The sequence below is a fragment of the Leucopleurus acutus genome (assembly GCF_964270905.1).
Source record: "Leucopleurus acutus genome assembly, chromosome: X".
Taxonomy (NCBI): Eukaryota; Metazoa; Chordata; class Mammalia; order Artiodactyla; family Delphinidae; genus Leucopleurus; species Leucopleurus acutus.
The window spans coordinates 54,944,799-55,088,977 of NC_139148.1; the positions used below are offsets into that span (position 1 = coordinate 54,944,799).

The following is a 144,179-nucleotide window of genomic DNA, read 5'->3' on the forward strand; positions in this document are numbered from 1 at the left end:
TAATCAAAAGAACACTAAAGCCTCAAGGTTTTTGAAGATTCATTAACAACACTTTAATTTAAAATACCTCAAAGTCAATTTCCATTTCCTGCACATTTTCTTCAGACTTATGTTCTTAGGACCCAGAGAAGCCACATTGAGCCGTGGCTGTGACCAGTATAACACATTTACATTCTGAACCAAAATATCAACAAAGGTCATTCTTACTCAGGGCCAGTTGAGCAGCATTTAGGCCTAGGACTCCAGGAACAGGAAACATACCAAGAAATTGACTTATTTTCCCCCACCAGATAAAACAGTGCTTGAAATTTGTTCAGTGATCTTTAGACATTCTTCTGCCTTTAGATGCTTCTCCTTCATAACTGACTTTCTCTCTGTTTGCACCTCCTAACCTCAGGGCATGGACCTCAGGGATCTGCTACTGTTCTCTAAATGCTCTGTCTTTTTGTGTCTTATATCTCCATCACTCTATGTGTATGTATCCATCTCTAAGAGAGATCTCATCTCCTCTATGCTGAGACTCCCACATGTCCTCATGTGGTACCAAGCCATAAACATTTATAAATTCCTTATAAATCCTTACAAAACACTATGAAGCATGTGTGTAGCATCAATAACGTTTTTTAACAGATGAGGAAACTGAAGCCCAGGAAGGTTAGGTTATTTTCCCAAAGTCAAACTGTTTAGAAATGCAAGATTTGAATCCAAGTAGTAGATTCTAGAGCCTGTATACTAAAGCACTGTCCACGTTATCTTGCTTTTAATTTCAACATTCAGGGCCTCTCACCTCTTGCTTTCACCCCTTGGCTCAGTCAGTTATCCTAATATATTAGGTTCATTTCAATCTTTATATATTGGTTTAAGCTGCTTCCCCTACTCCCAACACCAGCCGGTTTTTATTTCTCTGTACCTATACAGATATTTGGAGGATTAATTCAAAGTCCTATGTTTTCCACAAAGCCTTCGCTAAACACTCCAGGATACATAACAACATGATTGCAGTTAGCATGAAATCTTAGAATGTCTTTTCACTGATCTTTTAGTATTCAGGGATAGATATCTTTTCAATTCTATCTTAGCTTTTTCAAGAACAGACACTTCTTTCATGGCAGTCAGATAGCTTTAGCACAACACTTAGGTATATACTTCTAGTGAACCGATTTTCCAAATCTAAGTAAATACTGGTGTGACAACAGGTCAAATTTCTTGAATCTGGAATGAATTGTCCCAGTCCACAGGGTAGACTTTAGCTTGTGCAATAAATAATTTAACCAATGGTTAACTAAATAATCGTCTTAGTTAATCAACTCATGTTTATCAGAATGTTAGCAGATTTGTTACAGCAGGCAGATAGCTAGATATGAGCAGAGAAAGGGGGGGCAGGGGCCAGGTGACAGGAAAGCATGCCTCTTGTAAACAGCGGGGGTCCATGGGCAGACAAAGAAAAGTAGGAACCTCCAGACTGACAGGAAACCACACATTTTGGGGGAGAAATGTCCTGGAGGTGGACAGGCTGGACAGGTGGGTGAGGTTGGTCTAAGAGGCTTGTTCAGGCTTCCTGGTGGGAGGTACTGGTGCCTGCCCACTAGTGGGTGGAGCTGGGTCTTGTGCCTCTGGTGAGCAGGGCCATGTCAAGGGGTGTGTTTAGAGGCAGCTGTGGGCTCAGGAAGACTTTAAGCGTCCTGTCCACTGGTGGGTAGGGCTGCATTCCTGCCCTGTTGGTTTTTTGGCCAGAGGCATCCCAGCAGTGGAGCCTATAGGCTATTGGGTGGGGCCAGGTCTTGGTGTCAAAATGGCAGTCTCCAGGATGGCTCATGCCAGTGAGTACTCCCCAGTACCTCTGCCATCAGTGTCCTTGTCCCTGCAGTGAACCACAGCTGCCCCCCACCTCCCTAGGAGACTCTCCAAGTCCACCAGGTACGTCTGGCCCAGGCTCCTATGAAGTCACTGTTTTTTATCCTGGGTCTTAGTGTACATGAGACCTTGTGTGTGCCCTCCAACAGTGGAGTTTCTGCTTCCCTCAGTCCTGTGGAGTTCCTCTGATCAAGGCCCACTGGCCTTCAAAGCCAAATGCTCCCCACTAGCTATCTACCTTACATTTGGCAGTGTATATATGTCCATGCCTCTCTCTCGCGCTTTGTCACAGCTCACCCTTACCCCTCCCCATATCCTCAAGTCCGTTCTCTAGTAGGTCTGTGTCTTTATTCCTGTCCTACCCCTAGGTTCTGCAGTATAGCACAGGGAGATCAGCTCGGTGCTTTGTGACCGCTTGGAGGAATGGGGTAGGGTGGGTGGGAGGGAGGGAGACGCAAGAGGGAAGAGATATGGGAACATATGTATATGTATAACTGATTCACTTTGTTATAAAGCAGAAACTAACACACCATTGTAAAGCAATTATACCCCAATAAAGATGTTAAAAAAATGCCAAATGCTCTGGAGGCTCCTCCTCCTGATGCCAGACCCCCTAGGCTTGGGAGCCTGATGTGGGGCTTAGAACTCTCACTCCTGTGGGAGAACCTCTGCAATATAATTATTTTTCAGTCTGTGGGTCGCCCACCTAGTGGGTATGGGATTTGATTGTATCACAGATGCACCCCTCCTACCATCTCGTTGTGGCTTCTTTTTGTCTTTGGAAGTAGAATATCTTTTTTGGTAGGTTACAGTCCTTTTTGTCAATGATTGTTCAGCAGGTAGTTGTGATTTTGGTGTTTTTGTGAGAGGAGGTGATCTCAGGTCCTTCTATTCCACCATCTTTTTCTCAGACCTCGTGCCCCAGCCCAGGCTCCCTCACCCAGGGCAGCACCCGCCCATTTGCTGTGGGTCTCTATGAGGAGCACTCAAGACAGAGTGCAGGGCCTGCTCCCGGTGCCAAGGTCACAGTCTTGGAGAGGTGCCCATCCTTAGGTCCAAGCCACAGCAGACCCAGCAGATCCTCTATATATTTAACAAACATTTGTTTTTCCTTTTCCGTGAAATGCCTGTTCAAATCCTTTTGCTGATACTTCCATTTTGGTTTATCTTTTTTTTTTGAATCACATTAGAGGTTTATATATAAAATGCCACTAAATAAATGTACACAATGTTAGCTTGTGTTAGCATTTTCAATGTTAAGAGGCAAGTGGACTTTTCTTAATATCCATTGATTCTTTTTTCAACTATTTGTTGAACACCTGCTATCTTCCAGACTCCAGAATATATAATGTTGAGCAAAAGAGATATAACTCCTGCCCTCATGAAAATTATGATCAGTTAAATGGGTAGAAAGATATTAATTAAACTATTAATTAAATAGTTACAAATAATTATAAGTGCTGTAAGAGAAAAGTACCTTGACTAAAAAGATTGAGGAATCCAGGCTGGTAGGCCATTAGGTAGGCTGCAATAGAGAAAGGATGAGTAGCAGTGCTCCCATTCAAAGAGCCAGAAGCAATGGGAAAGGATCTCTCATCTCCTGAAGACAATCACCTTCTAAGGCTCTTTCTCATTAGCTCTAGGATCACAGTCTGCTTGAAAAGTATGCTTTATGAAATAAAGTTAGCTATAAAAGTACTGGGTGAATAGAGAATCTAGCACTTCACTATTAATCTTTGGCCAAAAACGAGGAAAAGACTATCCTCTGTATCCCCGGCACAAGTCCACTGCTGGAATCCTTCTAGGAAAGCCAGGAGAAATATGTGATGGGTAAACCAAATGTTTTCTGCAGAAACTAGGGAAACTGTGACTTGTGGAAATCCAGTAGGACTGTGTACTCCATTATAGCACTATCAACACCAGCAAGAGCAATGATATTAGCAACATCAAAACTCAGAGCAATGGCAAGAATATCAAGATGCTTAAAAACAGGAGCAACAATATCAACACGAACAAGAACATCAATCACAACAACAGGCAGTATAATGACAGAGGATGATAAGAGCACCTCAGACTGTTTTGTACTTACTCTCAAGAAGACAGTAACAGCATGTTCAAGGATGCTTGCCACTTCTGTCATGCTATGCACTGAGAAACCACCTTCAACCTCAAGAAACATGGAATGGAAGATAAAGTGTGGGCCCAGAGTGTGATCCATCAAACTCTTATGATCCATTGGAGAGACACCATCCACTGTGAGGAAAACCACAATCCTGAGCAAGAATTGCTCCTAAGAGTTGTATGAGGAAATCCAAAAAATTTGGAGAAGTTGTCCATTTCATCTGGTCTCTACTCCCACATTTCCAGCCTTTCCATGCTTGACTGAGAAACCCATCTAGGCTTGGGACCTAAGAAAGTCTTCCTAGCACAGAAAACAGTTTGGGTTGTGGTAGGCAGCATTGGCCTAAATAGTTTCTATTTATGATGCTTTATAACAAAATAGAATGGCCTTTACTTTAATTGACTCATCATTTTAAGACCTTAAAACTTAAGAAGCAGAAGAATATAAGACTTCAAATTCTCCAGGACTCATGGCTCTCTGGCTGATGCAAGCTTCACAATATGGTTTGAGGCTAGGCTGTGATAAGGGCTGGGCTGTAGTGATCTTGGAAGTTAGGGCTGCTCCAGGGAGAGGTTTGAACCCATAGCCCCTCTAGGGAAATGTGGGGGCCTTGGCTGTCCCAGTTTGTCAATGTTCCTCTCAGAGTGTGGTGCCCATAAGGGAAAACATTCTGTAGTCTGACTTTTTGGCCACCACATTTCACAATTGATGCATACTGAGCTCACTGTCCACCGAAATCCCAAAGCTGTATTACACATGCTTCCTCTAAGCCACATCTCATCAGTGGCCCTTCTCCTTGGATAGTGTCAGCAGCACATCAACACATTCTTTTGTTTTTGTCTCCTCTTTCTCTAGCCTCAAAGGAGACTATCCCCCTCAACCTCCTGTCTGTTGTGACAACACAACAGTAACTTCAGCCAAATTACAACATAATTGAATAGGTTACTGTTTTCTATATACTAAATTCCATTCCTGCTATGTCTTCCTAAACACTGGACTTGGGACACAACCTGGTCCTTTCATCGAGACTTGGGACACATTCGAGTTCCATCACACCAGTAATATGTGTCCAAATCCCTTTTTCAGGCTCAACTCTTTCTGCAAAAGGCTGAGCTCATATGTTTATTGTTGATTATGTTTGATTCATTTTCCAAACAATCAAATTTGGTCTAATTTGACCTCTGTAGGAGCAAGTAGAGGAGATGGGGTTGGTTGGAGGATGTGATCCTTGTGGGATTTGGCACACCTTCACGATAACTATACAAAGTTCAACTCCTCCAGAATTTATAATAATCAGCTCTTACATACCATTTCTTTTGAAAGGTTAAACAAGTCTGATTTTATTATAAAGAGGCTTTACTATTTATTTATTTATTTATTTATTTAGGGCTGTGTTGGGTCTTTGTTGCTGTGCACAGGATTTCTCTAGTTGTGGCCAGCAGGGGCTACTCTTCGTTGCAGTGTGCAGGCTTCTCATTGTGGTGGCTTCTCTTGTTGTGGAGCACGGGTTCTAGGTGCGCGGGCTTCAGTAGTTTTGGCACATGGGTGCAGTAGTTGTGGTTCGTGGGCTCTAGAGTGCAGGCTCAGTAGTTGTGGTGCACAGACTTAGTTGCTCAGGCAGATTCTTAACCACTGCGCCACCAGGGAAGTCCCTGCATATCATTTCATTTAGTCTCTGTAAGAGTCCAGTGAGATACACATTGTCACCTGTTTGTTGATGAGAAAGCCAAGGTTTAGAGAGACTAAGGGTTGTGTTTAAGAGTTACACAACTAGTTATGAGCAGAGCTGAACACAGAAACTCTCTTGAATAATAATGCAAGACTTTTCTGCCTTTCCATTTGGCTTTACCTAAGAGTTGGTGGGACCTCCCAGCTATGCTACTCCTGCCATGACTATCCTGTTTCTGACTGTTTATGGAGACCTCACAGTGGGACAAAATATGCCTGTGACAAAATCATGTGATGCCTTGTCCAGACCTGAAGTAGAAGAGAAAGGAAACTGGCCTCATTGCTTAGGTGCTGCTGCCAATGAGGTGGCCTGGTCATAGTGCTTAAAGAGGAGGAGAGAGATTTTACCAGACTACTAAGAAGGTCTCCCTTTGCCAGGGACTCATAATGCCCTGAGAGAGACATCAGTGGACAGTGGACTAAAAAAAAAATTGGTCTCTGCCTGTATTAGTTTTTTAGGGTTGCCATAATAAACAATTCAGACTGGGTGGCTTAAAAAACAAACAAAAAATATTTCCTTATAGTTCTGGAGGTTAGAACTTTAAGGTGTCAGCAGTTTTGGCGTCTCCTGAGGCCTCTCTTTTGTCTTGGAGGTGGCCACCTTCTCACTGTGTCCTCACATGGTCTTTCCTCCATGTGTACACATTCTTGGTGTCTCATTTTGTGTCCAAATTTCCTCTTCTTATAAGGATACCAGGCGGATTGGATTAGGGCCCATCCCAATGGCCACATTTTAACTTAATTACCTCATTAAAAGCCCTATATCCAAATACAATCACATTCTGAGGTAGTGGGGGTTCAACATATGAATTTTATAGGACACAACTCAGCTCATAATACTGTTCCTCAGAGTTTGGACTGAATCTAGTCCTCCTTTTAGTTTTAAATACATAAAGAATAGCTGCATAAAGAGACACATAAATAAGGTAGTTTTGAGAAGAAGGATGTGTGGTGAGAGGGGTCAAGATATTGATTACCATCTAGTATCTATACCTGTTCCGCCAGGTTCCAATTCCTTCACCCCTAGGACTAGAATTTCAGAGTTTCTTGGCAACCCCTTATTGTCTTCTTGCTACCAGAATCTTATTTTTCTTGCTGAACTGTCTCTTTTCTCCTGTTTGGCTAATATTTGATTATTTGAGAAAGTTTGGTTTTCTGGAAACAAGTATACAAAATAAAATTTTGATCTATATTTATAGATCTTTGATCCAAAAATGGACATTCTACCTTTAGGCAGTGATAATCATAAATATGGTAGACATAGATTTCAGATTTCCCAGCATAACTTCAGGTCTAAAAGTTTGGTCTTATTGCTCCCATAATTACATACACATTTGTTAGACTGTTTGTTCGCATCTGGGTTCAGAAAATATACTTCAGGAAGTTACTAAATAAATTTTAGTATTCCCTTCAATAACTTTCCATTATTTGGGGGACAAATTCTAAACTCAGCATGACATTCTATGTTCTCAGTGATTTGGACCTGCACATCTATCCAGTTTCATCTCCTGCCACTCCTCAACATAAATTTTGTGATCAAACCACACAGAATTTTAGTCACCCAAAATTACCTGCTTCATCTACATTTCTGCACATGTGTTTTAGGATACTCTTCTAGAATGCCTATGATGCTCTTCTTCCCACCCCTACCCGTAAGCTGCCTGCTATCATCTTATTTATCCTTCAAGTCTGATTTAAAAGTTTCTTCTCTGTGAAACTGCTCCTGCCCTCCCCAGGAAGTTAATCACTCCTGTTTTGCCACTGTAGTTTATACATACTATATTACATATTATATATACTATAATATAGCTTATACATATTGTATTACATATTACACTTGAATATATCATAGTGATTAGCACTTTGTACTAATTGAACAATTCTGTTTATTTGGCTATCTTCCCCACTAAACAGGGACCTGACTCAGAGTAAGTACTCATGTGTTTGTAAATTAATGAATAAAAAAATATGAAGAGGACATTGCCAAAGATGTGTGTCTTCCCCTTCTTACCCTCCAACATGATCAACATAATTCCTGTGATTAATGATATGGGAGTGAGGTAGAGATAAGAATAGCTAAACCTAGGCTTCTAACCTGTTTACCAATTATGGGATCTGATCTGATCTAAGCTGAATTACCAATGCTGGGCCCTAAGAAGACCAATCCAAGTTGTCAAATTAACCTAAACTCCAAAAGGTATAAGTAGTTCAGGAGAAGGCAGGATGGCCTGATAGACATGTTCCCAGACAGGCCAAGTGTCATGTTGAGGGTTTCAGAAAACCTGGCTTCTCCCACCTCCATCACCTGAGGTCCCCATCCCAGGGTCCCTGAGACTCTGAGAGACCAGAATATTGCCACAGAAGTGGGGAAATACCAGCTTGGAAATTACCACACATAGGCTTTGGGGAGGTAGTATGGGGGTAGGATGGAGGAAGAATGTTACAGAGGGACTGATGCAAAAGCCAACTGTCATTCTTGAGCAACTGAGGAGGTATGGGCTAGAAGTCCAGACTGTTGTTGCTGGGACTTCCCTTTCACAATGACTCTGCAGTGAGTAACCGCTGGGGAGGCGGTTACAGAGGCCACCTTAGGCCAAGCGTGGGCTAGGGGTGGTGGCAGATAAGCCACCCACTCATGAGTTCCCACACCATCCTACTTTCCTTCTTCACATCTGTTATTACATCAGATCTGACAACAGCCTTGTAGTGTAGGCAGGGCAAAGATTATGACCTTTGTTTTATATTTGAGGATGTTGAGGCCCAGAGCAGTGGTCTGTAAGGCAGTCTCTTTCCCTACTAAACTGCTCAACTACACTCAACTAATGGTCCCTCCATGCCCAGAGCTTGAGCTCTGCTCTTGGTGGAGCCTCATGTCCATCCAACTTAATAGCTGTTTGGCCTTTCCATGACTTCAACTTCTCCATTTCAGCCTAAGCATAACACTGACCCCAGTAATGTCAACTTCTCTCATCCTGACTTATGTTGGGTCAGAGGCAGCAGTCATTTACTCACTAAATATTATTTAATGTCTCCTACCATGTGCCAGGTACTAAGCACTAGCTAATATATCAATGAATAAAACACAGTTTCTGTTTTTCTCACAGAGCTCACAGTCACAAAATGCAGTGTCCAGAACCAGGGAGGTGACCAGCAATAAACATGTAAATTGACTCAAAATTAAATTATTCCAAATGGCAGGAAGCAATATACTGTGAAAAAAATCAGTATGGTTTTTACTATGTGAGAGAAAAGGGATAAGGAGAGCTACTCTTGGGTTGGAAGGGGGGCCATCCCATGAAAAGGATATTTTAACACCTGAAGGATGCGAAGGATTCAGCCATGGGTTGAAAGGAATTTCAAAGGTCAGGAGGTAAAAAAGAGCCAGAGATGTACATAGTCCACCTGACTAGGGTTAATAGCCATCTGGAGGCAGTGTAGTATGCAGGAACAGCACTGGATGCAACTTGAGGAATCCCTTTGCTTTTAGAGCCATTCCTGCTAAAAGTTCTTTAAATGGCACAGAAAGGAGCTGGCATTTAGTAAGTGTCTACTATGTGCCAGGCATAAATTAATCCCTTTCCCGCATGGATTTTTAAATTTTGTTCAGTCTCAGTATTCTCATCTGTATAACAAGGAAGTGGGGATATTTGTTCCCTAAGAGCTCTTATAGCTTGGAGACATTAACTAGTCCATGACCCCATCTTCCTGTTAGAAAGCTGAAGCCTGCAGAGATGAAGCGCTTTTGCCTCAGGTTGTCTGATGCATAAGAACATCACTCTTCTGCTCTAGGCCTGATCAACTAAGGTAGGACTGAGATAGTCTCATCTGAACTAAAAACTAAATGGGCACACCGGACTCTTGGCACTGCTCAGGAAGAAGTGTACGGGGGGGACTCCATCTTGGATGCAGAGGGAGGAAGTCATCTGTGAGCCCATTGACAGTATGGTTTTGCCTTTGGATGTCAGCAAAGCTTTTCTTAGCAGCAGATATTTCCAGGAAGCGCAGAAACTGCAACACAGCGTTTTGGGTAGATAAGCTTTATCCTGGTCGGGGCAGAGGCCTTGGAAGAGGGTTAGGTATAAAGTCCAAAATCTTTGTGCTTTCATGGGAGGAGATCTGATGAAAGTTTCAAATCCATTTTCATTTGTTTTCTATAGCCCTCTTTTCTTCTACTTCTCCTCTGCCTCCTTCTCCTCCTCCCCTCCCCCTTCCCCCTCCACCTCTTCGCCCTCTTCCTCTTCCCCCTCCCTCTCCTCCTTCTCCCTCTTCTCCTCCCCTCCCCCTCCCCCTCTTCTCTCTGCAACTCAAAGTGCTACAGCCAGTTATAACCTCAGGCTCAGGTTTACCTTAGCACTTAGTCCTAATATCTATCCCATCTCCCAGCTTGAGGGAGAGAATAGAAGAAGATAAAGGAGAGAAGGAGAGGAAAATGGGAGAAGAAAGAAAGAAGAGAAGATGAGAGAGGAAGAAGTAGAAATAAAAAGGAAAGTAGAGGAGAGGAGTGCAGGGGAAAGAAGGAGAGGATAACTTCTCTTTGAACAGTATTTTCACCAATACTGCCTCACCATGAAAGCAACTTCAGCGAGGCCTAAGGCTTTTCCTATGAAATAGTATTTCACCTTGATAATAATGCAACACTTTGGTTACCAAACTTCTCAAATCAATAACCTCAACAGAAATAAAATGCATCTGCAAATCCCCTGAATCTTCCAGAGTCCCTTGAGCTCACTCCAATTTCTATCAGGGGAGAGAGCAGAGCTTTTTGTACATAGGAGTAGGGGCAAAGTGAGACCCTCTTCCTCCTTTCCCTCTACCCAAAGCAAAGGTTCCTCTGAGATTTTGCTCAGTAAAATCAGCATGTACTAGATTAGCCATCTGGAGAAGTCCTTAAGGGGATAGAAGCTCTCACTAATCAAAGTAGGAAAGAACAGAGCCTCACAGAAATCAAAAATCTAATTAAGGTTGAATTTCAAGAGGTCTGATAGGATATTAAAGAAGTTCTAGAAGGCTCATCAACAAGATTAGCTCATCTGCAGAAATAACACAGAAGGGTGGGTGGGGATTCTGTATGAACACTGGAAAAAAACAGGACCTAGAGCTGAAAGTGCTCATTGTATCCATGGTAGTGTCTCTGGGACAGAGAAAATAAATAGGTTACCCTGACCCTCCTTTTCACTCCATTTTAGTTGAGGCAGTTTGGGAAAAGGAAGATTCATTAAGTTCATCTAATGTCCTTTGTCCGGTCTGTGTTTTCATCAAGCAATTTTGTGATTAATTTGGCTTCCAGAATGAATTTTTCTGAGCAAGAGAGAAATTGTTGTTCAGCTAACAACTCCTCAGCTGTTTGGGGATTATATTTGTTCTGGAATTAAAAATACAAAAAACAAACAAAAAACCCTTTGTTATTACATCCATTTCCTGTGATTTTGCCTTGTATGAGTCAGTTCATTGACTACGGTCAGGTCAACTCCAGGTATCTTCTCAGAAATGGAGTTTGGAGGTCATGTAAAACTGAACCCTGTACCCCAAGATGAGAGATCTCTGAGAAGTGTATGGTCAGGCCACTCAAGATGGCTGTTCTCTTGCTTTCTGTACATCCCTGAGTCGACCAGTGCCTGCTTTACCTACACCCTACTAACATGACTGACTTTCCTACATACTTGCCCCAGGCCCCAGCTAGTGACTGTTCTTATCAAAGGGGCTGTGTGGGGCGTTCCCCTCTGCTAGTTTCCCTGGTAACTGGTGAGTTAACCTGACGTCAATTCCCACTATAACTGGCAACCTCTCCTTTACCCCTAGGAGCGAGGCCTGCTGCCACGTCCTGCCCACCTTCCACCCCACATGGTGTGGTGCTGCTCCAGCACCTTGCTTCAGACATGTAAGATCCCCCATCCATTAAACCACTGATGTCTCTGTCGCTGACTCTGCACACTTTATTCGGTCTTGAAGCTGGGCAAGCACAGGGGCTTGTAGGCCCGTGGATTGCAGCCCAAGAAGTAAGCCCAAATCCTTAGAAGGCACTTCTATCTCATTCTGTAATGTCAAGTAGCCAATTTATTTATTTTGCAGATGGGGACAGTGAAGTGCAAGAGGGTAAGAAACTTGCCCAAGTGTGTCAATGGCAAAGCCAGGATCTAGGCCTAGGTCATAACCTTGTTCTACCTAGGCTCTTGTCCTATACCATTCTATGTCTGCATTTTGTAAACTCTCTCTTAGCCTCTAAATAAGGATCAGGAGTTCTGTGAACTCTCAGAAAAGTAGTCATTAAATCAATTGAACCTAGTTACTTTTCTAGTAACTTCCCAAGGGACAGAAGTCTATTTATAACTTTGCTCCTTTTGACTTTAGATGACAGATTTCCTCCCTCTACTGCCCCCACCCCCCATGCCTGGGTTTTCCCTTTTCTCTCATTTAATTTCCTTCTCTTCCTTACTTAAGGTGACAGGAATATAACCCTGATTGAAACTGTGTTCATTCCTTTTCAAATTTTCTATCAGTATGTCCATGGGAAGAAAGTAGAAGTTTAGAAGAAAACCCAATTGCTGTGCCATCCTATTTTCACGTCCAGCCAGAATCTGATTCTAGGTCTTTCACTAAGAGCCTACTCTGGGCTAGGTATGGAGCCTAAGAAAAGAGATAACCCTGTCATCTGAAGAGATTTGGACTGGAGCAAGACTGGAGTTGGAGACTGAACATGTATGGAAAGGATCTTTCAATAAGCATTTTAATCAGATTTAGCAAGAGTTTACAGAAAGTCTGCTTCATGCTGGAACTTACTCTAAAGGCTCTGGGAATCCTAAAACAAGTTAAGTTAAGGTCCCTGCCTGATAGATCTCTCCTTCTAGCCATGTAAACAGATAACATAAATGCAGTGTTTTCAGGTCATAATTGGGGTATATACATAGTACAGGAGACTTCGTCTAGGGGAGCCAAGAGTGGTCCCAGAGATGATAATTGAGCTGAGCCTGAAGAACAAACACAAGGTCACCTGTCAGGATAGATGTGACGGGGCCAGGAAACCTTCCAGGTCCACAGAGAGGCATATGGAAAGGTCAGAGGTATACTACTAGCGTATAAGGGGTGTCGTAGCTGGAGCATAGGATGTGTGGATAAGGGTGAAGACATAGGTTGTAGACAGGTTGTGAAGGGTCCTGACTAATTGGCTGAGGAATTTTCAACTTTTAGCTTCAGGCAATGGGGAACCACTGATCCTTTTTAAGCAGTGAAGTAACACCATTAGAACAGTGTTGCTGAAAGACAGTCCTGGCAATAAATACCAAACCTTAAGGAGAAAGAAATCATCAACTGAAAATAAGCATTATATATATATATATATATATATATATATATATATAAATTATATATATTCATTTTCATCTTAATCATTAAGAATAAGATTATCCTCTCCCTTAATACAGGTGCTCTGGGGGCTGACCTAATTACCACTCATTCATTCAGCTATCATTTCTTAAATGCTAACTTACTTTGTGCCCCAAACTGAGGATACAGAAATTAACCAAGAGACCCTTGCCCTTGAGGGAACTCCAGGCTATAATGAGAGGAAGGCAGGGGCATAAAATATCATGATACAAGGAAGTGTTATAATCAGAGTATTAATAAAAATATATAATGGTGGTCAAAGATGACTGATCTCTCTATCTTGGATTCCCTTCATGGAGATATGGATTCCCTTCAGGATGATGAGAAGGTTTAAGGTATAGGGTCAGGGACATGAGGACTTAGACATTCAGGGAGATATGCTCAATATTCAATTGAATCTACTAATGTAGATGTGAGGGAGATAGAGGGTGAGCAAGCTGCAGACACATGCACATACACACAGAGAAAGATACAGAACTCAGGGAAACACTAACGTAGTAAGGAGTAGGAAAAGAAAGAGGAATTCATGAAGAAAACAAAGGAAAGTAGTCAGGAAGATAAGCAAATCAGAGGAATATAGGCAAGCAAATTCAACTATTCTCACCGAATACTACTCTGGATCAGGTGCTGTGTTAGGGACTAGGGAAACAAATGAAGAAAACAGTCCCTGCCATAAGCTATGATCTTCTGGCAGAAAGTTGATCTTTACATCTCATCTGAACCATGCTTGTGTGACACTGATGACAAAATTCATTCTGAAGAGAGAGGATAACTTCTAAACCACAGGACTTTGAGAAAGAAGGAATGGCTGACAGAGTCATCTGTTGCAGAGACATTGAGGGAGATGAGAGCTAGTAAAGAGGCTTTTGGCTTTGTTGAGAAGGCGTTCATGGTAATTTGGTGACACCAGATAGCAGGGTCAGTGCAGAAAGGGGGATAGAAAACAAATAGGAAGCTAAGTTATGGTGAATTAGGAGGATAAACAACGAGTCAACATTTAGAAACTACTTTTGCAAGAACTTTGAGTGAACTGAAGAATGATGGAGTGGGCATTGGAAAGAGATTTTTTTTAAGTTGGTTGTGATCAACATATGAAGGACCAAACAGGATGACATCTGAGAAGAGGCCATTGAGTTGGATGAAGTTTCTGTGAGCAGAGCCAGTGGAGTAATGGAAGCAGGTGAAGTGAGAGTGGCCTTAATCTGAGTTCTGAAATGCCTTTGTTTGGATTAGGAGTCAAAGAGGGAGGTTCAAAAGGAGCACAAGAGGCTGGAGGCTTACAACTCAGGGGCGAATGTTTGGAGGAGAAGTAGGATAAGGGGAGAGGAAGTTGACTTAAACCACAACAGGCATGGTTCAGATGAGATGAGAGGATCAACTTCCTGCCAGAGGAAAATAGCTCATGGCAAGAGAAGTGAGAGAAATTCTATATTTGCAATCTCCCCAAATTTACAAACAATTCGCCCCCTGCTTTGCAATAAAAATTGGTACTGTCCACCCTGGAGGTAGTGGAAGTTACTAAAATGACTCTTCCAAGTGGCATGTGGTATAGAAGAAAGTGGGAAAGTTGGTTTGAACTTCAAACACTCAGCTGCTAACTGAGTGGCTTGAAATGAATCATTTGAGCACTCTGAACTTCATTTTTATCATTTGTGGAAAGGGAAGAACAACTGCTACCTCCTAGAATAGTTGTGAAGGTTACATGAGAGGATGTGCATAAAGCATCCAGCACAGTGCCTGGGACATAGTAGCCATTAGCCAACTGTTGGCACCCTTCCCCTACTTGCTGTATCCCTAGTCCTATCAACACAGTGTGCTGGAGTCTCCAGATGCCAACCCCCTTTCTTCTCCCTGTTTACACTTAATAGATAATGAGAATATGGGAAAACCTGTGGATGCTGGGAATCCATGCCACAATGTCCAAGAGCTGACCATCTCCTGGAAAAGGTCAAGTTGTCCAGAGGGGCCCACAAAGTAACCCTCATCCTACCTCCTTTATCAAGCATTGAGACAAGCCAAGCTGCTTTCCAGGATATCTAATAGCATCAGTGAGTCAGAGAAGTGGGCCTAATATGTAGTTAGGGACACTCTCAGGCTCCAAAACAGGTCTTTGTTTGTCAGAGACAGATGGTATTTGCTTCACACTACTAAAGGAGCGGCAGATCCCCCTATGAGTCTCAGGTTCAGGCTCAGGTTCAGCCTCAAAGGGTCCTGGAGTAAAAGCCACCCACGAAGTTCCAAACAGGTCCAGAGAAATCCCCAGCCACATGAAAAACGTCATCCCTCACATTCATATTATCATTTTATAGTTTAGAAAACTTTTCTCACACATGTTAGGTTAGGATTTATATGTATATGTTTGTGTTTAACATAATATAAATATAGTTTATAATAAAATTATAAATTGTATAATAAATATTATATATAATAATAAATATATAAACATGATATAATTAATATTAATTATATATATAATTAATATTTTATATATATATATATATATATATAAAAGAACCAAGACCCAGAAAACTTTACTTAGTCTGGATCATCATTCAGATGTCAGTTTTAGGCCGTTTGGAAGAAAGACTTACCTAAACTCTTATATAAGATTAGATTTACTATTATTTTCTCTCATAACACCCTATATTTATCTTACATAACCTTGTATTTTTACTGTGAGATTGTTTGGTGAGTGCTTTTTTCTCATTAGACCATGAGTTCTGGGAGGGTAGGGTTCTAGTCAGTTGCATTATCTTTGGTATCTCTATCACCCAGACCATTTGAAAAATTCTTAAATGGGAGAAGGGGATTCTTAAAGACCATATAGTCCACCACATTTATAAAGAAGAGCAAAGAAGGAAATTTCCCAAGTTCATACTACAAGCCATGGCATAGCTGGGCCTGGAACTCAGTCTTCTGCCACTGTGTCTAGGGCTTTCTTTAATGAATCTCCAATCTCGATTAATTCTGGGTCCTAGGTCATTAGGCACCAGGGTCAAGGGATGGTCAAAGCTTTCAATATTTACATGTCACCTCATTTTCAGGCCTGTACAACAGGAATAATTATTTTTCATTAACAAATATTTATTGAACACCTACTAAAAGCAAGGCATTAGGAATATAGTTGTGAATAAGATAAAATCACTGCCCTCATGGAGCTTGGTAGAAGACACAGACAATAAACAAAAATATAAAATGCTAGAAGCAAAGTCAAAAGACGAATGATAAACTAGTGAAAATATTTGCAATTCTTATTACATACAAAGGGGGGAATCTCTCTAATATATAAAGAAGTCCCAAACACAAGAAAAATAAATTAACAACTTTATAGAAAACTGGATATAACAAACATGGTTCTTGACCTCATGGAACTTGTAATCTAGCGGGAGAACCTCCTTTTCTCCAAGGCTAGGGAGTGGCTGGACTGCATGGTTTTAGGACACCAAAGGAGATGGTGAGTCCTTGAGTAGCCCCTCTCATGTCTTCTTAGGTACACAGCTAATAAAAGTCCAAATATCAACTCTGTCACTTACTAAATATGTAACTTTGAGGGGAATTGCCTTATTTTTGAGCTTCAGTGTCTTTATTTTGTGAACTGGGAATAATTCTAATTCTACAGGTTTGTTGAGAGGACTAAGTGATATAATAGATGTGAGAGTATGTGGTACGTAATAAACACTCAACAAAACTTTTTTTCCTTCCATTTCCCCCCTCTCATTCTGCCTAGAACTGAGAATAGAGGAGCAGTGCCTCTTTTTCTGTGAATATTTAGTTTTTTTTTTTTTGCTTCTTACCATGTAATGTCTGGCCTTGAGAGTTCTCAGTTATACCACTTTCCTGAAATCCCATGAGGTACCTATTTATTAGCTCAGTTTTGAGATGGGTAAATGGATAGTCAGAAATATTAGTAATTTACCCAAGGCCCCACAGCTGGAAAGTGGCAAACTGAAATTCAAGTCCAGGTCTTTGAACTTCAAGCTCAATGTTCTTGTCACTATAGCACAAGGCCTTGGGTGACAATCTGCAATGCCTGCCACCAATCAAGCGCCCACTTTTAACATCTTTGATATTTTTATTTCCCACTTAATCAAACTGTAACACTGTTTATGAGTAAGAGACATTAGACCCTCTACAGCATAGCATCTGCTTTGGGATTAGAAAAGTTCAGGTTATACACTGGAGATTCTGAACTACCTATTGCCATACACATTGTGATGGTTGACACTTTTTAGATGAGACAGTGGAAGCTAACATATGCAAATAAGGGACAGGAGCATTAAGGAAAGCTGTCTGTGGTGACTAACCCTAGAGAGAAGTATGTAAAAATTGACTACCTCCTAAATCAGTGCTAAACTAAGTTCTGGCACCCTAGTTCTAGAAGATGTTTAGCTGTGATGTAAGCACAAAGGCTTGGCCTAAATTCTCTTTTTGTCCCCACAAATGCACCATTCTTGCCCTTTGTTTAGTCAGAGGAAACTCTAAGAAGATGAAAATGGTCTGTGTGTCAAGTCAGTGAAACCAGGGGCACCCATCCCAGTCTGAATTAAAGACTATATATTTTAAAGAAATGCTGTTTTGTTCCTTCCAAATATATGCAATGGACTATCACAAGTTTTTCCTCCTTCCTTCCTTCCCTGTCCACAATTGTTGCCTAGGGGTTTTTACCTTTAGGTGGGCCATTGTGGAAAATAGATGAGTGGTTGGCTAGTTATTTCTTCTGTTATTTCTGTCATAGATGGAAGTTTCTGAAGGACTCTGATTGGGAGTAAGGTATAAGAAGTGAGGAGCACAATCAGTTTACTTTTCTAAGTCTTTAAACTCTCTGGAACTCCTATCTTATCTTATCTACCTTTTTTTTTTTTTTGGATCACACTGCATGGCTTGCAGGATCTTAGTTCCCTGACCAGGGATGGAACCTGCGCCCTCAGCAGTGAAAGCGCGGAGTCCTAACCACTGGACCACCAGGGAATTCCCATTAATTAGTTTATTTTTTTCTTTCCAAGAAGCTAAGCAAGAGTCAGCTCAGCTCAACCCCTCTAATAGTCATAAATTGGAAATTAATTGAGTTTTTTCTGAATAAGACTGCCCTTGTAGACTGAGATGATAACTGACTTGAATTTGCTACTTCTTAACCAGAGCCATATTATATATTTTTGTAGATTGCTTCAAAATTCCTACCTTTCATAAATTGTTGCATAGCATTTGGGCAAGTGACATGACCTCCCTGAACCTCAGCTCCTCTTATGTCATATAGGGATAATTTTAGTATCTCCCTTATAAGGTTGTTATGAGGATATTACTAAACTAATACATGCAAAGGGCTTGAGACAGTGCCTGGCACTTACTAAATTTTCTTGGTAGGTCCAAGGTCTTTGCCTGGTTTCTCCCAGAACACATTTTGTGAGTTGGATAGGCTTTGGGGTGGCTATTGTTCTAGTGCATCTATAGATATTCAAAAATATACTTAAGCTTATATTTACCCTGTTACATCAGTTGTCCCTCCATTCACACAAGCTCACCATGTTCTTTCCTACCTCTGCACTTTTACTTGTGTTCTTCTTTTTGTCTGGAATGCTCTTCTCTGACTATTGATCTTACTATCTTTCAAGGCTCTTTTTAAATGCTGCCTCTTCTGTGAAGTCTCTAGTCCACCCAGTTGGAATTAACTTTTTGTTCCATGGCCTAAACTCCAGAATTCCTTGTCTTGAAGATGGAAGAGTATTGCACCACTTGTACATTCTCTTGTTTCTCATGTCACATTAGATAAGTTTCAAACCCTCAACATAGTATACAAGGGCTTCCTCAGTTTGGCCTCCTGTTACGTCTCCCACTTTGCTTTGAGCTATTCTTTCCTTTGCTTGCTCTATTCCAGACCACATCAGCCTCCTTATCTTCTTGGAATATGCCACATATTTTCCCATCTCAGAGCTTTTACACATGCTGTTTCTTCTGCTTGGAATGGGTTTTCAACAATTATTCACTTGGCTCACCTGGTCATTTGTTCTTATTCTTCAGTCGCACTTCAAAGGTCACTTCCTTTGAGAGGTTTTCTTGACCTATCCAAGCCTTGTGGATTAGGTTCCCTGTGTTCTCCTAGCTTTCTGTGATTCCTCCTTTCTTTTCATATTTACCTGTAATTATTTGTTCAATAGCTATTTTCCACCACACTGCAAGTGCCAAGAAGGTAGGCATCTTATGTGTCTTGCTCTCCTCTGTATCCCAAGTGCCTCGCACCATGCTTGATACTTAGAAAACTCTCAATATATATTTGTTGAGTGAATGAATCTAGTCCAGCCTCATTGTAGATATGGCCCATAGAGGGAGAGGGTTTTACTCAAGGTCACACAGATAATCAGTGGCAGAGAATAGACTGTAGTCTGGGTCTCCTGACTTCAGGTGCACTGCTCTTTTCCATACATTCACCTCCACTATAGTATTTGTTCTTTGTACATGCTTATGTATTAATTTGGATCCTGGACTAGCCTGTAAATTCCTTGAGGGCAGGGACTACATTTTATACTTTTGTTGTCCCACATGGTAACTACTAGCTATGTGTGGCGATTGAACACTGGAAACATAGGTAGTCCATATTGTGGTGTACTGTAAATTTAAAACACACACCACATTTTAAAGAGTGTAAAATACCTCATTAAAACATTTTTACATTGTTTACTGGTTAAGATAACATCTTGGATGCATTGGGTTAAATAAAATGTACTATCAAATTACTTTCACCTATTTATATTTCAAATTTTTAATGTCGCTATTAGAAAATTTGTGGCTCACATTGTATTTCTGTTAGATGTATAATACTGCTCTGCTGTGTATTTATTTTTCCCCTTGGTGCCAACCATAGAGCTTTGCAGCCAGTAAGTGCTCAACACACCCTTGTTGAATAAAGTTGACCTATAGTTGGTAGGTTAATTGCTGCCACATTTCTTGTCATTGTCACTGGGTTTGTGGGGAACCTCACAGTGAAACATCTATCCCCAAGCCCATGAGTACATGAAGTTCTTCAGTCTTGGCCTGGAGGTGCCCTGTACATTGCATCAGTCTTTGTATTTCCTTTCAGAGGAAGCCCCAGTGCAATCATACACATAGCAATCACCAGGGATGAGGTGGAGTGTGTGGACACTGGCTTCTTGCACAGGAAGTGGCCTCAGCTTTGCAGTTGTCCCTGGGGCATTTTCTTGACAGGCTTCCTATAGGAAGTGGGGGTAGGTGAGCACGAAGTTGAACTCAATGTTGAGAGGGGCTTCTCAGTTCCTTCATGAAGGTGAGGTAAGCTAAGGAATGTGAGGATCTTGGGCTCTTTCATTTGCTTATGCACTGATGCATTCACTTATTCACCTCACAGTTCTGGGGCAACTATTTCATCCTTGGACCCGTGAAGAAAGGTAGGGATCAGACACAGCCCTATTTTTGGCAGTTCTTGGTCTTTTTGGAGAGACAGACACATAAATGCAGTGTGGAGAGGTTTTTGAGACTAGAGGCAGGCAAAGCCAGGAGCCATTAATTTTGTCAGGAAAGGGGTGGTCAGAGAAAGCTTTCTAGAGACAGTGAGCATCATTATTTTATTTCCCCATCTTTTAGAATCTAGCTAAAATCCTACTTTTCTATGAACCTTTCTAATCACCACCACTTCCTCACTCTCTGCCCTGGAAGAATCATGTCTTTCTTACCCACTCTTCTGATTTCACTTTGTACCTTCATCAAATCACTTGTCTCACACTGTAGAGATATATATTTCCTTGGGTGCATGCCTGAATCCCTCTCCCCTCTAGCCTGACAATCCCTCAGTATGATGTAGTGACTGATGCTCAGACAGGCTGTGCATGATTTTTCAAGAGTGTATAGTTAATGTTACAGAGGTTGGTCTATAACCCAGGGTCTATAACACAGGATCCAAGACACAGGGACTCAGACTCAAAATTCAGTGTTTATTTTCATTCCAGCACTGAGTGAATAAATGCATGTATCTACAGTGTGGGACTCCCGCACTGTCTGCCTGCTCCCCCTATCCAACTGTCTTCTCCCTCATCCCGCCTCGTAAGCATGGTCAAGCCAAAGAGCATCCAAAATGGAAGAACTCTATGTCTTTTGGTTGGACAACAGACCTAAAGGAAAAGTCCCGTTTGTGCTGTTGCTGCAAATTGGCCCGTCCAAGCATGCTTTGTGTTTGTGAGGTAAAGAGGAGCTCTGAGGAGCCCCATGCCATTTTCTCTAATTCAGACCTTTTGCATAGTAGGTATGATTTGTAGATCCTCCTGGCTCCTAATGCTTTTTTAATTCGGGTATAGTTGTTTTACAGTGTTGTGTTAGTTTCTACTGTACAGCAAAGTGAAGTAGAGTTCCCTGTGCTATAAAGCAGGTTCTTACTAGTTATCTATTTTATACATATTAGTGTATATATGTCAATCCCACCCTAATGTTTTTTTTTTCATGGATCTACTATGAAGCTCAAGTTGGCCATCATTAATTACTACTTTAATTGAAGGCATTGTTTCCAGAGGGCCCCTGTTAAAAAGCTAGGAGAGTACCTTAACTGATAAGAGGAAGAAAACCTGAGTGGGTAGCTGAACTTAATCTCTAGGATATGAGTAGGGAGGAAGGGTCCCTCCCTAGAAAAGTGCCCACAGGACAACCCTGACTCCACCACAAGCTTTAGTCAGAAACCAAAATAAAAAGGAATTGAATCTTTCTAGAAGCCAGATCTGGGGAAACTGGTTTCAAGGACTAAGCCCATAAATTATTCTGGTAGAAGGAAGTTTTCTGCAGAGTAGTGTGAGTGTAAGTGAATTCCTATCCCAGGTAGTCCCCTAGAGCCTCTAGGCTCTGCATACACAGGAAAGACCATAGTGAGAGAGGGGCAGGTATGGAAGGGGTTATAAAGGAACCAGGGAATGTTTGAGTTGGAGAGGCCACCAAGATCATCTAGTTCAGCCTCTGTTGGTTAAATGGGAAACTAAGACTAAGGGAGGGAACAGAGCTGACAGATCTGGGAGTAGGACACCAAACTCCTGGCTTCCAGGATGTGGTCTTTTCTCTTGAACCCGAATTTATATGACTGTATGTAGCTTAGATAGATTATTCACGGAGGCTTGAGTACTGTCAAGGGCCCTATTTCTTCTATGTAGACTAAGGACTGAGACTTGGGCACTGCAATCATTGAAGGTGATCCTGTAAGTATACCCTGAAAGCATTGCAAGAACTGCCTCTCCCGTCTGCCATATCATCAGGATTTATGATGTAGAGCACTGCATAATGGGAATCCAAAGTCTTCCTGGCTGTGAATGGGGACTGCCCAAGGATTGCAAGCATAAGGCTCTAGGAAGTCATTCACTTTCTTCTCATAACTGTCATGTCCCTCATGAAGCCTAAAGGTCACAGTTGAACTTAAGTGTCTGGCACTATCTTTTCCTTCTCAAGGTCAACCACTTTCTTCATAACCAACATAGGAGAGTAGAAAAAGCCTAACATTTTAAGTCAGAAAGACCTGAGTACAAATTCTGCCTTCTCCATTATTTCCTAGTTTTGTGTCCTTAGACAAGCCACTTTACTTCCATGTGTCTCAGTTTCCTCACCTATAAATAGGAATAATGATAATACCATATTAGATGGTTGTTGATTAAATGAGATAACACATGTAAAACACATAATTAATACTTTCATAGATGTGAATTTTCTTTTTTCTGTCTGTGAGCTCCCTGGATGCCAGAATGTGACCTGTGGGCAGAGCTGTGCTAGCAGGCCCAGCTTCATAGGCATGTGACCTGTAAATTTTCACAGGGCCTCATACTTAGAAAGACCCCAAACTTAGCTTAATGTTCTGCTGTTGCCATCTGGAATTTTTAATTTCTTTTTTACAAAGGGCCCTTCCTTTTCATTTTTCACTGGGCCCTGCTAATTATGTTTGTGTGCCAGGGGAGATAAAATGGGTGTTTCAGGACTAGGAGGCATTCTGACAGGGTGAGAGAACACATGATTTGGAGTTGACAGAAATGGATTCAAATTCTAGATATACCACTAATTTTCTTTTTGATATCAGGCATTTCCTTTTATCCCTCAGGGGGTCAGTTTCTCAATTTTGACAATGGGGATTTTTATTTGATAATGTCTCAGCTTTGACATTCCAGGACTCCTTCAGTAAATCCGGGGAAACCTCCCTGTCCATAGGTCGAGCCTAGGGCAGCCAGGGCTTTCTGCTCAGACTCTCTGCAGCTTGGGGAGTTAGTATCTGTTGGAGTTCAGCTGGCAGTGGGTGAGGACATGGCAGTGAGGACTGTTGCTTCAGTAGGAGACCCTTTCACAACGGCACTCTTTTGTCATTTTGCACCCAGATTTCCGTTGGCTAACCTCAGCCTTATCTTCCTCATTTCTGTTTCCTCTTGAAGACACCAAGGGCCCTTCAAAACATAGGACCTTCCTGCTCACAGCATAAAGCCCAGTTCCCTCTGGTCTCTGCAGTTTGACTCATCACCAGGGAACCTATGCCTCCTACAAGATGAAGGCACCACTCCAGTAACAGGTATAGTATCAACTTGTCCTCTCTGCTTGGATTCCCAAACTGGGGCAGTGTCCATGGCTACCAAATATGGCTTGGATCTGCTCATCCCATTCTCCTTGGACCCTTCTCAGGAATTCTGGATCAAGGGTGGGGGAGAAGAAGTGTCCCATTGGTACCCTTCTCTCCTGGAGCCTATAATGATGAGAAAGAAGGATGACATTTCCTCTCCAAACAGGCTGTTTAGGGGACAGCAAAATGGAAGTGGAATGTTCTCTGGAACCAGGATCAGGATATTTAAATAATGGTCCTGGTTTTGCCATTTACTCATTGTGTATCTTTGAACAAGTCCTTTCTCCATTCTAGGACTCATATTTTTGACCACTTCTGAAAAGAAGAGGAGGGGAAGGATTAGATGGAGTGTCTAGAGACTCTTTTAGTTTTTATATCCCTTATTTTGATAGTTTTTAGCCCTCTGTTGAGAAAGGACTTGAGAGTGATGCTGAGTAAATATCTCTGGGTAGGGTTGAGCAGGGGGTTGAACTACGCCTGAAAAAAAGTCCATACTGCTCCCAGTATGAGGGGGCCCAACTGGGTCAGTTGCAGAGCAGGTCTTACTGCTTGGTGTGTTAGCCCTCCCAGGGTAGACAGGGAGCAAATGATATTTTATGTAGTATAACAGACCAAGAGAAAACTTTCAGAGACCCTCAGTATCACTCCACGTAGATATCCATCTTTTCTTCCTATGGGTCTGGCCAACCTTCCTCAGCTGAACCTGCTTTCCTTATATACACTCTGTTGGAGAGGCATGGACTAAAACATCCAATGTGGAAATAAAACCAATATAGTTTCAGCTCAGCCACTGCCTCTTTCCATTAATACTGGGGCAAAATGGTCTATAAGGCTCTTAAACTTCATGTACTAAGAAAGAATCTTTAACCTCCTCATACCTGTCTTCCTTTTTGATGAAGTCAGAAAGGGCATTCAGGAGGCTGTGGACATCTTCAGTTTATCCAGGTCTTCACACAGAAGCTGGTATCCAGTAAGGATAATGATAGAAGAAAGGCATCAGTCCAGTTATCTCTCTCCCACTACCCTGAACTCAAACTCTATTAATCAGCTTCCTTGATTGGCTTCCACTCACAGCTCCAGGGACTGAGCTAAGGTGCCTGTGAGCTCCTATATGAGAGGCTTTGGAAAGCTCACCAAACACTTTCCTGACAACTTTGCCAGGTAAGTCTTCTTGTCCCCATTTCCAGAGAAGACAACTGAAGCTCAAAGGGCAACTGAAGCCTAAAGGAAAACTTTCCCAAAGCCATGATTGGCTAATTAGTGCCCCAAGCAGCATTAGAATCCAAGTTTGTCTGATTCTTTCCACTATGCCATATCTGGTGACCAAGATTGTTGCTTTGGCTGAAAAAGCCACACTTCTGGGTGGCTTGGAATGGCTTGGGTAAGTAGAGAGGGAAATGAGGGGATGGAAAATATCATTTAGAGCTTTAGGTTTGAAGTCACTCTCAGATATCAAATTGGAGGAGCATGTCATCTGCTTACCAACATACATTTACCTGAAAGGGTTAAGTGTTTTTTTTTTCAATGCACTATGATTTTTTGCTGAAAGACAAGTCCCTCTGCCTTGTCTTAGCTGGGATAAGGCTTTCTGGCCTCATAGGGTAGTTTTATGTTCCTCGGAATGTTTGCCTCTTTTCATGCCAGTATATAATATAAGCCAGCTACTTTCTCACAGATCAACTACCACATCTGGAAAAGGGAGGAATTTAACACGGACTATCTGGAATTTTTAGCAACAGTATCTGGGTATTGCCAAGTGAATTCTCTCGGAAGTTCCAGGCCTGATCATGCTCCTGGCAGCTTCTTTATTTCTCTGATGGCTGTGGGTTGAATGATCCCAGTACCTCACTGCCAAGTCCACTGCCTATATTTTGCCTTCCGTTTTGATGTGTCTCCCTTTTCCCAGAGAGATATACAGAGCATGGAGGTAAAAGGACCAGTGAGGAAAACTGGAGGGCATAATAGGGTGCCATAGGGCACAGCCCCAAACTGTGTACAACTTGTATGATCTTTAGCAACTCTCATCCTCAGTGTGAGCCTTCATTTCCTCATTTATAACATGAGTAGGTAAAACTAGATGAAGGTCCTTTTATAGCTGCTATTCTTGAGTCCTGATTTGTTAAGTGCATCATGTTAGGTAAGTCTGAGACCATAAGAAATTCCTGTTTCATTGTCCTGACCCTGTTAAGTCAGTGGTCAATGGCCCTTGCTTTCCTTGTGGTAGTTCAACCACCTTTTTTTTTTCCTTTGGAGCATTTGTTATGTATCAAATACTGACCTAAGGGCTTTACATACATTATTTCATGTCATTCTCACAATAACTTATTAGGTAAGTACTATACTTACGCCCATTTTGTGGATGTGGAAAACTAGAGCTCAAAGAGATGAAATGATTTATCCAAGATTTCTCAGCTACTCAACTCAGTGGAAGAGCCAGAATTCATGCCCATGCTTAAACTCAAAGCCTATGTCCATAGTCATAACACTGTGAGAACATAAACTGAGAGAGTTGGGAAGGTGGGACATGGACATTGACTCTGGGACCTGGTCCTTTCCTGAGGTCAGGGAGGCAGGACAATGACCAAATTGTACATTCTCTGCTGCATAGAGAATCTCATTGGAGCTCCGGATCCCTAGAAATGCCATAGCTATAGGACTCAGGCCTGAGGACCTCCCTAGCTGAGCACTGGGGTTTCACCTGCAGTATCAAGTGGGCTTTTCTTACATACCCTAAGGATGCCTCTTCTGGTTAGAAGCCTTATTGCCTATTTTGTTCACTTCCTTATTCCGGTGCTTCAGCTAGTCCCTATAGCCTCTGCAGTTTCCCTGGTGCTCAGGGTGTGACTCCTTTCTCTTTCTTTCCCTCCAGGGCCATATCTCCCAGGAAGATCTTGCCTCCCCACTGAAGCCCCTGGCCCAGCCTCCTGCAGTGCCACACTCCGTGTATTTGACAAGCTGAGTTAGACACTCCATGTAGTAGAGTGTCAGTTTGTCAAATACCCCAAGTGCGGCATATGCCTAGCAGCTCCAGGCCAGGACAGTTGAAATACATCTGATAGACTGACAGCTGGATGCAAGAACACACACCAAATACCAACTAAGCTCTCAGAAGTTATTTTCGGTGACTTTGAGGGAATTAAAGCATTGTACCTGAGGGTGTTGGGGGGCGGGGAAATGAAGCAGCTCTGCTTATACACAGTGGGAGCCCTAGGTGGATACAGTAGTCTTGAAAAGGCATATGGGCCCCAGGGATGGCAGTACTCCTTTATTCATTACTTTCTTCCTTCACATTCCCCTCCCAGAGTCCCCTAACAAAGACATCTGAATTCTCACACAAGCATCATCACAGGGCTTAGACACCCAGTTTCTGGACACTTAACCTTGGCTTCTAAACACACTTTGACCTTACCTATCTCTCTCCTTTTCTTCATGCTTTTTCTCCTCCTGGGAACACCTTCTTCATTTCTCTCTTCTTATCCAATTCTTTCCCATACTTCTTGGCCAAGCCAAAGTCCAGTCTCTCCAAGGACTTTTGAAAGTCAACCTATACTCTTTCCTTCTTCATTCTCAAAGCACTCCTTGCCTGGATGCTTGTATGTACCCTTTTATCTCCTACTGCCAAATGGTACACCTTGAATTGTTAGTGGACTTTTGCAGGGGATATTTTTGAATTCCCCACTAGATTGTGAGCTCCTAGAGAACAATACTCTTTCCTTAATTGCTGTCTCCCCATTCCATCCCTACTCCAGCCCCAGAACAGTACTCAGGTAACAGAAAATACTTAATAACTGTTTATTGGTTGATAGACTTTCCACTAGTCTATTAGTTTTGGGCCATTGGGCCAAATGCTACCCAGGAATTTTGTAAGAAAACAATTAAACTTTGGTCGCTGCAGTGCTATAGGGTGTGTGAGGCAATTGCCAACATGGAGGGTTTTTCTTCCTGAGAAATAGGGTCAAGAGTCAGAGAAGGAGGGCAAAAATGTAGACTCAGAGGGCAAGTAAGTTTTGGAATTACTTGGTAACAAAAAGTTATACAGATGCTTTATTGCAGGATTTTTCAGAGACTTTAATATTGTAATGTTCCATTGGAAATCTCCAAGAGAGGGCCATAGAATGAAGCAGTTCCCATGCTTATCTGATCATGGAAATGTTTTTCTGTGGGCCATTTCCTGGATCGAGTGTTCCATGGAACAAAATTTGAGAAATTGCCTTAGAGGAACTTCATATCTTTCCTCTCTTCTGGAGATCTTGTCTTTTTACTCTTCTACTTTTCTCCACCCAGCTACCTGCCTAAGACAGGTCCTGTTTCATTATACCATTTTTGTTTAGCCTATCCTGCATATTTGGGCTAGCCTTATACTTAGGACTTTCTCACTGGCTTGTCTTGCATGAAAAAGATTATCAGGTTTTAGGCAGAGATGATCTCTAGAAGTTTCCTGCTGCAATAAATATGTGCTCCTAGGTCTGTAATTTTATCTTGTTTTATCTTGTTATCTTGTGGCATTTAATAAACTTGCAGTATCAGTGTCAACCTGCATCATAGAAAGAGTTTAGAAGTTTCCTTTCATTTTTTCCTACTCTGGAACAATTTATGTAGCAACAACAAAAGGCTTATGGGTCCCAGGGATGGATGTACTCCTTGATTCATTACTTTCGTTCCTTCCTGTAAAGCGAAGGACTCTTTGTTCACTTTTATGTATGATTTTGACTTCTGTAATCAATTCATAGGGGAGCAGCTGCTGGTTAAACCTGAGCTGACCTAAGAATTGCATTGTAACCAAAAGTGGCACATGTCAGCTTCCATAAAGGGTGAAGAAGTTGATTTGACATGCATTACCTGAGGGAAAGGAAACAGTGTTGAACTGACCCAGAACAGTTCCTCTCTGAGGACACTGATTTAAAGGTGTATTGTGTGTGCACATATACAGACAGATAAACACACACACACACACACACGCACACACACACTCACACTCCTAGTGCTTATTCCTGTTTGAGAAGAGAGACTTCCCTGCTCTGACCTCTACCCCACAGTGTAAGAAGGGGCCAAGAGATAAAGGCGATCTATGAAGAGTACAACTACTCCAAAGATTTTAGGATTCTAGGAGGTGGAAATCCTTGAGGGTGATGCATTCATACTTTGGAGAAAGGGGGATCTCTTTATCTCTGCACCCACAGTCCGCTTTTTTAGGTTTCCAATTGACCTGGGAAGAGTCACCCAGGTGGAGCTGGCAGGATGATTAAAAAGGGAATAGAAGGCAGTTGAGTACTGTTTTACCAAATGTTCATTGTGTTCCAGTGAGCTCACTGCTGAAATGAGGTAAGGGTAGCATAGGTGGGAAGAAGGAAAAAACAAAAAAGCAAAGGTGCTATCCATACTCCCAGGGCCCCAACCATCTCAACTAGTCTCACTTTAATCACTCTTGGTAGGTCCTTGAGAGAGGACCAATATGACCAAAGTTGCTGTTATGTTTAGATATTTATTGAGCATCAGAAGAATACCAGAGCACTAGACTCACAGTACAGGAGCAGAACTGAACCCTGGCCTCTTACATGACAATCTCAATTAAAAGCTATCTGGCACTAGAGAAAAGGAAGTGATCCTAAACCTAACTGGTTCCCTGAGCTGCCAGAGCTGAGCCTCCCTCTGGTCATTCAGTGGTAAGAGGCCAAAGTTGACTGGTGTCTGGATGCATGATGACCAAGTCCTAGTGCTATAGGCACTTCCCTCTGGTGTTTGGAGTGAAGCAATGGAAACTCCAGGCAGGGATACTAGAAGGGCCTAAGGCATGATCCAGCAGCAGGCTTGCTTGAGGTGCATATGGTAACTTCTTAGGCAAAGCCATTCACTGTTAGCAACCCCAGTGTTGGCAAGGAAGACACTTTGGACTATCCAGGAATAAAGATAGCAGGGAAAGGGGCCATGCAGAATGCCAGGGATGAATAGGCAATTATGTCAACAGACTTTGGCCCAGTAGGACATTTTTAGCAGCTGCTCTTGCCCTTGGTGACCAGAAGCTCATAATCTGGGGGAACCGTGTGCAGCAGGCGAGCATAGTCACCGTTGATCTGGGCGATGATCTGGTACTCCTGGCCCAGGCAAGGTTCATCAGAGTAGTCGTTGTCCAGTGTCTGGGAAGCTGGCTCTTCACTGGAGCAGCCACTTGTGAAGATGGCCACCCTCATGGTTTCACCAGAGTCACTGACCTCCCCGGCATACACCCTGTGGTCCAAGAGCCCACCATCCATGAGAAGAAACTTGAATCTGGTACCCTGGTTTCCCACTTTTCTGCCCCAATTCTTGCCAACTGACCCTCAGGCACTTGCCACCCAGGGATTCTGGGAATGGAGGGCTAGAGGACCTGAATTATTTTGTGTGTTCAATAGGCCAGGACAGTACCACAGAAGATGCTTCAGAGAGGGAAGAAAGTTGTGCCCTGACCCTGAAGGCCTCTGAGCTTAAGATTGGGCCTGTGCCAAACCCCCTTTCCTCTATGCCAGTGACGAACAAAATCGAGGGCAAGGAATGGGTCAGAAGATAAAAGAAGAGAGGTTATCTTACCTGACCACTTCACAGACATGCTCTGGAAAAAAAGGAAGAATCAGGTCAGAAGTCTCCATGGGGAGTGAGTAAGAGCCAAGCATGAGTACTTGTCAAAAGGTAAGGGAAGGGGAGACAGAAAGGGGGATCTCAATATGTCTCAGCCTTCCAACAAATAGGAGCTGTTGGGAAGGTGAGTTGAAATACAGGGATGCAGATTTATCAGGGAAATGAAAAGGAAGCACACTTTATCACTGTCATCTTTGACTGACTCTGGACATTGGGCTGGAGCATTTGCTTGGTATGGTGGGGGGAGGGACACTGGAACTGGATCCACTCTCCACCCAGGAATCTTGCCAAAGATCCCCAGGCAGTCCTTGTGAGAAACTTGGCAGCCATCCAGAGCCCAGGTAAAAGGGTCTGAATTAGTCTGATGTCTGGGACTTTGGTTTGAGCCATTCCCAAATTCACTTATCCCCACCCTGCACCCAGGAAAGATCTTGGAATAAGTCACCATTGCCCCCTAGTGTCAGTGGAGGAGAAGTATCTACATTCCATGCAGGCTTAAAGGCTCTAGCCTAGTACAAAGATAGATATCTCTTGGTACTGCCCTCTAGGAGCTTGTAATCTTTCGGAGATGCAACAGGGAATGCATACATTAAACCACAACAAAGCAAACACGGCATGCTGCAGCAATTTTGCTTTGTGATAGAGCCCTGTATTTCCATGTCTTACCTCCCCAGTTGGCCTGGCAGCTCCTATATTGTAGGGTCTTTTTCATTTTTATATGCCTAATGTATGGTACATAGTAGGCACTCAATAACTACATGTTAAATTGGATTGATGCCCTAAGGCTGTCTCCCTTATAGAGAGGTAGAAAGCAGGAATTCTGGGAAGGCAATCCAGGAAGGAAAAATTATAAAGGCATGAGGTGTGTGGCCAATTTGCCTGCTTGACTCCAGTGTCTGGAAATGAAAATAAGTATAAAGGCATGGTGGGGATTGACAAGATAGGCCAGAGCCACATTATAGAGGGCTTTGAATAGAATGCTACATTTTGACCTCTACCCCCTGAGTCATGAGGAACCCTGGACTGTTTTTGAAAGGAAAATAATCATATGATTACAGTTTATATCCAGTCTCATTGAGACTATAATGAATGTTTTCCTTTTAGTACTCCTGGGATTTGTGACCACTTGAGATATCTCCACATCCAAGTTTAGCCTCATGGGTCGTAGCCATGGCAGTTGGCCAAGACCAGAGCTTACACTTGAGACCCAGGAAAAGGAAACACTCAAGGCTCCCTTCTCCTTTGTGGTTGGAGAGACCCATGGTAGAAACCAGACTATTTGGGAGTAAGAGCTACTACAAACGAAGAGACAAACAAATGCTAGTTAAAATAGCTAGTGCAACAGGAACTGAAGTGCAGTTAGGTTTTACTTATAAATCAACATTCAAATTCTTTTTCCTCCTCTGCTGGCAAATAGATGTTAAATGACCCTGACAACTACACTGTAATCATGTCACTCCTCGGCTTAAATATTTTTTAGTAATTTTTAATGCAAGGCTTAGAGAAGAAAGTCCAGATTCCTTAACCTGTCGTTCAAGACCTTCTATAATCAGGAATAAGCTTTCCTTTTCCCCTGTATTTCTCTATTGCTTGGTTACATGAATTTTCTTTATTGATGACCCCACTCACATTCATATTTCACCATTTTACCCATTTATTCTTGTAGTTTCTCCTTCCTAGACTATTGCTCCCTTTCAAATGGTTTTCATCCTCCAAGGAATGGTCTAAGCCCCACCTCCTTCTGAAATCCCTTGCTAATTACTCTAGCCCTAACTGACTCCCCTGTCCTCTGGATACCTTTAGCACTGATTGTCTTCTCCAGGCTTTGAGTCCATAGCCTTTATAGCTATGTATTGTTATTGATAAACTCCACGCTTCTACCTTGATTCCATTAATCAAATTGTAAGCAACTTGAGGTCAAGGACTGTGACTTCTCCTTCTCTTGCATCCTCATTAGAAAACTCATTACATAGATACTGTACTCAGTTGGGTACCAAAGATTTGTGAATTAACTTTCATAAGTTGTATTGTCATTGTTGCCTTGCAGGTCTGTCTCCATGGACCCCCTACCCTCACTTTCAAACTAGGCTAGGAGCCCTTTGAAGTGCCTAACATAGTGCTTGATACTGAGTTTATGCTCAACTATACTGCTGAATGAATGAATAAATGAGCAAGAGCCACCCAATCATACTTATCACTCACCCTGTTGGGATGTCTTCCGGCAGACCATGATATAAGTCATTGTGGTGACCACAATACAGCAGAAGGAGATGATGAGAATTATGGCAAAGATAGGCAGACCATTTCCTAGGAGGTAAAACAAGACCAAGTGGTATCTGGTTGAAAATGAATCTAGCAACTCCAAGGATCAGTCCAGACCAGCTCACACTTCTTTCTTTTCCATCTTCTCCTAAATTTCTTAGCTAGCCAGAGAGACAAACAAAACCCTAGGCCCATGAGAAAGACTTGAGAGAAGCTAGAGACTCCACGTATAAACAAGTTATTTCAGACCCACTGGTTGATGGCTGATTGGCCTGGGCATTTGAATGACATAGAACATTGTATATAGTGGAAAATTTCAGTTACAAAGTTCACAGCCAAAAGGGAAAGCTAGAAGTCTTAACATTGCCCTTACCTGGCCCAGCACTTGTCTTTCCAACGTAGCCATCCACTTCAGTGATCCAGCCCTGGGATGAGTTCACTGTGGATGTTGCTATGATAACAAGTGTGTTAGGGTTAGAGGCCTCTCTTCCAGCAAGTAACTGTGAGGTGGAGGGTGGCTGCAAAGTCTGAAGTCCTTCTGTGGGTATCTGTGCTAAGCTTTCTGCAATTCCTGGCCATGTCACTGACCACTATTACCATAAAGTGAGGTATCTTAGTTTTTCACTGTTTATGATGGGAAGAAGGCCAATAGAGGGGAGACAATATACCTAAAGTCCTATAGCAAGTCAGACTAGGAGCAAAGCAGAAGTCACAGTTTTTTCTTTTTTCACTTTTCCCATGGGATTATTCAAATTCTCTCCTTCCTTTTGCCTCAAACATTTTCACGAAGAAGAATATATATATTCATGATTCCACTTCATCATGACCCTTAAATCTTTCTTATTTCCATTTCTTTACTACTAATTTCTTTCCGGAGAACACAATGACCTCTTATTACCCATCTAATGGCATTGGGCCTCCTCTCTTGGCTTCTATGAAGCCATTTCAGACCTTTCCTACTCCCGCAGAACCCTAGTAAAACTCACCTTCGAAGGGGGATTGCATGGTTGGAGGTGCCTTAGTCTTGGTCTCGAGTGGCTTTGAGGAATCTGCAAGGAAAAGGGAGTCCATTCAAGGGCTCTGGCACCTTTGAGTGAACAGTTGAATGCCTTAGGGAAAATGGGAAGTAAGTTAGGGCCAGTCAGGTCCTTAATTAATCTGGATGGGAAAACATTTTGTTTTAACTAACTTCTGATTGAAATTTAGCTATTCATTCTCTTGAGAGGGTCTTAGAAGGATTACAAAGAAGGTGGGTGTGGTGATGTCAGTAAAAATGGTAGAGTAATGACCTCCAAATATTCACTTCTTCACAAAAGCAATGAAATAACTGAAAAAAATTCATAACTTTTTTCTTTCAGATTTGGGGAAATTAGCCAAAGATTTGCATCAACCCAAGTAGCATTTATGGAAGAAAAACACCCCAGTCGTGTTAAGAACAGGGAGCTCTGTGGCATTTTAACTTACCCCAACCCTATCACCCTGCCCCAGGCCAGTAGTAGCCTTGAAAATAAACCCCATTCTAGGTGCTGGAGTGGACAGAGCAGATTTAATTCCCAAACAATTGTCATTATTTGACCTGTGTGGTGGTTCCCTGAAAGACCTGACTCAAAAGCCTTATATTTATTGGTCACCCAGTGCTAAAACTGTCCCCAGGGAAGGGATGTATTTATCACACAGCTGCCTGAGGCAAGAGATAATAGTTGAGATAAACAAGAAACTAGCCAGAAAACTTAAAAGAAAAAAAAGTAATTAGATGTTCATAGAGACTTTGAAAATCTCTGACACATTCCTGGTAATCTAGAAGACCACAGACATGCCTAGGGTTTTGTGCATGCTCAGGAAAGAAATGAGAACATCATAAGTTCTTTCCTCTGGCTAGCCTTGAGGCTCTGCATTAGCAGGAAGTGAAGGCTACAGCACAGTTATAAACTTCCTGGGTAAGTGTTGAAGACATAGTTCAAAAGGCAACAGAGCCCTGGGAGTTTTAGTGGTTCTAAGTATTTAAGGAGATATCTACCCAATCAGTAGCTGACCACTAAGCTACCAAGCAGAGACTTCAGTGGCCATCCATGACAAAGAATACAAGAGACTACTTAAAATTATCTTAGAAAAGTCACTGAACAAACAAACAGCAACTAGTACAATAAGCAGTGCCAAAAACAAGCCCTGGAGAGAGAAAGGGAGAGTCAGATTTCTAGATTTGCCATATTATATTATTTAAAAAGTCAAATTTTCAACAAAAATATAAGATATACAAAGAAACTAGAAAGTAGAGCCCATAAACATATAAAAAAGCAATGAATACAAACCATCCCTGAGGAAGCAGAGATACTGGACTTACTAGACAAAGATTTTAAATCAACTAAATTTGTTAAAAAAGAAATAAACCAAAGGAAAGATTGTGCAAAAATCTAAAAGAATGAGGACAATTCAAGCCAAATAACGAATATCAATAAAAAGACAGAAGTTATAAAACAGGAACCAACTAGAAATACTAGAGTTGAAAAGTACAATAACTGAAAGGATAAAAATCAATAAAGAGAAGAAAAATTCACTAACGGAGATTAAAGCAGGCAGAAGAAGAATCAGTAAACTTGATAACAATTGAAATTAACCAATTAGAGAAACAGAAAGGAAAGTGAATGAAGAAAAATGAGTAGCACCTAAGAGGTCTGTGGGACACCTTCAAGTGTACCAACATACACATAATGGGAGTTGTAGAAGCAGAGGATAGAAAAGGGTAGACAAAATATTTTAAGATATAATGTCAAAAAACTTTCCAATTTGATGGAAAACAATCTGCAAGTACAAGAAGCTCAATGAACTCCAAGTAGGGAAATATTTTTTAAATTCACACCTAGATACATACTCAAAAGCCAAAGCCAAAGAGAGAATTTTGAAAGCAGCAAGAAAGAAGCAACTCATCATGTACAAGAGATTCTCAGTAAGACTAATGGCTAAGACCATAAAATTCCTAGAAGAAAACATAAGCAGAATACTCTTTGACATAAATAATAGCAGTATTATTTTAGATCTGTCTCCTAAAGAAAAGAAAGCAAAAATAAACAAATGGGAACTAATTAAACTTAAAGGCTTTTGCACAGCTAAGGAATCCATCAACAAAACAAAAAGACTGCCTACTGAATGGGAGAAAATATATGCATAATATGAATGATAAAGTGTTAATGCCAAAAATACATAGATAGCTCATGTAACTCAATATCAAAAAATAAAAACAAAAAACCCATTGGCTTAGTTTTGTTTTTATTTCCCTTTCTCTAGGAGGTGGGTCAAAAAGGATTTTGCTGTGATTTTTGTCACAGTGTGTTCTGCCTATGTTTTCCTCTAAGAGTTTGATGGTGTCTGTCCTTACATTTAGGTCTTTAATCCGTTTTGAGTTAATTTTTTTGTATGGTGTTAGGAAGTGTTCTAATTTCAGTCTTTTACATGTAGCTGTCCAGTTTTACCAGCACCACTTATTGAAGAGGCTGTCTTTTCTCTACTGCATATTCTTGCCTCCTTTATCAAAGATAAGGTGACCATATGTGTGTGGGTTTATCTCTGGGCTTTCTTTCCTGTTACATTGATCTATATTTCTGTTTCTGAGCCAGTACCATACTGTCTTGATTACTGTAGCTTTGTAGTATAGTCTGAATTCCGGGAGCCTGATTCCTCCAGACCTGTCTCTCTTTCCCAAGATTGCTTTGGCTATTCAGCGTCTTGTGTGTTTCCATGCAAGTTGTGAAGTTTTTTGTTCTAGTTCTGTGAAAAATGCCATTGGTAATTTGATAGGAATTGCACTGAATGTGTAGATTGCTTTGCGCAGTAGACTAATTTTCACAATGTTGATTCTTCCAATCCAAGAACATGGTATATCTCTCCATCTCCTTGTATCATCTTTAATTTCTTTCATCAGTGTTTTATAATTTTCTGCATACAGGTTTTTTGTTTCCTTTTGTAGGTTTGTTCCTAGATATTTTATTCTTTTTGTTACAATGGAAATAAAAACAAAAATAGACAAATGGGACCTAATGAAACTTCAAAGCTTTTGCACAGCAAAGGAAACCATAAACAAGACCAAAAGACAACCCTCAGAATGGGAGAAAATATTTGCAAATGAAGCAACTGACAAAGGATTAATCTCCAAAATTTACAAGCAGCTCATGCAGCTCAATACGAAAAAAATGAACAACCCAATCCAAAAATGGGCAGAAGACCTAAATAGACATTTCTCCAAAGAAAATATACAGATTGCCAACAGACACATGAAGGAATGCTCAACATCATTAATCATTAGAGAAATGCAAGTCAAAGCTACAATGAGATATCACCTCACACCAGTCAGAATAGCCATCATCAAAAAATCTACAAACAATAAATGCTGGAGAGGGTGTGGAGAAAAGCGTACCCTCTTGCACTGTTGGTGGGAATGTAATTTGATATAGCCACTATGGAGAACAGTATGGAGGTTCCTTAAAAACTACAAATAGAACTACCATACGACCCAGCAATCCCACTACTGGGCATGTACGCTGAGAAAACCATAATTCAAAAAGAGTCATGTACCAAAATGTTCATTGCAGCTCTATTTACAATAGCCAGGACATGGAAGCAACCTAAGTGTGCATCAACAGATGAATGGATAAAGAAGATGTGGCACATATATACAATGGAGTATTACTCAGCCATAAAAAGAAACAAAAATGAGTTATTTGTAGTGAGGTGCATGGATGTAGAGACTGTCATACAGAGTGAAGTAAGTCAGAAAGAAAAAGACAAATACCGTATGCTAACACATATATATGGAATTTAAGAAAAAAATGTCATGAAGAACCTAGGGGTAAGACAGGAATAAAAACACAGACCTACTAGAGAATGGACTTGAGGATATGGGGAGGGGGAAGGGTGAACTGTGACAGGGCAAGAGAGAGGCATGGACATATATACGCTAACAAACGTAAGGTAGATAGCTAGTGGGAAGCAGCCGCATGGCACAGGGATATCAGCTTGGTGCTTTGTGACCGCCTGGAGGGGTGGGATAGGGAGGGTGGGAGGGAGGGAGATGCAAGAGGGAAGAGACATGGGAACATATGTATATGTATAACTGATTCACTTTGTTATAAAGCAGAAACCAACACACCATTGTAAAGCAAATATACCCTAATAGAGATGTTAAAAAAGAAAGATACATGCACCCCCATGTTTATTGCAGCATCATTTACAATTGCCAAGACATGGAAAGAACCTAAATGTCCATCAACAGATAAATGGATTAAATAAGACGTGAGAAGAATGGAATGACATAGAAACAAAGTTTTTATATGCTATTGAAATTAAGTTGACATGAATTCCACCTAGATTGTAGTAAATTAAGAATTAATGGTAATCCCCATAGTAACCACCAAGAAAATAACCAAAAATATATATGGAAGAAACAACAGAGGAACTACATAGTACACTATATTATATTTATTTACTACCAAAGACAGAAGTAATGAAGGAATAAAGGAATGAGAAAAGACAATATATATAGCAAGCTGGCAGACATAAACCTTACCTTACCAGCATTTACATTAAATGTAAATAGCTTAAATTCTCAAATTTAGAGACTGGCAGAATGGATAACAAAACACAATTCAACTATAAGCTATGTATATGTATGATTCAAAAGACACAAATAGTTTGTAAGTAAAAGAATGGAAAAAATATGCCATGCAAATAGTAACCAAAATAGAGCTGGAGTAGCTATACTAATATCAAACAAAATAGACTTAAAACCAAAAAGTGTTATTAGAGAAAGAGAATCACATTTTATAATTATAAAAGGATCAATCAATCATAAGACACTACAATTATAAATATATATGCTCTTAACAACAGAGCCCCAAAACACATGAATCAAACAGTGACTGAATTTTTAGGAGAAATAGACAATTAAACAATAATAGCTTGAGATTCGAATACTACACTTTGAAGTTTGGATAGAACAATTAGAAAAAAGATGAACAAGGACATCATAGAACTGAACAATACTGTTAACCAATGGACCTAACAGACAGATACAGAACACTCTACAAAGCAACGGAATACACTTACTTTTCAAGTACGTATGGAACATTATCCAGAATAGACCATATGTTAGGCCATAAAATAAGTCTCAATAAACTTGAAACAATTGTAATAATGCATCACAATAAAATAAAATTAGAAACAAATAACAGAAGGAAATTAGGGAGATTAAAAAATATGTGGAGATTAAATAACATACTTCTAAATAACCAGTGGGTTAAATAAGAAGTCATTAGGAAATTAGAAAATACTTTCAGATGATTGAAGATAAAAACACAGCATACCAAAACTTATTGGATGCAGTGAAAACAGTACTCAGGGTTCAGATGTAAATACCTACATCAGAGAATAAGAAAGGTTTCTGATAATAATTTAATCTTCCACCTTAAAAATAAAATTAAAAATAGAAGAGAAAACTAAACAGAAAACAAAGCAGATGGAAGAAAATAAATATTTAGCAGAGATAAATTAAATAGAAAATAGAAATCGATAGAGAAAATCAACAAAACCAAAATCTGGTTGTTGAAAAAGATCAATGCAATTGGCAAGCCTTTAGCAAGACCAACCTACAAAAGAAAGAGAGAGAGAGAGAGAGAGAGAGAGAGAGAGAGAGAGAGAAAGAAAGAAAGAAAGAAAGAAAGAAAGAAAGAAAGAAAGAAAGAAAGAAAGAAAGAAAGAAAGAAAGAAAAAAGAAAAAAAGCAGGCTCAAATTATTAAAATCTTTGATGAAAATGGGGACATATCTACTAACTTTGTAGAAGTAAACAGAATGACAAGGGAATACTATGAACAACCATATGACAGTGGATTAACTAAGATATAAACAACAAATTCCTAGAAATGCACAATCTACTGAAAGTGACTAAAGAAGAAATAGAAAATCAGAATAGGCAGAACTTTAACAAGTAAAAAGGTTGGATTGCTAATCAAACAACTTCAGATAAAGCAAAGGCTAGGCCCAGGTGGCTTCTCTGGTGATTTCTATAAAGGTGTTTTTTTTTTTTAATGGCAACTCTTCACTAATTCTTTCAAAAAGTAGGTGTGGTAACACCTTCAAACTCAGTATATGAGACCAGTATTATCATGATACAAAAGCATAGAATGACATCAAAACAAAAGAAAACTAAGAACCAATATCCCTTATGAATATAGATGCAAAACTCCATAACAAAATACTAGCAAACCAAATCCAGCAGCATATTAAAAGGATTGTGCACCATGATTAATTTATCCCAGGAATGCAAGATTGGCTCAATATTTGAAAATGAGTCAAGGTAATGCAGTCTCTTAATAGAATAAGGACTAAAAGAAACACAAAATCATCTCAATAGACACAGAAAATGAACTTGACACAATCCAATTAACTTTTCATTATAAAAACACTCAACAAGCTAGGAAAAAAAGAAGTGGTCTCAAACCAATAAAGGGCATCTACGAAAATAAAGGCATCTATCATCATAATGGTGAAAGAAAGAATATTTTCCTGTAATATCAGAAACAAGTCAATTATTTCCATTCTTTCCATGCTTATTCACCATTGTACTGTAGATACTGGCCAGGAAAATTATGCCAGAATAAGAAATAAAAGGCATCCAAATTGGAAAGAAAGGAATAAAATTATTCCTATTTTCAGATGACAAAATCATATATAGAAAAGCCACAAGAATCCACAAAACAGGAGGGAAGATGGCGGAAGAGTAAGTCGCAGAGATCACCTTCCTCCCCTACAGATACAGCAGAAATACATCTACACGTGGAACAACTTCTACAGAACACCTACTGAATGCTGGCAGAAGACCTCAGACCTCCCAAAAGGGAAGAAAGTCCCCACGTACATGGGTAGGGCAAAAGAAAAAACAGAGACAAAAGGATAGGGATGGGACCTGCACCAGTGGGAGGGAGCCGTGAAGGAGGAAAGGTTTCCACACACTAGAAGCCCCTTCGCGGGCGGAGACTGTGGGTGGCGGAGGGGGGAAGCTTCGGAGCTGTGGAGGAGAGCACAGCAACAGGGGTGCGGAGGGCAAAGCGGAGAGATTCCCGCACAGAGGATCGGTGCCGACTGGCACTCACCAGCCCGAGAGGCTGGTCTGCTCACCCACCGGGATGGGTGGGGCTGGGAGCTGAGGCTTGGGCTTCGGTCAGAGCGTAGGGAGAGGACTGGGGTTGGCAGCGTGAACACAGCCTGTAGGGGGTTAGTGCACCATGGCTAGCCAGGAGGGAGTCCGGGGAAAAGTCTGGATCTGCCGAAGAGGCAAGAGATTTTTTCTTCTCTCTTTGTTTCCTGGTGTTCGCGGAGAGTGGATTAAGAGCACTGCTTAAAGGAGCTCCAGAGACGGGTGTGAGTCACGGATAAAAGTGCGGACCCCAGAGACGGGCATGAGATACTAAGGATGCTGCTGCCGCCACCAAGAAGCCTGTGGGCGAGCACAGGTCACTATCCACACCCCCTTCCGGGGAGCCTGTGCAGCCCACCACTGCCAGGGTCCCGGGATCCAGGGACAAATTCCCAGGGGGAGCACACAGCACGCCTTGGACTGGTGCAGCGTTACGCCGGCCTCTGCCACCGCAGGCTGTCCCCGCACTCCATGACCATCACCCGCCCTGGCCTGAGTGAGCCAGAGCCCCTGAAGCAGCTGCTCCTTTAACCCCGTCCTGTCTGAGCGAAGAACAGACGCCCTTGCCGGCGACCTACACGCAGAGGAGGGGCCAAATCCAAAGCTGAGCCCCAGGGAGCTGTGAGAACAAAGAAGATAAAGGGAAATCTCTCCCAGCAGCCTCAGAAGCAGTGGATTAAAGCTCCACAATCAACTTGATGTACCCTGCATCTGTGGAATACATGAATAGACAACGAATAATCCCAAATTGAGGAGGTGGACTTTGAGAGCAAGAATTATGATTTTTTCGCCTTTTCCTTTTTCTGTGAGTGTGCATGTGTATGCTTCTGTGTGAGATTTTGTCTGTATAGCTTTGCTTCCACCATTTGTCCCAGGGTTCTATGCATCCGTTTTTTTTTTCAAAAATAATTATTTTTTATTTTAATAACTTTATTTTATTTTACTTTATCTTCTTTCTTTCTTCCTTTCTGTCTTTCTATCTTTCCTTCTTACCCTCCTTTAGACAACAAATCATCCCAAACTGAGGAGGTGGACTTTGAGAGCAAGTTTTATGATATTTTCCCCTTTTCCTCTTTTTGTGAGTGTGTATGTGTATGCTTCTGTGTGAGATTTTGTCTGTATAGCTTTGCTTCCACCATTTGTCCTACGGTTCTATCCATCCGTTTTTTAAAAAATTATTTTTCTTAATAATTATTTTGTATTTTAATAACTTTATTATATTTTATCTTATTTGATTTTACTTTATTTTCTTTCTTTATTTCTTTTTTTATCCTTCCCTCCTTCCTTTCTTCCTCCCTCCCTTCCTCCCTCCTTTCTTTCTCTCTTTCCTCCTTTCTTTCTACTTCTACTAATTAGTTTTTTCTACTTTTTCTCCCTTTTATTCTGAGCTGCGTGGATGAAAGGCTCTTGGTGCTGCAACCTGGAGTCAGTGCTGTGCCTCTGAGGTGGGAGAGCCAACTTCAGGACACTAGTCCACAAGAGACCACCCAGCTCCACATAATATCAAACAGCGAAAATCTCCCAGACATCCCCATCTCAACACCAGCACACAGCTTCACTCAACAACCAGCAAACTACAGTGCTGGACACCCTATGCCAAACAACTAGCAAGACAGGAACACAATCCCACCCATTAGCAGAGAGGCTGCCTAACATCACAATAAGTGCACAGACACCCCAAAACACCCCACCAGACGTGGACCTACCCAGCAAAAAGAAAAGATCCAGCTTCATCCACCAGAACACAGGCACTAGTCCCCTCCACCAGGAAGCCTACTCAACCCACTGAACCAACCTTAGCCACTGGAGAGAGACACCAATAACAGTGGGAACTACGAACCTGCAGCCTGCAAAGAGGAGACCCCAAACACAGTAAGATAAGCAAAATGAGAAGACAGAGGAAAACACAGCAGATGAAGGAGCAAGATAAAAACCCACCAGAGCTAACAAATAAAGAGGAAATGGGCGGTCTACCTGAAAAACAATTCAGAATAATGATAGTAAAGATGATCCAAAATCTTGGAAATAGAATAGACAAAATGCAAGAAACATTTAATAAGGACCTAGAAGAACTAAAGATGAAACAAACAATGATGAACAACACAATAAACGAAATAAAAAATACTCTAGATGGGATCAATAGCAGAATAACTGAGGCAGAAGAATGGATAAGTGACCTGGAAGACAAAATAGTGGGAAAAAAATTGTGCAGAGCAGAATAAAGAAAACAAAATGAAAAGACCTAAGGACAGTCTCAGAGACTTCTGGGACAATATTAAATGTACCAACATTCGAATTATATGGGTTCCAGAAGAAGAAGAGGAAAAGAAAGGGACTGAGAAAATATTTGAAGAGATTGTAGTTGAAAACTTCCCTAATATGGGAAAGGAAATAGTTAATCAAGTCCAGGAAGCACAGAGAGTCCCATAAAGGATAAATCCAAGGAGAAATATGTCAAGACACATTTAATCAAACTGTCAAAATTTAAATACAAAGAAAACATACTAAAAGCAGCAAGGGAAAAATAACACAAAAGGGAATCCCCATAAGGTTAACTGCTGATCTTTTAGCAGAAGCTCTGCAAGCCAGAAGGGAGTGGCAGGACATATTTAAAGTGATGAAGGAGAAAAACCTGCAACCAAGATTACTCTACACAGCAAGGATCTCATTCAGTTTTGATGGAGAAAGGAAAACCTGTACAGACAAGCAAAAGCTGAGAGAGGTCAGCACCACCAAACCAGCTTTAAACCAAATGCTAAAGGAACTTCTCTAGGCAGGAAACACAAGAGAAGGAAAAGACCTATAATAACAAACCCAAAACAATTAATAAAATGGGAATAGGAACATACATATCTATAATTACCTTAAATATAAAAGGACTAAATGATCCCACCAAAAGACACAGAATGGCTGAATGGATACAGAAACAAGACCCATATTTTTGCTGTCTACAAGAGACCCACTTCAGACCTACAGACACATACAGCCTGAAATTTAGGGGATGGAAAAAGTTATTCCATGCAAATGGAAACCACAAGAAGGCTAGAGTAGCAATTCTCATATAAGACAAAATGACTTTAAAATAAAGACTATTAGAAGAGAGAAAGAAGGACACTACATACTGATCAAAGGATCGATCCAAGAAGAAGATATAACAATTGTAAATATTTATACACCCAACATAGGAGCACCTCAATACATCAGGCAAATACTAACAGCCATAAAAGGAGAAATTGACAGTAACGCATTCATAGGAAGGGATTTTAACACCCCACTTTCACCAATGGACAGATCATCCAAAATGAAAACAAATAAGGAAACACAAGCTTTAAATGATACTTTAAGCAAGATGGACTTAATTTATATTTATAGGACAGTCTATCCAAAAACAACAGAATACACATTTTTCTCAAGTGCTCATGGAACATTCTCCTGGGTAGATCATATCTTGGGTCACAAATCAAGCCTTGGTATATTTAAGAAAATTGAAATTTTATCAAGTATCTTTTCCAACCACAATGCTATGAGACTAGATATCAATTACAGGAAAAGATCTGTAAAGAATACAAACACATAGAGGCTTAACAATACACTACTTAATAACGAAGTGATCACTGAAGAAATCAAAGAGGAAATCAAAAAATACCTAGAAACAAATGACAATGGAGACACGATGACCCAAAACCTACGGGTTGCAGCAAAAGCAGTTCTAAGAGGGAAGTTTATAGCACTACAATCCTACCTTAAGAAACAGGAAACATCTCGAATAAGCAGCCTAACCTTGCACCTAAACCAGTTAGAGAAAGAAGAACAAAAGAACCCCAAAGTTAGCAGAAGGAAAGAAAGCATAAAACCAGATCAGAAATAAATGAAAAAGAAATGAAGGAAATGATAGCAAAGATCAATAAAACTAAAAGCTGGTTCTTTGAGAAGATAAACAAAATTGATAAACCATTAGCCAGACTCATCAAGAAAAAAAGGGAGAAGACTCAAATCAATAGAATTAGAAATGAAAAAGGGCAAGTAACAACGGACACTTCACAAATACAAAAGATCATGAGAGATTACTACAAACAACTCTATGCCAATATAATGGACAACCTGGAAGAAATGGACAAATTCTTAGAAATGCACGACCTGCCAAGACTGAATCAGGAAGAAATAGAAAATATGAACAGACCAATCACAAGCACTGAAGTTGAAACTGTGATTAAAAATCTTCCAACAGTCAAAAGCCCAGGACCAGATGGCTTCACAGGCGAATTCTATCAAACATTTAGAGAAGAGCTAAGACCTATCCTTCTCAAACTCTTCCAAAATATAGCAGAGGGAGGAACACTCCCAAACTCATTCTATGAGACCACTGTCACCTTGATACCAAAACCAGAAAAGGATATCACAAAGAAAGAGAACTAGAGGCCAATATCACTGATAAACATCGATGCACAAATCCTCTACAAAATACTATCAAAGAGAATCCAACAGCATATTGAAAGGATCATACACCATGATCAAGTGGGGTTTATTCCAGGAATGCAAGGATTCTTCAATATACGCAAATCAATCAATACGCAAACAATATGGTGTATGTGATACACCACATTAACAAACTGAAGGAGAAAAACCATATGATCATCTCAAGAGATGCAGAGAAAGCTTTTGACAAAATTCAACACCCATTTATGATAAAAACCCTGCAAAATGTAGGCATAGAGTGAACTTTCCTCAACATAATAAAGGCCATATATGACAAACCCACAGCCAACATCGTCCTCGATGGTGAAAACCTGAAAGAATTTCCACTAAGATCAGTAACAAGACAAGGTGGCCCACTCTCACCACTCATATTCAATAAAATTTTGGAAGTTTTAGCCACTGCAATCAGAGAAGAAAAAGAAATGAAAGGAATCCACATTGGAAAAGAAGAAGTAAAGCTGTCACTGTTTGTAGATGACATGATACTATACATAGAGAATCCTAAAGATGCTACCAGAAAACTACTAGAGCTAATCAATGAATTTGGTAAAGTAGCAGGATACCAAATTAATGCACAGAAATCGCTGGCATTCCTATGCCAGGAATAGGATGAAAAATGATTTTTCATCACTAATGATGAAAAATCTGAAAGTGAAATCAAGAAAACACTCCCATTTATCACTGCAACAAAAAGAATAAAATATCTAGGAATAAACCTACCTGAGCGGACAAAAGACCTGTATGCAGAAAAGTATAAGACACTGATGAAAGAAATTAAAGATGATACAAATAGATGGAGAGATATACCATGTTCTTGGGTTGGAAGAATCAACATTGTGAAAGTGACTCTACTACCCAAAGCAATCTACAGATACAATGCAATCCCTATCAAACTACCACTGGCATTTTTCACAGAACTAGAACAAAAAAATTCACAATTTGTATGGAAACACAAAAAACTCCGAATAGCCAAAGCAATCTTGAGAACGAAAAATGGATCTGGAGGAATCAGGCTCCCTGACTTTAGACTATACTAGAAAGCTACAGTAATCAAGACAGTATGGTACTGGCACAAAAACAGAAAGATAGTTCAGTGGAACAGGATAGAAAGCCCAGAGATAAACCCACACACATATGGTCACCTTATCTTTGATAAAGGAGGCAGGAATGTACAGTGGAGAAAGGACAGCCTCTTCAATAAGTGGTGCCGGGAAAACTGAACATGTACATGTAAAAGTATTAGATTAGATCACTCCCTAACACCATACACAAATATAAACTCAAAATGGATTAAAGAACTAAATGTAAGGCCAGAAACTATCAAACTCTTAGAGGAAAACATAGGCAGAACACTGTATGACATAAATCACAGCAAGGTCCATTTTGACCCACCTCCTAGAGAAATGGAAATAAAAACAAAAATAAACAAATAGGACCTAATGAAACTTCAAAGCTTTTGCACAGCAAAGGAAACCTTAAACAAGACCAAAAGACAACCCTCAAAATGGGAGAAAATATTTGCTAATGAAGCAACTGACAAAGGATTAATTTCCAAAATTTATAAGCAGCTCATACAGCTCAATAACAAAAAAACAAGCAACCCAATCCAAAAATGGGCAGAAGACCTAAATAGACATTTCTCCAAAGAAGATATACAGACTGTCAACAAAAACATGAACGAATGGTCAACATCATTAATCATTAGAGGAATGCAAATCAAAACTACAATGAAATATCATGTCACACAAGTCAGAATGGCCATCATCAAAATATCTAGAAACAATAAATTCTGGAGAGGGTGTGGAGAAAAGGGAACACTCTTGCACTGCTGGTGGGAATGTGAATTGTTATAGCCACTATGGAGAACAGTATGGAAGTTCCTTAAAAAACTACAAATAGAACTACCATATGACCCAGCAATCCCACTACTGAGCACATACCCTGAATAAACCATAATTCAAAAAGAGTCATGTACCAAAATGTTCATTGCAGCTCTATTTACAATAGTCAGGAGATGGAAGCAACCTAAGTGTCCATCATCAGATGAATGGATAAAGAAAATGTGGCACATATATACAATGGAATATTACTCAGCCATAAAATGAAACGAAATTGAGCTATTTGTCATGAGGTGGCTAGACCTAGAGTCTGTCATACAGAGTGAAGTAAGTCCGAACGAGAAAGACAAGTACCGTATGCTAACACATATATATGGAATTTAAGAAAAAATAATATCATGAAGAACCTTGGGGTAAGACAGGAATAAAGACACAGACCTACTAGAGAATGGACTTGAGGATATGGGGAGGGGGAAGGGTAAGCTGTGACAAAGCGAGAGAGAGGCATGGACATATATACACTACCAAACGTAAGGTAGATAACTAGTGGGAAGCAGCCGCATATCACAGGGAGATCAACTCGGTGCTTTGTGACCGCCTGGAGGGGTGGGATAGGGAGGGTGGGAGGGAGGGAGATGCAAGAGATATGGGAACGTATGTATATGTATAACTGATTCACTTTGTTATAAAGCAGAAACCAACACACCATTGTAAAGCAATTATACTCCAAGAAAGATGTAATATGTATAAATAAATATATAAATAAGTAAATAAGTGTATATATATATATATATATATATATATATATATATATATATATGTAAAGAAATTATGCCTCCTATAAACAAGAAACCAAAGTGGTTATCTAGGGGTCTGGTTTTCAATGTTTTATATAAAAAAAATGAATCCGCAAAACAATGATTAGAGCTAATAAATGAGTTTAGCAAGATTGCAGGATATAAGTTCAATATACAAATATCTGTTGTATTTCTGTATGCTAGCAATGAACAATCCAAAATTAAATTTAAGAAAATAATTTTAGAATAAAAGCCTCCCAAATTGGAATGGAAGAAGTAAAATTTTCACTATTTGAAGATAGACGTGATACTATATAAAGACAAACCTAAAGACCACCAAAAGTCTTTTAAAACTAATAAATGAATTCAGTAAAATAACAGGACACAAAATCAATATACAGAAATTTGTGGCATTTCTACATACTAATAATGAACTATCAGAAAGACAAATGAAGAAAATAATCCAATTTATAGTTGTATCAAAAATGTAAAATACTTAGGAAAAAATTTAACCAAGATGGTGAAAGACCTGTACACTGAAAACTGTAAGACACTGATGAAAGAAATTGAAGACATAAATAATTGGAGAGATATCCCATTTTTATTGATTGGAAGAAGTAGTATTGCTAAAATGTCTATACTATCCAAAACAATCTACAGATTTGATGCAATCCTTGTCCCAATTCCAATGGCATATTTCCCAGAACTAAAACAAATAATTCTAAAATTTGTGTGGAACCACAAAAAATGCAGAATAACCTAAAACAATCTTGAGGAAGAACAAAGCTGGAGGCATCACAGTCCCTGATTTCAAACTATACTACAAAGCTGTAGTAATCAAAAGTGTATGTTGCTGGCACAAAGACAGACACACAGATCAATGGAACAAAATTGAGAGCCCATAAATAAACTCACACTTATATGGACAATTAATTTATGACAAAGGAGCAAAGATGTGAATAAAGATATCTTGGGTTTTGGAGATTTGGAAGTGATGACTCCAGTTTACAAAGTTATGTTGTGCTAAATAGGGAGAGACAGCCAGTGAAAACTACCTTTTTTAGTAGGTTGGTAGTGGCCATAGGAGAGAGGTGGTGTGGCAGATGAAGAAAACGTTTATTTTTTATTATTTTTAATTTTTTTGCGGAACGCGGGCCTCTCACTGTTGTGGCCTCTCCCATTGCGGAGCACAGGCTCCGGAAGCGCAGGCTCAGCAGCCATGGCTCACAGGCCCAGCCGCTCCGCAGCATGTGGGATCTTCCCGGACCGGGGCACGAACCCGTGTCCCCTGCATCGTCAGGCAGACTCTCAACCACTGTGCCACCAGGGAAGCCCGAAAACATTTTTTAAAATAACATATATATGTATGTTATTTACATATATATGTATATTAGGCTTACATTATACATATATTATACATACATACATACACACACACGTACATACATACATTTTAGGCTTATGTAGAGGATAATGGGTGAAGCAGGGAGTTGGAGTAGTTGAGGTAAAGAGCTGAGGTAGAAGGTTTACTGTGGAGAGAAGAAAGACACATCTTACTCTGAGCCAAGAGAGAATAGGCAGGGAAATGTCAAAGTAGAGAGGGTGGTTGATAGAATTCACATCTGAGGGCAGGGGTCTGGGTCTTCTCAAAGAAGGAGAAGGTGACCTCATCTTCTGGGAGCAGGGCTGGGGACATGAGATAAGGCAGAAAGTATTCTGAATAGCTGTTATAAGGAATGGAACATAGATGAGCAAATTGATTGGCATACAGCATGGGGACAGGCAGTTGATGTCACAGAGCATGAAACTAAAGTGGCATCAATGCATCTCTGCTTTTTCCAGAATTAAGGAACATCACAGAGGGTGAGGGGATGGATGAGGAGCTGAGAGCTATGTAGGACAGAGATGAAACAAGTGACCAGACTCATGGGACCAGGTTGAGGTGCAAAAGAGGCAGGTAGAGGAAGCCAAGAGATAGTAGCTTGGCTTAGAGAACAGGGAAGGGTGTAACTTCTCTGAGCCTCAATTTCCTTATCTGTCAGAGAGCTCAATTGTGAGCACTGCCTAACAGCTCTGTGACCTGTGAACATGGACTAGATAAGGAATAGACAGGCTGATTAGTTGTGAGCAAGATCCTCCCCAGATGGACTAGAAACAAACTCAGAAAGGTGAGAATGTTCAACTTGTCCCTTTATGAAGTACAAATTCTTGAACTTTCTGGCCATGTCTTGCTCTCTCTGCTTGACCAGATTATCGACTCTCAGAGAACTGGGCCAGTGTCCATATAATTCTCTCAGAATGAGACTGCCCTTATTCCCACCTAAACTAACAGACCAAATCCTACAGCACACACATCCTCATTACAATTCAATTTTGGGAAACAAATCCTTGCAGGCAAAACAGGAGTCTCAAACCAACATCAGTCTCCTAACCCAAGTGGAAGGAGACAGTGTGTTCACTTTTGTTATACAGAGTTGGCCTCAGAGGATAATAATTTTCAGGTGGCTCTGAGGATAATCTCCTAAAGGCAGTTAGTACTCAACATGTTTTTGGAAATAGAAACCTTATTGAAATAAGTATCTTTCCTTCCAAGGAGATTTCTTGAAAGGTAACAAGACTCATTTGGACATATCACTGCTGAGCTGATCACTTAAATCCCAGCCTACAATCTTTATGTAAACAGTTTGTAGTATTCCCAAATAATTCTTTAATAAATAATCTGACCCTGATTAAGCATAGTCAATCTTCATCGAGACTTCAACCAGAACTTGCATTTGGCTTTAGGAAAAAAGAGGGGTGGGGATTTAAAGAAACTATGCAGAGATCTGGGCTTTATTTCATAAAGCAAAACCAAACAAAATCAACCAAAAAAATAACAACAAAAAACACACCAAACAAAGCACAACAAAAAGAAACAAACAAAAAGTATCCCGAAGGGTGCCCAGGAGCTGGTATAGGTTCCACCATGAGAGGCAATCAGACATAGTGGAAAGAGCATGAAATCTGAGTACAAATACCGCCTTGAACTTCCAAGCTCTGAGCCCCTGGACAAGTAGGTTTCCCTTCCTGACTTTTAGTTTCCTCTTCTGTAAAATAAGGGTATCTCATGAGATATTTGTGGGATTCAATGAGAAGACATGTGCCGACTTCTTGTGCATTGTATCTGGCAAATAAATGTACCAGTAAATGTCACTTTTCCCTTTACCATTTTCATCTACTTAACCTACAACATGACAGGCATTGTCTCCACCCCTATTGTCCCCAGTGCAGAATTTTTTCTTTGTGATTGAACAACCCAGGACTCCCTTCCCACCCTGCCCCAACTTCTCTTCTCTGGAATAAAGACATATACTGACGTATCTCTGGAACAAGGTGGTCCATTGAAATGCTCACCAGGAAAGAGAATTGCTCACCTTTGACCACAAACTTCACAGTGTCACTGTGCTGCTCAGAGCCTAACCGGCCCTTGGCAGTACAGAAATAGGAGCCTGAGTCTGTCACCACTGCAGGCTTGAAGAGTAAGGTACTCAAGACTCCTACTTTGATGGGTTCTTGGTTGTTAGTCTGTTCCTTGTACCAAACATAACTGATGGGAGGAGAACCCCGAGCCTGGCATTGAAGGCTAATTCTCATTCCCTGGGGTACCATGAAGCCATAGCCACTGCCAGTCGTCACTGTGGGCTTGGAAACAGAAACTGCAAAGGGAAGACAAGAGAGGAGGCTCTGAGAAGTTACAAGGGTATGGGAACACAAGGCTGAGTCATCCCTGCTGAGTCTAGGGGTATGAATATATCTGCAAAGGGAACTAAAAGGGACTCCTGACATGGGGAGGAAGAAGGGAATAGGACAACTTAAATAAAAAGAACTTCTTTTTGGAAGATTAGGTACCATTTTGGATTATCTGGGGATTTGGGTTATCTGGAGTTAAAACAATCAACTGACTAAAAACAACAACAACAACAAACAGGCTTTGTTGTTGTTTTGCTCAAGTAGAGTTTTTGGATTATATGCAGTTTGGGATTACCAGGGGTCAGAACTCTGTAAAATTGTCAAGCCAGTTAAGCTTATCTTGACTAATCCATGCATTCCTTTTCCCAGAGTTTCTCTGCCAGCATCTATCCACTCTCCAATATCCTGATCAGATATACTCATTTTTATGGATTTTAAGACTCAGAGTCCAAGGAAGCAATCAGGCTATCGATGCAGGAATTTCTGGGACACTTGAAGGGGTAGAGATTTGAAGGCCAGAAAGCCTTCCTAACATTTATTAAATTCTGCCACGAGAGTGATATCACTGAGGATGCTCTGCCTGTCCACTTACTCTGATTAGCACATATAACTGAAGAGAGACTATGTAAATGTAAACAGAGGTCTCTGGGTTTCTCAGGGTTTTCTAGGATTACAGTCCTCTCTCAGGTTTTTGCTTACCAGTACTTTCCTAACACCCACAGTGACTCACGTTTCTGGACACGGAGTTCAATGATCTTATCTCTCACGACTTGCTTGCCATTAGGGGTCTGCCAAGTGACTTCACATGTGTAGTGGCTCCGATCATCCATCTCCAGGGTATTCAGTTGGAGGGACACATCTCCTGGAACCTTGTCGTTTACATGCAGGCGGCCCCGGTACTTTGCTTGCTGGATATGGTCTCCAGAAGCGTCACGTAAAAAGATGGTGACTGGGTCTGAGCCACGTTCTACCAGCCACTTTACCAAGACTTGTGTATAGCCTTGCAGAGGACCATAGGTGCAGGGAATATTTACATTCCCTTTCCAAGGCCCTGTCACACTCTCAGGCACTTTCAGGATGGGATGGCCTGAAGAGGGGGAACATAAGAAGGAAGCAGACACAGATGGCACACCCACCTGGGTGCTAAGATGGCAATGGCAGAGAGGCTTTTGAGAAACACAACCTTAACTCATAGTTTCAGATTTCCCATGCCCTTTTGTTCTCTGCCAGCCCTCCCATCAATCAGAACCAGTCCTTAGAAGGAAAGCCCTTAAGGTTGTTTAGCTCTTGTGAGTTTCAAGTCCTTTCCCTGTCACTGCCTTGCTGTGAGGTGACCCTGGGTAAGTCACCTTTCACCATGGAGGACCCATTTTCTTTGTATATAATGTAGAGAATCTGAATGGAATGATCTCTAACGATTCTACAAACTCTAACATTCTGTAAATCCATGAAAGATACGTCTTTCAACATTTTGCAAAAGAAGTGTGGAAGCAAATGCTGAGCAGTTGGGTCTGGGCTATTTTACTGTATGTAATTATGTACCTGGAGAAATGTGGTGGCTTCAAGGCTCAGAAAGAAAGGGCTATCTGCCCCACTAATTCCCCATTGCTCCTTCAGAAAGGCTCAGATTGGGTCCTTAGACTAAAGCTCTTTTCTGGAAGGGAGGAAAGAGGCAGACAAAGGACAATTTTGAGGGTGGAAACTTCTGTGAGATGCATTCCTGTTTAACAAAATCTTTAGTTATTGTTAAGTGTTAAACCTGTAATTTGTAAGCTTGACTTTTTTCTTCTGATTTCTATCCTTTCTTTGTTTATTTCCCTGTTGGTTTCTCTGAGTTCTCAGCAAAGGTACATTGGAAAATTTCATCCTGAGGAGGAATGGAGATGAAAAGGTCTGGAGGGGAAAAAGTTCTGAGTATAATCCTAGAACTGGCTGTGGTAGGAATGATGGTAGGACCAAAGGGTGATTAATTCTTGGCTTGCTGGGAAAGGAAACTAAGGGGGGAAATTTGTGGGTGTTGAGAGAGCCACCACCTTCCATCAGCAGTTTCCATCCATAAGCTAATATCTTGAGGATTTTGTGTTTTATTTAACTGGGGTCAGGAGTGAGAGATTGTATTTAGATATGTCTTTATATCTCTCTCAGGAGAGGTTGTTTCAAAGTGTAAGCTATTGCTGAATAAAAACTTTTTATATAGCTTAGTATTCCCAGGCTTCAGTCAAGCAGATGGAAGTTGGGGTGGGGTCTAGCTCCCATAATGTATTGCCAAGTACCAGGGCTTCTATCAATGAGGTTACTAAAGTTTAGCCTTTGGCCTGTGCCCTCACCTGGGACTCTAGTACATAACCAGCATATTTTGGCCAAGATAAAAGCCTTGAATAAACAATAATAAATAAACATGGGTCCATGTTGCTAGGTCCACCACATTCTCTCTGGAGAGTTTCAAACTGGGCAGAGAGAAAAACTCAGATCCACAAATGGTAGCACAATACAGGCAGATTTTGGTTTTCCCTAAAAATGAATTTTGTAATTAATCAGAGCTGTCCATGATGGACTAAGCTGTCTAGGGCAAGTTCTGAGCTTTGTTTAGGTCTTGAACAGAATTATTCTTTAAGGTCTCTTCCAATCTTAGATGGTTCAGTGCTAATAGACTTAATGAAAGCATAAATTAAATAATTACATGTTCTAGCTGGTGGTGAGCTTTCACCAGGTAGTGGGTTTCACTGTGCTATTGACAGTTCCTGCCTCCATATGCATGCAGATACAGCTTGTCATCGTCATGAGCACACATGCCCATATATATTTTTGCTCACCTGTAAGCACAAGCATACCAGCCTTAAGCCCCTTGAAAACCATTTGACCCTTTCAGTTTAATCTTTCTCCAGCCCTCCCAAATATCCTTCTCCAACTCTGAAAAGTATTCTCATACTTCCCTTCCTTCTAGGGCAACAAAACAGCATTTTGCTGTGAGGACAGCTGGAGCAGCCAAAAATGCCTGTCTGTGAATATATATGTTTTCCCTTTGACATAGGGGGGCTGCAAGGCCTGTCATGCATTACTCTCTCTGGAAACTTGCTGGAGATTCTCACATAGCTCACTCTGGTCTGTCAAAAATATGGGCAGTCAGTCCCAATTTCCCAGTCTCACTTCTAGAAGTGGGTCAGGCTTCACTTCTCCATCCCAGAATAGGAGAGTGGGGCGTAGTTAGTAACAAGACATCCAAGAATGGCATATTTTCCCCCTTTTACTCTTTTTCTTCCCTTCTCCTTTATTCCTTTCACCCATTATTCCATCTTGCTCCTATTACTCCTCCTTTTTCTTCTTGTTCTTCTCTCCTCTTATTCTTCCTGTTTCATCAGTAGCATGAAGAGACAGTGTATGGTAGGCACAGGGTATCACAAGAAAGAGGACAATGTACCATTCCTCATGTACCCTGACCTCCAAAATGAAGGTAACTTCAATAGCATAGGTTTTTACTTTCCAACTCTTCCTCTGGTGCACAAAGAGCCTAGAGAAACACTGAGTAGGAGCACTGCACCTAGTGAGATCAGGAGGACAGTGAAGGACTGCATGATGTAGTAAGAAGAGTAACACCAATCTAAGTTTAAGGTCTGCCTTACCATATATCTCTCTGTGTGACCTTGGGTAAATTGCTAAGCCTGACTGAGTTTTAGGTCATTATCAGCAAAATAGAGGTAATAGTAAACCTTCCATGGAGTGTTATTATGATGATAAAATGAGCTCATAAGTGTGAAAGCACCTAGCATAGTGGCTGGCATTCAGTAGGTGTGGGATAAATGCTAGTCCTGTCCCATGCCTCAAGAGAAACTTCACATATTTGTATTGATTCTTCTTATCCTAGAAATCCTCAATACGTCTTACCCACGGTGGACAGATTCATTAGATTGGATCATTGTCTGCTTTAATAATGACCTGAAGGAGAAGTTAATACATGAGAAAGTAAGGAGTTTGCCTTTCCATTCTGCTGGGACCTACCAAGTTATGGGTAGGTAATAGGTCATCCCTGGGTTATAAGGAAACCAGAGAGGACACTTTAGCGACAGGACTGGCTTGGCAGCCAATGTGAAATGTTGGCCAAATTAAACAATACTCCTGACTTTCCTGGAAGATTGGGTAGAGGAAAATCTATTTCAGGAAAGTCCCAACTCTTAGGGGGATGCTCTGCCCATTATGGATCTATGCAGACCACCAAATGGTGAGGTACTTGGTACAACAGGGTTTGAAGTATCAGGCAGGAGAGAATTTGGAGACTTCCAGTATGGCATAGCTCAAAGGGCTTTTAGAAACCACTTAGTCACACTCTCTCATGGTACATGTGGACAAGCTGAGGCCCAGAGAGAGAAAGTTGCTTACTCAAAGTCACACAGAGAGCAGGAGCAAAGCTTGGCCTGGAGGCCTAGAATGAAGTCTTTCAGCTCCTACACTGCCTTTTTACTTTTTTAACTGATTAATCCACCAGCCACAACAGAAACCAGCAACCCCTTATCTGGGCCTATTTGACATGGTTTAATGGGTGTTATCCTAGGGCTAGATAATATCCTCCTGACTTCCTGAAAAGTAATTCCCCTATCTGCCAGCTGCTTCCTGAGAAACCTTTCCCAGAACTTCAGAGCTTAGCTCTCCTCCCTCATGGAAGGATTGAATTTCCTGCAAATATTGCATCCCCTCAGAAGAAAGAAAAGGGCTGAGCATGGACTCAAAGGGCTTTGTTGAAAAAAGTTTTGGCTTGAGAAAGAACGCATATTACTGAGGCCCACTCTGGTCCTGGGACCTGGACTTTGAAAATCAAAGTTCTGTGGTCTGTGTGATGATACTAAATCAAGAAAAGGCCTAGTTTGGGGTATGTGGCCCCTTTTATGAGATCCATTATGGGTCCTATCTTGAATTTTCCTTCTCCCATCATTAAACAAAGATGGTGAGATCTTCCAATGACCCTGCACCTCTGTGTTTGGCCTCTCTCCCCCTCTTGGGATGCTTCCTCAAAAGAGGATTAGCTAAGATAATAGGTATTTATAAAATGTTTATAGTTTTTATAAAATGCAAATATTAGGACTTATTTTTATTGTGATTATTTCAACATATGTCTTAGATCTAGAGGCTTTTTAGAAGTTAAGCCACAGTCTTACAGATCTGTCCAGCTGACAGGATCTTCTAAGGCCAGCCAAGCTGATCTAACTATATAGATGGGTTGGGGATACTGAGATGAAGGGAGACAGAAAGCATTATTGGCCATTGAGTTTGTCCACAGTCTCAGGTCTGTGGTGTAAGACCCTCCATGCAAATGGAAGACCTGCTTCCAGGTCTAAAGGACCCTCACAGTCTGTGGAGGGAACATGCACACACACACATACACAAGTGATTTAAATTTAACATTTACAAAATGTTCCTCTGAGCTCCAGTCCTGCCTCTTTAATTCCCAGCTCAAATCAACAGATTTGGAGAAGGTAGAGTGGTGCACTCTAAAACATGTTAGATAGTGAAAATATTGTAGTTGTAGAAAGAACGGTAATTTTTAGGAACATTAACTCTGCTGCTAATGCTCTGTGCCCTGGAGCAAATTATTTTCCTTCTTGGGTGACTTAACTCAGTGTCTCTTTTCTAACTTTGAGGTTCTAGAATTTAATGGGTCACAGAGCCCCAGGACAAGGTGGTTTAATCTGAGTCAGTTATGGAAAGTTGGGTTCTTTCTAACCACACAAAGCGCACCAAGTTAACACTCATCTAGTCTCTCCCTCTAAGGATATGGAATAAACAGGGGTGCATCAAAGAATCTTTTACCCTATCCTGGATTTCACTTAGCTATTATCAGGCTCAGTTTCCTAAAAAGGCTATTTCAATTTTCAGGGGTATAAATGAGGATGGAGTAAGACCCCACAAAATAATGCTACTATGGGATAGTCAATCTTCCTTTGGGGTATGTGTCCAGCATTAAGCCCCCACAAATAGCCCAGACAAACTGGGCTATGTCCACAGGGAAGTGAGATAACCCAGGAAGTGGTAAGAAACCAAGTTCTGTGAAGAACAGTTGAAGGAGCTAAGGCTGTTTAGCTTGGAGAAGAGATGAATCAAAGGGACATGGTTTCTGTCCTCAGGACTCTAAAGAGCTGTCACAGCATAGAGGGAGAAGATATATTATCTGTGTCTCCAAGAAACAGGGCTGGGGTTTTTGGATGGAAGCCACAGGGAATTTGATTTAGTTCAACACAAGGAAGAACTTTCTAACAGTTGAAGCTGCCTTTTTAGATGGTCTGGACAAGTAGTGAATTCTCAGTCACTGCAAGAATGTGAACAAATATTCTGAACACCTGTTCATAACAGTGAAATGTGGATCTAGGTTACTTCTAAGGTCCCATCTAGCTCCTGCCAACATTACTTCTTTTGGGGGTTGTATACCTTAACAAGGATCAAAACCTGGTAGCATAGGGGTAAAGGTATAGTGGTAGAATTTAAGATGAAGGGCAACAGATTGGGGAGGGATTTGGGTGGCATTGGGCACATTTTTAATGCCCCTGAGATATGGCAGGTACTAGAAAATCATGTGGATGTTTTCCGAGAGAGAATCCTTTCCAATTTCTACCCAAAATTATCTCCTAGCTTCTTCAATAGACTTCAACCTCCTCCCTTCCTTCTGCCAAAAGCTGAGAAAGCCGGGAGCATTGGCTGAGAACACTCACCTAGTCAGCAGGAGTAGGCTTTCCTCAGTAGGCGTTCAATCCCGCCTCTCCCCAACCCCCAGCTTTTTGCCTGTGCCAGCAGTGGCAGCCAGGCCCCCTTTTGCTACCTTACCATAGGTGACCACCAGTAGGTGGCGCAGGAGCAGTAAGCCCAGTAAGAGCTCCATCACAGCCAGAACCACTTCTGTCCTTTCTTCCAGCCTCCTGCTGTCAAAAAGACTTGGAACTCCTGATGGCTGCCAGTGTCTGTGCCTGCTCACTTCCTTTTCTTCCCTATATCTCTCACTCGGACTCCCAGTCCCATCTCAAATTCCCCTTCCTTCCCTATTTCAGCACAAGTCACATGAGCACACCCTTCCCTCCCCTGCCTGGGGTTGGAGGTTTAAGTGTGAGTGAAGCAATTCCTCCCCCTGCTAGACTATTGACTTGACTTTCCCTGGAGCCAATAGGGGTTTCTGGTCTTTGATCTCTCAAGCTGTGTTTACTTGTGTTTCCTCAACAAGATGAGGTTGAAGAATGACTTTTGGGATGAGTCTGCTCCCTTCAGTATGGGAGTGTTTTCCTTTCTGGTGGGCCCAAGTAGAAAAGATCAACTTTGCTGGCCTATGCAATATTCAGCAGTCATAGAGTTAACCCCGTCTGTTCAGCGTATGCAAATAAAGAGTGTTGGAGGTGGGTGCCTATGGGCCTCAGAATACAGAAATTAAGTTCATGAAAGACATTTTTATACACCAATGCTTAAATAATTTGTAAGCCCATGAGTAAGATGGTTATGAGGGAATATACCCCCATATCTCATATAGGGAAAGCTCTTTGAATTACTTTCTCCAATAGCTCTGCCTCTTTGGTGGTAAGGGTACACATTAGTTCCCATTACTGCTCACAAGGAATCTATTATTTATTTATTTTGTGGGAAAGTTAAGTCTAGCATCCAATGTACTTGCCAATTGACCTGAGTGGTACGCTCTATTAGGTTGATGTTTTCAGTGGCTTTCAATTGGTACATACCCCTGATCTGTGAGAGAGTGATATTAAGCCTTATGGGAAGCTTAATTACTTCTTTTCACAGGCCCAAGAGTGACTGTAAGTCCACCAGAAGTCTACCTCCAAGTTTGGCACTGACAACAATCCACTAATATTTGAAAATATAAACACTTCCAAAAGAAAAATACATCCAACAAATTCATACTGAAGTGTGGGTAACATCTGAATTTAGCTTTCTTTTTGATTAGAGGGATAGAGAGAACTTGGTTGGGGAGGCATGAGCTTTAAAGAGAGGGGGAGTGGGACTCCAAAGAGAGACATTATCTCCTCCACATGCTTGTCAAAGCATGTTTACATACAGATGATTTGGAGCTGTTCAAGGGCTAAGAGGAGACTTCAGATTTTCAGGCCCTGCCATTATCACAAGGAATTCTGTCAAGCCCCTCTGCCTCCCAGTTTCAATCCCACTTGTCTGGTTGTCCCTTGATTTTTGGTTACTTCATTCAGTCTACCTCACTGGAACTTCTAGTCATTCATTCCCATAGGGTCCTCACTCAGGGAACTCTGAACTTTGGAGAACTCTCCTATTGTATTTTCCAACCAACACCCTACCACACTACCACCGTTCACATACAAACACACACTCACACACACACACACACACACACACACACCTCTTCACCTATACAGTCTTTCCTGATGAAGAGCTGGAAGCCCATGCCCTCTTGGACTGGTGTCAATTTCTGTCTGGCCTGGTGATTGTATTTTTTAACTGCCTCTTGCCTCTTGTTAGGATCTCCTAGATCTGAAGATAAAGAAATATCCTGGAGAGCATGGACAGCATTTCTCTGGGGAAGACTTCCAGTCCTGCAGTGGGCTCAGTAACTGTTGAGCAAGAAGAACATTGAAGGTGAAATTAGGAAGCCCAGAGACAGGCCGGGCTCTGCATCTATTTCATTCTGAGACTTTAGACAAGTTAAATCTCTCTGCGCCTCAGCTTCCCCAATTGTAACATGAGCACTGTTAGCCTTGATATTTGTATCTTTCCTGATCTTTAAAAATCAAACTATAATATACATACAATAACAAGTATAACAATGACAGCTACTATTTCTTAATCATTTGCTCTTCCAGGCACTGTACTAAGCACTTAGTGCAGATTATTTCATTTGGCATTTACAGTCACTGAGGTAGGTATTGATATTATTGTATTATTGTACTTACTCTTGTGTCTCTTTTATCACTCTATTCCCTCTTATGCTGTTATTCTTTTTCTTTGTAGAAATCACTTGGCATGTTGCATTTTTATTGGTTTATTTGTTTGTTGTCTGTCTTCCACTCTAGAATGTAAACACTATGAAGTCATGTTCACTGCTATATACCCAGTGCCTAGAACAGCGACTAACATATAATAGATACTCAGTAAATATTTTTTGATGAAGGAATTGAATAAATCACCATTTTACAAATGAGACTGAGGCCCAGAATAGTGAAATCACTTACCTGTATAGAGCTACCTAGACAAGATCCAAATTGTTAAGCACAGTGTGAATGTACACCTTGGGTTTGGCTGAGCTGGAAGGAAGCAGTGGTGCAAAAAGGAAATCCACACAAATCCTGCTCAAGAACATGCATACACACAAACCCATAAACCCACAAATATCATATATAAACATAGATACATATGGACACATAGTTATACAGATGTGTATATAATGACCATAGGCATAAAATATTAGCACATTGGCACACAATACATGAAATGTACATGCAGAGATACACAGACACACAAAACAGTCATACAGACATGCAAATATACACAGACATGCACATGGACACAAAAACAAGGATTGAAACACAGATCCATTTATCCAAGCAGAACACAAGCAGACAGTACATGCATATAAGCATGTAAACATACAGATACACACATACAAACATTAACCCAAGGAAACATTTAAAAAGAGGGAGATGTATTTAAAAGTAAACTAACAATAACAGGCCTCACATACTAAGAGATAAGGGAATGACAGAAATTTATTTGTACAATGGGAATACAGAGGTGGTAACAAATCCCATGAACTTCATTGGTCTAAGAAAACTTCTGAGAGGAGCTGGAATGTGGGCTGGGACCTGAGATTTGGTTAACACTGTCTAGGCAAAGAGAATGGGGAAGGAATTCCAGATAAGATGGGTAATGAACAAATGCATATTATTTACCTTTAACATTCCTGACACTGTTCTAGGTACTGGGGATACAGTACTGAACTAAACAGACATGGAGCTTATTTTTCTAGTGGAAAGTATCTATTAAACAAACAACCAAACAAATAAATATGGAAATGAAACGTTATATATGATATGGCTCAGCCACGAAGTCTCAGCATCATAAACACTGAATCTTACTCTTACCAATAAAATTATATTTGAATGCATTGAGATAATGGGAAGACAGGAAATATGCATGAGTTTATGTGTGCAGGACTGGAGTGAATGGATACAGGGGAACAAATGAGAGCTAGATTCTCATCTTCTATATAAGATAGAAGAAGGAGTAGCAATATAAGCATGTTATTTAGAGTTATGGAGTCAAAGCTCCCCCAAATCAGTTAAAAGCGTTGATAATATTTGTCTCTGAGGACGGAAAAATGTTTTAACAAGCATCATAGAACTATTTGATTGTTTTGATTACATGCATGTTTAACTAAAACATACGTGTGTTGTATATACTGCATCAGGCGGTGATGAGTACCATGAAGTTAAAATGAAGCAGTGCTGTGGGACAGTGAGTATGGTAGGAAGAATACTGGACCCCGAAAAATGTCTATATGCTAATTCCAAAATTTTGTAAATATGTTAATTTACATGGCAAAGGAGGATTAAATTTGCAGATGGAATTAAGGTTGCTAGTTAACTGACTTTAACAGAGAGAATATTTTGGATTATCCAGGTGATGTCAGTGTAATCACAAGGGTCCTTAAAAGTGGAAGAGAGGGAGGCAGAAGAGTCAGAGTTATAGGAAAATGTTACTATGAAAAAAAGGTGCAGATAGGTGCAACATTGCTGGCTTTGAAGATGGAGGAGGAGAGCCATAAGCCAATGAATGTGGGTGGCCTCTAGAAGCTAAGAAGGACAAAGAAATGGATTATTCCCTTTCAAAGCCTTCAAAAAGGAATGCAGCTCTGCTCACATCTTGATTTTAGTTCAGGAATATCCCTGGCAGACTTCTGACCACTAGAACTGTGAGGTAGTAAATTTGTGGTGTTTTAAGCTACTAAAATCATGATAATTTGTTATGGCAATGATAGAAAATTAAACAGAGAGTAATAAGGTGGCATGTACTCTTGCAGGAAGTAACATTTGAATAGAGGCTTGAATGAAGTTAAACAGCAGGTTTGGCCAATATCTGGGAAAGATAATTCCAGGAAAGGAGGACTGCAAGTGGAAAGATCCTGAGGAGGGAGTATGCCTGGCATTTTCAAGTATGTGTGGTTGGAGTACAGTGAGTGAAGGGGAGAATTGTTAGAGGATGTAATGGGAAAGGGGATGGTTGAGGGGGAGTATATCATGCAGGGTTTTGAGGGTCATTTAAAGAATTTTAGCTTTTACTCTGAGATAAGGAATGATTGGTTGTATCTGAACATGGGAATGATGTGATCTGGATTGTGTTTTAAAATCATTTCCATGACTTCTCTATGGTAGACACTAGAGGGGCAAGGGTAGAAGCAGGGAGACCAATCTGGATGCTTTTGCCACAAATGAGTAAATGTACAATGGTGGCACTTTAATCAGAGTAGAAAGAGTAGATGCCAGAGACTGAGGAAAGAAGAGTGGCTAGGACTTGACAATGTGTCAGAGTGAATCATGGCTAAGTGTAAGGTGCAGATATTGTTCATGTGGTAGATCTGGATGGCGTGGGCAACAACAAGGCCACAAGTAAAACTCAACGAATTCTGGACGGGAAGTGGTGGTTTTTATGAGAAAACAGTTTGGAACCAGCTTTATGGGAATAGAAGTGATGGGACTTCTGCACTGAGATGTCCTCGTAGGGAGAATATGAGAGGACTGGAAGTCATAAGAGAGGTCATGGCTAGAGGGAGAACTTTGAAAATCATTTAGAAAGAGATGATGGTGAAGACATGGGAGTTTGCCAAACCGCTGAGGAGAGTAGAGAAAAGGAGCAGAGAGTCAAGGATGGAGAACCAAGAGTTCCTGGAGGACACCCAGCTCCCTCCTTTACCACTAATTCCAGACCCATACTTAGAATCATTAAAGGTCAGAGCCTAGAGAACCTTTGAGGTCACCATGGATCTTACATTGTCTCAATTGTACAGGTGGGAAAAACTGAAGCCTAGAGAGAGAATGGAATTGTTCAAGTCTACAGAGTGAAGGTCAGTGTTAGAGGAAGGACTGGAACTCAGAATACTTTTATTTACTTATTTACTTATTTTTTTCACATCTTTATTGGAATATATTTGCTTAACAATGGTGTCTTAGTTTCTGCTCTATAACAAAGTGAATCACTACACATATACATTTACCCCCATTTCTCCTCCCTCTTGCGTCTCCCTCCCACCCTCCATATCCCACCCTTCTAGATGGACACAAAGCACAGAGCTGATCTCCCTGTGCTATGCGGTTGCTTCCCACTAGCTATTTTACGTTTGGTAGAGTGTATATGTCCATGCCACTCTCTCACTTTGTCACAGCTTACACTTCCCACTCCCCATGTCCTCAAGTCCATTCTCTACATCTTCGTCTTTATTCCTGTCCTGCCACTAGGTTCTTCAGAACCTTTTTTTTTTTAGATGCCATATATATGTGTTAGCATACAGTAATTGTTTCTCTCTTTCTGACTTACTTCACTCTGTATGACAGACTCTACGTCCATCCACCTCACTGCAAATAACTCAATTTCGTTTCTTTTATGGTTAATATTCCACTGTATATATGTGCCACATCTTCTTTATCCATTCATCTGTTAATGGACACTTAGGTTGCTTCCATGTACTGGCTATTGTATATAGAGCTGCAATGAATATTTTGGTACATAACTCTTTTTAAATTATGGTTTTCTCAGGGTATATGCCCAGTAGTGGGATTGCTGTGTCGTATAGTAGTTCTATTTGTAGTTTTTTAAGGAACCTCCATATTGTTCTCCATAGTGGCTGTATCAATTTACATTCCCACCAACAGTGCAAGAGTGTACCCTTTTCTCCACACCCTCTCCAGCATTTATTGTTTGTAGATTTTTTGATGATGGCAATTCTGACCAGTGTGAGGAGATATTTCATTGTAGTTTTGATTTGCATTTCTCTAATGATTAGTGATGTTGAGCATTCTTTCATGTGTTTTTTGGCAATCTGTATATCTTCTTTGGAGAAATGTGTATTTAGGTCTTCTGTCCATTTTTGGATTGGGTTGTTTGTTTTTATAATACTGAGCTTCATAAGCTGCTTGTATACTGTGGATATTAATCCTTTGTCAGTTGTTTCATTTGCAAATATTTTCTTCCATTCTGAGGGTTGTCTTTGAAGCTTGTTTATGGTTTCCTTTGCTGTGCAAAAGCTTTTAAGTTTCAGTAGGTCCCAGTTGTTTATTTTTGTTTTTATTTCCATTTCTCTAGGAGGTGGGTCAAAAAGGATCTTGCTATGATTTATGTCATTAAGTGTTCTGCCTATGTTTTCCTCTAAGAGTTTTATAGTGCCTGGACTTACATTTAGGTCTTTAATCCATTTTGAGTTCATTTCTGTGTATGGTGTTACGGAGTGTTGTAAATTCATTCTTTTACATGTAGCTGTCTAGTTTTCCAGCACCACTTATTGAAGAGGCTGTCTTTTCTCCGTTGTATATTCTTGCCTCCTTTATCAAAGGTAAGGTGACCCTATGTGTATGGATATATCTCTGGGTTTCTATACAGTTCCATTGATCTATATTTCTGTTTTTGTGCCTATACTATACTGTCTTGATTACTGTAGCTTTGTTGGATAGTCTGAAGTCAGGGAGCCTGATTCCTCCAGCTCTATTTTTCTTTCTCAAGATTGCTTTGGATATTCAGGGTCGCATGTGTTTCCATACAAATTGTGAAATTTTTTGTTCTAGTTCTGTGAAAAATGCCATTGGTAGTTTGATAGTGATTGCATTTAATCTGTAGATTGCTTTGGATAGTATAGTCATTTTCACAATATTGATTCTCCCAATCCAGGAACATATTATATCTCTCCATCTGTTTGTATCATCTTTCATTACTTTCGTCAGTATCTTATAGTGTTCTGCCTACAGGTCTTTTCTCTCCTTTGGTAGGTTAACTCCTAGGTATTTTATTATTTTTGTTGCAGTGGTAAATGGGAGTATTTTCTTAATTTCTCTTTCAGATTTTTCATCATTAGTGTATAGGAATGCAAGAGATTTCTGTGCATTAATTTTGTATCCTGCTACTTTACCAAATTCATTGATTAGCTCTAGTAGTTTTCTGGTAGCGTGCTTAGGATTCTCTATGTATAGTATCATGTCATCTGCAAACAGTGAGAGTTTTAATTCTTCTTTTCTTATTTGGATTCATTTATTTCTTTTTCTTCTCTGACTGCTGTAGCTATGACTTCCAAAACTGTGTTGAATAATTGTGGTGAGATTGGGCAACCTTGTCTTGTTCCTGATCTTAGTGTAAATGCTTTCAGTTTTTCACCTTTGAGAACAATGCTGACTGTGGGTTTGTCATATATGGCCTTTATTATGTTGAGGTCAGTTCCCTGTATGCCTACTTTCGGGAGGGTTTTTTTTTATCATAAATGGGTATTGAATTTTGTCAAAAGCTTTTTCTGCATCTTTTGAGATGATCATATATATTTTGTTGACAATACAAGAATTTAGGAACTTTATTGGAAATATGTGTGATATACAGTGGGAGCACAGGAGACCAGGACGAAACCTGTAAGTCAGGAAGATAAACCCAATTTTATCTAAGGGAACCTGTCCTAAGCTTTTAAATTAGTAAATTTCCAGGCCCACAAGGCTCTTCCATTTCTTCCAGATCCCCCGTCCCAGTCTGGATGGCAGGTCTCCTCTACACCCTAGAATATGCACTGTGTACCATAGCCTGGCAGGTTATGCAGTGCTTCTCATCTGGGGCAATTTGCCCCCCAAGGACATTTGGCAGTGTCTGGAGCATTTGTGGTTGTCACAATGTGGGAGGTGGGTAATGGGGAGAGGACACTGGCATCTAGTGGGTAGAAGCCAGGGGTGCTGCTAAACATCCTATAATGCACAGGACAGCACCCACAACAAAAAAACTATCTGGTCCAACATGTCAACAATGTCAAGGTTAAGGAACCCTGGACAATGGTGATGTCTTCATATTTTATTCTGAGTCAGATGCAAACACAAGCACCTTCACCATTTCTGCCTTAATTCAGAACCACCTTCCTTCATCCATCCATCATATCTAATTACAATGTGTGACCAACCCTTCCAAAGGATAATCTTGCTGCCTATTCTACCGTTTACATTGTCACCTTGGCCTTTGGGGCTTGATGTTGGGTACCATTTTCTAAGACAGGACCCTGGCTATTTCCAGTTCAACCCCCAAGTCCTCTAAACTTGGGGCTGCACTCCTGAAACATGTTCCCACTGGGCTCATCCCATTTCCACAAATATGCCTCCCGACTACCTCTGCTCCCAAACTTGGTCTCCTGCCCCCACCCTATATTCAGCTAAAACTGTGGACACATCACTAAAACTACCACTCCCCAAGTCTCTAACCAGAATCCCTCCCTCCCAAAGGTCACATCCTTCAGCACTACATCTCACTTGGGCACAAACACAGGTGGTCCTAGCACACAGAAAAAGGTTGGGTGAATGGGTGTCACCCACATTTGCCAGCACCTGGCTGGCTCAGAGTATTGACCCAAGGATATGCCTGCACCCAAAAGTTTTGAGTAATTTCCAGTGTCTTAATTTATTTTTATTTTTTATGATTGTGTAGCACAGGGAAGTATATTCAATACCTTGTAATAAAGCATAACAGAAAAGAATATGAAAAAGAATATATATATATATAACAATCATTTTGCTGAAACTAACACAACATTGTAAATAAACTATATTTCAATTAATATATATATTATATATATGCATATAGTTCACTGATTTTTGACAATGGGGCAAAAACAATACAATAGAGCAAAGGTAGGCCCCTCAACAAATGCCGCTGAAACAACTAGACATCCACGTGCAAAAACGTGACTCCAGATACAGACTTTACACCCATCACACACAAAAAATCTCAAAATGGATCACAGACCCAAATGTAAAACACAAAACTATAAAACTCCTAGAAGATAACATAGGAGAAAATCTAAATGACTATTGACTTGGCAATGACTTTTTCTTTTTTGGGGGGGGGTCTAGGGGAATTATTTTTGGTTTTGAATTTTATTTTATATATATTTTTTATACAGCAGGTTCTTATTAGTCATCAATTTTATACACAGCAGTGTATATATATCAATACCAATCATCCAGTTCACCACACCCCGCACCCCCCTGCCGCTTTCCGCCCTTGGTGTACAAACTTTTGTTCTCTACATCTGTGTCTCAATTTCTGCCCTGAAAACAGGTACATCTGTACCATTTCTCTAGATTCCACGTATGTGCATTAATATACGATATTTGTTTTTCTTATTCTGACTTACTTCACTCTGTGTGACAGTCTCTAGATCCATCCACATTTCAACAAATGACCCAATTTTGTTCCTTTATATGGCTGAGTAATATTTCTTTGCATATATGTACCACATCTTCTTTATTCATTTGTCTGTCAATGGGCATTTAGGTTGCTTCCATGACCTGCCTATCGTAAATAGTGCTGCAATGAACATTGGGGCGCAGGTGTCTTTTTGAATTATGATTTTCTCTAGGTATATGTCCAGTAGTGGGAGTGCTGGATTATATGGTAATTCTATTTTTAGTTTTTTAAGGAACCTCCATACTGTTATCCATAGTGGTTGTATCAATTTACATTCCCACCAACAGTGCAGGAGGGTTCCCGTTTCTCCACACCCTCTCCAGCATTTGTTATTTGTAGATTTTCTGATGATGCTCATTCTAACTGGTATGAGGTGATACCTCATTGTAGTTTTGATTTGCATTTCTCTAATAATTAGTGATGTTGAACAGGTTTTCATGTGCTTCTTGGCCATCTGTATGTCTCCTTTGGAGAAATTTCTGTTTAGGTCTTCTGTCCATTTTTGGATTGGGTTGTTTGTCTTTTTTAATACTGAGCTGCATGAGCTGTTTACATATTTTGGAGATTAAGCCTTTGTCCATTGATTCCTTGGCAAATATTTTCTCCCATTCTAAGGGTTGTCTTCTTGTCTTGGTTAAGGTTTCCTTTGCTGTGCAAAAGCTTTGAAGTTTCTTTAGGTCCATTTGTTTATTTTTGGTTTTATTTCCATTACTCTAGGAGGTGGATCAAAAAGATCTTACTGTGATTTATGTCAGTGAGTGTTCCTCCTATGTTTTCCTCTAAGAGTTGTATAGTGTCCAGTCTTACATTTAGGTCTCTAATCCCTCTTGAGTCCATTTTTCTGTATGGTGTTAGGGAGTGTTCTAATATCAGTCTTTCACATGTAGTTGTCCAGTTCTCTGAGCACCACCTATTGAAGAGACTGTCATTTCTCCATTGTATGTCCTTGCCTCCTCTGTCATCGATTAGTTGACCATAGGTGCCTGGGTTTATCTCTGGGCTTTCTATCTTGTTCCATTGATCTATGTTTCTGTTTTTGTGACAGTACCAAATTGTCTTGATTACTGTAGCATTGTAGTATAGTCTGAAGTCAGGGAATCTGATTCCTCCAGCTATGCTTTTTCCCCTCAAGACTGCTTTGGCTACTTGGGGTCTTCTGTGTCTCCAAACAAATTATAAGATATTTTTTTCTAGTTCTGAAAAAATGCCATTGGTAATTTGATATGGATTACAATAAATCTGTAGATTGCTTTGGGTAGTATAGACATTTTCACAATATTGACTCTTCCAATCCAAGAACATGGTATATCTCTCCATCTGTTGGTATCACCTTTAATGACTTTCATCAGTGTCATAGTTTTCTTCATACAGGTCTTTTGTCTCCCTAGGTAGGTTTACTCGTCAGTATTTTATTCTTTTTGTTGCAGTGGTAAATGGGAGTGTTTATTTAATTTTGCTTTCAGATTCTTCATCATTAGTGTATAGAAATGAAAGAGATTTCTGTGCATTAATTTTATATCTTGCAACTTTACCAAATCCATTTATTAGTGCTAGTAGTTGTCTCGTGGCATCTTTAGGATTCTCTATGTAGAGTATCATGTCATCTGCAAAGAGTGACAGTGTTACTTCTTTTACAATTTGTATTCCTTTAATTTCTTTTACTTCTCTGATTGCTGTGGCAAGGACTTCCAAAACTCTTGAATAATAGGTATGAGAATAGGACATCATTTTCTTTTTCTTGATCCTACAGGAAATGCTTTCACTTTTTCACCATTGAGAATGATGTTTGCTGTGGGTTTGTCCTATATGGTCTTTATTATGTTGAGGTAGGTCCCCTCTATGCCCACTCTCTGGTGAATTGTTATCATAAATGGGTGTTGAATTTTGTCAAAAGCTTTTCCTGCATCTATTGAGATGATCATATGGTTTTTATTCCTCAATTTGTTAATATGGTGTATCACATTGATTGATTTGCATTTATTGAAGAATCCTTGCATCTCTGAGATACATCCCACATGATTATGGTGTATGATCCTTTTAATGTATTGTTGGATTCTGTTTCCTAGTATTTTGTTGAGGATTTTTGCATCTATATTCAACAGTGATATTGGTCTGTAATTTCTTTTTTTTGTAGTATCTTTTTCTGGTTTTGGTATCAGTGTGATGGTGGTCTTATAGAATGAGTTTGGGAGTGTTCCTTCTTCCACAATTTTTTGGAAGATTTTGAGAAGGATAGGTGTTACCTCTTCTCTAAATGTTTTATAGAATTTGCCTGTGAAGCCATCTGGTCCTGGATTATTGTTTGTTGGGAGATTTTAAATCACAGCTTCAATTTCATTACTTGTGATTGGTTTGTTCATATTTTCTATTTCTTCCCGGTTCAGACTTGGAAGGTTATACCTCTCTAAGAATTTGTCCATTTCTTCCAGGTTGTCCATTTTATTGGCATAGAATTTCTTGTAGTAGTCTTTTAGGATGCTTTGTATTTCTGCAGTGTCTATTGTAACTTCTCATTTTTCATTTCTAATTTTATTGATTTGAGTCCTCTCCCTCTTTTTCTTGATGACTCTGACTAATGGTTTATCAATTTTGTTTATTTTCTCAAAGAACCAGCTTTTAGTTTTATTGATCTTTGCTATTGTTTTATTTGTTTCTATTTCATTTATTTCTGCTCTGATCTTTATGAATTCTTTCCTTCTGCTAACTTTGTGTTTTGTTTGTTCTTCTTTCTCTACTTCCTTTAGGTGTAAGGTTAGATTGTTTATTTGAGATTTTCTTGTTTCTTGAGGTAGGCTTGTATAGCTATAAACTTCCCTCTTAGAATTGTTTTTGTTGCATCCTAAAAGTTTTGGATCATTGTGTTTTCATTGTCATTTGTCTCTAGGTTTTGTTTGTTTGTTTGTTTTTTCAGTACACAGGCCTCTCACTGTTGTGGCCTCTCCCATTGTGGAGCACATTCTGTGGATGCACAGGCTCAGTGGCCAAGGCTCACGGGCCTAGCTGCTCTGCAGCATGTGGGATCTTCCCAGACCGGGGCATGAACCCGTGTCCCCTTCATTGGCACGCAGACTCTCTACCACTTCGCCACCAGGGAAGCCCTCTAGGTATTTTTTGATTTCCTCTTTGATTTTTTCAGTGATCTCTTGGTTATTTAGTTACGTATTGTTTAGCCTCCATGTGTTTGTGTTTTTTAAGTTTTTTTCCCTTTAATTCATTCCTAATCTCATAGCGTTGTGGTACAAAAAGATGTTTTATATTATTTCAATTTTCTTAAGTTTACTGAGGATTGATTTGTGACCCAAGGTGTGATCTATCATGGAGAATGTTCCATGCGCACTTGAGAAGAAAGTGTAATCTGCTGTTTTTGGTTGGAATGTCCTTTAAATATCAATTAAACGTGAGTTCTCTACTGTGTCATTTAAAGCTTCTCTTTCCTTATTTATTTTCATTTTGGATGATCTGTTCACTGGTGTAAGTGAGGTGTTAAAATCCCCCAATATTATTGTGTTACTGTTGATTTCCTCTTTTATAGCTGTTAGCAGTTACCTTATGTATTGAGGTGCTCCTATATTGGGTGCATATATATTTATAATTGTGATATCTTCTTCTTGGATCAATCCCTTGATCATTATGTAGTGTCCTTACTTGTCTCTTGTAACATTCTTTATTTTAAAATCTATTTTATCTGATATGAGTATTGCTACTCCAGCTTTGGTTTGATTTTCATTTGCATGGAATATCTTTTGTCATTCACTCACTTTCAGTCTGTATGTGTCCCTAGGGCTGAAGTGGGTCTCTTGTAGACAGCTCTTGTTTTTGTATGCATTCAGCAAGCCTGTGTCTTTTGCTTGAACCATTTAATCAATTCACGTTTAAGGTAATTAATGATATGTATGTTCCTATTACCATTTTCTTAATTGTTTTGGGTTTGTTTGTGTGTCCTTTTCTTGTCTTGTGTTTCCCACTTAGCACAGTTCCTTTAGCATTTGTTGTAGAGCTGGTTTGGTGCTGCTGAAGTCTCTTAGCTTTTGCTTGTCTGTAAAGCTTTTGATTTCTCCATGGAATCTGAATGAGATACTTGCCGTGTAGAGTAATCTTGGTTGTAGGTTCTTCTCTTTCAGCACTTTTGTCCCACTCCCTTCTGGCTTGTAGAGTTTCCGTTGAGAAATCAGCTGTTAACCTTATGGGAGTTCCATTGTATGTTATATGTCATTTTTCCCTTGCTGCTTTCAATAATTTTTCTTTGTTTTCACTATTTGCCAATTTGATTATTATGTGTCTCGGTGTGTTTCTCCTTGGGTTTATCCTGTATGGGACTCTCTGCCCTTCCTGGACTTGGGTAGCTATTTCCTTTCCCATCTAGGGAAGTTTTCAACTCTAATCTCTTCAAATATTTTCTCGTGTTCTTTCTCTCTTCTCTTCCTGGGACCCCTATAATGCAAATGTTGTTGTTTTTAATGATGTCCCAGAAGTCTCTTAGGCTGTCTTCATTTCTTTTCATTCTTTTTTCTCTTCCACAGCAGTGAATTCCACCATTCTGTCTTCCAAGTCACTTATCCGCTCTTCTGCCTCATTTATTCTGCTACCGATTCCTTCTACTGTAGTTTTCATTTCAGTTATTGTATTGTTCATCTCTGTTTGTTCTTTAATTCTTCTAGGTCTTTATTAAACATTTGTTGATTCTTCTCGATCTTTGCCTCCATCCTTTTTTCGAGGTCCTGGATCATCTTCATTATCATTATTCTGAATTCTTTTTCTGGAATGTTGTCTATCTCCACTTCATTTAGTTGTTTTTCTGGGATTTTATCTTGTTCCTTCATCTGGTACATAGCCCTCTGCCTTTTCATCTTGTCTATCTTTCTGTGAATGTGGTTTTTCTTCCACAGGCTGCAGGATTGTAGTTCTTCTTGCTCCTGCAGTCTTCCATCTGGTGGATGAGGCTATCTAAGGGACTTGAGCAAGTTTCCTCCTGGGAGGGACTGGTGGTGGGTGGAGCTGGGTGTTGCTCTGGTGGGCAGAGCTCAGTAAAACTTTAATCTGCATGTCTGCTGATGGGTTGGGCTGGGTTCCCTCCCTGTTGGTTGTTTGGCCTGAGGTAACCCAACACTGGAGCCTACCCAGGCTCTTTGTTGGGGATAATGGTGGACTCTGGGAGGGCTCACACCAAGGAGTACTTACCAGAACTTCTGCTGCCAGTGTCCTTGTCCACATGGTGAGCTACAGCCACTCCCACCTCTGCAGGACACCCTCCAACACTAGCAGGTAGGTCTGGTTCATTCTCCCATGGGGTCACTGCTCCTTCCCCTGGCTCCTGGTGTACACTATACTTTGTGTGTGTCCTCCAAGAGTGGAGTCTCTGTTTTTCCCAGTCCTCTCAGAGTCCTGCAATCAAATCACACTAGCCTTCAACATCTGATTCTCTAGGAATTCCTCCTCCTGTTGCTGGACCCCAGGTTGGAAAGCCTGACGTGCGGATCAGAACCTTCACTCCAGTGGGTGAACTTCTGTGGTATAAGTGTCCTCCAGCTTGTGAGTCACACACCCAGCAGTTATGGGATTTGATTTTATTGTAATTGTGACTCTCCTACCATCTCATTGTGGCTTCTCCTTTGTCTTTGAATGTGGTGTATATTTTTTGGTGAATTCCAGTATCTTCCTGTCGATGATTGTTCAGCAGTTAGTTGTGTTTCTGGTGTTCATACAAGAGCAAGTGAGAGCACGTCCTCCTCTGCCATCTTGGTTCACGGCTTTGATCATATGGTTTATATCCTTCAGTTTGTTAATATGGTGTATCAAATTGATTGATTTGCATATATTGAAGAATCCTTGCATTCCTGGGATAAACCCCATTTGATCATGGTGTATGATCCCCTTAATGTGCTGTTGGATCCTGTTTCCTAGTATTTTGTTGAGGATTTTTGCATCTATGTTCATCAGTGATATTGGCCTGTAATTTTCTTTTTTTGTGGCATCTTTGTCTGGTTTTGGCATCAGAGTGATGGTGGCCTTGTAGAATGAGTTGGGTAGTGTTCTTCCCTCTGCTATATTTTGGAGGAGTGTGAGAAGGATGGGCATTATCTCTTCTCTAAATGTTTGATAGAATGCACCTGTGGTAGCATTTGGTCCAGGAATTTTGTTTGTTGGAATTTTTAAAATCACAGTTTCAATTTCTGTGCTTATGATTGGCCTATTTATATTTTCTATTTGTTCCTGATTCAGTCTCAGAGGGTTGTGCTTTTCTAAGAATTTCTCCATTTCTTCCAGGTTTTCCATTTTTTTGGTATATAGTTCCTTGCAGTAATCTGTCATGATCCTTTGTATTTCTGCAGTGTCAGTTTTTACTTCTCCTCTTTCATTTATAATTCTATTGATTTGAGTCTTCTCTCTTTTCTTCTTGATGAGTCTGGCTAATGGTTTATCAATTTTGCTTATCTTCTCAAAGAAGCAGGTTTTAGTTTTATTGACCTTTGCTATCATTTCCTTCATTTCTTTTTCATTTATTTCTGATCTGATCTTTATGATGTCTTTCCTTCTGGTATGTTGGGGGTTTTTTTGTTCTTCTTTCTCTAATTGCTTTTGTTGTAAAGTTAGGTTGTTTATTTGAGATGTTTCTTGTTTCTTGAGTTACGATTGTCTTGGTATAAACTTCCCTCTTAGAACTGCTTTTGTTGCATCCCATAGGTTTTGGGGCATCGTGTTTTCATTGTCATTTGTTTCCAGGTATTTTTTGATTACCTCTTTGATTTCTTCAGTGACCTCTTGCTTATTCTGTAGTGCATTGTTTAGCCTCCATTTGTTTGTATTTTTTTACAGATTTTTTCCTCTAATTGATATCTAGTGTCGTAGTGTTGTGTTTGGAAAAGGTACTTGATACGATTTCAATTTCTTTCAATTCCCAAGGCTTTATTTGTAACCCAAGATATGATCTATCCTGGAGAAAGTTCCATAAGCACTTGAGAAGAAAGTGTATTCTGTTGCTTTTGGATGGAATGTCCTAAAAATATCAGTTAAGTCCATCTTGTTTAATATGTCATTTAAGCTTGTGTTGTGCTATTTATTTTCATTTTGGATGACCTGTCCATAAGGGAAAGTGGGCTGTTAAAGTGTCCTACCATATTTGTGTTACTACTGATTTGCCCCTTTATGGTTGTTAGCATTTGCCTTATATTTTGAGGTGCTCCTATGTTGAGTGCATATATATTTACTATTGTTATAACTTTTTCTTGGATATTTCCCTTGAACATTATGTAGTGTCCTTCTTTGTCTCTTGTAATAGTCTTTAATTTAAAATCCATTTTGTCTGACATTACAATTGCTACACCAAGTTTCTTTTGATTTCCACTTTCATGGAATATCTTGTTCCATCCCTTCACTTTCAGTCTGTATGTGTCCCTAGGTCTGCAGTTGGTCTCTTGTAGACAGCATATACACGGGTCTTACTTTTGTATCCATTCAGCCAGTCTGTGTCTTTTGGTTGCAGCATTTAACCCGTTTACATTTAAGGTAGTTTTTGATATAGGAACCCTGTTCCTATTACCATTTTCTTAATTATTTGGGGTTTGTTATTGTAGGTCTTTTCCTTCTCTTGTGTTTCCTGCCTAGAGAAGTTCCTTTATCATTTGTTGTAAATCTAGTTTTGCGGTGCTGAATTCTCTTAGCTTTCGCTGTCTGTAATGGTTTTAATTTTTCTGTCGAATCTGAATGAGATCCTTGCTGGGTAGAGGAATCTTGGCTGTAGTTCTTCCCTTTCATTGCTTTAAATATGCCCTGCCCCTCCCTTCTTGCTTTCAGAGTTTCTGCTGAAAGATCAGGTGTTAACTTTACGGGGATTCCCTTGTATGTTATTTGTTGTTTTTCCCTTGTTGCTTTTAATATTTTTCCTTTGTACTTAATTTTTTATTGTTTGATTAATATGTGTCTTGACATGTTTCTCCTTGGATTTATCCTGTTTTGGACTCTCTTTGCTTCCTGGACTTGATTGATTATTTCCATTCCCGTATTAAGGAAATTTTCAACTATAATCTGTTCAAATATTTTCTCAGTCCCTTTCTTTTTCTCTTCTTCTTCTGGGGGCCCTATAATTCAAATGTTGGTGCATTTAATGTTGTCACAGAGACCAGAGGTCTCTGAGACTGTCCTCAATTCTTTTCATTCTTTTTTTCTTTATTTTGGTCTGCAGTAGTTATTTCCACTATTTTATCTAACAGGTCACTTATCCATTCTTCTGCCTAAGTTATTCTGCTATTGATTCATACTAGAGAATATTTAATTTCATTTATTGTGTGGTTCATCATTGTTTCATTGCTCTTTAGTTCTTTTAGGTCCTTTTTAAACATTTCTTGTATTTTCTCCATTCTGTTTCCAAGGTTTTGGATCATCTTTACTATCATTCCTCTGAATTCTTTTTCAGGTAGCCTACCTATTTGCCCTTCATTTGTGTTTTGGGTCTCCTTTTCTCAGGCTGCAGATTCATAGCTCCCATTGTTTTTGGTGTCTGCCCCCAGTGAGTTATGTTGGCTCAGTGGGTTTTGTAGGCTTCCTGCTGTAGGGAATTGGTTCTGGTGTGCTGGTGGATGAGACTGAATCTTGTCTTTCTGGTGGGCAGGACTGCATCCAGTGATGTTTTTGGGTGTCTTGAATTTATTTTGGTGCCTTGAATTTGAATTTATTATGATTTTAAGCAGCCTCTTCTAATGGATGGTGTTGTGTTCCTGTCTTTCTTGTTGTTTGGCATAGGGTGTCCAGCACTGTAGCTTGGTGGTTGTTAAGTGCATCTAGGTCTTAGTGTTGAGATGAAGATCTCTGTGAGATTTTTCACATTTTGATATTACATGAGACTGGGAGGTGTCTGGTGGAGCCATATCCTGTACTCATGTCTCCCACCTCAGAGGCTCAGGCCTGACACCTGGCCAGAGCACCACGATCCTGTCAGCCAGGCAGCTTAGAAGAAATGTGACATATTAACAAACTGAAAGAGAAAATCCATATGATCACCTCAATAGATGCAAAGAAAGCTTTTGACAAAATTCAACACCCATTTATATAAAAACCTGGCAGAAAGTAGGCATTTCCTCAACATAATAAAGGCCATATATGACAAGCCAACAGCCAACATCATCGTCAATAGTGAAAAACTGAAAGCATTTCCACTAAGATCAGTAACAAGACAAGGTGGCCCACTCTCACCACTCTTATTCAAAATAGTTTTGGAAGTTTTAGCCACAGCAATCAGAGAAGAAAAGGAAATAAAAGGAATCCAAATCAGAAAAGAAGAAGTAAAGTTGTCACTGTTTGCAGATGACATGATACAATACATAGAGAATCCTAAATATGCTACCAGAAAACTACTAGAGCTAATCAATGAATTTTGTAAAGTCACAGGATACAAAATTAATGCACAGAAATCTCTGGCAGTCTTATACACTAATGATGAAAAATCTGAAAGTGAAATCAAGAAAACACTCCCATTTACCATTGCAACAAAAAGAATGAAATATCTAGGAATAAACCTACCTAAGGAGACAAAAGACCTATATGTAGAAAATTATAAGACACTGATGAAAGAAATTAAAGATGATACAAATAGATGGAGAGATATACCATGTTCTTGGATTGGAGGAATCAACATTGTGAAAATAACTCTACTACCCAAAGCAATCTGCAGATTCAATGCAATCCCTATCAAACTATCACTGGCATTTTTCACAGAACTAGAACAAAAAGTTTCACAATTTGTATGGAAACACAAAAGACCCTGAATAGCCAAAGCAATCTTGAGAATGAAAAACGGAGCTGGAGGAATCAGGCTCCCTGACTTCAGACTATACTACAAAGCTACAGTAATCAAGACAGTATGGTACTGGCACAAAAACAGAAAGATCAATTGAACAGGATAGAAAGCTCAGAGAAAAACCAACGTACATATGGTCACTTTATATTTGATAAAGGAGGCAGGAATTACAGTGGAGAAAGGACAGCCTCTTCAATAAGTGGTGCTGGGAAAACTGGACAGGTACATGTAAAAGTATGAGATTAGATCACTCCCTAACACCATACACAAGAAAAAGCTCAAAATGGATTAAAGACCTAAATGTAAGGCCAGAAACTATCAAACTCTTAGAGGAAAACATAAGCAGAACCCTCTATGACATAAATCACAGCAAGATCCATTTTGACCCACCTCCTAGAGAAATGGAAATAAAAACAAAAATAAACAAATGGGACCTAATGAAACTTAAAAGCTTTTGCACAGCAAAGGAAACCATAAAGAAGACCAAAAGACAACCCTCAGAATGGGAGAAAATATTTGCAAATGAAGCAACTGACAAAGGATTAATTTCCAAAATTTATAAGGAGCTCATGCAGCTCAATAACTAAAAAACAAACAACCCAATCCAAAAATGGCCAGAAGGCCTAAATAGACATTTCTCCAAAGAAGATATACAGACTGCCAACAAACACATGAAAGAATGCTCAACATCATTAATCATTAGGAAAATGCAAATCAAAACTACAATGAGATATCATCTCACACCAGTCAGAATGGCCATCATCAAAAAATCTAGAAACAATAAATGCTGGAGAGGGTGTGGAGAGACGGGAACACTCTTGCACTGCTGGTGGGAATGTGAATTGGTTTAGCCACTATGGAGAACAGTATGCAGGTTCCTTAAAAAACTACAAACAGAACTACCATATGACCCAGCAATCCCACTACTGGGCATATACCCTGAGAAGACCATAATTCAAAAAATGTCATGTACCAAAATATTCATTGAAGCTCTATTTACAATAGCCCGGAGATGGAAACAACCTAAGTGCCCATCATCAGATGAATGGATAAAGAAGACGTGGCACATATATACAATGGAATATTACTCAGCCATAAAAAGAAACGAAATTGAGCTGTTTGTGATGAGGTGGATAGACCTAGAGTCTGTCATACAGAGTGAAGTAAGTCAGAAAGAGAAAGACCAGTACCATATGCTAACACATATATATGGAATTTAAGAGAAAAAATTGTCATGAAGAACCTAGCAGTAAGACAGGAATAAAGACACATACCTACTAGAGAATGGACTTGAGGGTATGGGGAGGGGGAAGTGTGAGCTGTGACAAAACCAGAGAGAGACATGGACATATATACACTACCAAACCTAAGGTAGATAGCTAGTGGGAAGCAGTCGCATAGCACAGGGAGATCAGCTTGGTGCTTTGTGACAGCCTGGAGGGGTGGGATAGGGAAGGTGGGAGGGAGGGAGATGCAAGAGGGAAGAGATATAGGAACATATGTATATGTATAACTGATTCACTTTGTTATAAAGCAGAAACTAACACACCATTGTAAAGCAGTTATACGCCAATAAAGGTGTTAAAAAAAAGAAATGCGAGAAGAAAATGAAAGAAAGAAAGAAAAAGTAATAAAATAAAATAATTAAAAAAATATATTATTAAAAATAGAAAAATAAAAATGTAACAAAAAAAGAAAGAAAGAAGAGAACAACCAAACCTAAAACAGAAATCCACCAATGATAACAAGCGCTAAAATCTATACAAAAGCAAAAAAAAAAAAAAAATGGAGAGACAGAACACTAGGGCAAATGTTAAAAGCAAAGCTATACATACCAAATCACACAAAGAAGCATATACATACACACTCACAAAAATAGAAAAAGAAAAAATATATATATATAAAGAAGGAAGAGAGCAACCAAATAAATAAACAAATCTACCAATGATAATAACCTCTAAATACTAAACTAAAATAATCATAAAACCAGAAACAAATTACATGCAGAAAACAAATCCCAACCCTTTAGTTGCTCCCAAAGTCCTCCACCTAAATTTTGGGATGATTTGTTTTCTATTCACTTATTCCACAGATGCAGGGTACATCAAGGTGATTGTGGAGATTTAAGCCACTGCTCCTGAGGCTGCTGGGAGAGATTTCACTTTCCATGCTTTGTTTGCACAACTCCTGGGGTTCAGCTTTGGATTTTGCCCCACCTCTGCTGGTTGGTCGGCTGAGGGTTTCTGTTCCCCGCCCCCCAAACAGGAGAGGGTTAAAGGAGCAGTTGATTAAGGGGCTCTGGAAACTCTGGCCTGGGAGAGAGAAGGGTACGGAATGCGAGGTGATCCTGTGGTGGCAGAGGCCCATGTGACATTGCAACAGCCTGAGGTGCAACGTGTGTTCTCCCAGGAAAGTTGTCCCTGGATCATGGGACCCTAGCAGTGGTGGGCTGCACAGGCTTCTGGGAGGGGATGTGTGGATAGTGACCTGTGCTTGTACACAGACTTCTTGGCGGCTGCAACAACAGCCTTAGCGTCTCATGCCCAACTCTGGTGTCTGCACTGATAACCGTGGCTCATGCCCGTCTCTGGAGCTTGTTTAGGCAGTGCTCTGAATCCCCACTCTTCACGCATCCTGAAACAATGGTCTCTTGCCTCGTAGGCAGGTCCAGACATTTTCCTAGACTGCTTCCCAGCTATCTCTGGAGCACTAGCCCCCTTCAGGCTGTGTTCACACAGCCAACCCCAGTCCTCTCCCTGGGATCTGAACTCCAAAGCCCAAGCCTCAGCTCCCAGTCCCCACCCAGCCCAGCGGGTGAGCAGAAAAGTCTCTCAGGCTGTTGAATGCTGATCAGCACCTATCCTATGTGCAGGGATCTCTCTTCCTTGCCCTCTGCAACCCTGTTGCTGTACTCTCCTCCATGGCTCTGAAGATTCCCCCACCCACCCACCCCCCGTCTCTGCCACTGAAGGGGTTTCCTAGTGTGTGGGAAGTTTTCCTCCTTCACAGCTCCCTCCAGTGGGGCAGGTCCCATTCTTATTCTTTTGTCTCTGTTTTTCCTTTTTTCTTTTGCCCTACCCAGGTACGTGTGGAGTTTCTTGCTTTTGGGGAAGTCTGAGGTCTTTGCCAGTGTTCAGTAGGTGTTCTATAGGAGTTGTTCCACACGTAGATGTATTTTTGTGTGTGTGTGGTATGCGGGTCTCTCACCATTGTGGCCTCTCCCATTGTGGAGCACAGGCTCTGGATGCACAGGCTCAGTGGCCATGGCTCACGGGCCCAGCCGCTCCGCAGCATGTGGGATCTTCCCAGACTGGGGCATGAACCCATGTCCCCTGCATCAGCAGGCGGACTCTCAACCACTGCACCATCAGGGAAGCCCCATAGATGTATTTTTGATGTATTTGTTAGAAGGAAGGTGATCTCCACGTCTTACTCCTCCGCCATCTTGAAGGTCCCTCCCAGACTACTTTTAACTACATCACACTGCCCCTCATGCTGCTAATCCCCTAATTGCGAAGGTTCTGTTCAATCACCTACAGAAATATACTTGGGAGAGGCCTCTTCTAGCTTGGCCAGAGTGGAACTTCTTTGTCCTTACTGAGCCCCAGTTTCTCTCTCTAAAGTATAAAGCCAACAGAAGTGATCAGTCTAGTGGAATAATGAAGAATGCACTTGAAAAATCAAGACTGGACCCATTGACCCTCCAACTCAGATGGTTTATGTATAATTCTAGATACTTTAAGAAAAAAATACATTGTGTACATCTTGGTATCTGTGAATGACCTTGCTACTGTTGTGAGTAAAACAAGCTCAATCAAGCTCACACTTTTCAGCAACAAACAGGGTGCCCAGAGAAGGGTATTGATTTTTAGGGACCACTAACCCCAGCTCTTCTCCATTACTTCTAAGAGATGAGTTTATTTTATAGCTCCAAGAGCAATAATAATATATCACATAATAATATCTATATCTATAATAATATCTATAATTTATTGAATGCTTACTATGTGAAAGTTTCTTGATATCTGTAATCTAATTAACTTTCAAAAGTAAACTGTGGGGCTTCCCTGGTGGCACAGTGGTTGAGAGTCCACCTGCCAATGCAGGGGACATGGGTTCATGCCCCAGTCTGGGAAGATCCCAAATGCCGTGGAGCAGCTAGGCCCGTGAGCCATGGCCACTGAGCCTGCATGTCTGGAGCCTGTGCTCTGCAATAGGAGAGGCCACAACAGTGAGAGGCCCGTGTAATGCGCAAAAAAAAAAAAAAAAAAAAAAAAAAAGGAAACTGTGACACTAGTTGGTTTTATTGTCCCATTTTTTCATATGGAGATAGAATAAGAATCACTGTCACATAGTTAATAAGTAGCAGAGTTGAAATTGCGGCCCAGATTTGTTTGACTCCACAGCTCGCTCTTTTACTGAACACTTAGAATAGGAATTTCAAGAGTATATAAGAGAATAAGAAATGAAGCAGAGGGTGGAGCTTCAAGACAGTGGAAGAGCAAGATGCAGAGATCACCTTCCTCCCCACAAATACAGCAGAAATACATCTACATGTGGAATAACTCCTACAGAACACCTACTGAACACTGGCAGAAGACGTCAGACCTCTTAAAAGGCAAGAAACTCCCCATGTACCTGGGTAGGGTAAAAGAAAAAGCAGACAAAGAATACGGGTGGGTGATCTTAAGATTTTTCTAACTTGTTTTTCTAAAAATTCACTTATTAGATTCTCAGAATTTATGCTTTTAACAACATGATTTCAATCAATATAATCAAAATGAAGTCAGTTGCTCTTAGCAAATGTAAGATCACAAATAAATTTCCAAAGTATTTTCCGTATAATATTAAAAAAATAAAAGAATAGGGGTGGGACTGGCACCAGTGCGAGGGAGCTGTGAAGGAGGAAATGTTTCCACACATGAGGAAGCCCCTTTGCGGGCGGAGACTGCAGGGGGTGGAGGGGGGAGCTTTGGAGCCCCGGAGGAGAGCACAGCAACAGAGGTGCGGAGGGCAAAACAGAGAGATTCCTGCACAGAGGATCGGTGCCGACCAGCACTCATGAGCCCTAGAGGCTTCTCTGCTCACCCGCGGGATGGGTGGGGGCTGGGAGCTGAGGCTTGGGCTTTGGTGGGATCCCAGGGAGGGCACTGGTGTTGGCTGTGTGAAAACAGCCTGAAGGGGGTTAGTGCACCACATCTAGCTGGGAGGGAGTCTGGGAAGCAGTCTGGAGATGCCGAAGAGACAAGAGACTTTTTCTCGCCTCTTTATATCCTGGTGCGTGAGGAGAGGGGATTAAGAACACCACTTAAAGGAGCTCCAGAGATGGGGGCGAGCTGCGGCTATCAGCGTAGACACCAGAGACAGGAATGAGACGCTAAGGCTACTGTTGCAGCCATCAAGAAGCCTGTGGGCAAGCACAGGTCACTATCCACACCTCCCTCTTGGAAGCCTGTGCAGCCCGCCACTGCCAGGGTCCTGTGATCCAGGGACAACTTCACCAGGAGAATGCACGGCATGCCTCAGGCTTGTGTAATGTCATGCAGGCCTCTGCTGCGGCAGGCTTGCCCCACAACCGCACCCCTGCCTCACCGTGGCCTGAGTGAACCACAGCCCCCGAATCAGCTGCTCCTATAACCCCGTCCTCTCTGAGCAAAGAAAAGACGACCTCAGGGACCTACACGCAGAGGCAGGTCCAAATCCAATGCTGAAACCTGGGAGCTGTGCAAACAAAAAAGAGAAAGGGAAATTTCTCCCAGCAGCCTCAGGAGCAGTGGATTAAATCTCCACAGTCAACTTGATGTACCCTGCATCTGTGGAATACCTGAATAGACAACGAATCATCCCAAACTGAGGAGGTGGACTTTGGGAGCAACGGTATATATATATATTTCTTTCCCTTTTTCTCTTTTTGTGAGTATGTATGTGTACGCATCTGTGTGTGATTTTTTCTGTATATCTCTGCTTTTACCATTTTTCCTAGGGTTCTGTCTGTCCATTTTTTTAATTACTTAAAAAAGTTTTTTTCTTAATAATTATTTTTCATTTTAATAACTTTATTTTATTTTATTTATCTTCTTCTTTCCTTCTTTCTTTATTTTCTGCCTTTATTCTGAGCCATGTGGAGGAAAGGTTCTTGGTGCTCCCGCCAGATATCAGGGATGTGCTACTGAGGTGGGAGAGCCAAGTTCAGGACACTGGTCCACAAGAGGCCTCCAAAATCCACATTAATATCAAATGGTGAAAATCTCCCAGAGATACCCATCTGAACGACGAGACTCAGCTCCACTCAATGACCAGCAAGCCATAGTGCAGGACACCCTATGCCGAACAACTTGCAAGACAGGAACACAAATCCAGCCACTAGCACAGAGGCTGCCTAAAATCATAATAAGGCCACAGACACCGGAAAACACAGCACAAGACATGGTCCTTTCCACCAGAAAAACAAGATCCAGCCTCAACCACCAGAACAAAGGCACTAGTTCCCTCCACCAGGAAGCATACACAACCCACTGAAAAAACCTTAGCCATTGGGGACAGACACCAAAAACAATGGGAACTACGAACATGTAACCTGGGAAAAGGAGACCCTAAACACAGTAAGTAAAGCAAAATGACAAGACAGAGAAACACACAACAGATGAAGGAGCAAGGCAAAAACCAACCAGACATAACAAATGAAGAGGAAATAGTCAGTCTACCTGAAATAAAATTCAGAATAATGATAGTAAAGATGGTCCAAAATCTTGGAAATAGAATGGAGAAAATACAAGAAATGTTTAACAAGGACCTAGAAGAACTAAAGAGCAAACAACAAACAGTGATGAACAACATAATAAAAGAAATTAAAAATTCTCTACAAGGGATCAATCACAGAATAACTGAGGCAGACGAACCGATAAGTGACCTGGAAGATAAAATAGTGGAAATAACTACTGCAGAGCAGAAAAAAGAAAAAAAGAATGAAAAGAACTGAGGACAGCCTCAGAGACCTCTGGGACAACATTAAATGCACCAATATTCGAATTATAGGGCTCCCAGAGGAAGAAAAGAAAAAGAAAGGGACTGAGAAAATATTTGAAGAGATTATAACTGAAAATATCCCTAATATGGGAATGGAAAATGTTAATCAAGTCCAGGAAGTGCAGAGAGTTCCATACAGGATAAATACAAGGAGAAACAAGACAAGACACATATTAATCAAAGCATTAAAAATTAAAGAATACATATTATAAGCAGCAAGGGAAAAACAACAAATAACACACAAGGGAATACCCATAAGGTTAACAGCTGATGTTTCAGCAGAAACTTGGGAAGCCAGAAGGCAGTGGCAGTACATATTTAAAGTGATGAAAGAGAAAAACCTACAACCAAGATTACTCTACCCAGCAAGGATCTCATTCACATTTGATGGAGAAATTAAAAGCTTTACAGACAAGCAAAAGCTGAGAGAGTTCCGCATTACCAAACCAGCTTTACAACAAATGCTAAAGGAACTTCACTAGGCAAGAAACACAAAAGAAGGAAAAGACCTACAATAACAGACCCAAAACAATTAAGAAAATGGGAATTGGAACATACATATTGATAATTACGTTAAATGTAAATGGATTAAATGCTCCCACCAAAAGACACAGACTGGCTGAATGGATACAAAAACAAGACCCGTATATATGCTGTCTACAAGAGACCCACTTCAGACTTAGGGACAAATAGAGACTGAAAGTGAAGGAATGGAAAAAGATATTCCATGCAAATGGATATCAAAAGAGAGCTGGGGTAGCAATTCTCATATCAGACAAAATAGACTTTAAAATAAAGATTATTACAAGAGACAAGGAAGGACACTACAAGGGATCCTGATCAAGGGATCGATCTAAGAAGAAGATATAACAATTGTAACTATTTATGCACTCAACATAGCAGCACCTCAATACATAAGGTAAATACTAACAGCCATACAAGGGGAAATTGACAGTAACACAATCATCATAAGGGACATTAACACCCCACATTCACCAATGGAAAGATCATCGAAAATGCAAAACAATAAGGAAAAACACAAACTTTAAATGATACATTAAACAATATGGACTTAATTGATATTTATACAACATTCCATTCTAAAACAACAGAATACACATTTTTCTCAAGTGCTCATTGAACACTCTCCAGAATAGGTCATATCTTGGGTAACAAATCAAGCCTTGGTAAATTTAAGAAAATTGACATCGTATCAAGTATCTTTTCCGACAACAATGCTATGAGACAAGATATCAAATACAAGAACGGATATGGAAAAAATACAAACACATTGTGGCTAAAAAATACACTACTTAATAACGAAGTGATAACTGAAGAAATTAAAGAGGAAATCAAAAAATACCAAGAATCAATTGAGAATGGAGATACGAAGACCCAAAACCTATGGGATGCAGCAAAAGAAGTTTTAAGAGGGAAGTTTATAGCAATACAATCCTACCTTAAGAAACAGGAAACATCTCAAAAAACAACCTAACCATGCATGTAAAGCAATTAGAGATAGAAGAACAAAAAAAAAAAAAAACCCCAAAGTTAGCAGAAGGAAAGAAATCATAAAGATCTGATAAGAAATAAATGAAAAAGAAATGAAGGAACTGATAGCAAAGATCAATAAAACTAAAAGCTGGTTCTTTAAGAAGATAAACAAAATTGATAAACCATTAGCCAGACTCATCAAGAAAAAAAGGGAGAAGACTCAAAACAATAGAATTAGAAATGAAAAAGAAGTAAGAACTGACATTGCAGAAATACAAAAGATCATGAGAGATCACTACAAGCAACTCTAAGGGAATAAAATGGAAAACCTGGAAGAAATGGACACATTTTTAGAAATGCAAACCTGCAGAGACAGAACCAGGAAGAAATAGAAAATATGTACAGGCCAATCACAAGCACAGAAATGGAAACTGTGATTAAAAATCTTCCAACAAACAAAAGCCAAGGATGAAGGTGGCTTCACAGGTGAGTTCTATCAAACATATAGAGGAGAGCTAACACCTATCCTTCTCAAACTCTTCCAAAATATAGCAGAGGGAGGAACACTCCCAAACTCATTCTACGAAGCCAACAGCATCCTGATACCAAAGCCAGACAAAGATGTGACAAAGAAAGAGAACAACAGGCCAATATCAGTGAAGAACATAGATTCAAAAATCCTCAACAAAATACTAGCAAACAAAATCCAACAACACATTAAAAGGACCATACAACATGATCAACTGGGGTTTATTCCAGCAATGCAGGAATTCTTCAATATACGCAAATCATTCAACGTTATACACCATATTAACAAATTAAAGGAGAAAAACCATATGATCATCTAAATATATGCAGAGAAAGCTTTTGACAAAATTCAACAATGATTTATGATAAAAACCCTGCAGAAAGTAGACATAGAGGGAACTTTCCTCAACATAATAAAGGACATGTATGACAAACCCACTGCCAACATCACCCTCAATGGTGAAAAACTGAAAACATTTCCACTAAGATCAGGAACAAGACAAGGTTGCCCACTCTCACCGCTCTTATTCAACATAGTTTTGGAAGTTTTAGCCACAGCAATCAGAGAAGAAATGGAAATAAAAGGAATCCAAATCAGAAAAGAAGAAGTAAAGCTGTCACTGTTTACAGATGACATGATATTATACATAGAGAATCCTAAACATGCTACCAGAAAACTACTAGAGCTAATCAATGAATTTGGGAAAGTAGCAGGATACCAAATTAATGCACAGAATTCTCTGGCATTCCTATACACTAATGATGAAAAATCTGAAAGTGAAATCAAGAAAACACTCCCATGTACCATTGCAACAAAAAGAATAAAATATCTAGGAATAAACTTACCTAAGGAGACAAAAGACCTGTATGCAGAAAATTATAAGACACTGATGAAAGAAATTACAGATGATACAAATAGATGGAGAGGCATACCATGTTCTTGGATTTGAAGAATTAATATTGTGAAAATGAATCTACTAATTAAAGCAATCTAGAGATTCAATGCAATCCCTATCAAACAACCACTGGCATTTTTCACAGACCTAGAACAAAAAATATCACAATTTGTGTGGAAACACAAAAGACCCCGAATAGCCAAAGCAATCTAGAGAATGAAAAATGGATCTGGAGGAATCAGGCTCCCTGACTTTAGACTATACTAGAAAGCTACAGTCATCAAGACAGTATGGTACTGACACAAAAACAGAAATATAGATCAATGGAGCAGGATAGAAAGCCCAGAAATAAAACCAAACACATATGTCACCTTACCATTGGTAAAGGAGGCAAGAATATACAGTGGAGAAAACACAGACACTTCAATAAATGGTGCTGGGAGAACTGGACAGTACATGTAAAGGTATGAAATTAGAACACTCCCTAACACCATACACAAAAATAAACTCAAAATGGATTAAAGACCTAAATATATGGCAAGACACTATCAAACTCTTAGAGGAAAAGAAAGGCAGAACGCTCTATTGCATAAATCACAACAAGATCCGTTTTGACCCACATCCTAGAGAAAGGGAAATAAAAACAAACAAACAAAAAACCAAATGGGATGTAATGAAACTTAAAAGCTTTTGCACAGCAAAGGAAACCATAAAAAAGACAAAAAGACAACCGTCAGAATGGGAGAAAACATTTGCAAATGAAGCAACTGACAAAGGATTGATCTCCAAAATTGACAAGCAGCTCATGCATCTCAAAACAAAAAACCAAACAACCCAATCCAAAAATGGGCAAAACACCTAAATACACATTTCTACAAAGAAGGTTAACAGATTGCCAACAAACAAATGAAAGAATGCTCAACATCATTAATCATTAGAGAAATGCAAATTGAAACTACAATGAGATATCATGTCACACCAGTGAGAAAGCCATCATCATAAAATCTAGAAACGATAAATGCTGGAGAAGGTGTGGAGAAAAGGGAACACTCCTGCAGTGGTGGTGGGAATATATATTGATACAGCCACTATGGAGAACAGTATGGAGGTTTCTTAAAAAACTACAAATAGAACTACAATACGAACCAACAATCCTACTACCGGGTGTATACCCTGAGAAAACCATAATTTAAAAAGAGTCATGTACGAAAATATTCAATGCAGCTCTATTTATAGTAGCCAGGACATGGAAGCAACCTAAGTGTCCATCATCGGATGAATGGATAAGAAGATGTGGCACATATATACAATGGAATATTACTCAGCCGTGAAAAGAAATGAAATTGAGTTATTTGTATTGAGGTGGATAGACAAAGAGTCTGTCATTCAGAGTGAAGTAGGTCAGAAAGAGAAAAATAAATATCGTATGCTAACACATATATATGGAATCTAAGAAAAAAAAAAGGTCATGAAGTACCTAAGGGTAAGATGGGAGTAAAGAAACAGACCTACTAGAGGATGGACTTGAGTATATGGGGAGGGGGAAGGGTAAGTTCTGACAAAGTGAGAGTGGCATGGACATATATACACTGCCAAACGTAAAGTAGATAGCTAGTTGGAAGCAGCTGCATAGCACAGGGAGATCAGCTAGGTGGTTTTTGACCACTTGGAGGGGTGCGATAGGGAGGGTGGGAGGGGGAGAGATGCAAGAGGGAAGAGATATGGGAACATATGTATATGTATAACTGATTCACACTGTTACAAAGAAGAAACTAACACATAATTGTAAAGAAATTATACTCCAATAAAGATGTTAAAAAACATTAAATACAAAGAAAAAACATTAAAAGCAGCAAGGGAAAAACAACAAGTAACATATGGGAATCCCCATATGGTTAACAGCTGACCTTTCAGAAGAAACTTTGCAAGCCAGAAGGAAGTGGCAAGACATATTTAAAGTGATGAAAGAGAAAAACCTACAACCAAGATTACACTACCCAGCAAGGATCCCATTCAGATTTGACAGAGAAATTAAAAGTTTTACAGACAAGCAAAAGCAAAGAGAATTCAGCACCACTGAATGAGCTTTACCACAAATGATACAGGAACTTCTCTAGACAGGAAACACAAGAGAAAGAAAAAAAATCTACAATAAAAAACACAAGACAATTAAAAAATGGTAACAGGAAGATACATATCAATAATTACATTAAATGTAAATAGATTAAAAGGTCAAACCAAAAGACATAGAATGCCTGAATGGATACAAAAACAAGATCCATGTATATGCTGTCTACAAGAGACGTATTTCAGACCTAGGGGCCCATACAGACTGAAAGTGAGGGGATGGAAAAAGATATTTCATGGAAATGGAAATCAAAAGAAACTTGGATTAGCAATTCTCATTTCAGACAAAATAGACTTTAAAACAAAGACTATTACAAGAGACAAAGAAGGACACTATATAATGATCAGGGGATCAATCCAAGAAGAAGATATAACAATTGTAAATATTTATGCACCCAAAATATGAGCACCTCAATACATAAGGCAAATGGTAACAGCCATAAAAAGGGAAATTGACAGTAACAGAACCATAGTAGGGGACTTTAACACCCCACTTTCACCAATGGGTAGATCATCCAAAATGAAAATAAATAAGGAAATACAATCTTTAAATGATACATTAAATAAGAGGGACTTAGTTGGTATTTATAAGACATAACATCTAAAAACAACAGAATACACATTCTTCTCAAGTGCTCATGGAACATTCTCCAGGATAGATCATATCACAAATCAAGCTTTGGTAAATTTAAGAAAATTGAAATCATATCAAGTATCTTTACTGACCACAACGCTATGAGACTAGATGTCAATTACAGGAAAAAATTTGTAACAAATACAAACACATGGAGGCTAAACAACACACTGCTTTATAACCAAGAGATCACTGAAGAAATCAAAGAGGAAATCAAAAAATACTTACAAACAATGACAATGAAAACACAATGACACAGAACCTATGGGATACAGAAAAAGCAGTTCTAAGAGGGAAGTTTATAGCTATACAAGCCTACCTTAAGAAAAAAGAAACATCTCAAATAAGCAACCTTACCATACACCTAATGCAATTAGAGAAAGAAGAACAGAAAATCCTGAAAGTTAGCAGAGGGAAGGAAATCATAGAGATCAGACCAGAAATAAATGAAAAAGAAATTAAGGAAACAATAGCAAAGACCAATAAAAGTAAAAGCTGATTCTTTGAGAAGATAAACAAATTAATAAACCATTAGCCAGACTCACCAAGAAAAAAAGGCAGAAGACTCAAATCAATAGAATTACAAATGAAAACGGAAAAGTAATAACAGACACTGCAGAAATACAAAGGATCATGAGAGATTACTACAAGCAACTCTATGCCAATAAAATGGACAACCTGGAAGAAATGGACAAATTCGTAGAAAAGGACAACCTTCAAAGACAGAACCAGGAAGAAATACAGAATATGAAAAGACCAATCACAAGCACTGAAATTGAAACTGTGATTAAACATCTTCCAACAAACATAAGCACAGGACCAGATGGCTTCACAGGCGAATTGTATCGAACATTTAGAGAACAATTAAGACATAACCTTGTCAAACTCTTCCAAAATATATCAGAGGGAAGAACACTTCCAAACTCATTCTATGAGGCCACCATCATCCTGATACCAAAACCAGACAAAGATGTTACAAAGAAAGAGAACTACAGGCCAATATCAGTGATGAATATAGATGCAATAATCCTGAACATAATACTAGCAAACAGAATCCAACAGCACATTAAAAGGATCGTATACCATGGTCAAGTGAGTTTTACTCCAGGAATGCAAGGATTCTTCAATATATGCAGATCAATGAACGTGATACACCATATTAACAAATTGTAGGAGAAAACCATATGATCATCTCAAGAGATGCAGAGAAAGCTTTCCTCAAAATTCAGCAACATTTATGATAAAAACCCTGCAGAAAGTAGGCATAGAGGGAACTTTCCTCAACATAATAAAGGTCATATATGACAAACCCACAGCCAACATCGTCCCCAATGGTGAAAACCTGAAAGCATTTCCACTAAGATCAGGAACAAGACAAGGTTGCCCACTCTCAACACTCTTATTCAACATAGTTTTAGAAATTGTAACCACAGCAATCATGAAGTAAAGGAAATAAAAGGAAACCAAATCAGAAAAGAAGTAAAGCTGTTCCTGTTTGCAGATGACATGATACTATACATAGAGAACCCTAAAGATGCTACCAGAAAACTACTAGAGCTAATCAATGAATTTGGTAAAGTTGCAGGGTACAAAATTAATGCATAGAAATCTCTGGTATTCTTATACACTAATGATGAAAAATCTGAAAGTGAAATCAAGAAAACACTCCCATTTACCACTGCAACAAAAAGAGTAAAATATCTAGGGATAAACCTACCTAAGGAGACAAATGATCCGTATGCAGAAAATTATAAGACATTGATGAAAGAAATTAAAGATGATACAAATAGATGGAGAGGTATACCATGTTCTTGGATTGGAAGAATCAACATTCTGAAAAAGACTCTACTATCCAAAGCAATCTACACATTCAATGCAATCCCTATCAAACTACCACTGGCATTTTTCACAGAAATAGAACAAAAACTTTCACAATTTGTGTGGAAACACAAAAGACCCCGAAGAGCCAAAGCAATCTTGAGAACGAAAAACGGAGCTGGAGGAATCAGGCTTCCTGACTTCAGACTTTACTTCAAAGCTACGGTAATCAAGACAGTATGATACTGGCACAAAAACAGAAATATAGATCAATGGAACAGGATAAAAAGCCCAGAGATAAATGCACACACATCTTGTCACCTTATATGTGATAAGTGAGGCAGGAATGTACAGTGGAGAAAGGACAGCCTCTTCAATAAGTGGTGCTGGGAAAACTGGACAGGTACATGTAAAAGTATGAGATTAGATCACTCCCTAACACCATACACAAAGATAAGTTCAAAATGGATTAAAGACCTAATCGTAAGGCCAGAAACTATCAACTCTTAGAGGAAAAGTTAGGGAGAACACTTTATGACATAAATCACAGCAAGATCCTTTTTGACCCACCTACTAGAGAAATGGAAATAAAAACAAAAATAAACAAATGGGACCTAATGACGTTCAAAGCTTTTGCTCAGCAAAGGAAACCATAAACAAGACCAGAAGACAATCCTCAGAATGGGAAAAAATATTTGCAAATGAAGCAACTGGCAAACGATTAGTCTCCAAAATTTATAAGCAGCTCATGCAACTCAATAACAAAAATCAAAAAACACAATCCAAAAATCGGCAGAAGACCTAAACAGACATTTCTCCAAAGAAGATAATACAGACTGCCAACAAACACATGAAAGAATGCTCAGCATCACTAATCATTAGAGAAATGAAAATCAAAACTACAATGAGATATTATCTCACAGCAGTCAAAATGGTCATCATCAAAAATCTACAAACAATGAATGCTGGAGAGGGTGTGGAGAAAAGGGAACACTCTTGCACTGCTGGTGGGAATGTGAATTGGTAGAGCCACTATGGAGAACAGTATGGATGTTCCTTAAAAAACTACAAGTAGAGCTACCATACCACCCAGCAATCCCATTACTGGGCATATACCCTTAGAAAACCATAATTCAAAAAGTGTCACATACCAAAATATTCATTGCAGCTCTATTTACAATAGCCCAGAAATGGAAACAACCTAAGTGTCCATCATCAGATGAATGGATAAGGAAAATGTGGCACCTATATACAATGGAATATTACTCAGCCATAAAAGTAAACGAAATTGAGCTGTTTGTAATGAGGTGGATGGAACTAGAGTCTGCCATACAGAGTGAAGTAAGTCAGAAAGAGAAAGACAAATACCATATTCTAACACATATATATGGAATTTAAGAAAAAAATGTCATGAAGAACCTAGGGGTAAGACAGGAATAAAGACACATACCTACTAGAGAATGGACTTGAGGATATGGGGAGGGAGATGGGTAAACTGTGATAAAGCAAGAGAATGGCATGGACATATATACACTACCAAATGTAAAATAGATAGCTAGTGGGAAGCAGCCGCATAGCAGAGCGAGATCCGTTCGGTGGTTTGTGACCGCTTAGATGGGTGGGATAGGGAAGGTGGGAGGGAGGGAGACGCAAGAAGGGAGAGGTATGGGAACATATATATATATGTATAACTGATTCACTTTGTTATAAAGCAAAAACTAACACACTATTGTAAAGAAATTTTACTACAATAAAGATGTGAAAGAAAAAACAGAAAGCTGGAGTAGCAAAACTAATATCAGACAAAATAGACTTTAAAACGAAGGCCATTAGAAGAGACAAAGATAGACACTACATAATGATCAAGGGATCAATCCAAGAAGAAACTATAACAATTGTAAATATTTATGCACCCAAAATACGAGCACCTCAATACATAAGGCAAATGCTAACAGCCATAAAAAGGGAAATTGACAGTAACAGAACCATAGTAGGGGACTTTAACACCCGAATTTCACCAATGGACAGATCATCCAAAGTGAAAATAAATAAGGAAACACAAGCTTTAAATGATACATTAAATAAGATGAATTTAATTGTTATTTATAAGACATTCCATCTAAAAACAATAGAATAAACATTCTTCTCAAGTGTTCATGGAACGTTCTCCAGGATAGGTCATATCTTGGATCACAAATCATGCCTTGGTAAATTTAAGAAAATTGAAATTGTATCAAGTATCTTTTCTGACCACAACGCTGAGAGACTAGATATCAATTACAGGAAAAATTTGTAAGAAATACAAACACATGGAGGCTAAACAACACACTGCCTTATAACCAAGAGATCGCTGAAGAAATCAAAGTATAAAACAAAAAATACTTACAAACAATGAAAATGAAAACACAATGACACAAAACCCATGAGATACAGCAAAAGCAGTTGTAAGAGGGAACTTTATAGCTATACAAGCCTACCTTAAGAAAAAAGAAACATCTCAAATTAGCAACCTAACCTTAAACCTAAAGCAATTAGAGAAAGAAGAACAGAAAATCCTGAAAGTTAGCAGAAGGAAGGAAATTATAAAGATCTGATCAGCAATAAATGAAAAATAAATGAAGGGATAGGGAGGGTGGGAGGGAGGGAGATGCAAGAGATATGGGAATATATGTATATGTATAACTGATTTACTTTGTTATAATGCAGAAACTAACACATGATTGTAAAGCAATTATACTCCAATAAAGATGTTTAAAAAAATAAATGAAGGAAACGAGAGCAAAAATCAGTAAAAGTTGATTCTTTGAGAAGATATACAAAATTGATAAAGCATTAGCCAGACTCATCAAGAAAAAAAGGGAGAAGACTCAAATCAATAGAATTAGAAATGAAAAAGGAGAAGTAACAACAGACACTGCATAAATACAAAGGATCATGAGAGATTACTACAAGGAACTCTATGCCAATATAATGGACAACCTGGAAGAAATTGACAAACTCTTAGAAAAGTAAAACCTTCCAAGGCTGAACCAGGCAGAAATAGAGAATATGAACAGACCAATCACAAGCACTGAAATTGAAACTGTGATTAAACATCTTCCAACAAACAAAAGCCCAGGACCAGATAGCTTCACAGGCGAATTGTATCAAACATTTAGAGAAGAGCTAACACATATCCTTCTCAAACTCTTCCAAAATATATCAGAGGGAGGAACCCTCCCAAACTTATTCTACGAGGCCACCATCATCCTGATACCAAAACCGGACAAAGATGTTACAAAGAAAGAGAACTATTGGCCAATATCAGTGATGAACATAGATGCAATAATCCTCAACAAAATACTAGCAAACAGAATCCAACAGCACGTTAAAAGGATCATACACCATGATCAAGTGGGGTTTACCCCGGGAATGCAAGTATTCTTCAATATATGCAAATCAATCAACGTGATACACCATATTAACAAGTTGAAGGAGAAAAATGATATGATCATCTCAACAGATGCACAGAAAGCTTTCCTGAAAATTCAACACCCATTTGTGATAAAAACCCCAGTAAGTAAGCATAGAGGGAAGTTACCTCAATATAATAATGGCCATATATGACAAACCCAAAGCCAATATCGTCCTCAATGGTGAAAAACTGAAAGCTTTTTCACTAAATCAGGAATAAGACAAGGTTGCCCACTCTCACCACTATTATTCAACATAGTTTTGGAAGTTTTAGTCACAGCAATCAGAGAAGAAAAAGAAATAAAAGGAATCCAAATCGGAAAAGAAGAAGTAAAGCTGTTCCTGTTTGCAGATGACATGACACTATACATAGAGAATCCTAAAGATCTACCAGAAATCTACTAGAGCTAATCAATGAATTTGGTAAAGTAGCAGAATCCAAAATTAATACACAGAAATATCTTCCATTCTTATGCACTAATGATGAAAAATCTGAAAGTGAAATTAAGAAAACTCTCTCATCTGCCACTGCAACGAAAAGAATAAAATATGTAGGAATAAACCTACCTAAGGAGACAAAAGACCTATATACAGAAAATTATATCACACTGATGAAAGAAATTAAAGACGATACAAATAGATGGAGAGATATACCATGTTCTTGGATTGGAAGAATCAACATTTTGAAAATGACTCTACTACCCAAAGCAATCTACAGATACTATGCAATCCCTATCAAACTACCACTGGCAGGTTTCAGAGACCTGGAACAAAAAATGTCACAATTTGTGTGGAAATACTAAAGACCCCGAATAGCCAAAGCAATCTTGAGAAAGAAAAACAGAGCTGGAGGAATCAGGCTCCCTGACTTCAGACTATACTACAAAGATACAGTAATCAAGACAATATGGTAGTGGCAGAAAAACCAAAATGTAGATAAATGGAACAGGATAGAAATCCCAGAGATAAACCCATGCACATATGGTTACCTTATCTTTGATGAAGGAGGCAAGAACATATCGTGGAGAAAAGACAGACTCTTCAATAAGTGGTGCTATGAAAACTGGACAGCTACCTGTAAAAGAATGAAGTTAGAACACTCCTTAACACCATACACAGATATAAACTCAAGTCGATTAAAGACCTAAATGTAAGGCCAGACACCATCAAACTCATAGAGGAAAACTGAGGAAGGACACTCTATGCATAAATCATAGCAAGATCCTCTTTGACCCACCTCCTAGAGAAATGGAAATAAAAATAAACAAATGGAACCCAATGAAACCCACAAGCTTTTGCACAGCAAAGGAAACCATAAAGAAAACGAAAAGACAACCCTCAGAGTGGGAGAAAATATTTCAAATGAAGCAACTTACAAAGGATTAATCTCCAAAACATACAAGCAACTCATGCAGCTCAATATCAAAAAAACAAACAACCCAATCTAAAAATGGGAAGAAGACCTAAATACACATTTCTCCATCGAAGATATACAGATTGCCTACAAACACATGAAAGAATGCTCAACATCGTTTATCATTAGAGAAATGGAAATCAAAACTACAATGAGATATCATGTCACACCAGTCAGAATGTCCATCCTCAAAAAATCTACAAACAATAAATGAGGAGCGGGTGTGATGAAAAGGGAACCTTCTTGCAGTGGTGGTGGGAATATAAATTGATACAGCCACTATGGAGAACAGTATGGAGGTTCCTTACAAAGTACAAATAGAACTACCATATGACCCAGCAATCCCACTACTGGGCATATACCCTGAGAAAACCATAATTCAAAAAGAGTCATGTACCAAAATATTCATTGCAGCTCTATTTACAATAGCCCAGAGATGGAAACAACCTAAGTGTCCATCATTGGATGAATGTATAAAGAAGATATGGCACATATATACAATGGAATATTACTCAGTCATAAAATGGAACGAAATTGGGGCTTCCCTGTTGGCACAGTGGTTGAGAATCTGCCTGCTAATGCAGGGGACACGGGTTCAAGCCCTTGTCTGGGACGATCCCACATGCCGTGGAGCAACTAGGCCCGTGAACCACAACTACTGAGCCTGCGCGTCTGGAGCCTGTGCTCCACAACAAGAGAGGCCGCGATAGTGAGGCCCGCGCACCGCAATGAAGAGTGGCCCCTGCTTGCCACAATTAGAGATAGCCCTCGCACAGAAATGAAGACCCAATACAGCAAAAATAAAAAAAGTAAATACATTAATAAAGTCCTACCCCCAACGTCTTAAAAAAATGGAACAAAACTGAATTATTTGTAGTGAGGTGGATGGACCTAGAGTCTGTCATACAGAGTGAAGTAAGTCAGAAAGAGAAAAACAAATACTGTTTGTGAACACATATATGGAATCTAAAAAAAAAGGAAAAGAAAGAAAATTATCAGAAGTACCTGGAGGCAAGACGGGAATAAAGATGCAGACCTACTAGAGAATGGACTTGAGGATATGGGGAGGGGGAAGGGTAAGCTGGGACAAATTGAGACAGTGACATGGACATATGTACACTACCAAACATAAAATAGATAGCTAGTGGGAAGCAGCTGCATAGCACAGTGAGATCAGCTCAGTTCTTTGTGACCACATAGAGGGTTGGGATAGGGAGGGTGGGAGGGAGAGATGCAAGAGCGACGAGATATGGGGACATATGTATATGTATAACTGATCCACTTTGTTATAAAGCAGAAACTAACACACCATTGTAAAGCAGTTACACTCCAATAAAGACATTAAAAAAAAAGCAGAAATTTTCTGAAAAGCACAGCAGAGTTTTCCGCAATCTCATGGAACTAAGTTGGAAAAACTCAAAGTTTAAGGAGGAAGAACAATTTTGGAGTTGATATGTCTATACCTTAATTCTGGTGGATGTTATAAACACACACACACACACACACACACAAGACTGGAACCTTTGGTTACATGTATGTACAAAGAATGGGAAACCAAACAAATAAAAAATGAAACAAGTATATGCCACCAGGTCTTTTTTTTTTTTTTTTTTTGACGAAAACATTGTTTCTTGTGTTTTGGTTCTTATGGTGACAGAAAAAAAGGAAGTGAGACATTTGTGGTGACTGTGAGTGGGTGGATGTGATATTCACACACTGCCCAAATATCATGAGTTTCCTACTTCCATTAACTGTACCCAGTAACTTGGAGAGTTGAGCAAGAAACACTGATATCCTAATGTCTAGGAAGATCCCTGGCAGGGTGGGTCTGCCTGTCTTTCCTTTACCCCCCTCGTGAATGGCTTTCAATTTAATTCCTATTAATTTCACCAAAATTTTGAAAACTGACTTGTGTCAGGCTTGTCTTATGTTCCTTACAGTGATTGTATCCCTTATTTAACCCTTAACTCTTAAAGCTATGAGGAAGGTACTAATTTTATTCATATTTTACAGATGAAAAGTGTAAGTCTTATGGAATGTAGATAACTTTCTTGAGGCTCTATAGATAATTCGAATCAGAGCTGGAAATTGAACTTATGCAATCTGTAATCCGAGTCCATGTTGTGGCTACCCCTATCTAATACTGTGTCTTGAACTATGAGTTTAATCTCTATAATTCTAAGCCCAGCCAAGGGCCTGGTATGTACTAGATACTTAGTGTCTGTTAGGTTTAACCCAATTGAATGTGGAAGGCGCTATAACTAGGAGTTTAAAGTACTATAAAGTCAGAGGGGAATGAAGAATTAAATCCCCAAAGCATCATGAAAGCCTTTGAGGAGAAGGTGGAGACATTTGAAATGGACTTTGAAGACTTGGTAGATCTTCTATAGGGAGAATTGGGGGCAAATGGAGGGTTTCTTCAAGCTCAAGTTCAGGGTGAAGCAGGACCACTTTTACATGGATGGATGACTTCCTTTTCAGCACTTCTAGTCTTGACTAATATGCTAGATTTTAGCCTCAAGATGTGAGAAGCTGTTTTGCCATAAGACAAGATTTGACCTATGGCACACCAAAAGCTACATAATTGCACACCATGTAATAACATGTCTACTGTATTAAGCATAAGTTTACATTCCCTAAGCACATAACATCTGGAGGGTTTCAAGATATCTGTACCCATACTGGTAGGTAGAAACAAACAAGTTATCATTAAAAGTTCATTAAGAGATAGGGAAATTTATAGAGTCAGAAAATAGATTCAGTTGTTGCCTAGGACTGGGAGATGGGGGAGGGGATAAGGAGTGACTGCTAATGGGTACAAGTTTTCTTTTGGGAGTTATGAAAATATTCTAAAATTGATTATGGTCATGATTACACTATTCTAAGAATATACTACAATGATTAAATTGTATACATTGAATAAGTAAACTATATAGTCTGAAATTATATTTCAATAAAGCTGTAAAAAAAGTTCATTATAGTTTTGGAGGAATTTTTAAAGGCCTAGGAAAAAATTTATAATATAATGTTAAGAAGTGAAACATAATATGAAACTGTACATTAACCATGATCTCAATTAGGTTAAAAATATGATGTACTTGCCTATAGTGCTTAAGAAAACTTTTAAGTTTTTGAATTTTCCCATTTTTCCAATGATCATATATTTTCTTTAAAAAATTCTTTTTATAATTATATATGTGGAAATTAAGCATCAAATATTAATACTTGTTTTTAATTGGTGGGCTTAAAATAAGTTTTCTTTTTTACTTGTTACTTTTCATCATTTTCTACAATTAAAATGCATTATTTTAATAAACAGACGAAACTAAAGCATTTGAAAATATCATACAATATGCATTGTGTAACATCTACCAATAAATAAAAATGATTTATATGAACCAATGAAAAAAGTAGCAACCATTAGAGGACAACTTGCACAAGAGGTAATACATTTGGCTAGTTAACACATGGAAATATGCTAAATCTCACCTGTAATAGACAAAAGATGAAAACAGTGGATACTGTCCATTGTTGGCGGAGGCATGGGCAAAGAGGACTCTCCTATGGGAATGGCTAGAGTGTAGACTTGTGCCACCACTTTGGAAGGCAATTTGACAATATCTATAAGGATTTTTTAAAAAGCATATTTACTGAGCTATTGAAGTTTTTAATTAATGTATTTTTTTAATTTAAAAAAATTAAACTATTTGATATTGGAGTATAACTGATTAACAATGTTGTAATAGTTTCAAGTGCACAGCAAAGGGACTCAGCCATACATATACATGGATCCATTCTCCCTTAATCTCCCCTCCTATACAGGCTACCACATAACATTGAGCAGAGATCCCTGTGCTATATGGTAGGTCCTAGTTGGTTATCCATTTTAAATACAGTTTTTAAAAATAATTTTTAAGATATTCTACAGAGGCATTTAGACATGTGTACAATGAAATACAAACAAGGATGTTTATTGCATTATTGATTATAATAGGGAAAATTAGAAGCAACCTAAATACCCATCGATATGGAAGTGAATATGTCCACTGATATGAACTATAATTTAGAATTATTTAAATAATTTAATATAATTTAAATAAATTATAGTTTATCAATATAATAAAGAATAGATGAGGCTATATATATATATATATATATATATATATATATAGAGAGAGAGAGAGAGAGAGAGAAAGATCTGCATAGCAGAGAATTTAATGTTTAATAATGGACACAATGTTTATTGGCTTGTATTTACACTACAAAAGCAAATATCTGGGGATCTAAATGTCAAATAACAGAAATCCAATAAAGCCCAATAAATAAAAAATAAAAAAGAAAGGGGTAAATCTATATGTACAGATACAGAAATATGTCTATAATATATTCTGAATTGAATAAAGCAAAATTTAAAAGAGAACATACAAGTCCTTTTAAATATATATATATATATATATATATATATATGGCAAATGATAAATTGTAATCTATGGGGTGGATTTACAGGGAACTTTCACTTTGTACTAAGGAGAAGGATTGAACTTTAATCCTAGATCTGCTACTTACTAAGGCCTGAGACCTTATGTAAATTACTCCCCCTTTCTGAGCTCTGTTTTCTCATATGTAACAGAGAGCTAAAATTTGCACATATTTCATAAGGCTGTCTTGAAGACAAAATGGAAAAAGCATGCAACTGCTCAATAAATATCAGTTATTCTGCTTTGTATTGTTCTGATTTTTAATAATTTCATGCATTGTTTATGAGATCAGAAAAAAATATAAAGAAAAAATAGAAGATCCACAGTCATATAATGGTTTGATGGCTTTGTCACAGTAGCAAGCAAGGTCAGCAGAAATTGTCAAAAACCTCTCTATGGGGAAGAGAATATCCAGTAACTTACAAAGGTGTATGCTGGATGGAAAAGCCTTAGATCTCTGGTCTTAAAGATTATTGGAAACTAAAGTATTTTTGCAAGCATTATCCCAACTCTGTCTGTTGTTATTATCACTCTGTAGATGATACAGAGGCTCTGAAGTTAAGTAACTTGGTCAAGGTCAAACATAGTGTAACCAGGAATCTAACCGTGTTCTGTGTGCCTCCAAGTTTGTGCTATTTCATATTGTACAACACTGTCCAGATTAGTTCAAGTAGAGAGCGAGTAAACTTTCCCTGGTGCATCCCTTAGTCCCTTGCACAGCCATCACCTTTCACATACCCAGACTGTTGCTTTGCTTTAGGGATGAGAAAGTGGAAGTAGAACTCCCTATGTTCTGTTCTGGGACATTTCCATACTGAGCCAAGAGTAGTTATGTGTCCTGCTAGGTCATGGGCTTTCACTGACTACAGAGGTTGAGAACACTTGGGCAAACCAAATACTCCTGTCTCATTGGTTTGAAAGCAAAGCAGAAGTGGCAAAAGCTGACAAAGCCCAGCTGGAGAAGGGATGTTGAAATGGACACAAATAACATGCCCTCATGAACATGACCAATAGAAATGTTTTAAATTTAATTCTTTTCCTATGCTTATACTTTCTCCTATCTTATCCTTAATCTTAGAGGTAGTAGGTACTCTTCCTTTTCCTTTCCTCCCCTCTTTCAGGTGCCTCATTGTGCTGCTCTCAAATGTTTATACTTATAGTCAAATTTCTTATTGAGGTTCTGTGTAGCTCACTGCTGGACTCTTAACAGCTTCTCTTCATGGACTAGCTATCTCAAATTTATCTTTAAATTTATACCAAACACCTTTTGACCAGCTTTTCTCAGTCCTTAAAGCTCTTCACCAACTCCTCCTCCTCATCTGGCTTTTATTATCCATGTCCTTAAACCTAGACTTAAATATCCCAGATATTCTAGCAAAAGGCAGGTAGGAGTGGGGAACACAAATATATCTTTCTTCTAATTTTTATTGTCTGCTAGAATGTGAGCTCCCTGAGTGGAGGATTTTGTGTATTATGCTTACTGACATCACAAGTTCCTAGAACAGTGCTTGGAAACTACTGGGGGCTCAATATATATTTGTTGAGTGAATAAATGAGTGAGAATTCTAAGATCTTCTTCATTCTCTTCCTTTCTAGTGCTCAAATACAAGTCAAACCTGTCCCTAAACCTTAGAGGTTATATATTCTAAGGAATAAGACTGCATATTTTCTCAAACACTACTCACTGCTGGAGTTTGTTCTTTTGTCCATGTACTCATTCATTCAGTTGTTGAGTGCCTACTACGTGCCTGAATCTGAGCTGGTGCCAGAAGCACAAAAGTGAGTACAAAATATTCCCGCTTTCGGGATGCCCAAAACCCAGAGTGGGACATAGACACAAAACATCTAACTAGTCTTCTAGGCTGTGTATAATTAGTGCCATGTTATATATACACTAACTAGTCCAGGAGAGGAAGGGGTAACGATCACTTTTAATTCTGTCCTTTAATATCACCTTTAAATCCAGTACAGGATATCTTTCCTGTGGCAGCTTAAACCCACTAAAGTATTAGCAGAAAATAGTTAGGTGCCATTTAACATAAGTTTCCATGACTGTTAGCAAGAATGCCCACTTCCCTTAATACTCCTCCCAGCCTTTTATTCTCTATAATATATAATCCCAGTTCTTTTAACCATGCTTCACAGGTCATGGTCTCATGACGCTGAGCACTTTCTGAAAGGTCCTTATTAGTTTTTCTTCCTAAGGACTATTCCAGTAAGCTATGATAGTCAACCTCATGACTGAGAAGTTGGGAAATTAAAGCACTCTCATTTGTGTTGATTGAGATGGAGAAATTCCCTTGATGACCTAATAGTGAAATCAGCCCTCCACTCCCATAGATCAGATCATGGAGCAACTAGGATGATGTAGCAATAGGGTGAAGTTGAGGGACAGAGAGAGCAAGTGAAAGAAACAACCAAATGGACTTAGAGTCGCCGGAATGCACAGAGTTGTATAGGTCACTAAAGCTTGCACTTCCTTGATTGGCTTCTTCATTATCATCTAGAGGAAAAGTGGTGATATTAAATTTATTACTATGCTACTTTGTAAAGCTCTTCCTGGCTGGTACTACTGATGATAAGTTACAAACAGGTAGATCTAAAGATCCAGCTACCTGTGGCAAAACTGTATCAATGGAACTATACCAGTGCTGTGTCATGTGAGGGAGTACTGTCCAACAGTAGATGCTGCTTTCTTCAATATACATTGACCACATAACAACTCAAACACAGCTGTTGCCCATCTTGACTTTGCAGTTAGTGATATTTCCATTTGTCCGTCTCCCTTTAATTGTCATAATCTCTCAAAGTGAGAGTTATACATAACTAAGATGTGAAAAAGACATTTTCAATAGCAATTTATTTTTCCAAAGGCTTGATAAATATTTTATATCTTCCAGGTATATATCTTCCAGGTATTAGGAAGACGTGTGTACTACTTATACTATTTTGGGGCACATAGCCATGCTGTTGCTGGTTGAAGGGACTTCAAGGGTTGAATTTTTTCTAATTACTTCAGGGTAAATTCCCAACTTTATGGATTCAGAAATTTACTATTATCAACTTTGATGAATGGTGTCAAATTAATCAGATATATAAAGCAGTGTTTCTCAGTGTTGATTATACTTTGGAATTATTTGGAGGAAAATGTCCCAGTGCCTAGATATTACTTCAGACAAATTAAATTGGAATCTTTTGACATGGGTCCCAGACATCAGTATTCTGTAAATATTCCCAGCTGATTCCATGTGCAGCCAAGTTTGAGAACCATTGCATTAAAGTAACCATTGTGTAAATCCAAATGTAATTTGAGTTACTGTGATGACAGTAAGATATGATTAGCAAGAATTCCAGGGATTGCCATTTCTTCTTTCTTCCCCCTTTTTGGTATGGACATGCATAGTAAATACTATCCTGGGAAATCAAGCTAAGTACTACCCTTTGTGAGCATGTGATCAAAGTGTAGAGTCAGGGTCTCATTAGTCATGGGAGGAATTCTTATAATTTGGGAAAGTGCATAAATAAAATAAAGGGTAAGTAGAGATTCTGGAATTAGATAACAGATACCAAATACCCTTCCATCCCAGCAAGCCCTAGTATTACTATTACATAATACTATCCTGTATGTAAAGGGATACAATCATATCAACTAATTCTTTGGTATGTTTCCTACTCTATGACTTCCTACTGTGATTTATTTCTTTAATGGAAACCAATGTTACTTAAAATTTTAAGAAATTCATTTCCTATTCAATTTGTTGGAATACATATGCCATAAAACAAGCAATAACTATACTTATCATGCTAAGATAAAATTAATTAGAATAGGGACCTTCTTGGCATGTTTAGATTGAGCCCTCACAGCATTGTGGAAGAAATCCAATTTGTTTAATAAATGAATATTGGATGATAGAAAAAGGAAAGGACATAAAATGGTTAATAACATTTCAATCACAAAAACAAAGGCATAATTTCTTGCTCAGTATGTGGATATCTTCCACAATGAAAGAGAATATGTTTGGGATCTCCAAAAGAGGTGAAATGACCTCTTGTCCTATTTCAAGCACTTTCCCCAGGCATATTTCTTGATGCTAAGTGGAATAATACATACTGAGCATCCAATTCCATTGGATGTAGAGGCAATTCTTTTCCCAAGACCTTGTAGTTCTGTCCAAGCACTATGAGATGACTCTCTCTGCTCAACAGAGAGCTCTTTCAATGCTTCATCCATTTAGGCACCAAAAAACATATATTGAGAGGTTGCTATGTTCTAGATACTGGGGATCGATGGGAAAACAAGATAAAGTCCCTGCTCTTGGAATTTACAGTCTAGTTAGGAGGAATGAACAAGAAACATGTAAACAAATAAAATGGATGTCCTTTAAAGTCTCATCAAATTAAGTATAGAGGGAACATATCTCAAAATAATTAAAGCCATTTATGACAAACCCACAGCTAACATCATACTCAATGGTGAAAAGCTGAAAGTTTTTCCTCTAAAATCAGGAAAAGGTAAGAATGCCCACTCTTGCCACTTCTATTTAACATAGTATTGGAAGTCCAGTCATAGTAATAAGACAAGAAAAGGAAGTAAAATGTATTCAAATTGGAAGGGAAGAAGTTAAACTCTCACTATTTGCAGATGACATGATACTATATATAGAAAACCCTGAAGTCTCCACCAAAAAAAAATGGAAATAATAAATGAATTCAGTAAAGTTGCAGGTTACAACATTAATATACAGAAATCTATTGATTTTGTATACACTAATAATGAACTATCAGAGAAAGCAAAATAAAACCTGTTTAAAATTGCATCAAAAATAATAAAATATCTAGGAATAAACTTAAACAAGTGAAAGAAAACTATAAAAATATAAAATATTGAAGAAAAAAACCAAAGATGATACAAATAAATGGAAAGATATCATGTGTTCTTGGATTGGAAGACTTAATATTGTTAAAAAGCTCATACTACCCAAAGCAATCTACAGGTAGACCATAATATCTATCTGAATACCGATGATATTTTTCATAGAACTAGAAAAAATAATCCTAAAATTAATATGGAATCACACAAAAATCCAATATGCCAAAGCAATCAAGAAAAATAAAAGAACAAAGTTAAAGATATCATACTCCCAGAATTCAGACTACACTATAAACGTACAGTAATCAAAACAGCATGGTACAGGCACAAAAACACACACATAGATCAATGGAACAGATTAGAGAGCCCAGAAATAAACCCACACACCTATGGTAGATTAATCTATGACAAAGGAGGCAAGAATATACAATAGAGAAAAAGACAGTCTCTTCAATAAATGGCGCTGGGAAAACTGGACAGCTAAATGAAAAGAATGAAATTAGAACATTCTCTAATGCCGTATACAAAAATAAACTAAAATGGATTAAATACCTAAATGTAAGTCCAGAAACCATAAAAATCCTAGTAGAGATCATAGGCAGAACAGTCTTTTACATAAATCAAAGAAATATTATTTTTGGTTCTTTCTCCTAAGGCAAAGGAATAAAAGCAAAAACTTTTTTTCCACATCTTTATTGGAGTATAATCGCTTTACAATTGTGTTAGTTTCTGCTGTACAACAAAGTGAATCAGCAATATGTATACAAATATCCTCATATCCCCTCTCTCTTGAGCCTCCAACCTACCCCGCCATCCCACCCATCTAGGTCGTCACAAAGCATCGACTGGATCTCCCTGTGCTATGCAGCAGCTTCCCACTAACCATCCATTTTATATTTGGCAGTGTATATATATCAAAGCTACTCTCTCACTTTGTCCCAGCTACCCCTTCACTCCTGTGTCCTCAGGTCCGTTCTCTATGTCTGCCTCTTTATTCCTGCTCTGTCACTAGATTCATCAGTACCGCTTTTGTAGATTCCATATATATGCCTCTGCATACGGTATTTGTTTTTCTCATTCTGCCTTACTTCACTCTGCATGACAGACTCTAGGTCCATCCACCTCAATACAAATGACTTAATTTTGTTCCTTTTTATGCCTGAGTAATATTCCATTGTATATATGTGCCACGTCTTCTTTATTCATTCATCTGTCAATGAACATTTAGGTTGCTTCCATGTCCTGGCTATTGTAAATAATGCTGCAATGAACATTGTGGTACATGTCTCTTTTTGAGTTACGGTTTTCTCAGGGTATATGCTAAGTAGTGGGATTGCTGGGTCATGTGGTAGTTCTATTTTTAGTTTTCTAAAGAAATTCCATACTGTTTTCCATAGTGGCTGTATCAACTTACATTCCCACCAACAGAGCAAGAGGGTTCCCTTTACTCCACACCCTCTCCAGCATTTTTTGTTTATAGATTTTTTGATGATGGCTGTTCTGACTGGTGTGAGGTGATACCTCATTGTGGTTTTGACTTGCATTTCTTTAATGATTTGTGATGTTGAGCATCTTTTCATGTGTTTGTTGGCTATCTGTATGTCTTCTTTGGAGAAATGTCTATTTAGGTCTTCCATCCATTTCTGGGTTGGGTGGTTTGATTTTTTCATGTTGAGCTGCATGAGCTGCTTGTATATGTTGGAGATTAATCCTTTGCCTGTTGCTTTGTTTGAAAATATTTTCTCCATTCTGAGGGTTGTCTTTTGGTCTTGGTTATGGTTTTCTTTGCTGTGCAAAAGCTGTTAAGTTTCAATAGGACCCATTTGTTTATTATTGTTTTTATTTCCATTTCTCTAGGAGGTGAGTCGAAAAGGATCTGGCTGTGATTTATGTCAAAGAGTGTTCTGCCTATGTTTTCCTCTAAGAGTTTGATAGTGTCTGGTCTTAAATTTAGGTCTTTAATCCACTTTCAGTTTATTTTTGTGTATGGTGTTAGGAAGTGTTCTAATTTCATTCTTTTACATGTAGCTGTCCAGTATTCACAGCACCTCTTATTGAAGAGGCTGTCTTTTCTCCATTGTATATCCTTGCCTCCTTTGTTGTAGATTAGTTGACCATAGATGCGTGGGTTTATCTTTGGGCTTTCTATCCTGTTCCCTTGAACTGTATTTCTGTTTTTGTGCCAGTACCATACTGTCTTGATTACTGTAGCTTTGTAGTATAATCTGAAGTCAGGGAGCCTGATTCCTCCAGCTCCATTTTTCATTCTCAAGATTGCTTTGGCTACTTGTGGTCTTTTGTGTTTCCATACAAATTGTAAAATTTCTTGTTTAGTTCTGTGAAAAATGCCATTGGTAACTTGATAGGGATTGCACTGAACCTGTATATCACTTTGGGTAGTTTAGTCATTTTCACAATATTGATTCTTCCAATCCAAGAACATGTTACATCTCTCCATCTGTTTATGTCCTCTTTGATTTCTTTCATCAGTATTTTATAGTTTTCTGAGTAAAGGTCTTTTGCCTCCTAAGGTAGATTTATTCCTAGGTATTTTATTCTGTATTTTGAATGGTAAATTGGATTGTTTCTTTAATCTCTGTGTCTGATCTTTCATTGTTATGTATGTGGATGCAAGAGATTTCTGTGCATTCATATTGTATCCTGCTACTTTACCAAATTCATTGACTAGCTCTAATAGTTTTCTGGTGGCATCTTTAGGATTATGTATGTATAACATCACATCATCTGCAAACAGTGACAGTTTTACAACTTCTTTTCTGATTTAGATTCCTTTTATTTCTTTTTCTTCTCTGATTGTCATGGCTAGGACTTCCATAACTATGTTGAATAATAGTGGAGAGAGTGGGCACTCTTGCCTTATTCCTGATTTTAGAGGAAATGCTTCCAGTTTTTCACCAAAGAGAGTGATGCTGGCTGTGAGTTTGTCATATATGGCTTTTATTATGTTGAGGTAGGTTCCCTCTTTGCACACTTTCTGTAGAGTTTTTATCATAAATGTGTGTTGAATTTTGTCAAAAGCTTTTTCTACAGCTATTGAGATTACCATGTGGTTTTTCTCCTTCAATTTCTTCATATGGTGTATCACATTGATTGATTTGCATATATTGAAGAATCCTTGCATTCCTGGGATAAACCCCACTTGCTCATGGTATATGATCTCTTTAATGTGCTGTTGAATTCTGTTTGCTATTATTTTGTTGCGGATTTTTACATCTATATTCATCAGTAATATTGGCCTCTGTTTTTTTTGTGTGTGTGACATCTTTTTCTGGTTTTGGTATCAGGGTGATGGTGGGCTCGCAGAATGAGTTTGGGAATGTTCCTCTCTCTGCTATATTTTGGAAGAGTTTGAGAAGGATAGGTGTTAACTCTTCTCTAAATGCTTGTTAAAATTCCCTGTGAAGCCATCTGGCCCTGGACTTTTGTTTGTTGGAAGATATTTAATCACAGTTTCAATTTCAGTGCTTGTGATTGGTCTGTTCATATTTTCTATATCTTCCTTGTTCAGACATGGAAGGTTGCACTTTTCTAAGAATTCGTCCATTTCTTCCCCATTTATCTGTATTTCTGTTTTATTGGCATATAGTTGCTTCTAGTAGTCTCTCATGATCCTTTGTATTTCTGTGGTGTCATTTGTTACTTCTCCATCTTCATTTTTAATTCTGTTGATTTGAGTCTTTTCCCTTTTTTCCTGATGAATTTGGCTAATAGTTTGTCAACTGTGTTTATCTTCACAAAGAACCATCTTTTAGTTTTATTGATATTTGCTATTGTTTCCTTCATTTCTTTTTCATTTCTTTCTGATCTGATCTTTTTTTTTTTTAACATCTTTATTGGAGTATAATTGCTTTACAATGGTATGTTAGTTTCAGCTTCACAACAACATGAATCAGTTATATATATACATATATTCCCATATCTCTTCCCGCTTGCGTCTCCCTCCCTCCCACCCTCCCTATCCCACCCCTCCAGGCGGTCACAAAGCACCGAGCTGATCTCCCTGTGCTATGCGGCTGCTTCCCACTAGCTATCTACCTTACGTTTGGTAGTGTATATATGTCCATGCCTCTTTATCGCTTTGTCACCGTTTACCCTTCCCCCTCCCCATAGCCTCAAGTCCATTCTCTAGTAAGTCTGTGTCTTTATTCCTGTTTCACCCCTAGGTTTTTCATGACTTTTTTTTTTAAATTCCATATATATGTGTTAGCATACGGTATTTGTCTCTCTCTTTCTGACTTACTTCACTCTGTATGACAGACTCTAGGTCTATCCACCTCATTACAAATAGCTCAATTTCGTCTCTTTTTATGGCTGAGTAATATTCCATTGTATATATGTGCCACATCTTCTTTATTCATTCATCCGATGATGGACACTTAGGTTGTTTCCATCTCTGGGCTATTGTAAATAGAGCTGCAATGAACATTTTGGTACATGACTCTTTTTGAATTATGGTTTTCTCAGGGTATATGCCCAGTAGTGGGATTGCTGGGTCATATGGTAGTTCTATTTGTAGCTTTTTAAGGAACCTCCATACTGTTCTCCACAGTGGCTGTATCAATTTACATTCCCACCAACAGTGTAAGAGGGTTCCCTTTTCTCCACACCCTCTCCAGCATTTATTGTTTCTAGATTTTTTGATGATGGCCATTCTGACTGGTGTGAGATGATATCTCATTGTAGTTTTGATTTGCATTTCTCTCATGATTAGTGATGTTGAGCATCCTTTCATGTGTTTGTTGGCACTCTGTATATCTTCTTTGGAGAAATGTCTATTTAGGTCTTCTGCCCATTTTTGGATTGGGTTGTTTGTTTTTTTGTTATTAAGCTGCATGAGCTGCTTATAAATTTTGGAGATCAATCCTTTGTCAGTTGCTTCATTTGCAAATATTTTCTCCCATTCTGAGGGTTGTCTTTTGGTCTTGTTTATGGTTTCCTTTGCTGTGCAAAAGCTTTTAAGTTTCATTAGGTCCCATTTGTTTACTCTTGTTTTTATTTCCATTTCTCTAGGAGGTGGGTCAAAAAGGACCTTGCTGTGATTTATGTCATAGAGTGTTCTGCCTATGTTTTCCTCTAAGAGTTTGATAGTTTCTGGCCTTACATTTAGGTCTTTAATCCATTTTGAGCTTATTTTTGTGTATGGTGTTAGGGAGTGATCTAATTTCATACTTTTACATGTAGCTGTCCAGTTTTCCCAGCACCACTTATTGAATAGGCTGTCCTTTCTCCACTGTACATTTCTGCCTCCTTTGTCAAAGATAAGGTGACCATATGTGCGTGGGTTTATCTCTGGGCTTTCTATCCTGTTCCATTGATCTATATTTCTGTTTTTGTGCCAGTACCATACCGTCTTGATAACTGTAGCTTTGTAGTATAGTCTGAAGTCTGGGAGCCTGATTCCTCCAGTTCCTTCTTTCGTTCTCAAGATTGCTTTGGCTATTCGGGGTCTTTTGTGTTTCCATACAAATTGCAAAATTTTTTGTTCTAGTTCTGTGAAAAATGCCAGTGGTAGTTTGATAGGGATTGCATTGAATCTGTAGATTGCTTTCGGTAGTAGAGTCATTTTCACAATGTTGATTCTTCCAATCCAAGAACATGGTATATCTCTCCATCTATTTGTATCGTCTTTAATTTCTTGCATCAGTGTCTTATAATTTTCTGCATACAGATCTTTTGTCTCCTTAGGTAGGTTTATTCCTAGATATTTTATTCTTTTTGTTGCAATGGTAAATGGGAGTGTTTTCTTGATTTCACTTTCAGATTTTTCATCATTAGTATATAGGAATGCCAGAGATTTCTGTGCATTAATTTTGTATCCTGCCACTTTACCAAATTCATTGATTAGCTCTAGTAGTTTTCTGGTAGCATCTTTAGGGTTCTCTATGTATAGGATCATGTCATCTGCAAACAGTGACAGCTTTACTTCTTCTTTTCCGATTTGGATTCCTTTTATTTCCTTTTCTTCTCTGATTGCTGTGGCTAAAACTTCCAAAACTATGTTGAATAAGAGTGGTGAGAGTGGGCAACCTTGTCTTGTTCCTGATCTTAGTGGAAATGCTTTAATTTTTCACCATTGAGGATGATGTTTGCTGTGGGCTTGTCATATATGGCCTTTATTATGTTGAGGAAAGTTCCCTCTATGCCTACTTTCTGCAGGGTTTTTATCATAAATGGGTGTTGAATTTTGTCAAAAGCTTTCTCTGCATCTATTGAGATGATCATATGGTTTTTCTCCTTCAATTTGTTAATATGGTTTATCACATTGATAGATTTGCGTATATTGAAGAATCCTTGCATTCCTGGAATAAACCCCACTTGATCATGGTGTATGATCTTTTTAATGTGCTGTTGGATTCTGTTTGCTAGTATTTTGTTGAGGATTTTTGCATCTATGTTCATCAGTGATATTGGCCTGTAGTTTTCTTTCTTTGTGACATCCTTGTCTGGTTTTGGTATCAAGGTGATGGTGGCCTCGTAGAAGGAGTTTGGGAGTGTTCCTCCCTCTGCTATATTTTGGAAGAGTTTGAGAAGGATAGGTGTTAGCTCTTCTCTAAATGTTTGATAGAATTCGCCTGTGAAGCCATCTGGTCCTGGGCTTTTCTTTGTTGGAAGATTTTTAATCACAGTTTCAATTTCAGTGCTTGTGATTGGTCTGTTCATATTTTCTATTTCTTCCTGATTCAGTCTTGGCAGGTTGTGCCTCTCTAAGAATTTGTCCATTTCTTCCAGATTGTCCATTTTATTGGCATAGAGTTGCTTGTAGTAATCTCTCATGATCTCTTTTATTTCTGCAGTGTCAGTTGTTACCTCTCCTTTTTCATTTCTAATTCTATTGATTTGGGTCTTCTCCCTTTTTTTCTTGATGAGTCTGGCTAGTGGTTTATCTATTTTGTTTATCTTCTCAAAGAACCAGCTTTTAGTTTTATTGATCTTTGCTATTGTTTCCTTCATTTCTTTTTCATTTATTTCTCATCTGATTTTTATGATTTCTTTCCTTCTGCTAGCTTTGGGGTTTTTTTGTTCTTCTTTCTCTAATTGCTTGAGGTGCAAGGTTAGGTTGTTTATTCGAGATGCTTCCTGCTTCTTAAGGTGGGCTTGTATTGCTATAAACTTCCCCCTTAGAACTGCTTTTGCTGCATCCCACAGGTTTTGGGTCGTTGTGTCTCCATTGTCATTTGTTTCTAGGTATTTTTTGATTTCCTCTTTGATTTCTTCAGTGATATCTTCATTATTAAGTAGTGTATTGTTTAGCCTCCATGTGTTTGTATTTTTTACAGATCTTTTCCTGTAATTGATATCTAGTCTCATGGCGTTGTGGTCAGAAAAGATACTTGATACAATTTCAATTTTCTTAAATTTACCAAGGCTTGATTTGTGACCCAAGATATGATCTATCCTGGAGAATGTTCCATGAGCACTTGAGAAAAATGTGTATTCTGTTGTTTTTGGATGGAATGTCCTATAAATATCAATTAACTCCATCTCGTTTAATGTATCATTTAAAGCTTGTGTTTCCTTATTTATTTTCATTTTGGATGATCTGTCCATTGGTGAAAGTGGGGTGTTAAAGTCCCCTACTATGAATGTGTTACTGTCGATTTCCCCTTTTATGGTTGTCAGTATTTGCCTTATGTATTGAGGTGCACCTATGTTGGGTGCATAAATATTTACAATTGTTATATCCTCCTCTTGGATTGATCCCTTGATCATTATGTAGTGTCCTTCTTTGTCTCTTCTAATAGTCTTTGTTTTAAAGTCTATTTTGTCTGATATGAGAATTGCTACTCCAGCTTTCTTTTGGTTTCCACTTGCATGAAATACCTTTTTCCATCCCCTTACTTTTAGTCTGTATGTGTCTCTAGGTCTGAAGTGGGTCTCTTGTAGACAGCAAATATATGGGTCTTGTTTTTGTATCCATTCAGCCAATCTGTGTCTTTTGGTGGGAGCATTTAGTCCATTTACATTTAAGGTAATTATCGATATGTGTGTTCCTATTCCCATTTTCTTCATTGTTTTGGGTTTGTTATTGTAGGTCCTTTCCTTCTTTTGTGTTTCTTGCCTAGAGAAGTTCCTTTAGCAGTTGTTGTAGAGCTGGTTTGGTGGTGCTGAACTCTCTCAGCTTTTGCTTGTCTGTAAAGGTTTTAATTTCTCCATCAAATCTGAATGAGATCCTTGCTGGGTAGAGTAATCTTGGTTGCAGGTTTTTCTCCTTCAACACTTTCAATATGTCCTGCCACTCCCTTCTGGCTTGCAGAGTTTCTGCTGAAAGATCAGCTTCTAACCTGATGGGGATTCCCTTGTGTGTTATTTTTTGTTTTTCCCTTGCTGCTTTTAATATGTTTTCTTTGTATTTAATTTTTGACAGTTTGATTAATATGTGTCTTGGTGTATTTCTCCTTGGATTTATCCTGTATGGGACTCTCTGTGCTTCCTGGACTTGATTAACTATTTCCTTTCCCATATTAGGGAAGTTTTCAACTATAATCTCTTCAAATATTTTCTCAGTCCCTTTCTTTTTCTCTTCTTCTTCTGGAACCCCTATAATTCGAATGTTGGTGCGTTTAATGTTGTCCCAGAGGTCTCTGAGACTGTCCTCAGTTCTTTTCATTCTTTTTTCTTTATTCTGCTCTGCAATAGTTATTTCCACTATTTTATCTTCCAGGTCACTTATCCGTTCTTCTGCCTCAGTTATTCTGCTATTGATCCCATCTAGAGTACTTTGAATTTCATTTATTGTGTTGTTCATCGTTGCTTGTTTCATCTTTAGTTCTTCTAGGTCCTTGTTAACTGATTCTTGCAATTTGTCCATTCTATTGTCCATTCTATCTCCAAGATTTCGGATCAACCTTACTATCATTATTCTGAATTCTTTTTCAGGTAGACTGCCTATTTCCTCTTCATTTGTTAGGTCTGGTGGGTTTTTATCTTGCTCCTTCATCTGCTGTGTGTTTTTCTGTCTTTTCATTTTGCTTATCTTACTGTGTTTGGGGTCTCCTTTTTTTTTTTTTTGCAGGCTGAAGGTTCGTAGTTCCTGTTGTTTTTTAAGTCTGTCCCCAGTGGCTAAGGTTGGTTCAGTGGGTTGTGTAGGCTTCCTGGTGGAGGGTACTAGTGCCTGTGTTCTGGTGTATGAGGCTGGATCTTGTCTTTCTGGTGGGCAGGTCCACGTCTGGTGGTGTGTTTTGGGGTGTCTGTAGACTTATTATGATTTTGGGCAGCCTCTCTGCTAATGGGTGGGGTTGTGTTCCTGTCTTGCTAGTTGTTTGGCATAGGATGTCCAGCACTGTAGCTTGCTGGTCGTTGAGTGAAGCTGGGTGCTGGCGTTGAGATGGAGATCTCTCGGAGATTTTTGCTGTTTGATATTATGTGCAGCTGGGAGGCCTCTTGTGGACCAGTGTCCTGAAGTTGGCTCTCCCACCTCAGAGGCACAGCACTGAGTCCTGGCTGCAGCACCAAGAGCCTTTCATCCACAGGGCTCCTTAATTTGGGATGATTTGTTGTCTATTCAGGTATTCCACAGATGCAGGGTATATCAAGTTGATTGTGGAGCTTTAATCCGCTGCTTCTGAGGCTGCTGGAAGAGATTTCCCTTTCTCTTCTTTGTTCTCACAGCTCCCAGGGGCTCAGCTTTGGATTTGGCCCCGCCTGTGCGTGTAGGTCGCCGGAGGGCGTCTGTTCTTTGCTCAGACAGGACGGGGTTAAAGGAGCCGCTGATTCGGAGGCTCTGGCTCGCCCAGGCCGGGGGGTAGGGAGGGTCACGGAGTGCAGGGCGGGCCTGCAGCGGCAGAGGCCAGCGTGACGCTGCAGCCTGAGGTGCGCCGTGCGCTCTCCCGGGGGAGCCGTCCCCGGATCCCGGGACCCCGGCAGCGGCGGGCTGCACAGGCTCCCCGGAAGGGCGTGTGGCTAGTGACCTGCGCTTGCACACAGGCCTCGTGGCGGCGGCAGCAGCGGCCTTAGCGTCCCATGTCAGTCTCTGGGCTCCGCACTCTTAGCCGCGGCTCGCGCCCGTCTCCGGAGCTCTCCCAAGCAGCGTTCCCAATCCCCCCTCCTCGTTCACCAGGAAACAAAGAGGGACGTAAAAGTCTCTTGCCTCTTCGGCAGGTCCAGACCCCTCCCCAGACTCTCTCCCGGCCAGCCCCTGCGCACCAACGCCCTGCAGGCTGTGTTCACGCCGCCAACCTCAGTCCTCTCCCGGCGCTCCGACAAAAGCCGGAGCCTCAGCTCCCAGTCCCGCCCGCCCCGGCGGGCGAGCAGACAAGCCTCTCGGCTGGTGAGTGCCGGTCGGCCCGATCCTCTGCGCTGGAATCTCTCCGCTTTGCCCTCCGCACCCCTGTTGCTGTGCTCTCCTCCGTGGCTCCCAAGCTCCCCCACTCCGCCTCCCGAAGTCTCCACCCATGAAGGGGCTCCTAGTGTGTGGACACTTTTCCTCCTTCACAGCTCTCTCCCGCTGGTGCAGGACCCGTCCCTATTCTTTTGTCTCTGTTTAGTTTTTTCTTTTGCCCTAACCAGGTACGTGGGGGGTTCCTTGCCTTTTGGGAGGTCTGAGGTCTTCTGCCAGCGTTCAGTAGGTGCTCCGTAGGAGTTGTTCCACGCGTAGATGTATTTCTGGTGTATCTGTGGAGAGGAAGGTGATCTCCGCGTCTTACTCTTCCGCCATCTTCCCGGAACTTTCTGATCTTATCTTTATGATTTCTTTCCTTCTGTTAATTTTTTTGTTGTTCTTTCTCTAATTGCTTTAGATGTAAGGTTAGGTTGTTTAGTTGAGATTTCTTTTGTTTCTTGTGGTAGGATTCTATTGCCATACACTTCTCGCTTAGAACTGATTTTGCTGCATCCCAAGGTTTTGTGTGGTCGTTTCTTAATTGGTATTTGTTTCTAGGTATTTTTTGATTTCCTTTTTGATTTCTTCAGTGTTCTCTTGGTTGTTTAGTAGCATCCATGTGTTTGTATTCTTTACAGATTTTTCCTGTAATCGATATCTAAACTCATAGCCTTGTCATCAGAAATGATGCTTGATATGATTTCAATTTTCTTAAATTTACCAAGGCTTGATTTGTGACCCAAGATATGATCTATCCTGCAGACTCTTCCATGTGGACTTGAGAAGAAAGTGTATTCTTTTGTTTTTGGATGGAATGTCCTGTAAATATCAGTTAAGTCCATCTGGTCTAATGTGTCATTTAAAGCTTGTGTTTCCTTATTTATTTTCTGTTTGGTTGATCTGTCCACTGGTGTAAGTGAGGTGTTAAAGGCCCCTACTATTATTGTGTCAATGTCAATTTCCCCTTTTAGGGCTGTTAGCATTTGTCTTATGTATTGAGGTGCTCATATGTTGGGAGCATAGATAATTACAATTCTTATATCTTGTTCTTGGATTGATCCCTTGATCATTATATAGTGTCCCTCCTTGTCTCTTGTAATAGTCTTTATTTTAAAGTGTATTTTGTCTGATATGAGAATTGCTACTCCAGCTTTCTTTTGATTTCCATTTGCATGGAATATCTTTTTCCATCCCCTGACTTTCAGTCTGTGTGCCCCTAGGTCTGAAGTGGGCCTCTTGTCAACAGCATATATACAGGTCTTTTTCTTGTATCCATTTAGTCAGTCTATGTCTTTTGGTGAGAGCATTTAATCCATCTACATTTAAGGTAATTATTGATATGTATGTTCCTATTACCATTTTCTTAATTGATTTAGGTTTGTTTTTGTAGGTATTTTCCTTCTCTAGTGTTTCCTGCCTAGATAAGTTCCTTTAGCATTTGTTGTAAAACTGGTTTGGTGGTGCAGAATTCTCTTAACTTTTGCTTGTTTGTAAAGCTTTTGATTTCTCCATCAAACATGAATGAGATCCTTGCTGAGTAGAGAAATCTTGGTTCTATGGTTTTCCCTTTCATCACTTTAAATATATCCTGTCACTCCCTTCAGGCCTGCAGAGTTGCTGCTGAAAGATCAGCTGTTAACCTTATGGGGATTCCCCTGTATGTTATTTGTTGCTTTTCCCTTGCTGCTTTTAGTATTTTTTATTTATGTTTAATGTTTTTAGTTTGATTAATATGTGTCTTGTGTGTTTTTCCCTGGAATTATCCTGTATGGGACTCTCTGCACTTTCTGGACTTAACTGGCCATTTCCTTTCCCAAGTTGGGGAAGTTTTCTACTATGATCTGCTCAAATATTTTGTCAGACCCTTTCTTTTTTTTCTTCTTCTACTGGGATGCCTATACTTTGAATGTTAGCATGCTTAATTTTGTCCCAGAAGTCTCTGAGTTTTCCTCCATTCTTTTCATTCTTTTTTCTTTATTCTGCTCCACAGAGTTATTTCCACCATTCTATCTTCCAGCTCACTTATCTGTTCTTCTGCATCATTTATTCTGCTATTGATTCCTTCCAGAATATTTTTAATTTCAGTTATTGTGTTGTTCATCACTGTTTGTTTGCTCTTTAGTTCTTCTAGGTCCTTGTTAAACGTTCCTTGTATTTTCTCTATTCTATTTCTGAGATTTTGGATCATCTTTACTATCTTTACTCTGAATTCTCTTTCAGTTAGTTTGCCTATTTCCTCCTCATTTATTTGGTCTAGTAGGTTTTTATCTTACTCCTTTGCCTGCAAGATATATTTCTGTCTTCTCATTATGTCTAATTTCTATCATCTGAGGTCTCCTCTCCCTAGGCTGCAGGGTTGTAGTTCCTCTTGCTTCCATTCTCTGCCCCTGGTGGTGAGTTTGGTCCAGTGGCTTGTGTGGGCTTCCTGATCGAAGGACTGGTGCCAGGTTCTAGTGTGTGGATATGAATGTTTTCCCTCTGATGAGCAGGGCCATGTCAGGTGTTGTGTTTTGGGATGTCTGTGAGCTTAGTATGATGTTCTGTAGTCTGTGTGCTGATGGGTGTGTTTATATTCCTGTTTTGTTGTTTAGTGTGAGGCATCCAGCACTGGGAGCTGCAGGCAGTTGGGTGGAGCCAGGTCTTGGATTCAGATAGAGGCCTCCATGAGAGCTCTCAGTGATTAATCTACCCTGGTGCTGGGAATTCTCTTTTCGCTCAGTATCCTGGACTCAGTGCTTTAACCCCAGAGCCTCAGGTCTGACTTCCGGTCGAGGAACCAAGACCCTGCAAGTCACTCATCCCAGCAGTAAGGGAAATTTTCAAAATTATATAAAAAAAAAGCTGAACAAAACTCCAGACAAATGATAAAAAGTAAAATCAAGCAAACAAAAACAGGAACAAGGAAATATGCACACACAGAAAAGAAACAAAAACAGAACCAAATAAAACATAAAGCAAGAGAACAACCAGACAAATAAAAGAATCCAAAAATGAAATCAATCAATTAGAATCAAAACTAACAAAAATAGCACACTGCAATAAAGAGTAGCCCCAACTCACCACAACTAGAGAAAGCCCATTTGCAACAAAGACCCAACACAGCCAAAATAGAAAAATAATAAATAAATACATTTATTAAAAAAACTAACAAAAATACAAAACCTAAAAACAAAGCAGTGTGCCAACTGAAGAATGAAGCAAAGAAACAAAGAAAAATGACAAAAATGATTTAAAATAAAGAAATAAAGAAAGTGGAAGGAAGACAGAACAACAGAAAAGCAACATAGAAATAGAAATATATATATAAAAATAAAAACATATATTGAGGAAAGAAGAAAAAAAGCAGACAAACAAAACCCCAGAGAAATGGTAAAAAACGAAATCAAACAAACAAAAAGAGAAACAAGGAAACACACACTCACAAGAGAAACAACAGAACCAAATAAAATAAAAAGCAAGAGAACCACCAGACAAACAGAACACCAAAACAAAATCAAACAATTAGAATCCGAACTAAGAAAAACACAAAACCTAAAAACAAAACCAAAGCAGTGTGTAAGCTGAAGAACAGAGTAAGGAAACAGAACAAACATAAAAATGATCTAAAAAATAATAGAATAAAACAAAATAAAATGGGAAATATCACAGAACAATAGAAAAGCAAAGTAAAAATAAAAATATTTTAAAAATGAAAATAAAAGATATGTTATAAAACTCAAATATCCCAAAAGTCTAAAAAAACTAAAATAACAACAAACAAACAAAAACAAAAGAAAAAAAAAGCCAGAACCAACAACATAATGGATCAAAACATAATAAAATTAATAGTAATAATTTTGTTTCCCTGGGGTCTCAGCTCTATGTGTCCTTGCACACACTGTGAGCCACAGCCCACCTCCACCTCCCCGAGAAGCCCTCCTCTGCCTCTGGGCTGGTCTCTGGACCTGCTGAGGGCCCTGTGGGGACCACACAGACTCTGAGCTGGCCCATTTCCTGTGTGTGCCTGCCCCCAAAGTCCTCAGCTGTCAGAGCTAGACAATTTTCTTTTGTGGGAACAGTCATTGTCTACTCAGATAATCTATAGATGCAGTGTCTACCTAGCTGATCACAGGGATTTTATCTGCAGCTTATACAGCTGACGGAAAGATTTTCGATCTTCCTTCTTAGTCACCCCATCCCTGGGGTGGTTCAGCTTTGGTTTAATCCCCACCTCTCCCTGTGGTCCACTCACAGGAGTCTGGTCCTTAGGCTGCCTTGGAGTTCTTGGATCTGCCTCAAGAAAGACAGGGCACAGAGGTGGTATGACTGCTTGGATCACGGGAGTCTTAGTGGTGCCAAATGCACAGGGAAGTCAGCAGCCATGGGCCCAAGAGATATGGCCCTAGTGAGGTCTTTTTCTGGTACCCGGCATAAGGCATGTGAGGGCCAGCTCTGACTGGGTTTTTTCCAGTGCCCAGTAACAGGCACGTAAGGGCCAGCCCTGAGAGGGCTTCTTTTGTTGTTCGTCGGCAGGTGCTGGTGTGTGGGGAGAGGCTACAATAGTGGCTCTTCTCCCTGCGTGTGACTCAGAAGTAGCACCCTGCTCCCATGGCAGTCTGGTCTTCCTCTGTAGGCATTCCTTGCTGCAGATTTCCTCCCTCCTATCCCCTCAGTCCGTATCCCCATATCCAAGAGCAGTTCTCACTCCAGGCCTGTTCTCCAATGACCATGCTCAAGCTCCCAGTCCCCTTGCACACCTGTGAACACACGTCCCAGTCCAGGGTACATAAGGCCTCAGTACAGACTGTCTGTGTATTTCTCACTCTGTCTTGTCTGCCACGGATCAGCTGTTTCACCCTCTTCTGACAGCCTCAAATTCTTCCCTTCTGTCCTGATCAATCTCCCCATTGTAGAGGGGTTTTTCTGTCATAGAGGGGGTTTCCCTGAACTTGGGAATCTCTCTTCTGCTTTAGCTCCCCTTCCCCGGGGTGCAGGTCCTGGCCTGCTTCCTCTACTCCTCCTTCTCTCTTCTTTCATTCATCCTACCCAGTTATGCAGTGATCTTTATAGTCTTTTCTGGTGTCCAAGGTCTTCTGCTAGTGTTCAACTGGTGTTCTGTGAGAACTGTTGCATCTATAGATGTAACCCTGATGCATCCATGGAGAGAGATGAACTCCATATCCTCCTACTCCTCTGCCATTTTAACTCTCAGTCTAAAAGCAAAATTAAACAAATGGGGCCTAATTAAACTTAAAAGCTTTTGCACAGCAAAGGAAACTATTGACAAAACAAAAAGACAACCTACCTACTGAATGGGAGAAAACATTTGCAAAAGATATGACCAATAAGCGGTCAATATCCAAAATATATAAACAGCTTATACAGTGCAATATGAAACAAACAAACAACCTAATTAACAAATGGGCAGAAGACCTAAATAGACATTTTTCCAAAGAAGATATGCAGTAGACTAACAGGCACATGAAAAGATGTTCAACATCGCTAATCATTAGAGAAATGTAAATCAAAACCAGAATAAGATATCACCTTATACCTGTAGGAATGGCTATGATCAAAAAGTTTACAAATAACAAATTTTGGCAAGGATGTGGAGCAAAAGAAGCCCTTGTACACTGTTAGTGGAAATGTAAATTGTTGCATCTACTTTGGAAAACAGTATGTAAGTTCCTCAAAAAAAGCTGAAAATAGAACTACCATATGATCCAGCAATTCCACTCCTGAGTATATATCAGAAAAAAACAAAAACACTAATTCAGAAAGATACATACGCCCCAATGTTCATAGAAGCATTATTTACAATAACCAAGATATGGAAGCAATGTAACTGTCCCTCAAGAGATGAATGGATAAAGAAGGTATATTTAAATATTATCCAGCCATATGTGTGATTAATGTGACTCCCCTAATAGACTAGGCTCCAAGAGGGCTGGGGTTCTGTCTTGCTCATCACTATATCTCCAGTTCTTGTCACAGAGTAAGCATTCTATAAAAATTTGTTAAATGAAAGGACTCATAGCAATAGAAAAGTAGGTGGTTGATTATAAGCTTTTTAATTAGTGAGTTTTACTACTTTGTTCATTCTACTCTGTTTTTGTCAATATCCCCATCTTTTAATATTAGCAAAAAAAAAAAATCTTGCTTTACAAAACAGCTCTAATTGTCCCTAGGAAACACTGGAATGATATAACGCATTTGCTATAAGTAGAATCAAGCTACATGGATTTGCTGATTATTTAGAAAACTGTCATGCTTTGTGGTATTTAACAAAAATTTCTGTTCTAGATATTAATAAGATGTTGGAAGAATGCTGGGAACCTAAAAAGTAACCTTTTTATTCTACTCCTCTCCAACTTTGATGTATTCCCTATCTTTTCCTTGTGGTCTGAATTTCATCCCAGATATTAAATCTTGCTAAAGTACCAGGAGATAACAATTTTAACTGCATTTTAAAATTACAGCATTTAAGAGATGAAGGGAAATACATTAGGAAGCCAAAGATAATAGGATCCCTGTCTATTTTCCAGCATACTTTCTAAGAAAGAATTTCTCTGGATGTCATGTGAAAAATCCAAACTAATTAATTATAGTGCATCTCTTTGGTAATATTTTTTTCATGATTTTATTGTAAGATCAGAAACATAATAATATATTTTCTTTTAAGCTTATATAGTAGTTTTCAGTGCTCTTTCATATAGATTTTATATTTGATATTCACAAGAACTTATGAAGCAAGAAAAGTGGTTATTATCTTTAGTTTACACAAGAGTAAACTCAGATTCAAAGAAATTAAATAATTTCCCGAGTCATCTAAACAATCCTAAGACTAGGACATAAGTCTTCTAAACCCTCTACAAGTATGCTTTCATATATATTTTTTAAACTGGCTCCAAGTGGACTTATCCCTCCTTAATTTTTCATTATACTTAAACTCTAGATAGAGAAAGCACTGGCATCTTAAACAACCAATCATTAGAGATGAATTTAAATGCTATGGGTAAAAATCCTATCTCTTAAGAGATTAACAAAAATGAGGGAAGGATATTTTCATTTTCTTTATTTTCTAAAGATTATAGTTTTCTTCACAAACTGTTCTTTAGACAGGAGGGAGAAAATCAACTGATGGTGCAACAAGAGCCAACTGTATGATGTAGGCCCAGTTGTCATTTAGCTTGAACTAATACTGACACATACTTTTCTGCTGAGACAGAAATGAATACAGTAAATGTTGAATGTGAACCTGAATAAGACTCATCAAACATACCTAGTCTGTCTGGCAGAAAGATGACTTCTTTCAAGTCATCTTGGCTAAATAATATAGCAAGAAATGATGAATATCAGGGTTTAGTTTCATTACTTATTGATCAATGACCAAAATATAGTTGCATCTAGAGATATTCCCTAGCTGAATAAGCACAATTATGGGAAAGAAGAAGGGATTTTTTTGTCTAAAAATAGCAACAACAATAATGAGATCTTATTAAGCTAAGAGAAAGAAACTTGTAAGAACAATATTAAAGACAATTATCTGCCAGGAATTAAGTTTCCTTGTTATTCCCAGGAAGTTGAGGAAGAGCTTAATAAAGGCAATTTAAAAAGGAAGATGCCCTACTCTTTTTCATCCTCCTACAATTTCCAGTCATAATTTTGGTCATTTATTGCCTAACTCTGCCTGGTTGAAATGTATTTCTTTGTATAGCTTAAATTTGATTACCTATCCAATATTTGTACAGTAATGCATTTAACATTTAGATACTTAACCATGTCAGTCTAATATGCACAGATTTCCCCTTTATCAAATGTTCTCAGTAAAATACCACAAACTTATGGTATAAAAGATGAAGTATGTAGCCTAGGATATGAAGTACTGTTAAAAAAATAAAGCAGATTAGTAATGTGTTAATGCTAGTAATTAAGCTGTATATGTATACACATATATACATATATATGTGTGTGTGTGTGTACACACACACACACACACACATATTATTTTTTTCTGACTGAGAAAGTGCTTTTTAAATTACTTCCTGAATTATGCTCCACAATCTCCTTAGTCACAAGTGGCAAGTACTCAAGTAAGTTCTGTTATTCGACATGGTAATTAGAATAAAAGCCCACTAAATTAGACTTATTTCCAGTGTTTGATCATATAGACAGAGGTAGAATAAAATTCCTGTTTGTATAATTCATACAGAAAGCAACTAAGAAAATCAGCAGTTTACTTAAGAGAAAAAAATTGTCAATTATTTTGATCCGTAGCCATTTGCAAACGTGGGAACAGAGAATTTCTACTTCACTACTTATGTCTCATGTATCTTGCATGTACACCAAAGTATTGAAAAAGTTTACTAATTTAGACTGGACTTTTTGTAATTAGTCAATTTTAAGGCAGAGGAGAAAAAGCATGTGTAAGGCGGTGGGAGGATATAGATGGCATGCTTTAAGCCATCTTGTTTCATGCACTTTGTTAAAAAGTTTTCTTGCTAATAACCACATATCATGGTGATCTTCATCAGTATGGGTACAATTCAGGTCCTTACAGCTGGGTGGTATATAAAAATCAATATAAAAGAATAGAGAAAAGAATCTATTTTTTAAACATATTTATTGGAGTATAATTGCTTTAAGATGGTGTGTTAGTTTCTTCTGTATAACAGAATGAATCAGCTATACATATACATATATCCCCATATTTCCTCCCTCTTGCATCTCCCTCTCACCCTCCCTATCTCTCCCCTCTAGGTGGACACAAAGTACCGAGCTTATCTCCCTGTGCTATGTGGCTGCTTCCTGCTAGCTATCTATTTTACATTTGGTAGTGTATATATGTCCATGCCGCTCTCTCACTTCATCCCAGCTTACCCTTACCCCTCCCCGTGTCCTCAAGTTCTACAGCTATTTCTGCCGTGACATCCATATTGAAAAGTTTCAGTTTCACTTATCATCAAAGTGGGAAGTTCAGAACTGGCCGGCTGAAAAAAAAAAAGAATTATAAACAAGATTTTCTAAATATGGTAACTTAAGTTCTAAACCTTTAGTTATGGTGAAAAACTATTTTACACAATAGTGAAGAATAATGTGACAAGAAAAGGAACTTTGCATACATGAAAAACTATTATTAAAGCATCACAATTCTGCACAATGGCTACCTTCAGCTTGACTATTTTAAAGTTATTAAAGCAAGTAAAATCACCACATAATAACAAATTAATTTTGATATTAGTGTGGGGAAGAGAGGCTATAATAGCATCTTCATTTTCCAGTTCAGAAAATCAAGACATGAAAACCGTATACAGTAAATCATTGAAAAATCCAAGATAAGAGTTCAGATATTCTTGTATCTCAGGCCTAATATTATCCTCAGTGTCAACTGTCATAGTTAATTCTTTATTTTTGTTGAAGAACCTACATAATGCAATAAAATCTTAAAAATGAATCGATAGGTTTACCTCATTGATATGATTAGGGTCATAATTCATTTCTTACTGATAACAATGACTTTTGCTTCACCATTTTAGCTTCAATACATTACATGTGTATCTCATCCCTTAAATGACAAATGGAGGGGTGAGGAGTCAATAAGTTCTGCTGCCAAGAAGAATGGAAAAAATAGTAATCTAACTGCCAGGAGACACACAACCCTGAGACTAATACCAGAGTCAATCTTTGAGAAAATACCACAAATGTAATATATTTCACAGATTGTTTCAAGTCCTCAACCAAGAAACCACAAACCATATAGCATTTTCCAGTTACAGATATTTTACTTCCTGAAAAATAAACCCTACTGTTAGTCATAAAATTTCAGTACATAATTTATTGGTTATAATTCAGGCAGAGTAGCCCTCTTTCAAGTAACAAACCAGAGTTTGTAACCTGAAGAGTACCAGAAAAGAAGGATTACAGAAAAAAACCCCCACATTAATCTGGATTAGATCCTAGGAATCCCGAATATGACCTACTCTTCAACCCAGGGAAGCTCTCAGCCCAAAGGAAGCCTTTTTGCTCATGTGGTGCCAGGTAAGACAACAAATCACTCCACTATCCCATATCAGAACAAAATGAGGTACAAGATACTGCGACATTGTAGCTGGCTAATCCAAATGACTTCTACGGTCTTCCTGTCTATGAGATTCTATACACATGCAACTTGGGCTTTAAAATTACTGTATTCCTCACAGTGAACAGCATTCAGTCTGAATCTCAGCAGTAGATGAGAGCCTCAGACTTAGGGGGAAGAGGACATATATCAGGTGTCAGTGAGCAAGAAAGTTGCCTATTTTGACTTTACCCTATGGCACAGCTACTGACTTTATTTTATGGTTCCATTCATTAGGAAAATCAGGTGCTCTGAAGGCCATTTATGATAGTGCTGACAACTACTACCATTGATCCTTATTTCAAGAGGCCCAGATGCCAGTAGATTCTTATAGCCCACTAACAAAGGAAATCTTTGGTGTTCCCCATAGTATTTTCAATCTAGCAGAACTGGAACTCAGCTTTGGTGGCCAACTCTGGCTTTTAGTGTTAAAGCTATCCAGAATAACCATTAACTGACAGTTGCTGTGACCAGTTAAGGTTCTAAGGAGCTCCAGTTCCCTGAAGTATAAAGATTGTTTCATTGTCTATATTAGTTCCTTTTGATACAGATCCAAGGGCATGGTCTGCAATGAAGTTTGGGATCAAGCTTAGAAAGCTCACGGGGCTCCTTTTTGGGTGTGTTTCTCAGGAAGCTGTTTATGTGAAAAGATCTATCAAGACTCAAATCTGACCTTTTTCTCCTTGGGGGTGGGCAGTAAAAGAGGGTCAGTAGCAGGGAATAGTATAAATATAAAGTGATAAAGCATGTAAACAGACAAATGTAAGCACTGCTGATGAAGGTGAAAATTAGGCAAACTCCTTTCCTCCACATGCCACTCAGGGTTTTCATGGGTACAGATTTGCTGACGATAGTGCCTTTGTGGCTCCAATTTCGTAGTATTTCTGCTGAAGCACACACAACCTCCTAGTTTCAGGAAATGAAGACATCTTTTTTTTTTCCTTCAGTTCTGTGCCAAGCAGGAGGTTTCACCCTACTTAAAGAGCTAATTTCAGATACAAGGTGGATGATAAACTACACTATTGATTTATTTGACTCTCATTTGCAGAAGACCACAGAGGGAGAAAAAAGCAAAGAGTGCATCTGTGGTATATGAGAAACAGTGATAATGTTTGGGAGTGAAGATGTAAGAAAAATATTTCCTTAATCCTGTTTTGCTCTCCTCACCACAATACTACCCTTTGGGCTAAAAGGTAATTTTATAATCCCAGAGGAATGTGTCTGAAAATCAACATCCAGATCTCCTCAGAAACACAAGCCATACATCAGAGCTAATTCCTGGTTAAGATGTTAACCAAAATTTAGTTTTTTCTCTAAAAAGTCTATTTGGGAAAGGTTTCAAATTGAGTGTAGATTCAATATTCAACATAACCACCATAAGTATAACATAAAATTATGTTACCTTTCAGCTAGATTTGGAGGCCACTAGCTATAGACTTGGATTTCCAAGTCCCCATAACTATTCTAAGTAATGTTCCTGGGCTTCTCAGAAATGAAAGGGAAAGGGCGGTAGAGGGACCCCTCAGATACTCTGTAAACTATTGTTGATATATATATCCCTACCGTTCCTCTGTCCAAGTAATTTCAAAGCTATGAAAAAATTTAAAAAATACACATCTTTCCTCCAAACAAGTGGAGAACACCCTAGGTTAGAGAAAGAAGAGATTATATGCCTGTCAATTACAGTGTTACACTGAGTGTCTGATTTGTCCTCAAGATTGGATCATTTTCCTGAGAAGGAGATGACACTAACTCCAAAGGAATGTATTTAGTTTCCTGTCCAAGGATTTCTTGGTCATTAGTTCTTGGAAATCTGGTATGACCGAATGCTAACCAATGGCCAGTGAATCTTCTCTCATAGGTATTTCTTGAATTGACATTACAGGGTCTTTTCTGAGAAATAATCAACACAGGAAAATATTAATTCAGCATGTTTCCAAGAGGTCAAATTATATGGGCTGTTGCATACCTACCAGTCACATAAGATCAGAAGATTTACAATATTTAGGTCAAATAACCTATGATATGCCAAAAACCTCTTCCTTCATTTTATTTACATATTATATAATACAATGTCCAAAGATTCTGTTCATTTCATCACCTTAATTTAATGAAAAATATAAAGACACCACACCCCAAATGGCTGTAATAAAAAAGACAAACAATAACAAATGTGGACAACAGATATGGAAAGTGGGAACCTTCACTTATTTCTGGTAGAAATAAATGTGAAATGGTATATATAGCTACTTTGAAAAACAATTTGGCAGTTTCTAAAAGTTAAACATAATTTACCATATGACATAGCAATTCCATTCTTAGGTATTTACCCAAGAGGAATGCAAATATATTTCCACACAAAGATTTGAATGTGAATGTTCTTAGAAGCATTATTCATAACAGCAAAAAATTGGAAAACAGCTCATGTTTATCAACTGATGAATGGGTAAATAAAAAGTGGTATATCCATACAATGCAGTATTATTTGAGAATTAAAATACTAGAAGTATTGATCCATACATGATATAATATGGATGAACTTATTGTGTAATTCCATTTATATGAAATGTCCAGAATAATCAAATCTACAGAGACAGAAAATAGATTAGCTAATGGTCATGGGGCATCTTATTGGAGTGATGAAAATGTTCCAATGTGAGATTATAGTGATGGTTGCACAACTCAGGAAATTCACTACAAATCATCGAATTGTACATTTAAAATTGATAAACTTTATGCTAAATAAAACTATATCTCAATAAAATTGCTTATATATACTTATGTAAATCTTAGTTGTATATAAATATTATGTGTATATATATATATTTAGCTATCACATGTATACGTGTATATAAAGAGAGATATACTTATTATGTATATATAGCTATATATATATATAGATGTATATCTATTTATACAGACGTAATTTATAGAGGCTATATTGAATGTAGTAAACAACACAGCAATGTAATGGCACCACCGGCGTCAGCACTCATGGCCCAAGTTCCCATTCTGTAGTGTAGGCCCTGAACCCTGTTATCACAATTTTGACTAGGAAAAATAGAATGGGACAAATATATATTTTTTCTTATAAAGGAAGAAGTCTAAAGAGAAGATACGTGATTCCTGGACTGTTCTCTCTTATTGCTTACAAATTTACATATGCTTATCTCAGGGCTCTACAAAGAAGGATGTAAAAACTAAAGTTTACAGTTTACACTAAGCTAAAATAAAGATGCAGCAGAGTTTAATTTTCCCTTAGAATTAAATATTCAGTTTCAACAGGGTAATTAAGTTCAATAAATAACTACATATTTACATATTTTTTCTGACTTGATATTTAAGAAGATTGCCAAATATTTGTGAATGTACAGCTTTCCTGAAAGTTTAATTTAGCTTGTAAAGTTCAGTGTGCATGTTTTACTTTTAAAATATGATCTATTAGAATTATAACATTCTAGATGCATAAAGTCTAAGATCTATTAATGTCTTTTTCTCTGATATCATTAGGAAAGATTTTCTTATTTTTCCTTCCAGTTTTGTTAAGGTAAAATTGACATAAAACACTGTATAAGTTGAAGGTGTACAGTAAAATGATTTGACAGTTACATCATGAAATGATTCTCAAAATAAGTTTAGTGAACATCCATGATCTTATATAGATACAACATTAAAGAAATAGAAAAAATTTCCTTGTGATGAGAACTGTTAAGATTTACTCTCTTAACAACTTTCATATATAACATACAACAGTGTTATATTTATTATGTTGTACAGTACATCCCTAGTGCTTATTTATCTTATAACTGGAAGTTTGTAACTATTAACTGTCATCATCTGATTCCCCCTCCCCCCACCACTTACCTCTGGTAACGACAAATATGATTTCTTTTACTATGAGTTTGTGTGTTTTGTTTTTGAAATACAATTGACCTATAACACTATGCTTGTTCCTGTTACACAACGTAGTGATTCAATATTTCTGCACATTTCAAAATGATCACTATGATAAGTCATTACAATATGTCACCATACAAAGATATTACATAGATATTGACTATATTCACCACACTGTACATTTCATAACCATGACTCATTTATTTTGCAGCTGGAAGTTTGTGCCTCATAATCTCCCTCACCTATTTCTTTCCTCCCCCCACACTTCTGGCAACCAACTCTTTGTTCTCTGTATCTATAACTCTGTTTCTTTTTTATGTTTGTTCATTTGTTTTGATTTTAGATTCCAAATATAAGTAAAATCTTACAGTATTTCTCTTTCTCTGTCTGACTTATTTCAGTTAAAATAATGCCCTCTGGGTCCATCCATGTCACAAATGGCAAGTATTCATTATTTTGTGTAGCTGAATAATATTCTCACATCTTCTTTATTCATTCAGCTACTGATGGATACTTAGGTTGCTTTTATATCTTGGCTATTGTAAATAATGATGCAATGAACATATATCTTTTCTAATTCGTGGTTTCATTTTCTTCTATAGAATATCCAGGAGTGGAATTGCTGGATCATGTTATAGGTGTATTTTTAACTTTTTGAGGAATCGCCATACTGTTTTCTGTAGTGGCTATACCAATTTATTGATATATTCCCACGAACAGTGTAGGAGGATTCTCTTTCCTTCACATCCTTTCCAATCCTTGTTATTTGTTGTCTTTTTGATAATAGCCACTCTGACAGGTGTGAGGTGATAGCTCGTTATGGTTTTGACCTGCATTTCTCAGATGGTTAGTGACGTTGAGTGTCTTTTCATGTGACTGTTGGCCATACGTATGTGTTCTTTTGGAAAAAATGTCTATTCAGATATTCTGTGCATTTTTTAACTGAGTTCAATTTTTTGATACTGAGTTGTGTGAGCTATTTGTATATATTATAGTTTTGGGTATTAACTCCTTATCAGATATATTGTATGCAAATATCTTCTCCCATTCATTAGGTGGCCTTTTAGTTTTGTTGATAGTTTTTTGCTGTGCAAAAACTTTTTAGTTTGAAGTAGTCCCCTTTGTTTATTTTTGCTTTTTTTCCCTCTTGCCTTGAAACTAAGCAGGACCCATGAGCCTTTCTCAGTGACAGGCACTCTGTGTCCCCTGTCACTTTTTTGTAGAAAAGCTTTAGCATCTTCGGCCTTCCCTGAGTTCCAAACAGAAAATTTAGTCAGAAAAGTGAGAAAATGAAGAAACAGAGGACAGCAGTCAAGCAAAACAAAATAATAACAATTTAACTATAAAAAAGTCAAGGACCTTTAGTTTGTCCTCAAGGGCTAAAGACAATATCCTGAGCCATATCCTTAAGTTGTTTTGCACACATTAAAACCCCCACCAGTTGGAAGAAGTTAACTGCATGCTGACCACAAGCCTGTAGAGCCCAGAACAATTGGAACCAGAAGGCTGATGATTGAGATTCCTGATACATCACGGTGTTACCTCACTGCTAACCAATGAGATGAAATTCCATGAACTTGTCATACACCCTGCAAAACCCACTCTTAATGTTGTTTTAAAAACCCTTCCATGTAAGCCATTGGGAAGTTCGGACCTTTTAAACGTTAGCTACCTATACTCCTTGCTTGGTGCCTTGCAATAAACTGTATTTTTCTTCACCACAACATGGTGTCAGTAGATTGACTTTGAGTGCATCAGGTAAATGGACCCAGGTTTGGTTTTGTAGCAGGCTGAGGAGATATCCCAAAATATATTCATAAGACTGATGTAAAAAAAAAATGCCTGTTTTCTTCTAGAGGTTTTATGGGGTCAGGTCTTAGTATGAAGTTTTAATCCATTTTTAATATATATTGGTACATGGTATGAGTGTGTAGGACAGTTTGATTTTTTCATATTACTTCCCAGTTTTCCTAACACCACTTATTAAAAAAGCCATCCTTTCCCCATTGTATATTCTTGCCTCCTTTGATATGGACTAATTTCTCATACAAGTGTGGGCTTATCTGTGAGTTACTTACTCTGTTCTATTTATCTATGAGTTTGTTTTTGTGTCAATACCATACTGTTTTTTGTTTTTTTTCAGTTATTTCAAGAAAGATTCTATTTTACTTTTTTATTGAGATATAAATGATGCACAATATTATGTAAGTTACAGGTGTATAATATAGTAATGAATAATTTTAAAGGTTATATTCTAGTTATAGTTATTATAAAATATTGACTATATTCCCTGTGTTGTAAAATATATTCTTATACCGTATTTATTTATTTAATTAATTAATTTCTTTTACATATTTATTAGAGAATAATTGCTTTACAATGGTGTGTTACTTTCTGCTTTATAACAAAGAGAATCAGTTATACATATACATATGTTCCCATATCTCTTCACTCTTGCATCTCCCTCCCACCCACCCTTCTTATCCGAACCGTCCAGGCGGTCACAAAGCATCCAGATGATCTCCCTGTGCTATGCGGCTGCTTCCCACTAGCTATCTACTTTACAATTGGTAGTGTATATATGTCCATGCCACTCTCTCACATTTTCACAGCTTACCCTCCCTCCTCCCCATATCCTCAAGTCCATTCTCTAGTAGGTCTGTGTATTTATTACTGTCTTTATTTACCCCTAGGATGTTCATGACATTTTTCCCCTTAAATTCCATATATATGTGTTAGTATACTGTATTTGTCTTTCTCTTTCTGACATACTTCACTCTGTATGACAGACTCTAGGTCTATCCACCTCAAGACAAATAGCTCAATTTCGTTTCTTTTTAAGGCTGAGTAATATTCCACTGTATATATGTGCCACATCTTCTTTATCGATTCATCTGATGATGGACACTTAGGTTGTTTCCATCTCCTGGCTATTGTAAATAGAGCTGCAATGAACATTTTGGTACATGACCCTTTTTGAATTATGGTTTTCTCAGGGTATATGCCCAGTATTGGGATTGCTGGGTCATATGGTAGTTCTATTTGTAGATTTTAAGGAACCTCCATACTGTTCTCCATAGTGGCTGTACCAATTCACATTCCCACCAGCAATGCACGAGTATTCCCTTTTCTCCACACCCTCTCCAGCATTTATTGTTTCTAGATTTTTTGATGATGGCCAGACTGCCTGGTATGAGATGATATCTCATTGTAGTTTTGACTTGCATTTCTCAAATGATTAATGATATTGAGCATTCTTTCATGTGTTTGTTGGCAGTCTGCATATCCTCTTTGGGGAAATGTCTATTTGCATCTTCTGCCCATTTTTGGATTGGGTTGTTTGTTTTTTGTTATTGAGCTGTATGTGCTGCTTTTAAACTTTGGAGATTAATACTTTGTCAGTTGTTTCAATTGCAAATATTTTCTCCCATTCAGAGGGTTGTCTTTTGGTCTTCTTTATGGTTTCCTTTGCTGTACAAAGGCTTTTAAGTTTCATTAGGTCACATTTGTTTATTTTTGTTTTTATTTCACTTCCTCTAGGCGGTGGGTCAAAAAGGATCTTGCTGTGCTTTATGGAATAGAGTGTTCTGCCTAGGTTTTACTCTAAGAGTTTGAAAGTTTCTGGCCTTACATTTAGGTCTTTAATCCATTTTGAGCTTATTTTTGTGAATGGTGTTAGGGAGTGATCTAATCTCATACTTTTACCTGTACCTGTCCAGTTTTCCCAGCACCACTTGTTGAAGAGGCTGTCCTTTCTCCACTGTACATTCCTGTCTCCTTTATCAAAGATAAGGAGACCATATGTGCGTGGGTTTATCTCTGTGCTTTCTATCCTTTTCCATTGATCTATCTTTCTGTTTTTGTGCCAGTACCATACTGTCTTGATTACTGTAGCTTTGTAGTATAGTCTGAAGTCAGGGAGCCTGATTCCTCCAGGTCTGTTTTTCATTTTCATGATTGATTTGGCTATACAGGGTCTTTTGTGTTTCCATAGAAATTGTGAAAGTTTTTGTTCTAGTTCTGTGAAAAATGCCAGTGGTAGTTTGATAGGAATTGCATTGAATCTGTAGATAGCTTTGGGTAGTAGAGTCATTTTCACAATGTTGATTCTTCCAATCCAAGAACATGGTATATCTCTCCATCTATTTGTATCATCTTTAATTTCTTTCATCAATGTCTTATAATTTTCTACATACAGGTCTTTTGTCTCATTAGGTAGGTATATTCCTAGATATTTTATTCTTTTTGTTACAGTGGTAAATGGGAGTGTTTTCTTGATTTCATGTTCAGATTTTCATCTTTCGTGTACAGGAACGCCAGAGATTTCTGTGAATTAATTTTGCATGCTGCTACTTTACCAAATTCATTGTTTAGCTCTAGTAGTTTTCTGGTAGCATCTTTAGGATTCTCTACGTATAGTGTCAAGTCATCTGCAAACAGTGACAGCTTTACTTCCTTTCTGATTTGGATTCCTTTTATTTCCTTTTCTTTTCTGATTGCTGTGGCTAAAACTTCCAAAACTATGTTCAATTAGAGTGGTGAGAGTGGGCAACCTTGCCTTGTTCCTGATCTTAGTGGAAATGCTTTCAGTTTTTCACCATTGAGGATGATATTGGCTGTGGTTTTGTCATATATGGCCTTTATTATGTTGAGGAAAGTTCCCTCTATGCCTACTTTCTGCAGGGTTTTTATCATAAATGGCTGTTGAATTTTGTCGAAAGCTTTCTCTGTATCTACTGAGATGATCATATGGTTTCTCTCCTCTAATTTGTTAATATGGTGTATCAAATTGATTGATTTTTGTATATTGAAGAATCCTTGCATTTCTGGAATAAACCCCATTTGATCATGGTGTATGATCTGTTTAATGTGCTGTTGGATTCTGTTTGCTAGTATTTTTTTGAAGATTTTTGCATCTATGTTCATCAGTGAAATTGGCCTGTAGTTCTATTGCTTTGTGAAATCCTTGTCTGGTTTTGGTATCAAGGTGATGGTGACATCGTAGATTGAGTTTGGGAGTGTTCCTCCCTCTGCTATATTTTGGAAGAGTTTGAGAAGGGTAGGTGTTAGCTCTTCTCTAATGTTTGATGGGATTCGCCTGTGAAGCCATCTGGTCCAGGGCTTTTGTTCGTTGGAAGATGTTTCATCACAGTTTCCATTTCAGTGCTTGAGATTGGTCTGCTCATATTTTCTATTTCTTCCTGATTCAGTCTTGGCAGGTTGTGCATTTCTAAGAATTTGTCCATTTCTTCCAGGTTGTCCAATTTTTTGTATAGAGTTTCTTGTAGTCATCTCTCATGGTCTTTTATATTTCTGCAGTGTCAGTTGTTACTTCTCCATTTTCATTTCTAATTCTATTGATTTGAGTCTTCTCCCTTTTTTCTTGATGACTCTGGTTAATTGTTTATCAATTTTGTTTATCTTCTCAAAGAACCAGCTTTTAGTTTTATTGATGTTTGCTATTGTTTCCTTCATTTCTTTTTCATTTATTTCTGATCTGATTTTTATGATTTCTTTCCTTTGCTAACTTTGGGTTTTTTTGTTCTTCTTTCTCTTATTGCTTTAGTTGCAAGGTTAAGTTGTTTATTCAAGATGTTTCCTGTTTCTTAAGGTAGGATAGTATGGCTATAAATTTACCTCTTAGAACTGCTTGTGCTGCATCCCACAGGTTTTGGGTTATTGCGTCTCCATTGTCATTTGTTTCTATGTATTTATTTTCCTCTTTCATTTCTTCAGTGATCACTTCGCTATTAAGTAGTGTATTGTTTAGCCTCCATGTGTTTGTATTTTTTCCACATCTTTTCCTGTAATTTGTATCTAGTCTCATAGCATTGTGGTTGGAAAAGATACTTGATACAATTTCAATTTTCTTAAGTTTACCAGGGTTTCATTTGTGAACCAAGACATGATCTATCCTGGAGAATGTTCCATGAGTACTTGAGAGCAATGTGTATTCTGTTGTTTATGAATGGAATGTCCTATAAATATCAGTTAAATCCATCTTGTTTAATGTATCATTTAAAGCTTGTGTTTCCCTATTTATTTTAATATTGTATGATTTGTCCATTGGTTAAAGTGGGGAGTTAAATTCCACTACTATGAATGTGTTACTGTCAATTTCCCCTTTTATTGCTGTTAGTATTTGCCTTATGTATTGAGATGCTCCTATGTTGGGTGCATAAATATTTACAATTGTTATATCTTCTTCTTGGATCTTTCTCTTGATCATTATGTAGTGTCCTTCTTTGTATGTTCTAATAGTCTTTATTTCAATGTCTATTTTCTCTGATGTGGAAATTTCTACTCCAGCTTTCTTTTGGTTTCCATTTGCATGGAATATCTTTTTCCATCCCCTTACTTTCAGTCTGTATGTGTCTCTAGGTCTGAAGTGGGTCTCTTGTAGACAGCATATATATGAATCTTGTTTTTGTATCCATTCAGCCAATCTGTGTCTTTTGGTGGGAGCATTTAGTCCATTTACAATTAAGGTAATTATTGATATATATGTTCCTATCCCATTTTCTTAATTGCTTTGTATTCGTTACGGTAGGTCTTTTCCTTGTCTTGTGTTTCTTGCCTAGAGAGGTTCGTTTAGCATTTGTTGTAAAGCTGGTTTTTTGTTGGTGAACTCTCTCATCTTTTGCTTCTCTGAAAAGGTTTTAATTTCTCCATCAAATCTGAATGAGATCCCTGCTGGGTAGAGTAATCTTGGTTGCGGGTTTTTCTCCATCACTTTAAATATGTCCTGCCAGTCCATTTTGGGCTAAAGCGTTTCTGCTGAAAGATCAGCTGTTAACCTTATGGGGATTCCCTTGTGTGTTATTTGTTGTTTTTCCCTTGCTGCTTTTAATATGTTTTCTTGGCATTTAATATTTGACAGTTTGATTAATATATGTCTAGGCATATTTCTCTTGGATTTATCCTGTATGGGACTCTCTGTACTTTCTGGACTTGATTAGCTATTTCCTTTCCCGTATTAGGGAAGTTTTCAACTATAATCTCTTCAAATATTTTCTCAGTCCCTTTCTTTTACTCTTCTTCTTCTGGGACCCCTGTAATTCAAATATTGGTGCATTTAATGTTGTCCCAGAGGTCTCTGAGACTGTCCTCAGTTCACTTCATTCTTTTTTTACTATTCTGCTCTGCAGTAGTTATTTCCACTAATTTATCTTCCAGGTCACTTATCCGTTCTTCTGCCTCAGTTATTCTGCTATTGATCCCATCTAGGGTATTTTTAATTTCATTTATTTTGTTGATCATCATTGTTTTTGTTTCATCTTTAGTTCTTCTAGGTACTTGTTAAATGTTTCTTGCATTTTGTCTATTCTATTTCCAAGATTTTGGATCATCTTTACTATTATTATTCTGAAATATTTTTCAGGTAAGCTGCCTATTTCCTCTTCACTTGTTAGGTCTGGTGGGTTTTTTTCTTGCTCCTTCATCTGCTGTGTGTTTTTCTGTCTTCTCATTTTACTTATCTTTCTGTGTTTGGGGTCTCCTTTTCGCAGGCTGCAGATTAGTAGTTCCCGTTGTTTTTGGTGTCTGTCCCCAGCGGCTAAGGTTAGTTCAGTGGGTTGTGTAGGCTTCATGGTGGAAGGGACTAGTGCCTGTGTTCTGGTGGATGAGGCTGGATATTGTCTTTCTGGTAGGCAGGTCCACGTCTGGTGATGTGTTTTTGGATGTTTGTGGTCTTATTATGATTTTAGGCAGCCTTTCTGCTAATGCGTAGGGTTGTGTTCCTGTCTTGTTAGTTGTTTGGCATAGGGTGTCCAGCACTGTAGCTTGCTGGTTGTTGAGTGAAGCTGGGTGCTGGTGTTGAGATGGAGATCTCTGGGAAATTTTCGCCATTTGATATTATGTGGAGCTGGGAGGTCTCTTGTGGACCAGTGTCCTGAAGTTGGCTCTCCCACCTCAGAGACACAGCACTGACTTCTGGGTGCAGCACCAAGAGACTTTCATCCACACGGCTCAAAATAAAAGGGAGAAAAATTAGAAAGAAAAAATTAGTAGACGTAGAATGAAAGAAAGGAAGAAAGAAAGAAACAAAGAAAGAAGCAAAGAAAGAAAGAAAGGAGGGTGGGAGGGAATGTGAGAGGGAGGAAGGAAGGAAGGAAGAGGGAAGGAAGGAAGAAAAGAAAGAGAAAGAGAAGATAAAGTAAAATGAAGTAAATTAAGGTAAAATATAATAAAGTTATTAAAATAAAAAATAATTATTAAGAAAATTTTAAAAACAGAGATAAAAAACAAAAGAAAAAAATGGACAGATAGTACCCTTGGTCAAATGGTGGAAGTAAGGCTATACAGACAAAATCTCACACAGAAGCATACACATACACACTCACAAAAAGAGTAAATGGGGAAAAAATCATAAATCTTGCTCTCAAAGTCCACCTCCTCAATTTGGGATGATTCATTGTCTAAAAGAAGCAAGGAAGGAAAGAAAGAAAGTAGATAAAGTAAAATAAAATAACATTATTAAAATAAAAAATAATTATTAAGAAAAAAAATTTTTTTAAAAGAAAAAAAAACAGACAAAAAAATGGACCGATAGAACCCTAGGACAAATGGTGGAAGCAAAGCTATACAGACAAAATCTCACACAGAAGCATACACGTTCACACTCTCAAAAAGAGGAAAAGGTGAAAAAGTCATAAATCTTGCTCTCAAAGTCCACCTCCTCAATTTGGGATGATTCATTTTTTTATTCATGTATTCCACAGATGCAGGGTACATCAAGTTGATTTTGGAGCTTTAATCTGCTGTTTCTGAGGCTGCTGGGAGAGATTTCCCTTTCTCTTCTTTGTTCTCACATCTCCCAGGGCTCAGCTTTAGATTTGGCCCTGCCTCTGCGTGTATGTCACTGGAGTGCGTCTGTTCTTCGCTCAGACAGGATGGGGTTAAAGGAGCAGCTGTTTCAGGGACTCTGTCTCATTCATGCCGGTGGGAGGGAGGGGCATGGAGTGTGGGGCGGACCTGCGGCGGCAGAGGCCATCCTGACGTTGCACCAGCCTGAGGCGCGCCGTGAGTTCTCCGGGGAAGTTGTCCTTTGATCCCGGGACCCTGGAAGTGGTGGGCTGCACAGTTTCCCCAGAAGGGGGTGTGTGTGGATAGTGACCTGTGCTCGCACACAGGCTTCTTGGTGGCGGCAGCAGCAGTCTTAACATCTTATGCATGTCTCTCAGGTCCACGCTTTCAGCCGCCGCTCGTGCCCGTCTCCGGTGCTCCTTTAAGTAGCGCTCTTAATCTCCACTTTTAGGAGGTCTGAGGTCTTCTGCCAGTGTTCAGTAGGTGTTCTGTAGGAGTTGTTCCACGTGTAGATGTATTTCTTATGTATCTGTGGGAGGAAGGTGATCTCCACGTCTTACTCTTCTGTCATCTTCCCCTTGTCCCTGAGCTTATTTATTTTATACATAATATTATGTACCTCTTAATCCTCTACTCTGTCTTGACCCTCCTCCCTCCCCTCTCCCCATTGGCAAAAACTAGTTTGTTCTCTATAACTGTGAGTCTGTTTTGTTTTCATTGTATGCATGCCTTTCTTTAATTGTTTTTGTTTCCACATATAAATGACATCATAAAGTATTTCTTTTTCTCTGCCTGACTTTTTTACTTAGCATAATAACCTCCAAGTTTATCCATGTTTTTGTAAATGGCAAAATTTCATTCAATTTTATTGCTGAGTATTGTTCCCTTGTTTGTATGTATGTATGTGTGTGTGTGTGTGTATGTGTATATATATATATATATATATATATATATATATATATATATATATAATCTTCTTTTTCCATTCATCTGTTAATGGACACAGGTTTTTTCCACATCTTGACAATTGTAAACAGAGCTGCAATGGACACTGAGGTGCTAGTATTTTTTTTGAACTAGTATTTTTGTTTCTTTCAAATATATACCTAAGATTGGAATTACTGGGTCATATGATAGTTCTGTTTTCAGTTTTTTAGAAACCTCCATACTGTTTTCCATAGTGGCTACACCATTTACATTCCCACCAACAATATACAAGGTTTCCTTTTCTCCACATTCTTGCCAGCATTATTTATTTGTGTTCTTTAGATAACAGCCATTTTGACAGCTGTGAAATGATATCTCACTGTGGTTTTGATTTGCATTTCTCTATGACAGTGATCTTGAACATCTTTTCATGTGCCAGTTAGCCATCTATATGTCTTCTTTGGAAAAATATGTATTCAGGACTTCTGACTATTTTTATAATCTGGCTATTTGGTTTTTTGAAGTTGAGTTGTATAAAATGTTTATATATTTTGGATATTAGCCTGTTAACAGTCGTATCTTTTGCAAATATTTTCCACCATTAAGGAGGTTGTCTTTTGGTTTTCTTGATGGTTCCTTTTGCTGTGCAAAAACTTTTAAGTTTAATTGGGTTCCATTTGTTTATATTTGCTTTCATTTCCTTTGCTTTAGGAGAGAGATCCAAAAATATATTGTTATGATATATGTTATAGCGGGTTTTGACTTTGCTTCTCCTAGGAGTTTTATGGTTTCTGGTCTTACATTTAGGTCCTTAATCCATTTTGAGTTTTTGTATATGGTGTTAGAGACTGTTGTAATTTCATTCTCTTACATGCAGCTGTCCAGTTTTCCCAGAACCACTTATTGAAGAGACTGTCTGTTTTCCATTGTATATTCTTGCATTCTTTCTTGTAGTCTAATTGACCATAAGATCCTGGGTATATTTCTGGGCTCTTTATTCTGTTCCACTTATCTATGTATCTATTTTTGTACCAGTACCACAGTGTTTTGAATACTGTCTCTTTGTAGTATAGTTTCAAGTCAGGGAGCATAATTCCTCCAGCTCTGTTTTTCTTTCTCAAGATTGTTTTGGATATTCAGGTGTCTCTTTTACCCATACATACTTAAAATTATTTTTTTCCATTTCTGTAAACAATGCCCTTGTTAATTTCATAGGATTCCTTTGAATCTGTAAATTGCTTTGAGTAATATGGTCATTTTAACAACATTAATTCTTCCAAATCATGAAAATGGTATATCCTTCCATCTGTTTGTGTCTTCTTCAATTTCTTTCAGCTCTGTCTTATAGTTTCCTGAGTACAGGTTTTACCTCTTACATATGTTTATTTCTAGGTGTTTTATTCTTTTTGATGCAATTATAAATGGGATTGTTTTCTTAATTTCTCTTATTGATAGTTTGTTTTTAGTGTATAGAAAACCCAGAGATAAACCCACGCACATATGGTCACCTTATTTTTGATAAAGGAGGCAAGAATATACAATGGAGAAAAGACAGCCTCTTTAATAAGTGGTGCTGGGAAAACTGGACAGCTACATGTAAAGAATGAAATTAGAACAGTCCCTAACACCATACACAAAAATAAACTCAAAATGGATTAAAGACCTAAATGTAAGGCCAGACACAATCAAACTCTTAGAGGAAAACATAGGCAGAACACTCTATGACATAAATCACAGCAAGATCCGTTTTGACCAACCTCCTAGAGAAATGGAAATTAAAAAAAAATAAACAAATGGGACCTAATGACACTTCAAACCTTTTGCACAGCCAAGGAAACCGTAAACAAGACGAAAAGACAACCCTCAGAATGGGAGAAAATATGTGCAAATGAAGCAACTGACAAAGAATTAGTCTCCAAAATTTACAAGCAGCTCATGCAGCTCTATAGCAAAAGAACAAACACCCCAATCCAAAAATGGTCAGAAGACCTAAATAGACATTTCTGCAAAGAAGATACACAGATTGCCAACAAACACATGAAAGGATGCTCAACATCACTAATCATTATAGAAATGCAAATCAAAACTACAATGAGGTATCACCTCACACCGGTCAGAATGGCCATCATCTAAAAATCTACAAACCATAAATGCTGGAGAGGGTGTGGAGAATAGGGAACCCTCTTGCACTGTTGGTGGGACTATAAATTGATACAGCCACTATAGAGAACAGAATGGAGGTTCCTTAAAAAACTAAAAATAGAACTACCATACAAGCCATCAATCCCACTACTGGGCATATACCCTGAGAAAACCATAGTTCAAAAAGTGTCATGTACCAAAATGTTCATTGCAGCTCTATTTACAATAGCCAGGATATGGAAGCAACTTAAGTGTCCATAGACAGATAAATGGATAAAAACATGTGGCACACATATACAATGGAATATTACTCGGCCATAAAAAGAAACGGAATTGAGTTATTTGTAGTGAGGTGCATGGACCTAGAGTCTCTCATACAGATTGAAGTAAGTCAGGAAGAGACAAACAAATACCGTATGCTAACACGTATATATGGAATCGAGAAAAGTAAAAGAATAAATGGTTCTGAAGAACCTCAGACAGGACAGGAGTAAAGACTCAGACATAGAGAATGGACTTGAGGACACAGGGAGTGGGAAGGGTAAGTTGGGACGAAGTGAGAGAGTGGCATAGACATATACACACTACCAAATGTAAAATAGATAGCTAGTGGGAAACAGCTGCATAGCACAGGGAGGTCAGCTTGGTGCTTTGTGACCACCTAGAGGGGTGGGATTGGAAGGGTGGGAGGGACATGCAAGAGAGAGGAGATATGGGGATATATGTGTATGTATAACTGATCCACTTTGTTAAAAAGCAGAAACTATCACACCATTGTAAAACAATTATATTCCAATAAAGATGTTAAAAAGAGAAATGCAACAGATTTCTGTATATTAATTTTGTATACTGCAACATCACCAAATTCATTGATGAGCTTTAGTAATTTTTTGGTGGTGACATTAGGATTATTCTTGATCTTTTATTTCTTTCTTTTAATCTGGTTGGTGTGGTTAGGACTTCCAATCCTATGTTGAATAAATATGGTGAGAGTGGGTATACTTGTCTTTTTACTGATCTTAGAAGAAATACATTCAACTTTTTATCTTTGAGTATGATGTTAGTTGTGGGCTTGCCATATATTGCCTTTATTATGCTGAGGTGTATTCCCTCAACATATAAGGGTATATAGGTGTATTCCCTTTATATTCCCTTTGTGGAGAGTTTTTATCATAAATAGATGTTGAATTTTGCCAGAAAATTTTTCTGCATCGATTGAGATGATTATATGATTTTATTATTCAATTTGTTAATGTGGTATATCAAATTGATTGATTTGCAGGTATTGAACTATTTTTGAGTTCCTGGGATACATCACTCAATCACAGTGTATGATACTTTTAATGAATGATTGAATTCAGTTTGCTGATATTTTGTTGAGAATTTTTGCATCCATGTTCATCAGTGATATTGGCCTGTTATTTTCATTTTTTATTATATCTTTGTCTGGTTTTGGTTTCAGGGTG

At 38.9% G+C, this 144,179-nt stretch overlaps 1 protein-coding gene and 1 long non-coding RNA gene across 4 annotated transcripts; one reads left to right on the forward strand and one right to left on the reverse strand.

Annotated features, from left to right (window-relative positions):
- The first annotated feature begins 23,517 nt into the window (after positions 1-23,517).
- On the forward strand, positions 23,518-28,208 carry LOC309978417. The gene is made up of 3 exons (XR_014327122.1): positions 23,518-23,612; positions 24,735-24,821; positions 26,530-28,208. It is a non-coding gene; the product is annotated as an uncharacterized lncRNA (long non-coding RNA).
- Positions 28,209-29,647: 1,439 nt separating this feature from the next.
- VSIG4 (V-set and immunoglobulin domain containing 4) lies at positions 29,648-58,419 on the reverse strand (the record flags this gene model as incomplete). Of its 3 annotated transcripts, none has more annotated exons than XM_082864788.1 (7): positions 29,648-29,885; positions 32,471-32,579; positions 32,908-32,985; positions 33,521-33,583; positions 51,242-51,523; positions 52,288-52,644; positions 58,365-58,419. In XM_082864788.1, 7 exons carry the CDS (start codon positions 58,417-58,419, stop codon positions 29,648-29,650), a joined length of 1,182 nt encoding a protein of 393 aa, XP_082720914.1. The 3 variants fall into 3 exon arrangements, with proteins under 3 accessions (XP_082720914.1, XP_082720913.1, XP_082720915.1); XM_082864787.1 differs by having other exon boundaries at positions 29,648-29,927; XM_082864789.1 differs by lacking the exon at positions 51,242-51,523.
- Positions 58,420-144,179: the final 85,760 nt, after the last annotated feature.